General features: G+C 39.0%; 9 protein-coding genes across 21 annotated transcripts; 4 read left to right on the top strand and 5 right to left on the bottom strand.

The window, feature by feature from the left end:
• The first annotated feature begins 2,575 nt into the window (after nucleotides 1-2,575).
• Nucleotides 2,576-23,298, top strand: LOC112563288. 4 transcript variants are annotated; one of them, XM_025237133.1, is made up of 11 exons: nucleotides 2,576-2,872; nucleotides 4,462-4,646; nucleotides 5,578-5,604; nucleotides 10,885-10,948; nucleotides 11,305-11,432; nucleotides 12,300-12,492; nucleotides 13,126-13,344; nucleotides 13,614-14,265; nucleotides 15,109-15,230; nucleotides 15,507-15,633; nucleotides 16,221-23,298. In XM_025237133.1, exons 2-11 carry the CDS (start codon nucleotides 4,501-4,503, stop codon nucleotides 16,985-16,987), a joined length of 2,445 nt encoding a protein of 814 aa, XP_025092918.1. In that variant the 5' UTR covers nucleotides 2,576-2,872; nucleotides 4,462-4,500; the 3' UTR covers nucleotides 16,988-23,298. The 4 variants fall into 4 exon arrangements, with proteins under 4 accessions (XP_025092918.1, XP_025092920.1, XP_025092922.1 ...); XM_025237135.1 differs by having other exon boundaries at nucleotides 2,607-2,761; XM_025237136.1 differs by lacking the exon at nucleotides 2,576-2,872 and adding an exon at nucleotides 3,424-3,971.
• A 444-nt stretch (nucleotides 23,299-23,742) lies between these two features.
• On the bottom strand, nucleotides 23,743-38,386 carry LOC112563289 (platelet-activating factor acetylhydrolase 2, cytoplasmic-like). Its single transcript, XM_025237138.1, has 9 exons — nucleotides 38,035-38,386; nucleotides 36,685-36,799; nucleotides 35,853-36,018; nucleotides 28,887-29,148; nucleotides 28,081-28,194; nucleotides 27,784-27,875; nucleotides 27,265-27,441; nucleotides 26,515-26,663; nucleotides 23,743-26,312 (listed from the first exon to the last, which is right to left on the bottom strand). The coding sequence occupies exons 1-9, from the start codon at nucleotides 38,263-38,265 to the stop codon at nucleotides 26,227-26,229; spliced, it is 1,392 nt and encodes a 463-aa protein (XP_025092923.1). The 5' UTR covers nucleotides 38,266-38,386; the 3' UTR covers nucleotides 23,743-26,226.
• A 403-nt stretch (nucleotides 38,387-38,789) lies between these two features.
• Nucleotides 38,790-45,883, bottom strand: LOC112563168. Of its 6 annotated transcripts, none has more exons than XM_025236934.1 (9): nucleotides 45,679-45,883; nucleotides 45,393-45,541; nucleotides 44,658-44,751; nucleotides 43,682-43,815; nucleotides 42,879-43,019; nucleotides 42,491-42,614; nucleotides 42,088-42,225; nucleotides 41,366-41,636; nucleotides 38,790-41,073 (listed from the first exon to the last, which is right to left on the bottom strand). In XM_025236934.1, the coding sequence occupies exons 2-9, from the start codon at nucleotides 45,469-45,471 to the stop codon at nucleotides 39,709-39,711; spliced, it is 2,346 nt and encodes a 781-aa protein (XP_025092719.1). In that variant the 5' UTR covers nucleotides 45,472-45,541; nucleotides 45,679-45,883; the 3' UTR covers nucleotides 38,790-39,708. The 6 variants fall into 6 exon arrangements, with proteins under 6 accessions (XP_025092719.1, XP_025092720.1, XP_025092721.1 ...); XM_025236935.1 differs by having other exon boundaries at nucleotides 45,711-45,883; XM_025236936.1 differs by having other exon boundaries at nucleotides 45,746-45,881.
• A 644-nt stretch (nucleotides 45,884-46,527) lies between these two features.
• On the top strand, nucleotides 46,528-52,059 carry LOC112561444 (sphingosine-1-phosphate lyase-like). The gene is made up of 12 exons (XM_025233949.1): nucleotides 46,528-47,080; nucleotides 47,424-47,570; nucleotides 47,748-47,850; nucleotides 48,020-48,185; nucleotides 48,557-48,673; nucleotides 49,267-49,418; nucleotides 49,756-49,855; nucleotides 50,099-50,213; nucleotides 50,328-50,449; nucleotides 50,798-50,900; nucleotides 51,113-51,231; nucleotides 51,721-52,059. The coding sequence occupies exons 1-12, from the start codon at nucleotides 46,843-46,845 to the stop codon at nucleotides 51,844-51,846; spliced, it is 1,608 nt and encodes a 535-aa protein (XP_025089734.1). The 5' UTR covers nucleotides 46,528-46,842; the 3' UTR covers nucleotides 51,847-52,059.
• A 4-nt stretch (nucleotides 52,060-52,063) lies between these two features.
• On the bottom strand, nucleotides 52,064-63,080 carry LOC112561446 (phospholipase ABHD3-like). The gene is made up of 10 exons (XM_025233953.1): nucleotides 62,809-63,080; nucleotides 61,344-61,507; nucleotides 61,036-61,154; nucleotides 60,457-60,517; nucleotides 58,612-58,657; nucleotides 57,594-57,706; nucleotides 56,028-56,201; nucleotides 55,719-55,767; nucleotides 55,206-55,371; nucleotides 52,064-54,919 (listed from the first exon to the last, which is right to left on the bottom strand). The coding sequence occupies exons 1-10, from the start codon at nucleotides 62,923-62,925 to the stop codon at nucleotides 54,747-54,749; spliced, it is 1,182 nt and encodes a 393-aa protein (XP_025089738.1). The 5' UTR covers nucleotides 62,926-63,080; the 3' UTR covers nucleotides 52,064-54,746.
• Nucleotides 63,081-63,144: 64 nt separating this feature from the next.
• LOC112561445 (proteasomal ubiquitin receptor ADRM1-like) lies at nucleotides 63,145-71,699 on the top strand. Of its 2 annotated transcripts, XM_025233950.1 has the most exons (12): nucleotides 63,145-63,376; nucleotides 63,758-63,874; nucleotides 64,135-64,252; nucleotides 65,595-65,657; nucleotides 66,726-66,788; nucleotides 67,138-67,219; nucleotides 68,267-68,379; nucleotides 68,810-68,965; nucleotides 69,564-69,587; nucleotides 69,875-70,035; nucleotides 70,332-70,434; nucleotides 70,938-71,699. In XM_025233950.1, the coding sequence occupies exons 1-12, from the start codon at nucleotides 63,179-63,181 to the stop codon at nucleotides 71,018-71,020; spliced, it is 1,281 nt and encodes a 426-aa protein (XP_025089735.1). In that variant the 5' UTR covers nucleotides 63,145-63,178; the 3' UTR covers nucleotides 71,021-71,699. The 2 variants fall into 2 exon arrangements, with proteins under 2 accessions (XP_025089735.1, XP_025089736.1); XM_025233951.1 differs by lacking the exon at nucleotides 65,595-65,657 and having other exon boundaries at nucleotides 63,179-63,376.
• A 407-nt stretch (nucleotides 71,700-72,106) lies between these two features.
• Nucleotides 72,107-79,131, bottom strand: LOC112561442 (proteoglycan 4-like). Of its 3 annotated transcripts, none has more exons than XM_025233948.1 (6): nucleotides 78,694-79,131; nucleotides 77,363-77,517; nucleotides 75,262-75,379; nucleotides 74,898-75,062; nucleotides 74,446-74,616; nucleotides 72,107-74,263 (listed from the first exon to the last, which is right to left on the bottom strand). In XM_025233948.1, exons 2-6 carry the CDS (start codon nucleotides 77,504-77,506, stop codon nucleotides 72,855-72,857), a joined length of 2,007 nt encoding a protein of 668 aa, XP_025089733.1. In that variant the 5' UTR covers nucleotides 77,507-77,517; nucleotides 78,694-79,131; the 3' UTR covers nucleotides 72,107-72,854. The 3 variants fall into 3 exon arrangements, with proteins under 3 accessions (XP_025089733.1, XP_025089732.1, XP_025089731.1); XM_025233947.1 differs by having other exon boundaries at nucleotides 78,689-79,130; XM_025233946.1 differs by lacking the exon at nucleotides 78,694-79,131 and adding an exon at nucleotides 78,058-78,317.
• A 2,092-nt stretch (nucleotides 79,132-81,223) lies between these two features.
• LOC112561441 (proteoglycan 4-like) lies at nucleotides 81,224-87,361 on the bottom strand. Of its 2 annotated transcripts, XM_025233944.1 has the most exons (7): nucleotides 87,183-87,361; nucleotides 86,128-86,224; nucleotides 85,733-85,887; nucleotides 85,160-85,277; nucleotides 84,579-84,743; nucleotides 83,974-84,144; nucleotides 81,224-83,632 (listed from the first exon to the last, which is right to left on the bottom strand). In XM_025233944.1, the coding sequence occupies exons 3-7, from the start codon at nucleotides 85,874-85,876 to the stop codon at nucleotides 82,065-82,067; spliced, it is 2,166 nt and encodes a 721-aa protein (XP_025089729.1). In that variant the 5' UTR covers nucleotides 85,877-85,887; nucleotides 86,128-86,224; nucleotides 87,183-87,361; the 3' UTR covers nucleotides 81,224-82,064. The 2 variants fall into 2 exon arrangements, with proteins under 2 accessions (XP_025089729.1, XP_025089730.1); XM_025233945.1 differs by lacking the exon at nucleotides 86,128-86,224.
• A 5,049-nt stretch (nucleotides 87,362-92,410) lies between these two features.
• LOC112561951 (aspartyl/asparaginyl beta-hydroxylase-like) lies at nucleotides 92,411-107,496 on the top strand. The gene is made up of 11 exons (XM_025234826.1): nucleotides 92,411-92,614; nucleotides 93,198-93,461; nucleotides 93,819-95,044; nucleotides 95,565-95,811; nucleotides 96,255-96,391; nucleotides 96,775-96,969; nucleotides 97,549-97,686; nucleotides 99,314-99,449; nucleotides 100,349-100,440; nucleotides 100,838-100,968; nucleotides 101,194-107,496. Exons 1-11 carry the CDS (start codon nucleotides 92,578-92,580, stop codon nucleotides 101,342-101,344), a joined length of 2,754 nt encoding a protein of 917 aa, XP_025090611.1. The 5' UTR covers nucleotides 92,411-92,577; the 3' UTR covers nucleotides 101,345-107,496.
• The last annotated feature ends 3,941 nt before the right edge of the window (nucleotides 107,497-111,437 follow it).

Genomic DNA, 111,437 nt, shown 5'->3' with positions numbered 1-111,437 from the left:
AATATATTTGTTACTTCAAGACGAATAAATGAACATATGTTAGTATGTCGTTCAAAAGACTGTATGATAAATCTATCTGAAAAGTTTAGATAATAAAATAAGTTGAAAAACACTACTAAACATCTGACAACCACGAATATAACTTCATAAAGAATACGAGAAAATTAATTTTACTCATCTGCATAGATAACGGTCATCAACAGAGATACTGAATCAAAAAACATAAGCGCCCAATGTCCCTCAGCCATCGTTTTCACAGATTGCAATGGCACAATGTGAACGAAAAGGTCGCGTGAGGATGCGAAGCAATATTATGTGATAGAAAACGAATCAACGAACTTTATATTCACTTTTGAAGCGGACTCAAACTGCCGACAGCTCAGCTAATTATCTATATCACTAAAGCCTAATATTCATAATTGAGTAATAGTGCATCTGGCGTCTAAGCGAACATTCTAGAGGGTACATCAAGTTCATATTTACTGTTTAATAGCTAAAATCCACACTGACATGAACGACCAGGCATGGAACACATGCACGTCAAGAAAATAGGTGTGTCCCCTCATTGCGCTAGTCCCGTGTTTTTGATGCTTCAGCTTTCATGTGATAGATTGGCCGAACAAAAACAGTATATGAAAACGAAAAGTGTAGATAGAATAGGTGGGGCAGGAAATGACCAGAATTTTTGATGATCTGAATTCACTTATGATGACTTTTGATGATAATGTTCGAGACCTTCACGGTCCACAAGTATCACGCGTCGACTGGTCGGCGTCAACCTAGGAGTCAGCAGGTCAGGTTGAAACGCTGGGAAACCTTGCCACGTTGATAGGGAGCAATTTGATGGTGGCAGCTGGCCCTTCATTAGGCATTTTTGTCATCATAAACTTGTCCGCCCTGAGACGATGATAGTCAGCTTAAACTTTCGCATGCACATGGATTGCTTAATCATTCTCTGTGGATGACCCATCTAACATAAATTCGTGTATTTGGAACACAGCCCTTCCAGCACCAATGTAGTGCCCCTTTAGTAGACTAGCAAGGCGACTGGGTCCCTTGCAGCTATATAATAATACTCAAGCTATAACTCTGGACCCTGTCTTGTAACCACAGACGAGAGATTGTGTAATAAGGTTTCTTCACATAATGGAAACTCTTGAAATTCACACAGCTAACACACTGATCCAACCGAATTGGAGAGCAACACCTTTAGCATCAGCTACCCTGCCCGGTACTCAATTCAATCGGAGTATCACTCTTTTCCTACCACACCACTCCACCCACATCTTCTATAACATCACCCATACTTCATGCAGATGATAAGTGCCACAAGCTAAACCAAAAGTCAGACTGGGGATAGAATATGATATTAATTATGTGGACTGCTATGTGAACGCATGCATGATCATGTGTTATGGTGGTTCTGCTGAAGCTCCGGTGCACACTTTCGCAGCTCCCACAAGGTCGACGTATTGTTCTGCTCCCACCTGTTCAACAGGAGCAAGCAAAGGATCGTTTGACCGAACTACGGGAATCGACCGAATCGAAGAGACAGAGAGATAAAGAATTAGAGACAGAGCAAGACAGAGACAGATCTTGAACTGAGACATGTCCATAGGGCCTTCATCCTGAAAATTATGTTTAGATCCGAGTAAGCATGCAGATGTCAATTTCCCATAAAGCTATAGAAGACGCATATGCGTTTTAAATTGTTTTGTTGTTTTGTTGTTGCTCGTGTAGGTTCCACCAAACTCGGTAAAAACTACGTATACTTGATCAGTACATGAGATGTTTTTATCAACAGCCATTTTAACAGTATCCCTTTCGGTACCGTTCACATTTGCATAATTCATATATTTATAAATGTAAATTAATGCTCTCTTTGCACTCTGGTCTTTCGGCATGCTGTAGTGTTCTTCATGCGCGCGTTTATGTAGCAGCCTGAAATAGAATAATTAAAACATTCACATTTTTATTGTGTAAACGAATTATTCCCGCATATTTACCACAGTTCATTCACGTAATAAATTTGTTAAATGTGTGAAAAATTATTATGTTTTCATTGTAGAATCGAATTGTTTTGCAATATGCTTCCCTCAAATCTATGCTAATAATTAGAAGTATTTAGGGGAGGTCTATAGGAGAAAAATAGTGGACACGATGATGACCACAATGACGTAATTTAAAATGCATCATTAGTCCACACCGCAGACAAACCCACCAACGTCTCGAAAGGCCGCCCTGAGTACTTTATGAAAACCTTGACAAACTTATGTTCGCCCATGTGTGAAGTATTGAAATTGTAGCTGTACACCGCAGGCTGAGAGATTTGAAGGGAAACAACTCGTGCAAAAATGTTCTTGCTGGAACATTACAGTTCGCGAGTTTTCTCCCATGTACACTGTAGCACATAAATTATATCTATTTATTTCTGTCGTCTTGAAGCTTCAGATTCAAAGCATATTTTTTTCACACAGTATTAGAAAAGCATTCTTTTGCATCTTTTAATCTATACATTTCTGAGAGTTAAGTAGGCATGATTTTCGGAGTATAGAGATTAAAAGTCTTAGCCTCATTACATTTCCGCATTGTCTGCTCCTGTGCAGGATGCGCCAAGGCCCACGCGTGCGAGAGACAGTCGGAGGATTTCATTAACTATAGGCTTGAACTGTTTTTGCACGCTGTTTCCCGCAGTGACTCAGACGAAATTCGTCTTCAGCAAAATGAGGTCGATGGGCTGTTACAGGATCCCTAATGCAAGGAAAAGGAGTTACGGACCTTACTGAAATGAGGAAGTGTGTTTACATTCGCTACAATGTTTCCCTAACCCTTGCTGTGACTAACAAGTACCGCATTTTTATCGGCATTATTGGTAAGTGTTTGATGCACATTTCTTATATAGCAATGAATTATCCTAATTTTGTCTTTCTCATCTGATAGGGCGAGATAGTAAGCACGCGAGCAAACTGTTGTTAACAGCAGCCCAGTTCGCTGAATAGCATTACAGCGTAGTACAACTAGAGGATATGCATGGCTATTATTTATTAGCAGTGGTAAACTGTAGTTTTATTTAAATTATAATTACTGAAAAAATAAGTATTTTTCATACAATTTAGGAATTATGTAAATATACACACTATGACAGTTTGGAATTTATTATTTATTTTCCAAGTAATAAATGTAGGTGATTAATGATTTTTAGTTTGCAAATCTCTCTCTTGCCTTATGTGTATAAAATTGTCATTCTGAATAGATTCTGATCTCATGCATTTATATTTAATATCTGCACATATGTGTGTATGCGCGCAAAAGAGAGCGTGCAAAAAAAGGGGAGTAGGGGGAGAGATAAAACAGAGAAAGATTGCTTGTGTGCATCTTTATGAATGTGACTGCATATTGTGTGCAAATATTTGTATGTATAAGTGTGGATATGTAAAGAACTTACACAGGATTCATTTAATGTGTCATTTTGTTTCAAAAAACTTTTTATTTAGGGTCCTGTTTGTTATTATAAGAAATGTACAAATCTGCTGTTCGAACTGCCAGCATCTCTGGCAGTTTTTACAGTTTTTACACAGAGCAGACAGAAAGGGGAATAATAAAAGGTCTGGCTGCAATTATTTACAAAGTTATAAAACTCATCCTGGAGACTCGATTGTTGTGACAAGACATTTATTTATATGACAGCTTTAGTTAAAAGGTAAAATGGAAGAAAAGCTGTAATTGGTTTACCAGATTATTTTCAGATAAACCATATAACTATTTACTATTTAAAGCTGTCAGCTACTAGTAGTGCCCCAAGTTCTAGATTAGGTACTTTTACTGTATTTATATATAGATATGCCTACATTCCTGTTCACTGTCATCCAGGAAGGAGATTACATGTAGTAAATTATATTCAGTAGAGTGTAGAGCTGTTTCATTGTTAAACTTGCTGAAGGCAAGGCTCGTGTTTAAGAGAGCAGCCTCAAGTAAGTTTTCTCACATTGTTTATTTCTATGTCATCAGTTTGATTGTGCCTAGGCTTGATTTTCTTGTCATGGAAGTATAACTTTATGGTCAGCTATGCTCCTTATGCCCATACACACATGTGGGGATAGGTATAATGAGGAAAGAGTGAAAAAATAAAATGAATATCAGAAATGCCCTTCCTCATTTACAGCATGGGACATTTTATTATAAAATTAGTGCTCCTTCAAAATCAGCATGCACCCTTTCTGAGAAAGTAATATGGTAGGATGTCAAGGGTAAGAGTTGATGCAGGTTAATATATTTTTATAACTGCAGGTTTCGGTTCATGGGTAATATGTTCATGACTGGGTCATGTGCTAAGAGTAAAATGTTTTCAGTGGAGCAGCATACTTGAAGATGAGGCTTTATATTATACTTTGACAGAACAGCTTTATGTTATTTGTTAAAGACAGGTGTTTTCTAGTAGTCTTACTTTCAGTTTCAAACTAGCTTTCAGATTATGAAGATAACAAGGAGCCTCTGCTGATTATGGCATCACTCTCGCAGCGCCATCTTCTCAGTCTTGTAGAGGCAGAGACTGAAGCTCTTGATGGCATTGGGGCCATTGTGACTGCTTCTGTCTTAACCTTGGTGCTGGTGTTGGTGTTGCTGATGTGTACTTGTGACCAGGGCAGGTGAGACACAGTAGAGTATATTATGATGAAATGCTTTGTTATTAAGATGTCTGATGTCTGTGTTAGTGACGGTGAGGTGAATCTGATGAGTCTTCTTCCACGCAAAGCACTGTAACATATACTACAGGCGTGGCCTTCTCATTTTCTGTGTGTTGACTTTTTTCAGGTCAGTGAGCAGGAGCTTAAACAGTATATATGTTTATGATAGATGTCTTGCTTTACAGTCTTTGTCAAGGAACTGCTGGATTTTTTTAAGCAAACAGCTGAAGGTTAGACAAGATTAGATAAACTATAGAAATGTAGGGAAGAAGTTTGAATGCGAAAAAGTTGAATGGTGGAAATATATGGGTGTGGTTTTGATCTGAAGGCTGTATGTGTATGCTGTCCAGTCATTTAACGAGGCCTTAATATGCTTGGCTTACAGCCAAAAAACTTACAGCACTCAGGGTTATAGTGTATATTCTTACCCTTTATTGTAAGAGTGTTACTAAAATGTATAATCATTTTTAGTTTAACAGGATTGGTGTCAGGGTTAATCAGGCTTGCATCACATTTTCTCTCTCACACAACACAGTAGCATAAGAATTTGTACAGTTAAATTAAGGTCCTGAAACTTGATTCTGCAGTTCTCTTGAAGGATGAACAATTGGTCACTTTTGCAAGATATATATAGATTCATTGCTAACATTTTACAACTTACAGCTAACATTTAAAACCTAAGTTGCATATTTTGATATTAAAATTGTGATGCTAGTTTTGCTTGAAACATGTACAAATCATTCATTATTATTGCTTGAATAATATTATTCACTGAGAAGTATATCAACAATATACAATTTATTACTTCACTTGAACTTGGGAGACCATGTGCTGTGGTCAGTCGGTTGATCTCAGGTACCACTGGAAGGTCTCTGTGTGTTCTGAGTTGCAGAGGTTATGACCTAGCACAGATCCATTGGTATGTATTCTGGTATAGGTCAACATCTTCATAATGTTTCTGCACAAGCCATAATTGGTGCTTATTGCTTTTGACCTTGTTTGTAAATCACCAGCCTTGTTTCTTATGTTACATGCTTCTATTATTTTGAGTGAAAACATTAAAAAGACAGTCGAACACCAAAGCTACAAAACAAGAGAATCAGTGACCATTCATAAGTGTACAGAACATCTGTGCATACGTGTGTGTGTGTGTGCGCGCTTGTATTTGTCTTTGTGTATTTTTTAAATGTTTTATGACCTGTTTGTGAGTTATATTCATTTCACTTTTTCTTAATGTCAGCTTCATGTGTCTCTAGGTTTTAGGATTCAGTTTTGAGACTTAGATTTTTATTGGTCTGTGTGCTGACAATCTGGGTTATGGTGAAGTTAATGCATTCATTTCATGATGGTCTTTCCTGTAAGGTCAGTGGGTGGCTGGCTTACTGTCTAGCATAAAGAAACATTATGAAGATGTTACCCTGTGCAGAGAATGACAGTTGGTGTTACTTTCCTTTGGAGCTTATGCATTCATTTCTGTATACATGTAAAAAGCTACTGATTGTACTCAGAAATCATCTACATACAGTTATTTTATTAATGTATAGCCTTCTTTTGTTATATGCATTTTGGTTGCATTCACTTTCACATTGCTTCTGGCCATACTGCATATTTATGTCATTTATTTTTTTTAACTGTGTTCTATAGAAAGCAATGATAGCAGGTCACGGATTAATCAGTGTTTTGTGGTTTTGTTTTCAATGTGCATTGATGTTTAAGTAAGATCAGTTTATTCCATCACCATAACAGATTAGTAGTAGGTTTTCTTCTGTTTGCATCTGACAAGGTGTTCTTAAAAATCATAGACACAAAGGACATTTAATGTAAAGGATCTGTGTTTACAGTTGCCTTTGGAAACTGTAATGTTTAAATATTCAGGGCAAAATTTATGCCTGTACATAGAGACCTCTATAATATACATAAACATAATACAGTGATGTAAGTGCATTCTCTTATTTTAAATCTATTTGATTCCTCCTCCATCTTTACCTCTCATTCACCTACCAATTTTTAAGATCCTCTTTTTACTGTCTACACATGTACACACTATTAGAGTCATACACAGCTTATAACACCGAACTGTACGACTAAATTTTCTGTGAAATTTTAAAAGACCATTCGGAACCACGAAAGTTTAAAGCTTTGATTATTTGTCCCTGCAGGCAGGAAGGCTTTGACATTAATTTCAGCTTTGGAGTTTTCACATCGTGGAGAATTAGTATTCTTATTAAGAGCTTTCTGGTCACCAAGTGGTTGCCAGGTGATGAAATCGGATTATCTTTAAGACCAATGGAAGTAAATAGACCATGCAAATACAAGTAGACTGCTGTTATTTAGAATAACTAGAGTTGATTGAGCTGAAATATTTGAATAAATGTCAGTAATACTACATTAGGGTTGATTGAGAATATAGACTTTAAAAAAAATGTAAAATATTAAGTGATTTTTTTTAACTACAAAAAGGATGGAAAAATTTAGAAATTAAATCCAAGAGAATCATAACAGAGGTTCACATAAACACCAGTTGTGTGTAATCATCATACGTAGATGTTATGAGGGATAAACATTTTTCCAAATCCTGATATACAAATGTCAGATATACATATAGCTGGATATAAAAGTCTTCATATACAAACAATGTGTCTGAAAAAAAAACCAACCCCGAACTCAAAATTCACACATGACTAAAAGACCAGCTTCTAAATCTTAAGTGGAACCTGATAAAGTTCAATATACAGAAATTTTTAAGACCATTCAAACTCCTTTGATTTCAGTTAGGAATGCACGGGTGTTTAGAAACAACAGGAAAATTAACATGTTCAGATTGATTTCTTTTTTTTTTTACATAATATTCAGTGCCATGAGTGCTTTTAAATTACCATTTTTACTCATAGAAAATTAGCTGAAATTTGTCAGCATCTGGTCTATTGCTTGGGGTAGTTGTGTAGGGAAACAGCATTGATACAGAAGGGAACGTACAAGTGAAAATTGCTGGCGGTTGTGGTGTGATGTAACCACACCAATAGATAATAGATGCTCATTCTTGTTCTTGAGCAATGTGAAACATTAGCTGTCACTGATTAAATGTTTTAAAATGAAAATTGAAGCAGTAATTTTGTTGTTACTTTACAATTCTAAGATGTACTTTGTGATTTTTTCCCCATCACTGCATGTAGTATTTTGATTCACAATGCACAAAAACTAAAACCATCTGATGGAAGTCATGTTTTCTAACTTCCTTGCAACAAATGAATATTCAGTTACATGAAATGTATGCCTGTGCCTTTTCCTGTTTCAGGTATTAGATTTCTTAGTTTTTGGTGGTTATTTTGGGAAACTGTTCATGATAGGCTGGGGTGTTCTTTGTGCTTGTGGTACGTAGAGCTACTTAGAAATCAAACAGACTTATTAAACTGAAATAGGAATTCTGTCCAGCACCAACAGACCTAGAAAGTTGGTTTTTGTGTGAAAATTAACAAAACGAACAGCAGGTTATGCTTTAAAAATAAGTATTTCTTGGGCTAATATGTGCATGAAGCTAGTGTATCAAAGCTTACCATTCCATATACAGTGTGTTTTTACAAGTCTTGTTCTGATAAATTATGATATTCATACCTTTTGTTAGAAGGTGCTCAGCATTACATCATGCACATTAAAAGGACCAATTTTTCCCCCCCTATGATTGGGTGAAACTGAGGGCAAGATACTGTTTCTCCTAATCTTAATCAATACCCAGATGAATATCTAATTTCCGTTCTTAAGATACATTCCTACAAGCATCTCCATGCACAGAAAGAGCTCATGGCTGTACGTGCATATGTTTACATTGTGAAGACCTCAGCCAGTAGGAGAGCCAGGACCATATGGTATTCAGAGATATCTGTGTACACATGTGATGTCAGGATTTTGACCTCTTTCTATGCATGGTGACATTAGTAGTAGACACATTTTAATTTAGATTATCAGGTTATATCAGATAAAATATATATCCCACTAGTCCTTTAAATATACTCTTTGTGTGGCCTTTTGTTTTAAATTTTTTTTAAAGAAAAATTCTCTAAACAGTAAAGTTTCAGTATCCGTTTTTTTAAAAATTATTATTATTATTATAATTATTCTCTATGCTTCTGGCAAATTTTGCTGCATGTAGTAACTGTTAACAGCATGAATTATTTGTGAATTATTAATTTGCATGGTCCTTTCATTCTATGAAACCTACTGAAATAAGTATTGTCATCACATGGTTAAAAACTAAATAATGATGGGATAAATCTGAATCACTGAATTTACACATGAATATGCAATGAATTAAATATTTTATATAAATACCGTAATTTTAGATCATTAGGGCTGCCGAAAACCAGCATGACCCCAGGGTAGACAAGATTTCCATGCCACTTGCATTAATCATTAATTGTAATCATTTATTTTTCTAGTATATAACAGTGTGCTACAAGTTAAACTTCGATTGGCAATAACAATATTTCATAACAGTAAGGTAATATAAACAACAAATGTTTTATGAAAAGTGTACACAACTAGAATCTATAACATCATAGGATGAATATTTTAGAGCTGCGTACATGTGTTGGTTTGTAAAATGAGGGAAAAATGACATAAAAGATCAAATTATTCACACGTCTTCTATAGGAAAATGTCACCAATAGGCATAAAAAACTTCACATATTAAAGAAAGAAAGATTAAAGACAATACAAGGTTTATATCCTTAACCCTAATGAATGTGATATCACAGTCGTCACAGATTTGGGTACAATTATGGGAGATATCAGTAACTCTGGTTACTCAAGCCTACACTTTCTTTGAAGTCTATTTTTTTTTTAGCTCCTTGTGATGCCTTTTCTTTTGCTTTTGTTTGAAAGGTCAAAGAAATAAAAAAATAACTGACCAAGGCTAGGCTCCCTCCACATCTGCAGGTCTGGCTACACCATACCTCCCTGCCCTTCATCATCAGCAATGTTCTTTGCTAATTTTCCCCATCAATCTTCTATTTATTCTGCTGAAAATCAGGAACCACATCCTTTTATATAATATGTATTTGGGAAGCTAATATTTGGTCACATAGGAGTATGACGTAGAGTACATAGCTTTTAAACTTAAAACTTCTTCTGTGGAAATAGGATTGTAGTTTCTTTTGTTGAAATGTTGATTTTTTTCCAAGAACATCAGTGGAGGAATAGGTGATTCAAGAGAAAATGACTAAACTAAACAAAAATTTTACGTGTTCAGTTTTTGGCAAGTCGCTTACTGTTTTTATTTAGGAAAAGGAGGGCAAAACATCTGTGGTATATTACTTTTTTTTTTTTAAAGAAAATAAGTAAAGTTTTAACTATTTGCTTTGATTGAGTAGCATATACAAGATACCAGGAGCCCCTACTCTAACTGTTGGGAATCAGCATGCAGACTAATTTAAGACATATTTCAATGGTCTGGTTCCCCTTTAAATACAAATATATTAAAACAAAATATGGTTCCCAAAAAGTTTTACTCCTTTTCTTTTATTCTGTGCCATTTGTAGTTGAGTTTCTGAATGATTTAAATGTGTGTTTGCTGTTTCTATATTCCAAATAAAGATCAACAAGCCTACTTCACTCGCAGAACATTATCACTTTCCTTGCTTTAATTTTGTCAGTTTTTAAAATAAATTGTTATATCCTCAAGATGATTTTGACATTTTGGGACCATTTTTCATGACCTTATTTTGGCACCTTTATTCTGACGGTTTATACTGCTGCAGTTAAAATCTATGACCACACCTTTCTTTCCTTCCAGAAATAAAGTTTTCACAGACCAGCTTGACCAGTCATTTTATGTTGCACTGCTTGAAGCTGCCTCAGATAATTGTTCTGTGATGTCTAGAATAAGAAACAAATCTTGTAGATAACCATTATGCAATCATGATTTTGTGCAAGGAACTTGCTGTGACTTAGAGTTTTCTTTAAATTTCATCACTGAAAAGCTTATCCCTTTTTCTTTAAACTTGTTGGGCAGAGAAGTGTGTATATATGGAGTGGATGGGGGGATGGTCAGTAGATTTGCACTCATCTCATGTATTGCAGAAACTTCAAGCTACACCTGAAGGGCATCGAAAGTGCAAAAATACATGAGAAATGCACCATCTTTTAATTAAAGTATAGTCTTTTTTCCTGTGCTAACATGTTCCTTTTTTGCACTTTGTGACAGCGAGGCAGAGACAACAGAGCTGCAGAGCGTTTCTCACAGAAACTCTGCTGGCCCCAAGACTTTGGTAAGTTTATGCTATCTTCATGATTTGTTTGATTTCATTGAATCTGCCAGCGACTTCATTAATTTGTCGCTAAAATACATAAGCTTTCTTTTCTTAAAACATTCTGTAATAAATAACAGCATTTTTTCCCTATATGTTCATGTGACTGCTTTGCAAAATTAGGAGATAATCATTGTTCTTATACATTTTCACATAATCAAGCGACAATTTTTTTAGAGCCTCTTTTCATTCATGCAGTTAACTGAACTGTAGGCAAGATTAAATCAAGTAAAAAATAAAGATTACCCTTTATCCTCATTACATTTAATTTGATAGAAAAGAAATTAACTGTCACCATTTTGCTACCATTTTTACAGGTAGCTACAGATTTAGCAGGAGATATAGAAGCTTTGGTGGATGGGGAAGCTGGTCAGACTGTGGTTGCTGGAGAGAGGGCACTAAATAATGGAGTGTCAGCAAACAGGAACAGCATGGGCTCTAACAGGTATGCCATCTGCATTTTTGTTTTTTGTTTTGGTTTTATTTTTAAATATGTGCAATAAAACTCAGCTGTCTTGCTATCAGAAATTAAAACCAAATTGAGTAGGAATTTGCCCTTATGGTAGCAGGAAAGGGAGAGTAATAAATGTAGGAAATGGGCTAAAGTGTATTTCAACAAGTATAGCCAAAAATCACATCTACTTGGCAGATGTGTAAGAAACTGTGGTAGACAAAATCAAGCAGCTTCAGGCAGCACATACTCTTGAAAGTGTGGTACATGAAATGTGGAAAATATTCTCGAGGTAAACAAACAGGAGGTCAGCAGACATCTAAAGGTCACAGTTGATGTCCACCGTGTAGACATGGATGTAGCAATGCTTTGACTTTGTGGTCTTAGCAGTGGATATCTAATCAATAACTACACTCCTATGGCGTGGATGTCTACATATTTTTCAAGTTTCAACTTGCAGAACCTAGGGATTTTTAAATCTAATAGAGACTGCTGTTGCATTAAGTTGTCAAGATATCATGTCAGCTTTCGGGGCAGTTAGTAAGGGAATAGCTAAAGCGCCTGTCACTATGACAGGGAGATTTGAGTGTCATGGTACATGTCTTGGCTTGGAAATACATCTCTCTGGATGGAATATCTGTTTACAGGGCTGACCATCCCTAGTTTTCTTCGAAAGGGGGTGAATGAACTTGTAAAATGCATTTGATGCCTACAGATAATGTTTGATTGTGTGACTTTTTGTATGCTTGAGCCTATCATTCGTGGCTGAGAAGGTGCTGATTAAATAAATAAGCAAACATAATTAAAAAATAAACAATACCAGAAACTATGTGTTAATTTTTGGAGGGACCTTTTTTTCAGTCACAGTCGCCAGGCTAGCAGTGGTTCTCTGCAGATGCGTCCAACAAGTCTGCGGGAACTCCCTGAAGTGCCTACCAGCAATCACAGTCGTAATCATTCTGGCTCTGGTGGCTTGGAGAAGCAGGCAGGTGGACTGCGCAGCAGCCATGAGGGTGATGAAGATGATGTTGGCTATGATCATCTTTGTGCAAGGGTAGGTAAAGACTGGATAGCATTGTGACCGTTCATTTTAAGTGTACTGGGAGCTTTCTACAAGAATCATTAGCATGGATAAACCTAAATGATTTTTCTTTGTGCTGTTATTGGCTGGAGTCAAATTTTTTTGTTTTTCCTTGTTGCTGCAGACGTCTGGCATTGTTAAGAATTTCTCACTGCTTATACCAAGGTGTACTCTGCTTATGCTATAGCCTATAGTTATGAAGTAAGAGCAAGCTGTTTTCCTAGGGCAAAGTAGGAAACTCAAGAAAAAGGATCTTGTTTTTGTAGTTACAATATGTTGCAATATTTTTTAATTTTTACAATATTTTTTATTATCAATTAGAACAAACTGATGGTGCAATAGAAATGTTCTTTTTATAGCAAAGCTGAAAGTGTGGGAAATTATATGAGTCATTTTGCTCTTGGAATGAAGTATAGATCATTTACCACTGCTGACAAAGAGCAACATACCCATTCACTCTCAGCTGACTCAAAATAGAAGCTCTCAAAGTTCTCAGTCATTAACCTGCATTAGAGGGAAAACTTGGAAAGTACGAAAATAATGTCCACGACCTGATTGTTAATTACAATGGCTCTGAAAGAAAGTTTTATGTTTTAATGCCCTCAGGTTGGCTCCAGCAACAAGCCTGCCAAAAATTATGACCACATTAAACTAGACTCTCCTGGTCAGGTGAGCATAAGTGCTACTCCTGTGTCTGATCCTGACAACATCTCAGAAAACCACTACTCTCAAGTGAGGGAGAGGACTTACGATGTTGTGAAAGATGTTCGAGCAAGAGGAGCCACCAATTCTATGGCATCACATGACTTTGATCCTTATGCCAAGGTAAGAAAGAAGGCAGTTAATGTCTGTTTCTATTTCTGGCCATTGCACCTGTATTTATTTTAAAGGTTAAGTTTATATACAAAGTCGATGAATGTAACAATTGTTTGTGCATATTTCATTCGGCAGCACATTTCAGATATTTGAAAATCTCTCCCTTTTAACAAATAAATAAAAGTCAGTAAAAGGTAGTTACATTGATGCTTCTCTTGATGAGCACCACAGACAAAGAAAAACAAAGTAAATAAGAGATTGATCTTATTTTATTGCAGGTGAAAGATGATGATGACGATAAAGAGGATCCATATGCCAAAGTCAGAGATGGTGAAAAGGACACAGATGACTATTCCCATCTGAAGCACAAGCATCTTGTCCATGCTGTGCCATCTGTCAAAGCTGCCAAAGGGGTGGTGGAGGATGATGAAGAAGATCCATATGAAAGAGTTATTGGGGATTCTGGTAGTGCAAGAGTGCAGGTACCACTGTCCGTGGCTGACTTAGATGATCCTTATTCCACGGTCATGGATCAGCCAGCTGTGACTGTTATTCCCATGCATGTCTCAACAACGACTGTCACTAATTCATCAGCTGGTGGTGCTGTCAACTCCATCAAACACAAGAGCAGCAGCGTGCATGCCAGTCATGGTCTGCCTCGGAGTGATAGTAACCACTTTCATCTAAAGTATGCTGATGAAGATTCTGAAGTGCAGGGAGACTATGCTGTCGTCATGAAAGACCGCCAAGGCAGTGTGTATAGAAGACAAAACAATGAGCAAAGGGGAGATGATGGCGAAGAGGATATCATGCCTTATTTTTCTTCCCCTCCTGAACCTCCTCGGCTGTATGGGACAGGTGAGACTTTGGAAGAGGATGACGCCATGGCAGCAACACCTGGCAGTCCCTCTGGTGGAAGTCGAAGGGCAGGTGAGTGTAACAAAGCAGCACAAGTGCAGCTCTCAGTTTAAATTATAAGCACATTTATATCATGCATTTCTCCAGCATCAGTTGGACTCAGAGCACTTGTAGAATGTGCTTACCCACTATGAAGACAAGGTCAGTGTACTACACAAGAAGATAAAAGTCACAGTCCAATGAACAAACAAAACATGAAGATGGGGCAACAGTGTGTGACAACATGGCGATAAACACCTTCTCTTAGAATGCAGTAAGGACATCAAGCCAGGTGGAGATCAGTGTGAACAATAGAATGTACAAGAAAGTCATTTTCAACCAGTTAGCAAAAGGGAGATCACCCTAATCAAGAATAACAGATCTAAATATAATAGTTTGTTGTTCAATTGCTTCATCAAGGCATCCAAGCAAAAATGTTGAAGCAGGGCTGAAGCTTTTACATTGTTGGAATAAGTGTTTACGATGCACTATCTGGATGTACAGCAGTTCTTGAAGTGAATGGTACAAATCACAGACCATGAAGGAAGTGACAAGATATGGAGACTGTTAGATAACCAAAACTTTGATCTCATCTGTCCATTTAAAAAAGAAAATGGCAGAAAGCCACAATCTAGCACATACAGGAACTACAGGAGGATGTTTATCCATAAGTTGATGATGATAAAGCCAGAACAGATTGTAGACCAAAAAAAAAAACCACAAAACCACATACACAGAGCTGTCCCATTCACCCTGTTAAGTGAGGGAACATCAATCTATTAATTATTATTTTTAGGTTTTGATTTCTTTAGTACAATTGTGTAGCTGGTGTTCTTTGAGACAATGTTGACTTATTGACTTTCCTTACTTTATCAGAAACAAAGGAGCACAAGTACACTAAGGTAACAGCTCGTGAGTCTCTGGCCAGCATGACAGCACGGAATGCACTCAACATGTACGAGATAGTTCCTGACCTTGCAGAAAACACTTATGCCACGGTCAGTAACAGAAACTTTGTAAGGCAGTCTTACGAATCCCTGGTGCTTAACCTAAAGTGCTTGACTAAAATTAACATTTCTGGCAGTAAATTCAACATTTTTATTCTGTTTATTTGCCAACCATTACAGCTCCCAACCACTCTTTGCTGAAATCTCAAGGAATATTAGTACCAAATGGAAGACACTGTATGAATTTGTGATCTTAGGATTCTTGTAATGCTGTTTTCCTAGGTAGCGACTGGGCCTATGTATTGATGCATCTTTCTGTTTTGATAGGTTGAAGGTGGATCAGGAGATGGTGTTGTCCACTACGCTTCTGCATCCATGACTCAGGTTTATCCCCACCGACATGATGCTGACCCTCTCAATGAAACTTATGCTGAAATTAACACATCGACCTCAGGTAGAATTGGGTGAAGGGGGTGGCAGTGTGGAAGAGAGTTGTGCAATCAACACTTTGGTCTCAGGAAGATTTTGGGAAGAAATGGTCGGACACAGAGAATGTGTGAACACAATGATTCAGGCTTGGGCAAAGTAGGGTAGGGTGTAGTAGAGGGCAAAGAGAATAAAATTTATACTTCATTCTTAGTAAACATAAGTGGATAAGAGAAAGTGTGTGAAATTAATACTTCAGCCTAACATGAGAACTTCCTTTTTAATTTTTAGATGGTGATTTCACTCACATTTTCTTGTTACCGCTTGCTTACTCGTATGTGTGTTTGTGCGTGTGCATGCACATGTTTGTTTTATTTAAAAAAAAAATTTTTTAATAGTTTTTAATCGATGGTGCTCTAGGTCAGATGCAGATTTCTTCACAAACAGCCCTGCTGAGACCATAGACTTAAAGAATGCAGAAGTAAATTCCTGTCCTACACTTATGTTTGTGGCCGGTAGTATGTGTTCTTCTTTGTGACCTGCAGTATATTCTCAAATATTTTCCTAAAGGTGTAGACTGGTGCTAAAGTAAATGCTGATTTTGTGTCAATGCAGGAACTTACACACCAACAGTTCCAGAGCCCCCATCCCTGGACACTCTTCATTTTATGACCAAGTCCACCACATCAAGTGAAGGGGACCACAGCTACAGGAACCCTAGCAGTCCATCTGCAACAAATGCTGGTGTCTTTATGATGGATGATGGATATGCTGCTGTTTCCAAGACCTCTAGTTTTTCACCTAGTGAAACAGCCTTACCCCTGATTCCTCGCAGTGCAACGACAGGCAGTGTCCATAATCCCAGCGAGCTGACTAATGATGCATCAGCCAATGGTATATCAATGCACCCAGATTATCATCGAGTCAAAGACTATATTGGAGTTCAGGACATGGAAAATGATCCAAACTATGAAAGCGTGGATGAAGCTTATGCTAGAACATCCTCATCCATGGCTGCCTTAGGATCAAACTCTGCCACAGCCTCAAAAATTGTTGCCTCCCCTTCTCGGCGGCAGCATGAGTATGAAGAGGTCAGCCCCTCTGGTACACCATTGTCTGGTGGGCGCAAGTCAAATGGACAGACATCAGCATTATCTAAAGGCAAGACACAAAACTCAAGCATCTCCACTGACACTGTGGAGACAATCATTCCTTCTGTTCACAGCCATCAGTCCATCCAAACAGCAGCGTATGCAAGGGACCGGGTGTTGGAAGGACACATGTATGAAGATATCAACGAAGTGCAGAAAAGAAAGCGCTCCCTTGCTTCCAAGTCTGCAGGTGGAACCAAAGTTAACAAAGAAGCAGAGTCCACACACTGAAGGGGATGTAGTTCTTTCATATTAACTATTTGTTGGCTAGAGGTGCTATGGTGAATAGATTACTGTCACTAGTATTACCTCTCTGACCAGGCTCACACTCTGAGCAGATGTGAAAAAAATTTCTCAATGCATCATTCCTCCTACTCCACTGTAAAAGTGTCTTTAAGCTTTGAACAGTTTTCAATAATGATCATGCTGCAATGACGACTGAAGTGTATTTGGTTGTAAAGATTGCTTTGAAAGAGGAAAGGATGCTTGCAAGCATTCCTGTTCATGATAAACCTAAAAAAAATTCTTTATAGCCTTAGTTCATTTCCAAATATAGAATGAAAGAAGATTCAAGCTGTGTAGTGATCAAAAGCGATTGGCTTATATAATCAAGGCTTATAAACATAGGTGTAAATCACAACAGTGCATTCTCCACATTTGCTAAGACATGCTTCCCCTTACTGTTTACAGTGTGTAGAAAGGCTTCTGACATGTTAGTGAATGAACTAGATTGAGTGCCCTCTTTTTAAAAAAATACAAGAATGTTTTACTTTTAGAGTGACAGCATTTCTAAGATTTTTGTGTAGGGCAGAAATTGTTGAAATTTTAAAAATGTGTGTTCGTCCTCTTTGTAAGCAAATTTCCATGGATACTTTTATAAACTCTTATTACTTACACCATTTTAAATGCAAAGTTTAACAAGACTTTTTATATGTGCAATAAAACTGAGTGATGGGGAAAGTTAAAAGAAAAAAATCATTAACTAAATTTAATTCAAATTTTTTTAAAGTTATGAGTACAACTATCAACTCTGAAAGCAAATGCATAAATACTTCTATCTCCTCAGTACTTATTTTTACAGAAATCTTTACATATATAAATATATATGTATGTGCACGAACATGTACTTACATGTAGCCAAGGACACAGTAGATGGAGGCTAGGGTTAAGATTTTGTAAATGCTTCCTTGTCTTAAATATATGATCTGATACCAGAAAGTTTTCTTAAAAAATTATCCCATTTATTTTTGGATTAGATACTAGTTTGGAAAACTTCAACTTTTGTTTAAAAGGGACAGAGCTTTTGATGCCTTGTACTCATTTTCACATGAAATATCTTTTCATATTTTTGGGTTTCAGTCCTTTGTGCTTATTCTTTGTGCACATGAATATCTTATAGCAGAGTATGAATATGCTTAAGGTAAAATGCAAACGTACATTTGCAAATGCAACATTGCAAATACACATTCATTGATGTTCCGTTCTCTTTATCTTTCTCTCTCACACATACGCATACTAGGGAAACACTCCTGCACATCTGCAAATGTAAGTAGCATATATATTTTTGCACTTGAATTGTATGTATGCCACATATGCATGTGGAGAGACTGTATACATTCTCTTTCTCACCCTCCCCCTCCCCCCAGAAACATGAACACATTTGCTAGATATCTTTTTGTTTTGTTTTTTTATCAATATATTAGAAAAATGCAACACAGACCAAATAAACAGTCCTCTAATTTCTTTGTGCTTGAAGATTTGAGGTCAAGGTCTCACTCAGAGAGGGTTGAATTGTACTGTATCTTTAGTCACAAATGTGAATGTATATTTACATTGTTTTAAAAATGGCTTATGTATTGTACATGTAGTTGAATGTTGTAAATCCAACAGTTTCATTTCAATGAAACTATTTTCCCAAATATGGTCCTTCTATGAAATCAGCCCTGACCAAGCTTATAGCCTTTTGACTTGTGTTAGGGTATTTGTTTATTGTACTATAAGAAACCTAATGGAATACATTATTACTAGTTCTTGTTACCAGAAAGGATTTTTGTTTGTTCTCAGGTTTGTTCTGCACAATTGGCAAGAGACTAGCCTGAAATTTACCATTAACACATATTGTTTCTATATATTTTTCTTGCAGCTTGCTGATATATTGTGCAACATTTTCCCTCCTTGCAGAAAGTTTGAACCTTTCACAGCTTTAAATGAAGATCATATCATTAATTGCATATATCATGCATATTTATCGTTCAGTTTTTATCATGTTTGGTTGTATTGAATTATATTGTTTCATGGACTGGCAATATACACAGGAATTTTATCTGGAATTCAAACTGGATGTTTATGAGTTCCACTTGAACTTTTTAAGACTTTTATCTCAGAATTTGTGATTGTTTTGGCTTATGTGTTTTACATAGAGACTTTTGAATAGCTTGCTGTTTGAAAAAGTTTCACTAAGAAGGATTGGGAACTTACATGAATTACTACGTGATGATCAAATATGTGGACTTTTCATTATACTGAGCATACACGTAACCAGACATGTAAAAAACTATTGTGGTTCTCTGTCTAGATTTTAAGGGAATCTTAAGTTAGAAGAAAGGTGTCAGCAGTTCTGGTGGAATTTCATGTGATTAATATTTACATTTGGCTGGTTGTTCATGAGTTAGAACTAAATTTATAGAGTGTAACTCATAAAGTAACTGACTTTGGCTCTGTGAGAATGCTTTTTTTTAAAAAAAATGATGAAGAGTCAACGAGGTCAAGCAAGGGAACAACACCTGGTTCAGGCTTAATGTTGCAGTGTCTTTAACTGTAAGAAATAATTGTCTGTTCATGTAGTAAACTACAGAAAATTTTGCAGATTCTGCCTATGTGCTGACTGTACAATGTGTATCATCTTATATGTACAATATATATTGTCCTATTTGCCAGTGATTAGCACTCTGTATATGGTGCATTTTGCTTGTAGACCTTTAGAAACTAGCTTGTCTCATTATTGCTGCTGGAGTAATATTTTTGTGATCATGTGTAACTTTCAACTGCCTTTTTTTGAAGATTTGAGAGTTGTTCTCACTTGCTGCCATTGTAAGCAGAACACCACTGGGAGCCTTTGTGTCGTCTACCAGTCAACACCATCAACGCCTTGCTTTTTACCAGGATGCTTGTCTCACATTTTCAATAATAAGATGTGCAGTCACTTGTGTGTAGGTGCTTGTGCTTTGACATGGAGAGTGGATATACAGTTCACAGAGTGGTTTATTTTTCTACTTGCTTTGGGTTTAAACTTAATTTTTGTTACAAACATTGGAAAGCACATTGGCACTAAGGGCACTTACTATATAGGGAGAGAAGACTATTTGTAAGTATTCTGTTAAAAAAAAATATATATGTATATGGCATGTGTGTGTGTATGAGAGAGAGAGAGAGAGAGAGAAAAAGATATTTGGAACAATTTGTTGTAATCCCCACGCTTGCCAAAGAGTAGAGGAGTACTCAACATTGTTTGCAGTTGTGTTAGATTATACATAGCCACCAACTTATTTGCTTTGCCAAATGAGTCTAAGAATAACAGTTGAGATGCAGCTGACCAATTATTTTAAGATGCTCCTCGTACTGAACATAAAGGTATTGCAGGTTGAATGATTTGGTTACGAAGGAAGTTTTTCATTTGAAGCTGAAAAGCAGAGCTTTTGTTTAATTTGCTTAAAGTGCATGCTGTCTTATGGATGTAGTTGTACGTGATAAAATATGGGACACAAGTTTATTGGTGCTACTCTGTGTAATGAGTACAGCTTTTTGGAGGTATGCCTGAGTATTCAGCACAGATTGTTGGAGGAAGTTGTCACAATGGATACAGAGAATTGTTTAGAAGAAAACAGCTGATGTGAATGAAATGCAAAGTCTTTCAGAGCAAATAATGCTGATGATGACTTGCATAACATTTTCTTTTATTGCTCATTTATTCTACTTCATTGCCTGTTGCATTGATTATCATATGGCTGTTTGACGTGCCACAATGCTTGTGAGTGAATGAGCATGAAGAAGATGCTTTCAGATGAACTTCTCAGTGTACCAGATCTGCCAGTAAAATCTGCAGGCTGCCTCAGTAGCACAAGGTTTGCTTACTCAATCACAGCGAAAATTGCCAGTGCTTTTGCAACAAATATTAGCATTATCTCATTATTACTGGGTTTTTTTACCTAGTCCAGTTTTGTTTCCTCCCATGCACCATCATCAACCAATTTCAGCTTGTGTTGGTCTTCCACATATTGCACTCTTTTGTCTTGCTTCTTTCCTGCTGTCTTGCCGTGGTATAGCCTTACTCGCTGTCATGGCGTAAAACTCAACTAGCCGACCATTATTTCCTGCTGTAATGGTCATTGCCTCTCATCTTATTGCCAGTTATCTTCATCTTTAGTAATGCATTATAAGCTTTATCTTCAATAATCCATCAAGTCATCTTTGAAGTCACATGACATTTGCCTTTGTTGTCATTTTACCATTTACCTTCATATTTGGTTTCATGGACCATTTTTGTGAGCGCGATCCTCTTTTCTCTCAAGACCTTGCTTTTAACGAGATTAGACACGTCAGAGTTTTTACATGACTGCCTTGAGAGCTAAAGTTATCTGCAGCATTATTTAAGCTAATACAGAATTTGGTGCACAATGCAGGGAATACAAGTGCGATGATTACTGAAGTGCATGAAAGTGCTGAAATCTGAATCTTCCATTTTGCATGCGTAAAATGCATCCAGATGATTGGAAACAACATTCATTATCAAGATCAAGTCTGTAGAGCATAGTTCCTGTTTGTATCAACCATATAGACTGTAATAGTTATGTTACAACGGCTTGAACTTTTACTTGCAGATGGGACCAAGTCAGTCGGTACTAAACACAGAAGAAGAGTTTGGCTCAGTTATTTTTGGTTAAGAACAGAGGCATTGCATTTAGGAATAGGTACATGTATGGTTGACAGTATTAGGAGAGGTAAGGGACATTTTAGAAGTGAAATTGTTTACTTGCTATGGAAAAAACCCATCACTAACCCAAATTAAAAATATTGGCTGGGGCCATGGACCATAGTTTATTAATTCCATTCAATAATTTAAATTTTGCTTTATTGTCTGCTTATTTTTAAGGCTAGCTTATTTATTGTAACCAGCAGTCTGACAGCTTGCAACATTGATGAAGGCTTCATGCATTTGTTTCATATTATGCCAGTATTGCATATTTGTAAGCAGTGTTGTTACTTTCATGTAAGCTTTATATTTTTTTTTTTGGTTAGAAGTTTCTTTTATGACTGCCAACCATCAGAAAACAGCATGTGTTACAGCAGCATAACTAAAGAATTTGTAAAATTTCATAAAAGAAATGCTTGCCAGAGTTAAGCACCATGATTTAGTTCAATGGTCAAATGCAAGAAGTTCTTCTATTGAACCTTTGGAAACATAAGGTATCTTTACTAAAAAGTACTAGCAGGGATAGCACCGGTATAAAGATACAAATCGTTTCTTTTTTCAAATAATAACATGTTGGCACAGATGTGTGCAGTAGTCATTGGCAGATATTCATGCAGTCGGAATAGTTTTGCAAATGTTAGTATGAGAATTGTTACTGCTGTTGTTGTTTTCACCAATTTTGGCAATTGTTAGCATAAACAGTGATAGCTTCAAAGTTATTAATAGAAGTATCACTTTTGTTATAGGACTGCTGGTCATACATGAAAAGACATGCTATGATTTAGCAAACTTGTCAGTATCAATCCATTTCTTTTCCTTCTTCTGATATTAAGGCAGAGCAAAACCTGTTTACACTATTACAGTATATTTATGTTGAATAATATTTTTTTTTACTGGTGATTTGTGTTTTCACAATGCAAGAGGCATATTTGTTGGACTTTTGTTGCATGTGGAAAGCGAAAAGGGCAGGAACATATAAGTCTATACATTTATTTTTAAAACAGAGAGCTTAAGATTTGGTAAAATTTTGCTCAATATTTTTGCTTTTGTTGCACCCTTCAGTCCATGACCACCACCCAATCTATGCTGGAATACATGTGGTTATCTGTCTTTGCCTTCCAGTCCAATTCCCACCGAGAAAGACCCTGTTGATTGCCTATACCATCTAAATACTTTTATCTTCATTATCCATCCCACACATTCCCCTGTGGTGCTGGAAGTCACATCTGTTTGGACTCAAGGAGTTTGCCTTGAACAAGCAGCACTGTGGCAGTGTATGTGCAAATGAAACATGCATGTATGTGCATATCCTATGATTATCAGTGTTTTTAGCCATTTTTTTGTTTTCTGCTCTTTATACACGTGGATTCTTGCTGTTGTGGAAATGGAAGAGTGCATTACATCTGAGCAAATTTTAAGGTCTTCTAATATTAAGTTGTGAATCTTTATTGTGCGGGTGTTCAGCTTTTTAAAAATTGTATTTATTGTTGTGTATTACTATGTGGTACATCTGGCAGCAAGATTGGCATGTTATGATTCAGCAAGCTGAATAGATGGAATGTCAATTCTCAATGATCAAAGGTTCGTTTTTCAGTTGGCATGTGTGTGTAATCAGGCAGCTTACCACATGGACGGATGATTGAGGTTGGGGGAGGAAACTGGAGTACATGGAGAAAACCCTCAACACTCAGCCCTGTAAACAGGTGTTTCATTCATTGTCCAAAGATCTGAACCCCTGACCTTTGTCTTCTCACTGCAGTGGAGTATTTTAAGCTCTGCACTATCAGGGACCCCAATCTCCTGCTGACCTCATACTCAACAGGGGATTTTGCATTATGTGTGGTTGGCTCTATTGGAGACAACACTGTGTTGCTGGGCTCCCTCCTCTTCCTCAGTCTCCTAGGGACTAAAATCAGTATGCAAAAATGTGTGTGTGTGTTAATATTTATTGTTATTTGAGAAATTTAGGTCAGGCAAGTAGATTTTCAGAAAAAGACACAAAGAAATAAGCCATGGAAAATTATCTGTCATTTTTAATTTACACATGTAAAACCACACTCACAAATCCCTCCCAAAGCATTTTTTAAGAAAAGCACAGCCTGATTTGACATGAAGGAGGCAATCGCAGCAGTTGGTATCTTTATAAACCTTCATCCAAATGTGATGATTGCAAATTAACCATGGTATGTGCAGCTGAACTGCAATAAACTTCCATTAAAAGATCATTAAAAAACATGACAGATTAAAAAAAACATACCGTTGATTTCAGCTTGTATCACAGTTTGCTTGTGGAAACAATATTTTGTAGAATTAAAAGAAAAAGTTCAAATCGCAGTTTGCAAATACATATGGATTAAAGTTGTGATTTACAACACATAATTTATGTCACTTTCCCATTCATTGCTTATATAAAAAGGGTCAAGTAACCTCAAGTTTATTTAGAAATGAGGGGTTAGAAACTGCTCCTACCTTGAGAGCAGTATTTTTGTGAAGGTAGTTCCAATCTCTACCTCACTGTCTTACTAACCTTTTCTTCTCCAACCCTCTATGGGTCCAGATACCCATTCAGCAGCTGGATCAAGTGGAGAAAGTTATTCTTGGCAAATATTCTAATATCTGGAGAATAATTTTTGCCATTCTCTACAATATAAATATTTAAAAAAATGTTTAAGGATAAAATGAAAACATGAAGTGATAACATAAAACTGGACTGAGTACAAAATCACATCACAGCAAGATCCAGTAATAGAAAATTCAAGAACCAAAATCAGAAAATAAAAAATGTAACAAATCCTGCAACAGACATACCAGAACATGTAATAATTATGAATGCTGCAAACAGAACATACAAGTTACTGTGAAAGTTGAAGACATTAAGTAGAGCAACAGATTAATGCCAGTGCCAATTATTTCACACTTGTTGATTATACAAGACTTACAAAACAACCACTCATCAGTCATCAGAGGAAAAGAAAGCGCTCAGAAACTAGTCAAGTCTCATCATGTATCAATCGTTTCCTCTGCATATAAAAATATACTAATCTGAAGAACCAATCCATTGACTCTGGCAAGCCATAAAGCCATGATTTAAAGATCTTTGCTTTTTGCTTTTATGCAAAATAGCAAAAGTCTTAACAATAGAAGGAATAGAGGGAGAAGTATTATTTTGATGGAAGGGGGCTACAGGTGATCATAATTTCAAGAGGGTGGATGATGTGAAGCTGATAACTGTCTTGGTAATGCCATGTGCAGAAAGAAACCAGTGAACACGTTTTCTTGATTACCTTGCAAACTTCCCTCAGTGTTCAAAAACAGAATCCAGTCACTTGAATGCTATAATAATCATCATGTTAGGAATTAGGCTATGTGGGTAGTTACGATTAAAGCACTATTCTATTTATTTGTGTGTGTGTGTGTGCATGAGTATGTGTGTGTATGCAAGCAGCAGAAGGTATGAGTGATGGCTTTGTGCTGAGGGGTCCTGATGATGTCTCTTTCCTGCAGTGCCATACCAGCAAACATGTTAATAAAGTCATGGCTTGAGTGGTTACAAGGAACTAATCATTTCTGCATGTTTTCAGTGAGAATGTACTACTTCTGTATGGCAGACAGTTTAGCAGTGTACTCCTCATGAGAGATCACTTAATTAGTCATGCACACATTAATTGCTTGCCAAGTCTGGTGCTTCTGCTAAGTTCAGGACATTTCCACCCACCCCCTATCAAACTGCTTTGTGAAGAATAGGTCCATGCTGGCTAGTTGTACGAAACAGATCCAAAAATTCTTAATGATCCCTGCTTAGCTGACTTCATTACTTGCAGGATGCAAGAGATCCCGTCTCAGTGAACCCTATTGGTTGTTCATAGGTTTGAGTGAAGTCAAGCAAAGTAAAATTTATGGACATCCTAAACTGCTAAGATTTTATAAGTGTTCTTAGCAAACCACCATTCGAGTGCCCGGTGGTAAGCTGTACCTTTGGTGTATATGAGTTAGTGCGGAGCACAGAGTCCATGACATGAATGGGATATGTTCTCTCACAATATCCATGAAACAAGTGGGACATGTTCTCTTACAGTGAAGAATGACACAAGTGGGACATTCTCTCACAATGTCCATAAAACAAGTGAGATGTTCTCTCAATGAAGAATGACATGAGTGGGACATGTTCTCTCACAATGAAGCTGCTATTGTAAAAATGAAGCCACTCTAGAGTGGGAATGTATATCAATGACTTTACAGAAAGCTGGTATTGGTATATATCATGCCATGTTTGAACATGGAAATGGTCATTTGAAACTGCTTCTGCTACTGCTGCTGATGATGATGACTGGACTACAGAAGGACTGCAGTCACCAATTATCACTGACTTGTATAGTATGACTGAAGGTAGTGCACTCGGAGTACATCTGTACGACAGCAGACTGCAACCTCAAGCTGCACAGCACAAGGTGACACATTGTCAAGATGTTTTCCTGCACAGATGTCCACATGGAGCCTACAGTTAGGTCCACTTGACGTTGGTGCCAGAAATGATGAGATCATGCTCTCCAGACAGGATCTCCTGATAATTAGGTATGCTCTCAAGGTCTGAAAAGAAGAAATTTGTTCAGAAACAGTTACACAGAATTTAGAAAAGCACAAGGTCTATTTCTGAAGCTATCACTAGTGTCAATCTATTTGTATCCAGTTCCATTATTTTGACATGGGTAACTTATGCTTGCCACAGAAAATGCTCAAAGTACGATTGTTCAGAGAAAACAACAACATTGGAGAGGCTGTACTGACTTACTAAGGTGTTTAGTCAAGAAGCCCATGGTGGCCTTACAGGTCATCTCCAAGCACAGATAAGGGTCAAGTTTGTATCGTACGTTCATGAATCGTCCCATGGCCTTGTTGCACAAGAACTGGAAGTCAGTCACACTTTGGTGGCATGTACCCCTGTTAGTAACATATATCAAAGTTTTCACTCTCTTTAAACACTGTAATCCTTAAGGTTTTTGATGCATCTAAACAGAGACCTTACTGTGGCATCATACAGTACTATGCAAGACAGGCTTCTACAAAACATTTCATCTTGTTCTATTCTATTGTAATTCCTAATCTTTAAAAAAGCCTTAACTCTGAAATATTGCACCTGCATGGAAGCATCATTTCACAGGATGACTTATTTCGTGTTATACACATCACACCATGATAACAACAGAAAATACCCTACACAACATTTGCGTTACACACATATGCATATTACCGCTGCCACAATAACAGTCATCTTGGCTGCACAGTTTATAGATGATTCTTAGACATAATGGTGAGCATTACAAATGTGTAATAGCATACAAGCTCTGTGTTGTAATGAACAGTGTCATTAAAATGCTCTGATGAGTACTATATGCTGTTCAAGACTGTACACTAAGCATCTGAATTGCTCAAGCAAACAACTGACCCATGTCATGTAAATTTTTAAACAGCAACACATAAAATTTAAAATTTCCCAATAAAAAGAACTCTCAGACACAGGAGACTTTCACAGCATACATACCTGACGGTGATCATATTCCTGTCTGCCTCACCCCCAGCCTCCAGTAGCCTCATCATCTGCTTGATATTTACAGGCCACTGAAAAGACTCCATGTTAATCATCAGAATAGGCTGTTTCAGAGATGAGAAGATCTTATCATCCACAGGATGCATCCAGCCATCCAGCACCACACCAACCCTAAAAACAGCAAGTTTCAGAAAGGTTGGTAAAATACATTTAGGTAAATAGATAGCTAAATAGGTGGAGAGCTATTTTGTTAATATCAATTGTACATGAAGATTGTGTGACTTATGAGATCTACTGAGTGTGAATATTGTGGCTGTATAACCCTGATAAAGCAGATACGAATGGATTATGGTACTGTTTGCAGTTGTGCTGTGAGGTTCTAACCTTTGCTTTCTACTGACACTAATTGGCTTCTGGTATAAATAAAGTTGTATCTTATAAAGTTAATAATGAATCTATATGCACTGGAATATCTTAAAATAATAGAGGTAAAATAACCGTAGTGTGACCTACTGGAAGCGAGAATCTGTTGAACAGGTGGCCAGGCAAGTGGCACCACCAAAAGAATGGCCAGCAACACAGACCTTCTTCAGATCCAGCTGATTCTGTGCACAACACAAAAGTAGACGACACAATTTTTCTTTAAGGGATACTACAGAAACAAATCTACTTGATTAAGAAAATTTTGATAACAGATGACAAAAGGATGTAGGCAGATCTGACCATGTCAAATGCAACATGTTCAGGTTTGTTCAATGGAGTACATTTTAACAACTTGCAACAAGGTCTGCAAACGCAGAACTGCCCTACCTTGAACTGTTTGGTGTCAAATGCAATGCCTAGTGTATTGTGAAGAGTGGCACCTGCATTCATTTCTGTCAGAAGATCAAGGACATGCCTGCACTCTTCTGCTCTCTTGTACATCTGCAGCACAACACAAAAACTCTCAAAAACTATGCAAGTGATGTACAGCAGGCAACTTAAATAATTCAAGGGATGTATAGTGAGCAAGTTAATGCAACAAAAATCTTACAATCTGAGGTGACAAGTACATGGAATATGGATACTTAAAATGCAACGTCCTCCAATGTGTGTTCAAGGGGGAGAAAAAGCATTCTGAATGTCCTATAAGTAATGAAGAGTAAAAACAAATACAGTATCTAAAACTGAATAGAAGTCTAGAATATAGGAATAGGGCAACATAAGGGGTCTGATAACCAGCTAACTACAACACCTCTGCAGACTTTGAAGGCCTTCTGCACACCAAGAGACCAAAACAGGATAAGAGTGCACTGGCAACAGTAATCAACACCTGCGGTGTCATGGAGAAGGGACCTTGCTCTCATAGTCATACCTCTCCTAACCCCTTTCCTCCTTGCCACTTCCATCTTCCACTCCCCCATTTTCCTCCTAATCCCCATCAACTGTATCCCTCTCCCACTGCGAAATCACCTTTAAAGGGAAGCACTTTTCCCTTCCAAAAACTATGACGACAATGTGTGTTAAAATCACATCTATACTCTTGTGTGTATTCTGTAATTCCACACACATCCACTTCTGTAGTAAACTATATTTGAGATCAATTCTATCATCAAAATTCATGAAATGTGGATCACCTGGCCATTTCTGTAATCAAAGTCATCCCACTTGTCCACATGCTCAAACCACTTCCACTCTTCCTTGAAGTAGTTGCAGTGGTGGCCTTCACTTAGTTTATGGTGGCTACAGTGATGGTGGTTCTGATGCTGATTCTGATGACCATGCTCACTTTTTTTGTTGATATGCCCATCATTTGTTTCATTGTTGTAGTCAGAGCAGGCACGGATGGTTGAATGGTTGTTGTTTTTAAGGCATAAAGTCATTGATGCAGAGCCATCTCTAAACAGATTATAAAAAAAAAACAACTAAATTAATCATTGAATTTAAAAAAAGTTTTACAGCCCTATAGTGGAAATAAAGCTTCTCAATAAATTTTTATGGAGGTTTAAATATAACCTCCAAAAGAAGAAAGCAATGTCACAACTTTGTAACAATTAAATTTTTGTATTCTTTTAAAAATGCAGTCTTTTTAGAAAAAGGTTTGCACCTTTCCATAGTGATCATAAGTTTCTATGTTATCTACTTAGTAACACTGACTTGTTTTCAAAGCCAGACATTCTAATATAAATGTTTTAAAATAGAAAAGTAATATTTGCTTTGCATATGTGTGTGTGTTTGGATAAGTAAATATGATTTTCCTATGTAGTAGGTGTTGTGCATTTGAGATAGAAAGTAAATGAAAAAGAATGAGATGGATGTGTTAATGAACATTTGAATATGTTTTTCTAGTTTGATATGATGTGCATATGTAAGTGAGAGAGTCGACAATGGCAGAATAAATTTTACATGTATATAGCTGTGGGCAGAAAAGTCAAGACTTATTTCTCCTGCACACCCCACTGCATGCTTTACGTCAGTCCTGCTGAATGGTAAGTTTATATCAACACTACACTCCAGCAGGCCAGTGTCAACAGGGAACACCCTCTACTGTTCTGAGGAGCTTTGGACCCACCCCACTGCCCTGCTTACTGCCACTCAGCAGCCACACCTACACCAAGGCATGACGTCACACCTCCCTCAGGCCCAGCGCCCTCCACCCGTTTGTCAACTATTGGTACACTGGAGGGAATGAGTGGGTGGTAGTGAGGGTGGACTAGAAATACAAGGGGACTCATAAATATGCTTCATACGCTGTATGTTTCTATAGTTAGGCAGACCTTTGATGTATCACCATAGAATTTTTATTATTCCGTTTTTGTTTTTGTTTTTTTGTCGTTCGCCTCTTTCACACTTGGAGACCAGCTCTTGATATGAAATTGGTGGTCTTCTGTAGAGTCTCCACTGGCCCGTACAGCTTGTTGTGCAGGGTCTCCGACTGTGGCCTGAGGCACGGAGCCCGGCACTGCACCTGCCTGGCGGATCTTCACAGGGCGAGCACCATTTCTGTCATTACTTTCTCCAAGTGGCATAGGCTGTGTTGCGTGGTGGTGTGGTTATTTCAGGGTGCGCCTTGCGGCCCACCACCTCCGACTTCAGCACTCTTATTATTCCGTTATGACTTTCTTGTTTGAAAACAGTGTGCGTGTGGTATCAGTGTGAATACCTTTATGTGCATCTGGACTGATATATAATATCTGTAATCTGTAATAATTCAGTTAATTTTTTTCAGTTATACCCACACTTTTTTCATAAACGATATGCTCCTTTCAAGTTAAACTGCGCAGCACCCCCTAAAGTCAAATGTCGTAATCAATGAAACATATATATTCTCCTGTCAATCGATATTTGTAGACAGCAGCTTAAAAACCGTTGAAAATACCTTTCAAAGAATACCAACAAAAAAATCTGACCAATAACAACCTTTCATTGCCAAGATCTTACACAAGAAGACACTGAAGACGGCGGGTAGCATAACTCTTTCTGAACTATGACGTATGTAAAGAAACAGAGGAAGTGGGGTGTATGGGTGCTGCTTCTATTGCACAGTGTGCAGGGGATGGGGGGGGGGGGGTAGGAGGGGTTACCTGCCTGGCTGATCTATTGACAGGTGGCGCCTCAAGAACCGGTACATTCCCAGGAGTCTCAGAACTAGGGTACCCAGCAACAGCTATATCGATAGGAGTGAAGGTAAAAATAGGGTATGTATGGCAGCTCTCATCGCACTTATTCGTTGAATTGTGTAGGCGGTTAGCACCCATTAACCGCTCGTGTTTGTGTGTGTGTTCGCTGCACGTCTGGGGATTAGAACTAGGAAACGGGACCATGTCACTTCTCTCCTGCTGGCGATCCATCCGTTCTCGCCTTTGGTACACGCTGTCTGCGCTGTGTTTTCATTTGATTTCAGGTTCTTGCCTTGACTACTTCTCTCAACTTCTCTCATCCCAGCCAGACAACTCTGCTCTTCGTCTGATGACCGTATCCTAACTATTCCTATTATCAGAACAACATGTATGGTTACAATATTTTTAATTACTGTGCAGCGAAACAATAGAACTGTCCCCCCGTGGACTTCTTCCATATCCATATCCGTCACCTACCCATCATCGAATCCTTTAAACGTGAACTAAAAGCACATTATACAATCCACATAATGCTATTCCATCCTCTAATCCTGGGTAGGGGAACATCTGGCATTTATAATCCCGCCCGCCAAGCAGCCGCAGATGTCAGTAAATCTACGAGCTTTTTCATGGAAACTTAAATGTATATATACTAAGTAAATAATCACATTAACGTTAATTTTGAAGGAAAAACAAGAAACATTCATTACGAGACAGACAGGACACATGAGTGCATGATGAGACAGACACATGTGCTTCTCGTCGGCTGCCGGCGGGCGATTTTGGAGAACTTAGTATAAACATGTCCCCTCATTGAGGTAGACCACTTCCGGTTTGATGCAATACCTTAGTGTAGAAGGCCTACAAGTGTCCAACATAATCTTTTCATGGATTTCCAAAGGATGAGCAAATGAAACAGCTTTAGCTGGTAAAAACTAGTTGGGTTTATGAGTTAGTTTGTGCACGTGCAAGCATATGTCTGTGTGAGTAGCATGAGCTTAGACACTTTTTTAAATGCCACGAGATATGTGTGTACTAAATAGTAATGATTACGATTAGTAATGTGCTTTCCTTGTACAACCACAAACAGAAAATTGTTCATTAGGAAAAAAGGTTTTGTAGTAACAAACATACTGTCAACTCTAGGAACATTTTAATTATAAACATATATACTTTACAGACTCCAAACAGTTGTTTCGCAATGCTTTTCATAGCGAGTGAGCACAGCTCACGCACACCTAATCACCAAAGGCGGATGGTGGTGACTCAGAGGACAGCAGTGTCAGACACATGGTGTTGCACATGTTGTAAAGAAGCTAACACACTGTAGGGAAACTAGAGTTTGACCTAACAGAGCAGGCTAATTTTTAAGCAGATATTTTTTGTACATCCCGAGAATGATGTTATAAATATCAAAATGGTCCTTGGAGGAGAAAAAGTTCCCCACTCTTGCTCTAACCCTTTCTTTCACTTTTTCCGTCTATTGACTAGACCGCTTGCTCGTCTTCCTCTGCAGTTCACGAAACTCTCAATCCTTAATGTTTTCTCACCGATTTCTCGATCTTTGCGTCTTCTGTATTTGTCTTTTATTACTTGTCTGCACGGTTGTTTATCCTTCCGTTCTTCATATGCCATCCATGTCTCGTTCTTGTCCCAAGCGCCGAGGGAATGATCCTCAATGAGAGTGATCATAGCTATTTAAGTCACACGTTTATTACAATTATTATAATATATCCTACATATACCAGCTATAGTATGAGTTCGTTTCGTCTGCGGTCCTCCCATACGTGCATGTGTCCGTGCGTGTGTGCATGTTTTTCAAGAGTGTACCCATGCTCCTCTTTTTAACTCTCTCCACCTGTCACGACAGCAGTGGGGTTGATAAATGTTGTGACTGGAGTTTGTAATAACGGTTTAGGCATATGCGATGTTGCACACTACATAAATGCTGACAAGGAAGAATTGACATGATTTGTTACGGCTCTATACAGCCGGCCAGGCAAGAACCTAATAATGTCAGCGAGTGTTATCTGTAAACATCTGTCAATCGTTCAACCATTTCCACACGTGCCTCTGTCGTCCGGTAACGAAGTCAAAACTCGGTGCAGTTGGTGGTGGGTGGAATCTGGCGCTCGATCAAGAAATGTAATCACAGCACACTGGAAGTGTCTTTACCTCTCTGTCGCATAAACACAACCATGGCAACACCAGCTCAGCCAGTAACCAATCAATAGTCACTATCAAGGGCTACAGGTATATTAGCGAAGGTCAGGAAGGGGTTCATGGGATGTCTTCGGTCTTACATGGTGACGTAAATAATAAGTTTAAAGCGAAAACATATTTTGCACGAGGTGGCATGTTTAGCATAAGGGCATGTCCGTGGATATACGCAGCCGCCCAACCAATAAAAGGCCTGAAAATATTCCTCCTCGAAAACAAAACTGTTTGCTTTTTAAAAAAAAAATTGTAACCCTGAGCTTTCTTAACATAATACATGTGTTATATTACAAAAAGGGTGAAATACTGAAGGAAATTTAAAACATGTTTTCCTAAATGCTTCACGATCCAATAATTTGATAAGATTAATAACTATTGATATTCAGCCTCTGTCAGGGACAGCGCCATTACAGATTTGGTGGGATTTTACAAGTTGTTTCCTCTAGCAATACACGAGGCCCCATTGATGCAACACGCTAGAACATAGTCCAGTGATTTCACACTAAAACATAGTCCAGTGATGCCACACTAAACATAGTCCAGTGATGCCACACTAAAACATAGTCCAGTGATGCCACACTAAACATAGTCCAGTGATTTCACACTAAAACATAGTCCAGTGATGCCACACTAAACATAGTCCAGTGATTTCACACTAAAACATAGTCCAGTGATTTCACACTAAATAAAGGCCCAGTCATGCCTTGCTTAAACAAGGTGCGTGATGCAACACAATATAACAGCCCTGTAATGCTACAAGTTAATCATTTTCCCTCGTGTATTTGTTTCAACATCAAAAACCCTCTCAATATGGGGGGAGGGGCAGGGAGAAGGTAACAGTGGCATTCGCACATATTTCCCGTATACAAAAGTGTCCATAATTTCATAGGGTAAGTGGGGCCTACAGGTTAACTCACGTACGAAAAAAAAAAAAAAAAAGTAAAAGTTTAACCGTTTATCCAACGCAGCCATGGCGCCGCTGTTCCGTAGACAAACAGGCCCGTGCAGGCATTAGGCTTGCAATGAACTGTCATATAGACAGATAACTCACACTCACTCTAAGGTGTTAGTTTCTTGGAAGAAAACAAGAGGTGCTTTGTACAGACACAAGCAAAAGGCCTATAGCCACCATGCCTGACATGCAGAAGCACAAGTCGCAGTAGACCAGACATAGGCACGCGCTCAACGGCTGCACCGGCAGCACCCTTTGAGCGCAATTACCTTTCTGGGGCCTGTTGGTAAAGGGCGTATTATGATGACCCGCTTCTGGAACAGTGAGTGAATGCTGTGCAAGTATCGTTCGGCTCAGACGGCCATGAATAGATGGGGGCATCCCGACACGCAGGCTTGTGAGTGCTGTGTCTACTCCATCGCTGCTAAGTTTATTGCAGCTGGGTTATGTACGCATGAGAATATGTGTAGGTTTGTAAAGGTGTGTATCGGAGTGGATCCGACTCTACACGTTTAGCCGCTCTGCACTTCTCCAAGGTTTACTTCCCCTCCCTCCCGCTTTGCCAAGCTTTTATGTCTGTTGTCTCGACCATACGTCTACTGCCGTTGCCAAGAGCATAGCCAGATCTTTGCCACCGACAGCTCAATGATCCTCGCAGCAGTTTTTCAAAAGCTAGGGGTGCAAGGTTTGTCAGCTACCCCCCAATGCCCCCATCCACAAGGTTCTCTTGAACTTTTTCTGACGTACGACTTTAACCAGCTGAACCCACTTAAAAAAAAAAAAATAAAAACGTTATTCATATCACGTGACCAGTTGGGTGGCAAGAGGGTCTGATCCCGGCTGCAGGAGACAAACATCTCTTCCCACGCAGAATCCTGTCACACAGTTTCATCCTTGTCTCCGCTGACTCATGACCAGGACGAGCTTTCACGTGCAGTGTTGTGACAATACATTGCACTCAATTCTACTGCTGACTAATGTTAGTTCCTTTGCACCCACCTCAACTCGACTGTCGACTCGGGCAAAACTACACAGTGTGTTAAATGCCAAGAGCAAAAAGAGGTTTACTGTCTTTTAAACAGCGAAGGAAAGTTTAAGCTTGTTTTACAAAATGAGGAAAAGACATTGCTGTGGCTCAGATGATAAAACATTTTGGCACAAAGGTGTCTGTGATTTCATCCGTACCCGCAACAACCAGCCTCTGGTCGCAGCCGACAAAGGTTGGGGATCGGGTTGTAAGGGGGAGGGGTGTGTGCGGGGGGAAGGGTAGCGTGCACATGCGACAGGAGAGATAACGAACACATAACGGAGACTAATTGGACGACGACTGACTTGTCGCTATGGTGACAAACGCATAGGCCAAATAAACCTCAGATATGAAACCTAATATTTTGTCAGTACAGTACTTGTTATCAAACACCAGCTGCACACTCTTACATGCCCCCGATAAACAGAGCAGTTTTTCGACATTAAGGATCAAGATCACGATAATGTTGTTAATGTTTCGTGGGGAGGAAGGGAGGATTCTGAAAACTTCTAAGATTTTATGGAGGATAAACACTGACAGCATCACACACTGACATCGATACATTTCTATGACATGACACGCAGGGGACAGAACCAAAATTGTGCACAACACAAGATGTTGCCAACAGGTACTTTATGAGAGAAATGTGCCGCGAAATTTTGCAGATACTTTCTGCCATAAAATACTGATTAGTAGTTTCTAAGCTATCCCAGGAAAGTCAATCGCCACTACAGTTTTCTGCCCGTATTAGCAGTACCTCTCAAGTTTTCTCCAGCATCCGGCTCACCTGTGTTCTATGGCCGCCACGACGAAGCCCCGAGAAGCCAGCTCGACACAGAAGGAGGTGTTCGAGGTTCGATTTCCGCCCAAGCCATGGGAGAAGACGAGCACTGGGTAAGGCGTGTTGGACTTGAGAAGAAGCGCCTGCCATAAGGCGGGTACATACACATCACCTGCGAGTATCACATGTGCACACGCACGCACAGGAAGATAAAAAGTACAAGATAAAATGCGTACTGAAAAACGAGTCTGTATCATCAAATCTTAACCTGGCATAGGATTCTGTAGTCAATTCTGGACATAAGGAGAACTGGCCGCGAGTAGGTTTTTAAAGATATAAATTTATATGTACCATTCGATCAAGTTTAACGATAGAATGAAGGAATTTGACAGAAAACAAGCTGTTCCCCCCATTCAGTTAAGCACTAGTTTGTCTTATCCATCTTTGACTATATGTGCTGTCAGACCTATTTATTTAAAGTGGATAAATAATTAGATGATGACAGGTCTCAGAAAAAATGCACGATTTTCTCCGTTAATACACTGACTCCTTCACATAATTTCTACAATTTTTTTGCTCCCGAGGATAAACTACCGACAGTGTTACAATGTCGTTTGTGCTGTGATAAAGAAGTCTGATTGTTGGCTACACGATATGTTGTGCGCGGCACCTTGGCAAGCTGTAGCCAAAATACCAGCGATTAAAGTTTTGGCTGTTGTACAGACATATTTCTCGCAACCAGACTCCAAGGATGAGGTGTTCAGTCCCAGAAATGAACTATCCTTCAATGTGTAGAAATGTGTGTAAGTGACGTACAAACAGGTGAGCCTACACCTACCCCCAAGCCAGTTGAAGATCTTGCCGAAAATGGCCGGGTTCCATTGCAGGAAGTGGACGTAACCCAGGGCATACTTTTTGTGAGGCAGCCACAGCGGCCATTGCCGGTCCCGGGTCTGCAAGAGAGACACTCGAAGATGCACACACAGCTTTCAGACAACATCCTAACAGTGCTTCTTGTTTTTTTCTTATCAATCAATATAGAGAGAGAGAGAGCAGTGGATGTGTGAATGGACATCAGACAGACAAACAGAGAGACAAACTGACAGGACGCCTTTAATTTATCTTTTCAATCATCGGAACATAGGTTGATGCGATGTGTTGAACTCAGGGTTGATGTCATGACACAGGTGAAATTATTTAGAATCAAATTGTAAATTAAATGAGTCAGTGCGTGTTTTATTTTTATTATTGCAAATCATCGACTTTTACGATGATAAGGCGTGCTGAGCCTTGCTATCCCGTTGTGAAGAACTAGAGCTGTGCGAGGGACAGGCCACGGCGGTCGCACTTCCTTGAACTCTGAGAAATCTCTAAGAAAATCGACCAGCCTGCCTGGCGACATCGGAATGCGGTTCGTGCAACTGTCCTCGGCGTTCTTCACCATTGGTAGGGAGGGGCAACGGTCGCGGGGAGGGAGGAGGAGAATTGAGGAAAATGAACTGCGGCGGGATGCGTGGTAGAGCGGCCTGTTGTGACCCAGAAAAATATACTTTCAGTCAGCCTGAGCTCACGGATGCCTGCTGGGTTGAGGCGCACAACACTCTGTATGGCAGAATGATTAAAGCTGAAGTCAGCTCTAGTGCTTCACAAATATTTGCCATATCGCGAAATACTTCACGTCCACCAATCAGTTGTGATGAGCTGTGCACCTGTGCTGAGAGTGAATGTGATTGAGTTTTATTGCGAGGGTGCGATCAGGCGTGTGAAGCATGGCGGCATAGCATCTGTGAATGTCTTTATGTAGAGTTTAGGGCAGGGTGAAGATTCTAGAGATACAAAAGAGCTTGTATACGTTTTTTTTTCTCCCCTCCACCTCTCTCTCTGTGATGTCACAGTCACGTGCAGGTCTACAATCTCTGCCCCGGCCATTTCCTTCTCTTTCTTTTGTGTGTCGGGCAAAAATATTTTAGTACACATATTACACCTGATCATACACAGGTCTATAATCTCTGCCTGTTTAACTTCTCTCCCTCTCTGTCATCACGCAGGCATGTGTATCTCTCTCTCACAATGATACTTAAGAATGAAAGAGTGAGAGAATATCAAACTTCATCAATCTTCAATTTCTAACCAGAAACACCCAAAAGAGCTGACACGAGGAAATATCAATGAAATGATCTATACTCACATAAATGTCTGTCCTTGTTGTTGGATAATACAATCGAAAGAAAATCCCGTTTTCGCCTCTCTCGCACATGATATCAACAACACCGACAGTGTGAGGTCCTTTCGCAACGGGTAAATGCCTCCGAATTCGCCTCTTGGCTGTCATTTTGACGTCTGCTTCCAAGTCTTTCATTTCTGCTTCACTTGAGTTTCCGCTAAACTTGGAGTCAACTTTAATACCCAGGCAAGTCATTTTACTTATGTGGACGGCTTCAGAGTGGCTGGGAATGGCTCATCCTCCACACTTCATGGGCGAGGCGCAGACGTCTGCTCTGTTTTTGTCGGCGCTAAATAGCGTTTCGATGGCTGTGAACTTTTACTTTGCATGTGTTGACCTGACGCAAAGAAAGGTAACTCGCTTTACCTCGCGGAGGGCACAGTTCTCGATTACTTCCCTTCGTTGTGAGGTTAGCTCTTATTCCGCTTACAACTTTGAGACGATGTGGCACGTATGAACTTTTTATAAGCCGGCACTTAAAAGACTTAATAAATACTGACAAACAATTACTTTCAAAATAGTTTTGATATTTTAGTAGGGGTGGGAAATGGAGATACAACGTACAAAGAAAAGAGCAGTTGGGGCTTGGCTGGTGAATGATGAACACCTGAGACTTGGTCGCTTGAGGAAGATTGCTGCGGACTCTGCTTTTTCCGCGTTTTCTGTAAATGCATGATTATTTTCAGTTTCTGTAGAAAGAATACATGACTTTTTGATGTTAGATAGGTTTATTAAATAATTCATTCGCAGATGACTATATTTCATGTATCAATAGTTTTTATGTCATTAATAAATATTCAAATAACACTTATTATTTTCTCACCTCAAGCATGAAACTTTTTTAAAATTCAACAACCCATCGTTCGTACAACAGAAATAATTAAGTTCAGTAACAGCCAAGCAAGTATGTTTTATACCAGAGAGTATTTTTACATCAAAAATATGTAGCTTGCTCTATCCAGACATATTTTGCAACATAAATAATACTTTACATGAGAAGGTTTATGCTTCATTCCACAGATATTATTATAATTTACATGGTGTGAGACATGCACATCGCTCGTCCCATTTTGGTGTCCCAGTCACCGAGTCTGGCATAGCGCGTCCCACCTTGTGGTCATCCAGACTGGAGAGGTCTCGTCTTCGAAGGCAGCAACTGTTTTTTCGACCACTTCCAGGTAGGCTCGACAAGAACAGATAATCGTCTTAGACCTTTTGGGACTTTTTGAGATGTGGCGACTGGCCTGAAGAACAAGAAAGGCACTTTCTTTCCTTCTTGTTCCAGAAGATTTTGTCAGCATATGACTTTGTGCATAACAATTATGAAATGTCCAAACTTTTAAGTTTTTTTCTGTAATGTTATAGCAGAACTAAATTAATGAAAGATACAGTTTATATCGTGTAGTTGTAGTTGTACCTTGAATCAGTCAGCTTTTTTGTGTTGAGTTAAAACTGTTAGTGTAGGATGCGATGTGAACCAAGAACCTTTTCTTTAAACGGGAACTAACGTTTCTCGCAGTCCTTTGCGTGGTTGTTGTGGACGTCGCTGGACTGGTCAGAGTGTACCTTCTCGGATGACAGAGGACTTGTCTCCCCCGTCTTCACTGTGAGCAGATATAAAGACCTGTGCCGACCTCACTACGTCGCTGAGGATTCTGCAGAATGTCCAACTCCTCCAGCGCTGGAGAGAGATTGATCAAGCTCTCTGGTTCCCCCCAACGGTGAAAAGCGAGACGACCCGGATGACACATACGTCAGTGACGAAGATTCCTCGAGAGTAATTTGCATACGGCCGAGAGCTGCTTGCCTGTCAGAGGAAGGCGAGTGACTTCTCGAATGAGAAGAAGCTCTCGTTTCATGAAGGTGTGGGCTATCTTCTTGAGAGCATGTTGCTAAGGGAGACACGGATTCGCCAACCTCGATCGCCGCTGGCTCCTTCAGGACATCGCCCAAAGCTGCGATGGCCCCGTAAGCTTGGCTGGGTGACACGGCCAGTGACACACCCACAGGGTCCTGGGCAAGATGAGGCCAGTGACTGCCGCTCGTCGGCGAGCTTTGAGGACTGGTTAGCAATTCTGCGCAGTTCTGGGAGGTATCGGTGTTAGGGGGCTCCTGTGTAGATAATAAACCTTTGGCTGCAGCTTTCGTCTTGTCTGTGGATGGGGACTTCGTCGCGAGCTGGGATTTTGCTGCAGGTGTCGCCGGTTTGACTGCACGTGAAGCTTTCGCCTTGTCTCCCACCACATTGACTGGAGGTGAGGGTCTTTTCAATGCAAGATCTGTTCTTACTGCAGCTGAGGGTTTTGGCAATACACGATTTGTTTTGACTGCAGGTAGAGTTTGTACTGGTTTGCTTTTAGCGGGTGATACGACTGGTTTCATCTTAGAGGGTACGATGTATGTTTTCTTTGCCGGGCTTACTGGTTTTTGTGCAACAGTAGTTTTCTTCCTCCCTTTTTTCTGAACTGGCGAGGCGTGTGGTTTTGCCTTCTCGCTCGATTGTTTTACTGGTGGCAACAAGGGGGTAGAAGGAGGTGGTGGCTCCTCCAGTAAATTTCTGGCTGGGTCTGCCCAGTAAGGTCGCAACGACCTTTCGTCGGAGATACACCGGATGTCTACTGAGAACGCATGCGCTAATTCTTGTGTTGAACTTTCTGCAGGAAGTGACGTGTTACTTGAATACCTTTGCTTGGTTGTTCCCTGTATGCAAGGACAATTCAGGGCTTGTTTTTTCTCGTAACTGCAGCGATGACTAGACATGATTTTCTGGGCAAGATCTCGGCTTCGAAGCCAGGGTGCTTCGTCTTCGTCTTCTTCTTTGTCCTTTTTCTTTTTCTGCTTCAGAGCTTTGATAATCTCAGCTTGAGCTGAACCGGAAATGATGCCATCAGCGACGTAAATGGGTTTAACAGAAAAGTCAGGAGGAAGGTGTTGCTCATGTTGTCTTTCCTCGAGCAGAAATCGGTAATACAGCTGCTTGGAGGGGGCTAACTTGTTAATGATCTGAAACGAAATATGCATCAGGTGTAAAATTAAAATAAATCAAAGTATCCTCGCTCGTTGGTTGAATTTTAGGGGAAATAATTGCATCTAGTCCTGTAGTGATCGATATACAAACAATAACAAGACAAAACAACATCACCGTGATTTGAGAAACGAAACGCTGATTGCGAACGTGTGCGTGTACATGTAAGTATATATATATATATGTGTTACTGTGTGTGAATGTGTTTACTTGTATATGTGTATATGTATGGGACCCTCTCCTCTCTCCCCCTCTCTCCCCCTCTCTCACCTCTTCTATCTCCTCCTGTTTCACTTTTGCTCCAATAATATGCAGCATGGCTCCTTTCGTTCGTTTGTCATCCGCCAGCAGAATATCGGGTAACTCGTCGTCGTCGTCGTCGTCGTCTGTGACGGGCTGCGGGTGTCGATAACGTATTTCCTGCTGAGGCTTGTGGCCATCCTCTTGCCCAGTGGAGTCTTCAAGATGGCAAAGCTCGTCCTCTGCGTTTCTGACTGGTTGGATGATTCGCCAGTCGGCATCGTGGTCAAGGAACGTCTTTCTGAAAGGCCACAACATGGTCAGCAGTGTCAGCATGTGTACCGGCGAGGGCGTCAAGGCTCTATGTTCTAGAAAGATCCGCACCTATCTTTTCGTGTTAGCTTTTCTGCGAAATCAGTTTGCAAGAACCCCTCTCTCCACCCTTTTCAGACGTGCACACTGTATTATCATGCATTATTTCAATTATCATCGTTATTCACACTCATTGTTTCTTGATAACTGTCTTGTCCGCATCATCGTCATCACTTTCATGAATATTTTTGGAAACGCTAAAAAACTTAAATGGTAAAAAACAAAAAAAAAAAAAAAAAAAACAAAAACACACACACACAATCAGACATGAATTATGTGTGGTTTTCTTTCTATCACAAATCTGCAACGAGATAGGTGCATGCAAAGGTCACGTGACACGGCGTTGGTCACGTACAAGTGTTCAATACGCAAGCACCGACCTCATGGCCCTCCTGAAGGACCCGGTGCCGGGTTCGAGAGGTCGGACTTTGAGATCATCTTGGAAGGCATAGTCACTGCCGCTCTTCACTAAGGGTCGTCCTCTGGCGGCCATGGGCAGGATGTGCAGAACATTCCAGCTAAGACAGGAACCACGTGCAGTTCACAACACATGCCATACATGCATCATAATAACACGTTTCATCGAGTTCAAGTATGAACTTGTATCTTTGGACTACGTAAATGTGTCCTGGTGGAAATCATTTTGGGTTTCATTATCAGCATGAAGTGGGTAGAGCAGTGAAATAAAATTAGTCACTTAATCAACTTCGCTTGCCTTTCTTTTAATGGAATCAAAGTTAATTGTGGTAAAGAACTATAATCAAGCATTTAGGGAAGACAAACATGTCGCTTTTTTTGAGCTTGCTCGTCCGCATCTGGTGCGCGAATAAGATGATCAGAGCGATGAAGGCAACAGCCATAAACAGGAAGTATATGCCCATCGTCATTTTCTCCATAAATTTCTTTTCTGCAAACAAATCAACATTAATGTTATCATAATATCACACAAGTATTCGATCTAAACTTTCTTCTTAAATGTTCAGAGTTGTGATGAACTTAAAGCATTCCGTTTCTGAAATAATTGTAATTTTATATTAAAATAAAAACGAGACAAGGGCATGTGTACGATCATTTCCGTCATTTGCAGCCTGCTCCACAAACATTGCAGACACGCAAACAAATTCACTAATGTGAGATGGTTTCTAAATTGATTAGGAGGATAGCCACTCACCAGCGAAAACGTAGATGATGAAGCCTGAGTATTTGGTGTTGATCTCAGTTGAATAAAACCTCAACATAATCTTGTTGTTCGTTTTAATAGTTGTCGTCTCATTCCCGCAAAGTTCAATAATTTTGCGGTTGTTTGGCATAACTTTAAAAAATAGCAAATATAGTAGTTGTTTTTATGTATTTATATTCCTTCTCCGCTTTTTCCCTACTTTCTCTCTATCTCCACACGCACTCTCTCTCAGCCCCCTTCTCATTATCTCTGCTCTCTGCCATTCTCTCTCTTTCTTTTTTTTTTCTCTCTCTCTCTCGTTTAGTGCAGGTCAGTTCAGAACTAACAGATATTTTAAATGCCAAACGCGTGGTCAGCAGTCAATTGTATAACATTAATATGAAGTATACAACATGTTTTCCTTCTCAGCTATGAAACTTGAGGAGGTTCAGCTGAGATTGAGAAAACAATTTTTTGTGGACTGTTAATATAGAGGTTCTCATCACAAGATGCTTGATCAGTCACAAGTAAGGAATCAGTCCGTCTCGTGTCGCTGGGGAAGTTCTTAGGTGAGATGAGTTCGAGCTCCAATGTCCTTGCTCCCTCTGCTAGGTTGAAGATGACTGTTCGTCTCTAGCGCAAGAGGGGACACAGTGCGGCCAACCTACTGATGTACAACAGCAAGGGTTCCTCGGGGACAGGGTGAGGCCAACCTACTGATGTTCAACAGCAAGAGCTCCTCGGGGATAGGGTGAGGCCAACCTACTGTCGTACAGTAACATGCGTTCCTCGGGGACACGGGGCAGCCAACCTACTTTCGTACAGCATCAAGCGTTCCTCGGAGCAGCTTCCGTTGGGATAGCGCGGTGGCAGGTCACTGTTATTCACCTGCACCTGCAGGTGCTCGTGTCCATCCAAAGACTCGATAATCGCCATAATTAGTGTACCTCTGTACACACAGGAGCCACAGGACGATTTGTGATTGATAGCAAAAGATCAATAAGTATGCTATGCAAGGTGAGCAGACAAGGAGAAGTACATTTTATTCATAACGCGCAGACACTAAAAATAAAATTAAACAACAGGGGCACTTAAACAAAGCAGCAAAGTTAATCTCTAATCCAGAAAGTGGCCAGGTGCTATGATGTGGAACAGAAAATCGCTGGTTCAGGACCTGCTAGCTCAGCGACTTTCCAGAAAAAGGATACATTTATCACGAGAGGTAAAGTTTGCAAAAGGAATGGGTACTTCATTTATCAAGGGAGGTAAAGGCTATAGAAGGGGAGGGTTGTGCTTCGCATTCCACATGCCCTACCACTTCGGAATTATGGGACGAGAGATCTATCTTGATATCGAGACAGGACTCTTTATGTTCACCTTTATCATAACACGAGTTCTTAAAACAAAATGAAAACAAATAAGGCTAAGTAAAATTTGTTAAAACTAAGTGGCACTTAAAATAAACATAAAAAATAATCTTCGCTTGACAAATTAAAAAAAAAATGCGGAAAGGAGACGGAAGTGATGGAGAAAGAAAGAAGTGGAGGGCAGGGAGAGAGAGAAAGACGGAGTGAAAGACAGAAAGAGGGAAAGAGAGAAAGACAGAGGGCAAGAGAAAGAGAGAGGGAGAAATAGAGGACACCGCTCACTTACCAGCATGCATTTGGAAACAGGAGAAAGTTTCTTTACACCAATTACCAATTAGCGGTGTGTGTGTTCATATGTTTTGGGTGTTGGGGCCTTCGCCATTTAGGATTTCTATCTTGATGCAGAGACTGTTTAGATACTTACGTGGGATAAGGCTGGGGATACCAAGGTGTCACCAGAATCTTTGGCACAGCATTCGCCAAGATGTGTGGTGCTCCTGTCTGTTGCCAAAACCATCCTGAAAATCACCAAAGAGTCAAAGAAACAAGTATTAAAGAGATACGAAAATAGCATACAGCGCTTCGTGTTGACTTCAAAATCCAACGAATGGGGGAAAACTGGGGAACAAGGACAAGCGTCTGGTTTCCAAAATGATAAAGCAGTGTCCAGACCCCGCAGATGTTGTTTTACCCATGGAATCGTAGTTATAACTCGGTGACAAAGATACCCTGGGATAAAATAACAGGAAGTAGTGCCCTCGGGGTCTTCACACTGCTTTATAACTTTGGAAAAACTTCCTTGCGTTCCCCATTTTGTCCTGGGGAAGAGCCTTACCCTGGCTTCATAACTACGGTCCCAGGTCCTCCAGGAACTAAGGAGGGTCTAACCGTCGACGACGCCTCTCGACACTAACCTGTACTGACCTGTGGACACTTTGCAGATGACTGCCAGTTTTCTCTCGAGTTGATCTCCAAGTGTGACAAAAATAGGCAAACAAGAACAACAACCACTTATGCCACGTGGAACCTGATTTTCCTCGCCTGCGTCGTGTATACATCTTCTACCTACTAGCATTCTAACTCGGGAGAGTGTTGGACTTGTGACAGAACGAAGAATAATTCTAGTTGACGTTGAATGGTTGGATATTATGTTAACTACCTGCGAACACAACCAGCCTCATCAAGGCATAAGGATTTTCCCAGAAAGAAAGAAGATCCAGGTAACTTTGCTTCCTCATCCTTCTGTTCCAGGCGTAAGGATGTCGTCTGGTCGTTGTGGCAGTTAGGGAAGGAAGTTAAAGTGTTCTCCTGAAAAATAAACATCAAGGTGGCATTCGGTTTGCAAATAAACATAACCCTGTAAATCACGATCACAACAAGCAGGAAAGAGAAAAGGAGTGAAAAACAACAGTGACTGAGATGAAAAGAATTCAGAATTCTGGTACATTAGAGGCACGAGTCAACGACAAAAACTCATTAATTCAGGATGATTTCTGGTCTCCTCAGTCGTACAGAAAGTAGACACAGTGAGCGAGGAAGAAAATCTACACTTGACTTCAGAATGTGGCCAACTTCTTGATTCCACAAACATGCAGCTATGTTTGTTTTCTCCGAAGTTACTCAAGATTTGCAGCACTTATCAGCATAGATGTAATTATCGGTGGTTTGAAACGCACTTGCTCCGAGAAAATACGTTTGTAAAGATAGGCGACGAACAGTTGACGTATTGTGTGCGCACGCCGTCACACGCATTCCGTCGATAAGCGGTGACGTGCGCAGACAATGCGTGCGGCTGTCAGCTGCATGCAGCACGCACGATCCATGCAGCACTTTTGCTTTTGCTCTGGATTAAGTTGTCATTAAATCTTTACAGAGCTTTTTAGGAAGCCTGGGTACATCCATAAGTCGAGTTTGCACAGAAGCGCTGAGGTCCTCTTCATTCAGTCGGTCTCTCTCACTCTGTGCGTGCGTGCATGCGCGAGTGAATGTTCATGTGTGTTTGCGAATGTGCCTGTATTACACAGAGAACTGCTATTTGACAAAGAGATGTTCTAGCAAACACAAATACAATATAACAGCCTACACATAAGCTTCAGTGTTTGTCAAGAAAGTTTTTCTTTTTTTTAGTGTTGGAGATAGACATATCAATCGATGTCCTATCTTGTTCTGGTCATGAGGCAGTATCTGAAGGGAGATAATACAACGTCACCTCAGGCAAGACCCGAGTTATCCCTCGGTGCAAGTCAAGGTTATACAGTTATCAACCAACCCTTGAACTTTAATTTCTTGGATCACGCCCACCGTGCAGTGCTTTTTAGTTTAAAAATATTAATTGCCGAGCTCGATCTGACATGACTAGAGGCTCCTTCGTCTCTTGATGTTCAGGAATGTGCATGACGGGCATCCTCTAAACGACCATCCTCATCCTCGTTCTAGAATTTACCTTCATATGTTATAACTAGGGAACAGAATCGTTCTTACAAGAATAATTTGGAAACCACTCACGGTCTTGTGAACTTTGAAACATGTGAGTTCGCTTTTCAACTGTGCAACACCAGTGTTATTCTTACTGTAAAACCCAACCCTTGTCGGGGGCTCGAGAATTCAGCATGCTGCTCCTCATCGAACATCTTCTCCTCTCTTTTTTCATCGCTTCCCTCATCGGCGTGTACATTCGAGGCGGGCTTCGAGAACTGTTGCGGGTCGTTCTGATCGGGGTGAAGAACATACCCGGGGTGACTGATGTGCTGGCTTACGTGCTGAGAAACGAGGCCGTGAAATTCGTCCATCAGTCCAGCATCGGAGGAGGCAATGGCCAGCGGCTCAAGATCACCATTCCAGAGAAAGGTAAGATAGAGAAAAAAGATTTGAGACTTCTTTGCTCATTCACTCTGCGGTGCTCTTATACAGATAGTTCGAAAAAAAAAACTATACTAGTGGTGAGAAAATGACTTCTTCTCGTCTTCTTTCTAGTGCAAGTAATTTTACTTAAATAATTTATCTTTATTTCTTTTTTTAATTTAATAATTAATAATAAAGATAAACTCAGGTCAATAACTCATGTCATTCTATTTAGTAGAAAACGAGATACACAAAAATAGAAAAGGAGAGCAAGCGCACTGTAATATTTAGGCACTTGGGATGAAAACATAAATTAGTGAATGCTAAGAAAATTACTTTTGCCATGCAGGTGTGCCTAGTGACGAACTGCTGCGAAAGATGCGAGAGATGAAAGAAAAAGAGTTAGACCACGAGGAGGGGAAGATATTCGCCTACTCCTACACCCTTAACGACGACCACTACGCCATACAGAAGGATGTTTTCAACATGTTTACAGGTGTGTGGCTGTGTTGACCTGTTGTGGTTGTGCACGTGTGCGATGTGTATAAGCGAGAGATATAAAGATGGACAGTCAGATGGATAGAGGGACGATGAGATAAAAAGTTAATCATGAAGAATGAAGCGTTGTCTCTTCCAGTTCACTATCTTGCAAATATTGACACCATGTTCACAGAAAAGTTGGAGTTCTCAGAAGACCACGAGAAACTTGTTCGCGAATTTCACCTGGCTTTTCTACATGAAAACGCCCTGAATCCCATGATCTACCCGTGCTTAAGGTCAGTCCTAAGAACTACTAAAAAAAAAAAAAATTCTTCTAAACGAAATGGAACGAAGCGAAGCTTCTTTTGTGTGAATTTTGTTATTTACTGTTCTCTCCTCCTAAAGGTAAATAGATCATGATAGTGATTTTGAAACTAATAAAAGGGCGTTGGATGGTTTTAACAGGCAAATGGAGACCGAGGTTATCAGCATGACCTCGTCCATGCTGAACGGTGACAACGAGACGACAGGCTTCCTCACTTCCGGTGGCACGGAGAGCGTTCTCATGGCGGTGAAGACATATCGAGACCGGGCTCGCAAGCTGTATCCTCACATTCTCTGCCCAGAAATTGTGAGTACTACCTGGTGATAAAACAATAATTGTTCAGCAGTACATTGAGCGAATCTAGAAATTCATTATAGCGATATTCATTTCTGTCTTTTTTTCTTCTTCTTTTATTCGCTTATCTCTCTCTCTCTCCTGCTATGGTTGTTCATTGTCCAATATTCCGCGTTACCACTATCTAATCAACATAGTGTTTCCCAATCAGCGAAATGAGAAAATACCATTGTCTTAAATAACATTTGTACACTCTTCAGCAATGGTTGTAATCTGGTAAGAAGTGCTGCGAAAGTAAACTATAAAATGCAAACAAGGGTCAACGGATTAAAACGAGTGCTTTGTCAATAAAGTGACACCCAGTCGTGAAATTTGTGCAACAGGTGTGTCCGATGACCCAACATCCAGTAATGGCCAAAGCAGCTCACTATTTTGGTCTGACAATCAAACACGTGCCTGTGGGCCCTGACTATAAGGCTGACGTGAGGAAGATGGAACAGGTGGGCAGCAACTACCACTGGATCAAGTCAGTGGTCTTGTTCTATTTCGGCCTCTTTATTAATCGAAAGAGATTGCAATAAGAACTTACTTTAAATCAGCTTAACTTTCACATATGTATTGGAGGAGATAGTTAATATATCAGAAATTTAAGAAAATGAGATAAAGCACCATAGTAATCAATAATCACGTACAGTAATCAACAATAAAGATGTCATCTGTCTTTTATATTGCCTCTTCACTGCACTTTCTTTCTACAAAACACTAGAGTTTTTGCACTGGTGGCTTTGGGAAATTAATAAGGGATTTAAAAAAAATAGTTCTTGTAAATGCTAGGGTACGTGCTCAGAAACGATATATATATATATACAGACAGTGCATGTTGTTCATTTCTCGTTTCCAGAGAATACTTCCACATGCTTTGAGAAATGATCTTATAAGAGGTGAAAAACCTTTCAGAAAAGTAGGAAGACGTATACTTGAGGAGCTTACTGCGTGCAGTTCAGTTGTACAATCTTCGTGCTTTTGTGATGTTAGATGTTAATTTGTGACCACCCAGCGATTTTGAAAACTTCTGTCTCTCTCTATCTCTCAGATGATCAGTCCAAATACAATTTTGCTGACCTGTTCTGCCCCTCAATTTTGCCACGGAATTGTCGACCCTGTAGATGAGTTGTCCACCTTGGCTATGAAGTATGGACTTCCACTCCACGTCGACGCCTGCTTTGGGGGCTTCATGCTCCCTTGGTAAGTGTCGAGATCCCCATGCTTCATCTTGTTGCTATCTCTCCCTTACTGTCCTATCCTCCGGTTGATGTTGGGTCTGTTTTGATAATTACTTAACTAATGATCATTAACGTGTAATGTCAGTGTTACGGTCAGTTGAGAAGGACTATCCACAAAATAATTAGAGTTCGGATCATTGTCAAATGAACTGCATCTCGAAAGTTTACAATACAGTCTAAAACCAACACAAACAATGACAACAGTGATGACATTAACGACACTCATGTGCTCTCGTCCCTGCGTCTCCTTTTCAATTGTGTATGTTAATACTTTGTAATATCCATCCTTTTATCGGCAGGATAGAAAAACTGGGTTACCCAGTACCCAAATGGGATTTTCGGTGCCCGGGAGTAACATCAATCTCAGCTGACCTGCATAAGTATGGCTATTGTGTAAAGGTGAACGATAGATACATATTACATTCCTTGCATTCTGTTGCTGACCTTTACCACGCCAGCATACCTGGGCATAAGGGACTTTCAAAACAACCTTAAGGCTCATCTTGTGCAATAATAATAATAATAATAATAATAATAATAATAATAATAATAATAATAATAATAATAATAATAATAATCGCACAGGCTATTGTAGGCACCTCATACACCTGTGCCCTAACCCCTCACTCAAATGTATTTTAGGGAGCGAGCGCTATCGTGTACAGAAATTCGGAACTTCGCAAGTATCAGATATTCACATACTCCGAATGGCCTGGAGGTCTTTACGGATCACCGTCAATGGCTGGTACCCGACCCGGTGGGTAAAACACTTTGTTTTCTTGTTGAAAAAAAAAATTCGGCTTATGCTCTAATTAAGCACTTGATTCTAAAGATGGAACACAAAATCAACTCAGGTGTTCATACATCACAGGTGCTAACATCGCGTCCGCATGGGCGTCTCTCCAGTGTCTTGGGCAGGAGGGCTTCCTGGAAAAAGCGAAGGATCTGATGGACATCACCAACATGCTGAAAGATGGTGTGCACAAGATAGATGTAAGCATGAGCCTCGATGTCCAAGATGCCTTACACGCGGGTGAACCTTTTGTTCACACACACACGCAAACACACACACACAGAGTTTATGCTTTTATTACCTCATTCTGGCTGCTGATCCGATATGTATATATTTATAAATAAAACCTATATGAGGGTTATTCCTTCTTTTAAAAGAAAAACCAATTGTGGCAACCACAGAGACGTTGAATACACTTTTAAAAAAATCTGACATGTTGATTTTCGGCAATTAAACTTCGTTATGGCGCAATAAAGTTATCGAGATTGTTAACTTCATTTATTTGTGTATTGTCGAGCACAAAAAGCTGTTTGTCTCGTTTGTTGCAGGGCTTGACCATCGTAGGTCAGCCCCACATGACTTGCTTTGCTATCACTTCAAATACCCCGGATGTGAACATTCTCGCCGTCGCTGACGTCATGGAGACGAAAGGTTACAACCTATTTTTAGTCTTCATTTCACGTCTGCACACGCACACAGACAGAACACAAGAATTCCCACAGTACAGAAATACTTCTGAAGAAACAAAAGACGAACACGACGACTTAGAAGACAGTGTGTGAATGTGCAAGTAGACAGTTCAACACCGCAACTGTTCGGCACGCATTCACGCACAATAATTCCATTCGCACTCGCACGTGCAGGGTGGAAGATGGAGAGGCAACAAAATCCGGACTGCGTGCACTGCTCCATCCTCCCTCACCACAAGCACTCGGCATCTGCTCTGCTGACAGACCTGGCACTGAGCGTTGACCAAGTAAAGGTTAGTCGAAGACTTTGCTTTCTTCTCGTCAGGGTTAGGCGAAAACAGGGGCTCTTATGACATCCATAATTCACTGCTGTTGACATAGGCCGAAGATGTGTGCTTTTTTTTCCTAATATCAGCAGTCTTAAACCATCAATATAAACAAGAAAAACTAGATGGACACTGTGGCGCACATTGTAAAGCGATCGCTCACCAATCTGTCACGTGACTGGTAGAGACAAGCGAAGGAAATGCAACCTATAGAGTCAGCAATTATAAGTAATTTAATAACTTTAAAAAATACACGACCAATCACTGTTTTATTTACCAAGCCTCTTCCCTTCGTTAACTCACCCCTTCCTCTCTCCCTCCTCCCCGCACACACACATCGATTTAGTTCTTCGGCTAAAATCGAAAAAAAAATTCAGAATGTACTCGTATGGACAAAACAGTTGTGTGCGCACGTGCGATGAAAGTATGAAACATTTTTCATATGAAATGTTGCAGTCCAACAAGTCTTTGAGCAAGACAGGTACTGCTGGCATTTATGGGATGATGGCCGCTATCCCGGACAAAGCTATCATCAACGACTTCATCACGGAATTCTTCAGCGAAGTTTACACGCTTAAGTGAACAGTGATCACATTACTTTCTTCATGTCTGCAGTTTCCTCTAGTGGGACTTCTTTTTGAGAAATATGTTAATACTTTGTTCTAAATACGCCATGCTTCTTCTTTTGTCTGTTAAGTTCGCACTTACTTTCACATTGTGATAATGTCTGATCTCTTTGAATGGCGAGGACATTTTGTTCTCTGAGTCATTCCAAATAAAAACAACACGGAAGCAGAGATTATTTATATAAGGTTGACTTTATTAATTGAAGACTGGTATTGTGCGTGCTTTCCTGTGCATTGTTACCCGTAACACAAAAGCGTTGCATTTTAATCGCTCACAAAGAATGAGTTATCTTATGCAAAACATCAACTGGTAGTAAATAGCACGGACAATCGTGAGATCAGAAAAAAATGTCCCTAATTAAAAGAAAAAGAAGCCACAGTGCATGCCATGTTCGACTACGACTGTTATTACCGCTACAGCATACAATATTTTTTTCTTCTTTTGGAGTTTTACAGCCTCCTGGATAGTTTCTTCAAGATTGGTGACAATGAAAGCTTAACTCTAAATGCTATTTTGAAAAAAGGGGAAGTTTTTTTTTTTTTACTTCTCAGTGCACCTGGACATTTATTTGATTTAGAAAGAAGTCTAGGCTTTAGTGGCCACAGAAAATGCATCGAAACTCTGACAGATAAAAGGCAGGCTAGGATGTACCTAAATAAAATGGACTGAATGCCGTGAAAAGTCGCCCCAAGCTCTGGCGAAGTATCTCGACAAAACTTGTTCTTAGCAGTGACCGATGCCGAGTCTGGGACATAGAGAATGGACTTTGCAATGGTCAACAACAACAAGGCAATCCGTGAGGTCAATGTGATTTATTGCTACTTAAAGCTGATTAAAATGTGATGCCACTCGTGAATAGGTCCAAGATCTGGCAGCAAAAAATCGCATCAAAATGGAGACTAGAACTATTATTTCAATCACAAAAGTGGAATGTTTTCCATGCCATCAGCAATCTTATCTCAACGATAAAAACAGTTATAAATGGGTCTGAACCGACAAGTATTTAACGTGAGACCCTGTAATTTGTGCAATGTGTAGTTTCCTCTATTCTACCAGTAGGAGCGAGATAATGGAAAGAAACGACAAACATGGAGAGAGACAGAGAGAAAAAACAGCCTACTTCAAAACCTAACTTTGCTTTATTTGAAAGCAAGCAGAAAGAATAAACATCAATCCAGCCAATCTTGAACTGAGGTCTAAAACATTTAATGTTCCTTTTCATTATAAATTACTTATTCTCTTCATAAATTCATGAATGCCAAGTGACTTCTGTTCAGACCACGTGAGCCCAAGGTTGCAAGTTTACATGTTCTTGTCATCCATGAAACTGGTCGTGATAGGGTTGAGTGTACGAGTACTTTACTGTACGAATGCTCGAGCACCCAGATCACTTACGAGGGCGTTCTGTCCAATACCTTCAATAAGAAAATCTGTTATACGACGAACTTTTTCGATCTTCGTCCAGTTGAAAAAGCCAACCATTGTACAATAACTCTTCTTCTGATCATTTACAAAAATGGCATGAAAATCATTGTATGTCAGACTGTATTTACCTTCTGCATAATTTCATGTGTGGATAATAAACCAGTACTTGTTGGAAAATAACCATTCCTCTTTGGCACTAATCCACTTGAAGAAACAGATTCCTTTTTCTAACTGCCACAAAATATTGTCGCTCTGAGATATCAAGTGGCAAGAGCTTGTTGTATAGAGAGTCTTAACATCTATATACATCTCACTTTGAACATTTGGTCTGCTATATTGTGCCTAGAACTTGCACCACAATTTTACATTTGTCCAGTGATGGGTGATTCTCATCTCACCTCTTAATCAGAGGCAATGGCCTATGCAAAATTGCTTTTAAATGTGGACAGATAACAATCATGACACATGTGTACATATGTGTATGTATATATATAAGCTAATCAGATGGACTAAGCTACATTTTATTAAATGGCTCAAGTCAAAGTATCACTCTGACATAGGGAGCTGCATTGGCAACTCTTCATAATTGGTAGTGGTGCTTCTACAGCACAGAAGGAAAGAGGTGGAAGATGGCACTGAGGTATTTAAGCAAATTTAATTTAAAAAAAAAAGCAGCAGACTGCAGACTGCTCTTTACTTTCATGTGCCCACAGACATGCACATTACACGGGCAGACATTGATATAAACATATATATTTGCTATATTCATTTTTATCAAAAGGCAATATCTATTTCCACAATTATCAAATGAAAGACAAAGGAATCAAGCAATTATTTGTATGAAAATGCAATATCACAAGATGTTCTTATTAAGTGGCTATAAAGCATCAAATAAATAAAGTCTCCTTTCACCGGTAAAACAAAATCACTGCTTCTCTATAGCCAATTGATTGTCATCAAATTCGTTGATATAAATGGTTATGGAAACACACAACTTTTGATATCCATTTTGTCTCAGGAGCTGCATCTAAATGCCATGTCGGCAGTTGCTTGCTTGCTCTTTTTTCACCACTCATCTGCTCTTTCAATCCATGCAGCTGAAGCATCATACTTCCTATCACTCTTACATGCGCAGAATTTTCTTTTTTAAAAAAAGCCTTCTATTTGGACAAATGCTGTTTAGGCTCTAAGATTTAGACGTTTTATACAAACTCTCCAGCTCCTCAAAAGACCTGTGAGGTACTGCTTCAAATATTTGTTCTCAAAGGTTTGAGGTTTCAAGTTACATGCCAGCTTTTTAATTTTTTTTTTCAAGAAATGGAAGATATTAATGAGATGATTAAAGCAGCACAGAAATGGTGGTGGCTGAAAATTATATAGATTTATATGCTGTCATGTGTCTACAAGAGAAGATTCTGAAGAAACGGTTGTTATTCTTCTTTAAATCCATGTTTGAAAACAGCATCTGCAAACTGGGAAAACCACCTATACATGTAGTTCTTATCACGTGGTACTGCTCCCTCCAGAAATCCTATGTGGCCGCCATGAGAAGTAATCACCATTGCAATATTGTTGTTCTGCTGTGCTTCTTGAACTGGAATGGCTGAAAGTGATAAACTTTTATAAGAAATATGATTAAATTTGAGCCATACAGTTCAATATATGCAACTTAAATAAACGTTAAGATAATCCTTAAAATCATGGTACAGTAAAGATCAAAATAATTATTTAGGTCATCATTCTTAATAAAATGGAGCTTTTCAAGTCATGGAAGCCAAATCCCAAGAAATAAACCAAAAAATAAGAAAACCAAATATGTACCAGAAAATTTAAATTAGAAACTAAACCTTTAAGCAAACATTCTTAGCAGCAGGTTTTTCTGTCCATACCATGAAGTGGTGAGAATGGGTCATCTGCTGCATTCAGTGTCAAGACGGGCACTTCCAGAGCGTGAATTTTGTCATGCAGTGAGGCTTCCTTGTAATAATGCTCACAAGACTCATAGCCAAATAACTTGGAAGTGAAACGAGTGTCAAATTCACGAATGGTATTGCTCTGCAAGGACACACAGAAACACCAGGAATAAATATGTGAAGGGAGACCAAATGACAATGGGTTTGCTAGCTCAAGTCATCTTTCCATAAAACATATTGTAACAATTCTTAGATCATAAATTCTGTAAAACAGTATTAAATAAGCTTAATAGATGTAATCTATGCCAAGACAGAAATTTAAAACTAAAACTCCATATCTATATGTACACACAAACATGTGCACACACACATATATATATTGAAGCACACACAGACACACAAATGAACACACACTGGCATGAGTGCACGTAAATTCCTCTCTGCGCCCATGCACCATGCATACAAATACACTTAGTAGTTATTACTGACCTCTAAAACGTGGTCCACATCAAATTGTTTCTCAAATATGTGGATATTCCTACAATAGAAACAACATAAAAAAACTGCTTACCGCATTTTTCTTCTTGGTATAAAGTATTCCAGCCACTAAATTTATTGAAGTTAAAAAAAATATTTTCTTCAAGGAGGCTTCTATATATAAACAGCCAACTCTAACAATAGACAATTTTTTTTTAAAAAAAACAAAACTTTCTTAAAATATCTGAAAATAAATACACTTTGAATTTCTTTGTTGTATTATGTGAAGAGATCATAATATCAGGCACACATTTTACTTACTCTTGAACCTTTTTAACCAAGAGTCGAGCTAAGTAACGGTTAAAAAAGAACAGATTCAAGGGCTTCTCCAGAGATGCACATGATTCAAAGATGTTCCATGCTGCAGATATGCACATTCCTGCACAGAGTCCACTCTCCTTGCCCATGGCAACAAGATAGTTGAAAAGGATAATCCTGCAACAGAGGAATGTGAATTGACATTGGAGGAATCACAAACGCGGTCCAGTCATTTAGAAAAGACTCCTTACTGTGTTTCCTATTTCTTCTTGGGATCTTTTGAATGGGCCTATGAATGGAGAGAGGGGGAAGCCTAGAATGAGAGACAAAGTACATGTACATATGTATTGTTAAGCAGAAAAGGCAGGAGAGGGATAAATGTAAGAAAATATAGGAAGCACCAACTATGATGACTGCTCATTTACTCCTTGATCAAATCTATTTAATAATGAGAAATGGAAATTTAATAATATTATTTATCTGATCTGACAACAAAAGAATCTGAATTCTTCTTCCACCATTTAAAGGCCAAACTTTTACCATCTGGAAAGAAACAATGGTTTGAGGGATAGTAAGACCATATGTAGTGACGACTACTAAATGTGGTCAGTCTTTGCTAAATGCTTTCATGTGGCCCAACAATTATGCAGGGCTTAGGTCACAAGTGATGCCAACTGCCCAAGGCACTTTCTTGCCCAACCAGTATTTGCAGTAGGAGATGAGAACAAAAGTGGGTTAGGAAAAAGCATAGGAAATGTTTTGTGACATACTGTCTGAGTCGGGACTACCTGTGTTCTCCATTTTAATAATAAGGGGAGAGAAAATTAGAAAGAAAGAGAAGGTTGACACAAATGACACAAATAGGCAACTGAATTTTTAAACTTTATTTTTCTTGGTCTCATTTCTTTTTATCGTTCGTTTATCTTTTCTCTTATCTTAAGGAAGTGATAATAATATTTAAATACTGGTGACCAACATACCACACTCCATCTGGGTTTAGGTATAATGTTCTTACTTCTTGAATGATGCAAATGAGCATCAATTCATGCCTATGACACAATACCCATTTACCATATGCAAAAGCAGTTTTTCACCCCGCGTATCTACTGTCCCTCCAACATCCAGCAAAGTCTAGCATTTTCCAGCATCAGTTGTATACTTTGTTTCACATATCTGTCTGTCCATGTCTATGTCAGACAGCAATGTTAAAACTTACAAATATAAATCTTTAACGAATGACATATGCTTGTCTTTCAAAGATGAAGAAGCAGGAAAGGCATTTAACAATAATTTTGAACTCCAAAAAAATAAAAATAAATAAAAATCAGGGTATAAATCCAGGTGTGTTTTTGTGTCTTTTCTTCTGTATCTTTTCTTGAGTGGTGAAAAATATCAATTTCTCCAAAAGAATAAATGACATCATAAATATCTGTGAGCCATGACATGATAATATATAATCCCACCCACTAAATGCTTGCATGCTTACTGAGTTAAAATCAAGTTTTCTCCCCTCCATTTAAACAAGTATCAGTCCAGAAAATTAAGCATCGCTATTGTCTGTTAGCTTACCCTCCAAGAGAAATTCCAGTTCCCATCAAAGGAGCTTCTGGGTACCTCTTTTTGATGTGCTTCACCACAAACTCCATGTCTTCTACATTGGCAGCACAGTATGTACGTGGGGTCTATGGAGAAGAAAGGATGTTATTTATTCATTTATTATTCAACAACAATAATAATGGATAAAGCATCTTCTGCAAAGAAATATTAAATAGTTATTTAATTTATTTCGTAACAAAATAAAAAGCCCTGTCATTCTTAACCATTTCTGACATTCCCATAATCAAAATAAAATCTAATATTCCTTTATTTTGAATGGGTACTAAAAATTGTAATACATTAAAAAAAAAATCATCAGCAGGTCTAATGGATACTGTCAAACTTTAAAAGTCCCCAGTACACTGATAAAATTTACTGGTTTGTTGTTACAATCCATTTTCTTTTGCAGTCAAATTTCATCGTTCAGCTGAGTACCTGTTCAGATAAGATACTGCTAGCTACCCTTATTTTAAGCATACACTACAGAAATTTTTGACACTTGTCAAGATAAAATGAGCAAATGTGCTCTTAATACAGCCACATGCACTTTTGATAAAAGAAAAGTAAGGTGGTGATCAAAGATTATTTTCTATCCTGTTATCTCCATTTCCTCCTCCTTGATTGGGCCACTGTTGATTAGCAATCTATAACCTGCAAATCTCAATCTCTTTCAAGAGGCACATTAAAAAAAAAATTCTAAGCTTTTTTGAAGCTTTTATTAAATCAGTTTAGTAAAACAGTGTTTCCACTCTAAATGCCCATTAGTTTCTTCTCTGCTTCCATCTTTTGTGATCTTTTATTCGACTTTAAGGCCGTATAGCCTGACAGAAACTTCCCCATTCCACTGTCTCTACATTCCCAATCTCCAAACTTTTATTTACATGTGACCAGCTGAAACCTGAATCAATGGCATAGACACTCACTTTTCTCCCTATCTCCACTACTGCAACTGTGTTAATGGTCATGAAAAAGACAGAAAACAGAAACATACCAATAGGTCTGCTCCTCCATTGCCTCTGTTGTTGAAAACAACAGACCTTCAAAAAACAACTTAATTTATAAGTATGCGTGGGCAGTGACTTGACTGATGCATCATCAACACTAATGTAAAGTGAAAAAGACCAATATCGATAAAACATACAAGATATTAAAAATTATTCAATGGTTATGTCTCATTTTTCATGATAATTTGAGAGATAGCATTATCTAAATTGCATCTATTTTCCTGTCTAATATTCTACAAAATACCATTTTTTTGTAGCAAAATCTCTTTCTTCAAGTATTTACCAATGATATGACTTTATGGAGATCATTGCCAGCCAGGCTGCAGAATGGGAGCCTGTCCTGGACTAGCACAAGGTAAGCCAAATGGGTCATACTGCTTGCAATTCCTTATCACAAACTACAAGACTCTACCCTCAATGTCAAAGCATAAAAAGCAGGCAGCTGAATAGTGCATCAGAATGTGCAAGTAGACATTGTCTAAGCTGATGATGATGCCACAGTCACCCATAGTGCTGATGCCTGCAGTGATGGGATGACCTCTATGGAGAAGGCAGGCAGGCAAAGATAAGCATTTAGCTGAGATCCAAGACAGGCCTCCATCGATTTCCTGGTTTCCACACCAGGAACAATTAAAGGCAGATCTTGGAGTTTTACCACCTTCTTTTGAACTAGCAATGACATTTTGGTTTGAAGTCAGCCACCACTGACATCCAGACTGGAGAATGTGTACACAGGGGTTGGCTGGTAAAGTCAAATGAAGCCCCCTTTTTATTTAACTGCAAAGACCCAGGAATCTGCCATCCAAAGATTCTCCAGCTGATCTAGGTGAACCCTCTGTCCTCAGACCATGAGAGGAAAACATACAGTGAGTGCAAAAAGCATGGCAGGCAGCAGAGACAGCAAGCAAGAGTATTGGCAGGAGACTTGCATATTACAAGCAATATAAGGCTTTTTCATATCACTGAAAAAGAAGCATACACACAACAAACAAGCAGTAAGAACATGACCTATGACGTACATGGTCAAGACCAAGCAAAAAATTGAAGAGGTGAACTCACTAGCCAGGCAGGAAGGGAAGTAAGTAGGGGGTAAGTAGTCTGATTTTGTGTTCTCTTTTCATTGGTCATTTCTTGCCAAGGGAGTGGAAAGCTGGAATTGAAGGTAGCTAGTAGGGTGATCTTCATATAGCCATGTCATTTGGTACATTAGAAAGGAAAAAACATATCTATACATTACAAAGATCTCCTAACCCATAACAATAAAGCTAAATGTTTAGGACCCTGAGCAATTTCCAGTGGAGAAACGTACACATGGAGTGGAAGATTAGCTAGCTTTAGTCCAGGAGTGAAAAACTAGCTAGCTTTAGTCAATGTGAGTAGCTACATGTCAACATAAACATTAGCAGTTTGTGGTGCCACTATATTTGCACTGGCACTGAAAAAGCAGCATCCAATTAAGACTCAAAGCTATAGCAACATAATTGTATCTTTTAGGGATTATGTGCACCTACTCTAACAAAAGCAAAATAACTGATTAGATTAACTGTATAACTTAAATATTACATACTTTACATGCTTGTGTCCAAAACAAAATGAAAATTACAGCATCTATACAAGCATGCATGTGATACAATATAATGAAATGAAAATCCATGTTATCAATTGATAATTCAATGACAAAACATGACAGCATAAAGCATTTTAGCCATATTATTAGTCATTGCAGAATTACATTCCTGTGCATGAAATGCTTTGTTAAATGTGTGAAAATCAGATCTACACAACCACTTAGCTAAGAAATCAGACTGTTTATTTTTTATGCTGAGATTTACCTGTAGCCTAGCAGCTCAGCATTATGAACCATATGCTGAATGTATGTTTCCTCACTGGAACCTGTGGGAGTGAATCTAGTGATGTAGAACTGTTGCAAACATTAAAGTACAGTCAAACCTCAATGAACCTGATGACTTCACTTGTTTGCTCTTATTGATGCAATTGAGGAACTGTCAGTAAAACACAGGCTTAAAAGTGTACCTTCTGCGTCCCAAAGTGTAAAACTGAAAATCGGGTAATCTGGCCTACATAAGGCAAAAATACTTCATTCTCATTTAATTTCGAATAGTTGTGCAACTAGAAGCTTTTTAGTAAACATTGTCTTCATTGAAAGATTAAAAACATGTATTTGTTTCTGCTTTTTTCATGCTACAATATTATACACATAATGATTTTCCAATCTAATAGTGTGACTTATTTAAGGAAACAGAATTTACTTAACTTCCTGTCAAACTAAAAAACCAAGTGGTTCTCATACAAGATGCCCTTCACTCCCATTAACTTAAATAAATATACTAAGACTTGAGGGAATGGAAACTTTCTTAAAGATATAGCCTTGACACATGACAATATCCTACCTGTAAGACCTGGAAGTAAAAGAATTGTTGGCCGATTCTCCTCGAGGTAGGTGGAATTATGATTGCTATCAGACCAGTCTAGTTTTATTTGACCTCCATCTGGCAAGAGCAAAAATTCACTGAAAAAAAGAACAAGCAGCCAGAAAAAAATTATAAATTATAAAATTTGTTTCAAAGATAGTCAGAAATTCTATTGGCATATAACAGGACTGCTGAAGAATTAATGGCAGCTATCAAGGGACCACACTAAGGTCTCCAATTGACCATTTTATTGCACCTCTATTATTTCTAGATTAAAGCATCACTACCTGCGGTAGCTGGGGTGAGGTTTTGACTGCAGAATTGCTCTAAGCAGCGTCTGAGCATGAGCTTGAAAACACCACCAGGTTGGCCAATAGTATTCCCTTGCTATAGGACAATAACGTTCTATCAGATGCTGGAGTCTCTTGTCACTGCAGGCTATGCGAGGTTTCTGCAATATGGAGTACATAAATATTTCATCAACAATTTTTGTAATTAATAGTGTAGCGGGAAATCTGCTAGTTAAGTAGTGATTCCCCCCCCCCTTCCTTTTTCACCTTGATTCCCTTATAAAAACTGCAAACTGATGATATGGGCAAGTTGGTGGTCTTCTAGCAAATAAAAGAATTAGTGAAAAGGCAAAGGCAAACTGTAAGTTGAAATGTACTTAAATATACTTCAGCCCTGATACAGTATTATGGACATTCATTTTTGAATACATATCAGCTTTGCTCAAAGCAGTATCCTGGCCACTACACCACCCATTTTCTTTTCCTACTCTCATTCCCCTCCTCAAAGTATTGTCAAAAGCTACCTTTCTTGACCTTACAGACATCCCTTCCTCAATTTGTTTTTCAAAGAAACATTCATTGAGCATCCAGTTTTGCTAAAATATAAACTGGATGCCTCCTACAGCGATATACACACTTTGGAAAATGGTTAACAACTGAAGATGATTAAATTACTGTTATAGGTTTTATTTTCCTGTGCTGTTTAAATAAATATTATGTAAGCATAATTACTTTACATGCAGAAGTTAACAAGAAATTAGGGTGATGTCAGTGAATTTGTGGACTGTATGATGTCATAACATCATATATTACATGAACTGGCACAGTAACTAACAACATTAATTAAGAAAATTAAAGAATTGGTTTGACGCAATTTAGATTCGTACTTGAACATGCAACTCCCCCCCCCAAAAAAAAGAAAACACCAACCATAACCCAACATGTTATAGACTATCATACAGACCCACTGCTCAGGTGGGTTAGAAACAGACAGGTGGGTTAGAAACAGACAACATTTCTTCTGCCCTTAAACAAGTCCAGCAAAACGTTAATTCCTCTTTTTGCCAAACAGATATCTGGCGAAATCATCATATCGATCCTCATCCTTCTCTCTCTTTTTTTTTTAAATTCCACGTTTAGTTTCTATAAGTAGTAAAATATGTAGTATTCAGGCTTCCTTACCCTCTCTCTTACTTCTTACTCTATGTCTGTGTGTGCTTGTGCATTTACGCATTTTTAAATGCTGGCACTTAGGAAACAATTCCTGTAAACACACTATTTCGAGTTTCTAGTGGTAAACAGAAAACAATAATGGGGCAAACTACATAAGCAGATTCACCTTATTTTAATAATTATATCACACTGACGTATATGCACGAACCCGATTAACAGATCAAAAACTGGAGGTACAGTGAAAATGATGTTAAATACGTTCTATACCGACAGATAATTTCCAACATACCTTTACTACACAGCATAAATAATACACAGTGTAGAGACCGCCAAAGGCTACTGCCAGGGGTAACGATGGATTATCATCCAAGAAATTAGTAACTTTGCGGAATACCTCAAGTACCATTTTTGGTAGTTTCTCTAGCTGAGCTAGACACAACTGGTGATGGTTCTGGAATACAGTTTCGAGTAGGTGGTCACTGTTCTATTAATGTAGTTTAATCATCTTTTTTGGACTTTGGACCGACGATATGCACTGACGGAGATGATACATTCGTGATTCAGTAGTGTAGTTTTGGCCTCTCTCGTCAAGGGAAGGAAGCGACTATCAAGATTACGTGTTTACCTCCCTTACGGAGGAGTAGTCCATCGGCATCAAAATGGCGACAGCACTCTTTGGAAGCAGCGCGGGCCGCTCTCAGAGCAAAAATCTGGTGGAATTTCGCGCTGGAAAAATGTACATGAAAGGCAAGATGGTCCACCCAGACAAAAGGAAGGGTCTAGTATATGTCTATCAATCTGAAGACTCTCTCATGCACTTCTGTTGGAAGGACCGTTCCAGTGGTAATGCGGAAGAGGTCAGTCAAATTGGCATCGTCATCGTATCGTCATTTGCTAGTTTAGATTTTTTTTAAAGCTGAAGAGTAGGAAGGGGGTCTTGCAATTCTTTTTTGATGAAAAGGCGCATCTTTGTGGGCTTGGTACTCATAAAAAAGTATTTTGGAAGGCGGGGATGGGGGTCAATCCCTAATAACTAATATCAATGCACGTCCATGGTCAATCTGTCCGATAGTTGTAGATATGTAAAATCCATGTGTTGTGCCATTGGTTTACTGAACTGCCTGTTTTGGCTTCGTTATGCATATTTTCTAATTGCGTAAGAAAGATTTGATAAAATCATATAATGACTGCCACGAGAACTTCTAACATTTTTAGAGATTTTCTTTTTTGAATTTCAGGATTTAATCATTTTTCCTGACGATGTTGAATTCAAGCATGTCTCACAGTGCACTACAGGCCGTGTTTATGTGCTGAAGTTTAAATCATCCCTTCGCAAGTTTTTTTTTTGGATGCAGGTGAGACAACCACAGTGGATAAACGTCATAAATATTATTGGTTGAATCTGTAGTGAGTTTCTGTGGGGATACAGGCATCAATTATGAAACCAGAATTGTTTAAATTTAAGCGATAGATTTTATACATCAGCCACATTTGTGCAGTCAAGCATATTGTTAGTCTCTGAGTAACATCCTTTACCTGAGTAGTATCCATCACCTCAGTATTCACATCGCTATTATGAAGCAGCGCTAAAAAACAGTTTATGTGATGTGCCTAGGAACCAAAGACAGACAAGGACTCTGAGTATTGTAAGAAAGTCAATGACTTTCTGAACAATCCTCCAACACCTGGTTCCTCTCGTGGGGGTGGCCTGACTTCAGAAATGTCAGGATTAGGTAAGAACTGAGTAATATATCTCTTCCCTATCATGCTGCAGTATCATCACTTAGTATGCAATAGTCACAGTTGTTTTTTTCTGGTTTGCACTTTGTTTGTTAGTGTGTGAGCGTGTGTGCATGCACTTGGGTGGGCAACAGGGTGGTGGCATTGAAAAATATATTAGGACATAATATATACTGGCAAATATCTGTTGCATGCTCATATGGAGGCACCTTAATATGGTACACTTTTCTGCCTTTTGGGGGAAATGTTTGGCCCATCCTAGTGATAAAGTTTGTTTTGATAAGTGGTGGCAAACTTTTTGCTAAAACTAAAAGTTTTGGTTTTCAGAATGATACTGGCTGTCGCTTCTCTTTTGTGGTGTGGGCATATCATGCTTTATAAGATTTAGATTGACTTTGTCTTTTACTTTTATATTTTGTCATAGTCCCTTCCCAGACTGCTTTCTTGTTAGAAGTCTATTAATAAAGTGTTCTGCTCGCTTTGCACTTTTTTGCATCCAAAATTTCAAGTCACCATCTTCATTTTAAATTTCAACTGAAAAAAAGTACAGTTTGTGATATAATTCAAGTGTTGAATTCTCAGTGTGTTTTTTTCCTTTTCTTGAGAAAGGAGACAAGTTCTTGATCAGTAGCATTATGGCATGAAAGTGACTAAAAATAGCCTCAAAATGAGTAGATAAAAATATGGCTTGCACTAGAGTAGTACATCAGGTTTTCTTTCTTTTTTTTTCTTTTATTATTTTTTTATTTATTTTTCTAAGAGAGGGTGAGAGTTGGTGATAAACCACACAAATCAACTTGAATTTGAAGACCTCAGAGCAGGATCTAAACAATAAACTTGTAAAACATAATGTTTAGAAAGATGGTGCAGAAAGCTAGGTAGCAACATTTTAACATGTGAAGACATTTTGGAAAGAATATACAGTCTTTATTGTGTACAAAGAATGAAAGAAAATGATATTTTTTTAAACTGCACAAATTGCACAGTTTATTATTATTGATTAGAAAGCATATGTAATAAAGATTCATCCCTGAGAATTATTATTGAGAAGCTGGTACTCTTAAGCATTCAGGTACTTACAACCCAAATGCAGAATTTTGTTTTAAGGGCATCTGCACTTAATATGTGCTCACTTGTAGCTGAAATTCAGTTCAGCCGCTATACTTTGCAAGCTAAACTTCTAATTTATTCCGCACAGAAAATTTTATCCAGATTCAAAAGGAAAGTTTTTTTTCTCAGTGTTTGTTTAGCAATGTTCTTCTGAAAATAACTGTGAGTCTGAGGTCTTCAAGTGTTTTAGAATAATGTCAACTCCCTTTTTATGTTGTTAATAAGGATCTAGAGGGAGAGGCCAGGATTCACAAATGCTGGACAGACTGCTGACTAACATCATTGATGGCAAGTACTGATGACATTTAAAATATGGAGACATGTCATAGTGCCAACACATTGAAACTAAAACAGCACTCACACCTTGTGGAGACACAAACTGACAGATTTTGGGGTTTTTTGGGTGAGAATGGGGGGAGGGGGGTGGAGAGACCATTGAATAGACTTCATTAACTAGCATGCATGTTTCCTGTTCATGGGATACTGTGTCAAAACTGAGGAGTTGCCAAGGTGGGCGTGATGGTGACGATAAAGAAATTAATTAACTTGTTTGTTAAGAACTTGTTTCCTTTCTTGTTGCCATTAGGTTTTCTTCACAAGAAATGCTATACTAATCTCTTTTCTGTGTGCATGCATCTCTCAAGTTTATAAGCTTTCTTTAGTTTGCCATTTTCTTAAGCTTATTAGTGATTAGTTTGCTGGTAATGTTAAGGAACCCCTTATTTCTTTACATTATCTTCCTTCTTATAAAAACATTCTTTGAAATGTTGCACTTATTATGTAAATTATGTAATAGCTTTTAGTCATTATTTTTATAATGTGAAAGTAGTTGAACATAATCTTAGCAGTCAAGGAATTATATGTGAGTTACCAATGTTTTGCATTTCCAAAATATTGTTTTCCAAAACATCAAATACCAAATTATATATCTCTTGATTTTCTTTCAAAAATGTTCCCCTCATTCCAAAATACCATGGCTACCACAAAAAAAAGTTTCAAAATATCTTCATCTAGTTATCTAGAATAGACCTTTCATCAGCAGAAGATGGTTTTCTATTTGTTTATATTTTAAGTTGTAAAAGGAGCATTCAATTTCAATTCAGTATCAATGTCAACAAAGTTAATTAGCAGATGTTGACTTTATATTGACCAAACTGGCAGCAAACTGCCTAGTTAGTGAAGCACTGGCTTACTAAATCATTAATAATAATTGTGTTTATAGATGACAATATGCTCACGTGTATAATCAGTAGACCAGTTTTATATTTGAAATTCTAGAATGCCTGTGTGAGCCATCAGATAGAAGAGGTTTGTTTTGATTGATTGTTGTTTGTTTTTTTTGCTCCCCTTTTTTAGCTGACAGCGATCTGCAAAGCATGCTCGGAGGAATGAGTCAGCAGCAGTTAATGCAACTTCTTGGTAAATTGAATGTGGACAATGAAAACATGATTGTAACTTTTTTCCTATCAGCATTAGCTTATGGCAAACAAATCTATAACTGCTGTACCAATGAGAAATGTTTTATCTTATACATTCCCTTGTAAGCACTTTCTAAATGTCCCAGATATGCATGTTAATTTTTTTTATTCTTATCAATTGCATCCAACATTTGAAGACTACTTATGATGAAAGTATTTCAGATAAGCACAAAGGAAGAAACTTCAATAAAAATTGCTTTTTAAATTGTTCTTAAGATACCTGTACTATTGTGAGAAGTAGTTCTTGGTCATAATAAGTATAGGATTGTTACTGTAACTTGAATGTACAGGAGGCATGGGCATGGGCACCCCTGGAAACATGTCGTCACTCATGGGTCGCCCAGCTAGTGCTCAGTCCACGATGTCGGAGCCGTAAGTAACAGTTTGTTACCACTCACCAGTCAAAGAGAAAAAAATGTTTTGAAGACATTCTCAGTCACGATAAACTCACACTAATTTTGATTTTTTTCTTTTCCTCAAGAATGATCAGTTACACAATGAAAGGACCTGCTCCATTTAAATCTAAATCAAATTTTCTATATGTACTTACCTTGATATAAATTTCTTGCTGAAAAAAAGTGATGCAAAAGAAGAAATAAACACCTATAATGTCTCGTTCTCACAAGAAATAAGATGGTGTTATAACATCATATAAGAGGAGATTAGTAATTATTTTTAATCTAAAAGCAATAGCTTGAAACAGGTACTGGAAATGGAAGAGGGCTTGTTTATAGTGAATTCTTATTATTTTAGTTTATTTTTAGTAGGTATGGTTTATGGTATGATAATTTCATCCCTGACTGCAGGGATTTTTTTTTTGCATTTAAGGTAATTAAAGAAAAAGAAAATAAAAGATCTAAGTTAGGAACAGGATTTTTGTACTTGTTCCTTAAAATGACATGTTTGTGATAAATTTACTCCCTTTTTTTGTAAAAGTAGTTGAAAAACCACATCTGTTCAATAGGTAAGTAAAAATATCTGAACTTTCAGAGTTAAAAACTGTAATTTCTGCGCACCCTCAGCTTAACTGAATTTAATTTTCTTTCGCGTGTGTGCTTTATCAGCTGAGCTTTAAATTATGACTAGCTGTTTTATTCAGATTTACTTGAAGACTATTTTTTGGCCCAGAATAGCATTTATTAGTCTAAGAATTGTTTCTTAAAATATAGTGTGTGATTTATAGTTAGCTTTGAGTTTGTAGATGTGCGATCACATTCTACGTTTTTGTCAACATGTTATAACACCATCTTATTTTGTCAACTATATGATGCAACTATTGTAACCAATATTGTAATTTGGATGCATAAACCTTGTATTGGCTGTCTTGTGTGCACGTTATTACAACATCTCTTCTACCTATCCTTCTTTATATTACTGAGTTTCTTCTTTATTTATCTTCGTTTCCCTTGTCCCCCCAAGACCCCTGCGTGTTTCATCAGCTTCTGGCAGCCGTTCATCAGGGGAGACTACTCCAACTCCTCCACGACCTATGACTGCTGCAGCTCTGATTAATCCAGCTGCTGGAAGTTCAGGTGGAGAGATTTTCCTCTCTTTATGTTTTTTCCAATAAGAACGGCACAACATTACTTTTGCATTGTGTTTCTATTGTGGTTACACTTATCTTAATAGTGATCTAGTCATGTGACATAGGTTTTGTGTTTGGTTTCTTAAAAAAATAATGTTCACCAATATTATCACAGTACAATTTCTGCTGTAAGGAACAGTAGGTTCTTTTGATTTAGGAGATGCTTCATTTCTGCTGCCACTTACAGCTGACCATAGGTTGTTACCTAAATCCATATCACTGTGTGCATCCTCATCTGTCTAGTGTTCTGTATAACTTTATTTGCTATATGCAAGAATTTTCGAGTGCTTGGCTGTGCAGGGTTTTTACCCTGGAGAGAAGGGAGGGAGTACATTCAGCTAGACAGATAACTGCAGTTTTTGCTGTTTCTTTCTTAGCTGTAAGCTCTGCACCAGCCCCAGGCACAACAGCTGCAGTGCCAAGTGTTCCTGCAACAACCCCTGGTGCCCAAGCAGCAGGTGGCACAGCATCAGGAGTCACCCGCCAGCAGATTCAGCTGAGTGACCTTCAGAACATCCTTTCCTCCATGAATGGTCAGCCCTCTCCTCATCAGTTGCTGCTTTCCTCCTTATTTCTTGAATATACTAAAAGCAGTTTTTTCTTCTTATACAGAATACATATTCATTATCCATTTAAAAAAAGAAACATTTTCTTCAGTTTATTTTGAGTAATATATTGGTTAGTTTGGTAAATGACTTTAATCAACATACAACCTTTGGTCAGTGCACCGGTGCTTATTAGACAGTAAATATTTCATTTGCAGTGTGAAGTGGGTTGAAAATCTGTTGGCCTGTAAAAGGTGTATTTTTTAAATTGATTATGGATAAGCTTTTACATTCTTAACATGATTTCTTTTGTATTTATATTTCGCTGTATTTAGTGTGAAAGCACATGTCCTGTTGATGAAACAGAGAAATTGATTTAAAGAGACTAAACAAAGAATTCCAGATTCCTTTGACTTGTCTGCTGGATGCATTTTGTGCTTATTCTTATGTATTTTTCCTTATTGTACTTTATGAATATATTATGGAAAAGCATTTGGTAAAGATACTCAAAATCTGACAGCAAAGCAGTATTTTGAATAGACTTTTAGCTTACTTGTTTGTTTATTAATTTTTTTTTTTTTTGCAGTGCCTGCTGAGGAGCCAAAAGAGAGTAATTATTTTGCAGTTTAATTTGTGTGCATGTTTGAAAGAAAGATCCCTTGAATTATATCTAGCAGTTAATGTTTGTGTATTTGCATGCATACATGCATTTGCTTACATTACATATCTTGGTGTAGATGTGCATTGAAGTGTATATATCAGAAGTTGGATTTTATTGCAGATATTTAGATGCCATTGCTATCTCCCACAAGTGTTAAAAAACATAATTTTACTGTGTTTACTTGTACCCAACTCTTAAAAAAATTCATTTGAAAGAAATCTGTTCACAATGTACAGTTGTTGACCTGGCGAAGGCACTGAACCCTGAGGCCATGCTACCCATATTGGCAAACCCAGAAGTGCAGCAGCGTCTGATACCTTATTTGCCTGAAGGAGAATCTCTTCCTAAAACTGAAGAGGAGTTAAGGAACACTGTGTCTTCACCACAGTTCCAACAGGTAAAGGCATTTATCATGAAGACATAACATTTCTGATGAAGTATCAATTAGAAAACTGGAACTTTATTCGTGTTGGTGGGTTTTTATATTATCTTTTTATACAGACCTCAACACATAGTTTATAATTTTATTCAATTCACTTTTTATAAAAAAGTTTTGGCTTTTCTTTTTATTCACATTTTTTTGTGTCCTCTGTTAGATGGTTCTCTATGTCAATTTCTTTGACAGCTTATTTGAGACACAGATTTTGATATATGACATTTGGATTGATCCCCATCCTGTTAAATCTTTTCAAGGCTTTGACATCATTCAGTGCAGCGCTGCAATCAGGGCAGATTGGGCCACTGATAAACCAGTTTGGTCTGGGGGAAGATGTAGCCACTGCTGCTGCCCAAGGTGGTGAGTGATGGTGTAGCTTGTGGGGATTTTGAAACTTTTCATCACTGTACAGTAAAAAATTTTTAAATGATCTAAAATTTGTAACAGTTCTATATTCTTTAAAACTTTTGTCATTGCACCTTTTAAATTTTCTGCCAAGTGAAGCTGTCTTAAGGGACCTCTCTCACACTATATCACCTTATTATGTGGAGGCCATTTCTTTAAAAGGCATTTGCTGTCTAAACATTAATGTCATTACCTCTCTTTCTCTCTGTAATGTTTTTTAAACCATAGAAAATTAGTGTATGTGTTCTTCATCTGACTTTGTTGTGTACAATTTCTGATTTTATTTGAGTATATCATGAGCACCTCATCCTGTTTACCTAGTTTCATACAATGTTGAAACACAAGCATCAGAAAGTTTGACATCTTGTAGTATGTCATTGACATGACATAAGGCTAAATCTTAGTAAATGTCTGAGCCATTAGAAAGTGTACACAGCTCACATTATTTTTGTTCACAGACTTGGAGGCCTTTGTAAAAGCCATGCAGGAAGCAATGAAGAAGAAAGATGAGGAGAAGGATGAAGACAGAATGGAACATTAAGTTCTCGAGTATTTGGCTAAATGTTAATTGCTGTGCTTCTTCATTCATCTTGAGGTTCAGTTTATCTGTTCTTGTATTCAGTGAGTCTAGGTGTCTGGGGGTTTCGTGGTGGAGTGGCTTTTGCTCTTATTCTTGTATTTTTTGTTTTGTTTTGTTTTTTTCCTTCCTTTATGCTTTCCTTTGGACAAGTGAAGATTTTCAGACTGTCGTCTTTTTTTGGTTAGGGTTAGAAGACTTTGGACTATGTACATCAGCTATAAATGTAACTTTTTCTTGCTTTGTTGCATTTTGTCTCCCTTATATTACTGGTGTGATTGGTGCAGCAATTGCTTGTTGATGAAATAAACTTAATTTGGAAAATCTGATAGCGCTAAATATGGTAAAGAGCTAGTTTTCTGGGAGCATGCTACATTTATCTAAGTGTTTGTGACAGAAATGAGAATATAATACTCAAGATCAGTTTGACTGCAAATACTTTGATTACAGCTATTCTTGTTTTCTCTGACACAGGATTTGTACACATTGAATAGCAGTGCATCATGTATTTGGTCTTTTGCATTACCATTTCCATATTGCACATAATTATTGCAATATTGGTGCATACCAACTTTGTAAAGAGTTATATTTTAAAGGTAGTATTGTAGTCTTTAAAAATATTAAAAACAATTGTTTGGAGACAGTCGGAAATATGTCATCTGTTAAATATTTATGGTCACGGTTCAAAGGGGCTCAGATTAGGTAGTAACCTTGCGCTAGGTATAAATTTCAGGGGTTAAAACATGCAGACTAGACAAAAACATAACAGCATGATACTGCTAAAAGTTCTTAAAAAGTCGCGGTCATGTGTGGATGAGAATTCTTACCTTAAAGCTCTGCCTCTGTTTCCGTGTTTTGGTTTCCTATGTGCCCATTTATAATCTTGAGGGATAACATTGAAACTTGAGTGCACACAGTAAACTTTTTCTATTCTGCTCATCTGTATTGAGTTTGCAAAATAAAATGGCAAAATCTTCCATGCACCTTGTCCTGTGTAACTCCAGACATGAAATATCAGGAACTACAAAAAGGTATGAAAGAGCATCAAAGAACTGATGTTGCATTTGCTTTAATGCAAAAAAGGATTGTGGGTGGATACTAATAGTGCAGATAAATGGATAGGGGAAAAGCAATTGATTTGTGAAAATACGTGACGTAAAATATTCAAGAATTAAGGACCAGTTTTATATATATAGAAGCCTATGAAAGGACATGGATGAAAAAACAGGATGGGATAAAAGGAGTCTCGTGCGTCAAGGTTTCATGCCTGTCAGTTGGCAGAAACCTCACTCAACAGTTGTGACTGGAATGTAATAGCCATGGGCACCTTGTTACAGCTAATAAGATATCAACATCATAGCATTATCAGTATCAAATGTCACAGAGTTAACAGTGAAAAAGTGTGCTTCATATTTGGTTCAATGAGTTGATGATGGATACAAACTACTTGTAAATGCCCCAAGGTTCTGCCAGTGTTCATTACATCACATAGCTCCAAATGTACTGTAGTTTCTTTGAACAAATCTTTTTCACGAGCCACGCAGAGAAACCGTGTAGGTTGTATAAACACCAAAAATGTAAAAAGTGACACTTGATAGGTTTCTGTGAGGAAAATTTGATCTAGCTTTTTGGAGTTACATGATGCAATGCCTAGGTAGGTGGCTATCATGGCAATCTCTATTAACATTAAACTCAGATGACTACCAGTCTCCAGCAAAGTCAAGATTACATCTCTATCTTGTCTGTCTCTGCAAAACCAAGACTATATCTCTATTTTCCTGTCTCAACAAAACCTAGACTACATCGGTATCCTCCCTGTCTCTACAAAGGACCGCAAGCGAGCCACTTCCACGAGGCGCATTTCGAAGTCTGTGCTAAGCGCATCATCATTCAGCCGGCTTAATACACTGCCATCGACCATTTCCTCTTGGAATTTCGCCACATACTTCTCCAACTTTAGTTTCGACAGAACATCTGTGACCTGAGCTATGGTCATCTGGTTCAGAGTCAGCGGCCAAGGTTTTTCGTCGGCGTTCGTCTCTCTTAGAGAGTTGGACTGTGATGCACCCGACTTCTCCACTGACGACGCTCCACCGCTCGCGTTGGTAGCCTCCAGAAGTGATGTCACAGCGGGTTTGGGCTCGAGGCCATTGGAGCTAGAGGTGTCTGTCTCGGTTATTTTTGAACTGATGGTGGGCCTGATCATGGCCATCTGCTGCTGATTGACATACGTACTTTCGCTCGCTGCCGACTTAGCTTCCATTTGAACAGGCTCGAACGACAGCGGACCTATCTTCGGCTTCGGCAAGACTTTGGGTTTGTCGTCGCCTTCCTCCGATTCAGACTTTCCGAATAATTTGGGAATCTTTCGTTTCTCTTTGGAATCCGCCATAACGTCCGTCTTCAACGGTGTCATGGCAAGGGGCTTCATGCTACTATTGAGCACAGGAGGCGCTGCTTCTGATGGCTTGGGGGCGGTAATGGCTGTTTTCTCTGTTGAAGTCTTGGATCTTTTTTCATCTGTACGACTTTCTTTGCCCTCCGCTGAGCCTGGGGGAGCAAAGCCCACAGGAACTGGTGACTCTTCGCCAACTGGTCGCATAGACAGAGACACAACCCCTACTGGAGCGACTGAGGGAATTTCCGAATCCTTTTTACATTTAAAAGCCTCAGCCTCTGTTTTGGGAACGGACCCTGCATCTCCATCCCGAGCGCGATCTCGTCTTTTTGCTAAAGCTTTGTCAAGCTCAGACTTCACGATATTTGGCTGTTCTTTCTGGAGGTTATGCATGACCTTTTTTCCCTTTTCAACCAGCGATACGCGTGTCTGGCCGCTCGCAGGCTCTGGAATCTCGTAGATACTGGAGCCTTGCTGCTCAGCGTTTGACGGCGCAGCGCTAGAAGTGTCCAGGTGTTCATCAACTGGAACAGGGGGCGGAGGACGGCGCGGTGTGCTAGGAGGGAGTTTGCTTGTTGGTGACATCTGGTCACGGTTAATGTTGACGCACAGTTGTTCTTTCTGCCCCTCAGGTGGCTGAGGCTTTGGTTTTACTGTTTTGCTCTCAGGTATCACTGATGTGCTTTTTGGTCTTGGTGGAGGAGGTTGACGATACCCTGTTTGTTTGATGTTAATGTAGACGTTGGTCTCGATGTCTGGATAAATGTTGGCTGATGGAGTCACGGTTTTGTCTGAAAGTTTTACCATCTCTGTAAAAAAAAGAAAAGTTCATAATGTTTTGACTGGTTTGAGTAGAAGAGAAGCAGAGGTAAAGATAAAGGCGATGAGTTGGCTTAAGGGTGAGTGCGTGTTGTACGTGCATGCTTTTTACTTCACTACATTTACTCCGGACTTGACAAATCTTATATGTTTTGGAGGCCATGAAACTTACCTTTGTCACCGTACTCCGCAGTGAAATCAACTTGACAAAGCTGTCCAGTTATGGAAGCCATGAAGTCCTGGAGGCCAGTGAAACGAGTTTTGTCCACTAGATCCGTTATTCGGCAAAACGTCACTTCCTTTAGGTACAACGGCACGGTAATCACCGATTCCAACAGTCTCCCTGTAAATATCAGTAAAAATCGTCATTACTATTGGTGCTGCCTTTCAGCGTAGGAGTTTCTTTACTCTGGCACCTTAAAATCACATGATCTTATCTTGTACAGCTGAGGACGAGTCCACAGCAATCCTTTGAAAACTTGTGCTTGCAAGATTACCTGTTTACATGTTCTTTATCTGCTTGTGGCATCTGTTTACAGGACATCGAATGCTTGTGTGAACTAGTAAGCCAGCATGAGCATAAAGTGGATGATGATCATCATCATTATTATTAATATTATTTACCTTGATTGACCGTGTTGGCCAAGAAGAAAGGTTCCTGAAGAACAGCCGCCACGTTCAAGGTGTCACAGAGGGACTTGTTCTCTTTGGTATGAACGCCGGACTCCGCGAACCGAATCCTCACAGGCACACCGTGTTTTACGATAATATCCCGCAAGCTCATTTCCTCTGCAATTTTGTAGAAAGAGATTTGTTTACCTTTGCTTTCAAAGAAATCATCGCGGTCCCTGCAGTCGTCATCATCGTTAGAGACACGTTTTATCTTTATTTGTTGTTATCATCCCTTTCTCTACATCGCCCTTCCTTCTTTCTCTCTGCTTTGCCATGTCTGTCTCATTCCCCTGACTAGTTTAAGACTATAGCTAACCTTGTGAGTCGTTAGCGGCGAAGTAGTGGCTGTAGTCGAGGGGGATGCTGAAGGTCTTGCCCTGCTTGTCGTACACCAGGGCGCGCTCCTGCACGTCGGTTCTGTGCAACAGCAGCACCTGCAACACGCAACGAAACACACTGACAATAATTACACAACACAGCCGCTGTGTGAACGTCCCACAACCCCCATGTGAACATGTCTGATTGCACGATCTTTCCTTCACTTACTGACAAATACACTCTCACTCAAACACCCACGCGTGCACTCGCTTTGCCTGCCTGTGACTATCAATGAGGCGATGATAACTGTGGTGGGAATTGTCCTGTGAAAGACCACAAATCATGATGTGTTATCTTGTGTGTTTGTTTTTGTTTCTTCTTGCTGTGAGATTTAGTGGCCAGACTATAAGTTAAAGTATATTTCGCTAAACAAACAAGCATGTTCTAATCGTCGTCTACCTATCGAGATCCATCTCGGAGCAGAAGTCATGGATTCAAAGCTCATACTGGCCAGTACGTGAAAAAAATTTCTTTCTGCTCAAACGTCTAATATAATGAGATTTCGCCACGCTGTCCTGAGTGTTTGATTTGGAGTATTTGTCCCTGACAAACGACTAGGATTGCTACCCCAAGAGTAGCAAGACAGGAAGAAGAGGGTGTGGTGGGTCGTCCCCCAGAGACAGTTGTGTACATCATAGGCGGTCTCTATGTTCAGGCATTCGAGGAGGATGTGTTATGTATATTTCGTGAGTACAGTGAAACATCAGTCATCAGTGATTAAATCGTGATTATAGCTTTGTGTGTGAACAGTTTTAACAGTAATTTTATGCCGAAATTCTGGTATTCTTCGACATATCAAACTGATTAAAAGAAACTTTCTAGTAGTTTACTCGATAACTAAGGCTGTTGTTGTTGGATGTGCATTAAGATATTGCTTTTTTTTACACTTACGACATATTTTTAATTAATGACTGTAACATAATTATTGTTATTACTAAATTTGCGCAGGTCCTGCAAAGAGGCAGATTTATGTGTCCTGTTTATAAGGAAAAAGAATTAACTCGCTAATTGTCTGAGCAACTGCGCGAGTGTTTAATGAGCGTCCGTCACACGTGTGCGCTCAGCGGGCTGTTTACTCCAAACCCGAAGAAAGAAGAATCTTCATACAAAGTAGAATTTGTGCTCTTCCACACCTAGACTAGACAGGATAAAGCAGCCATTTAACATCCTCTTCCTAATTTTTTTTTTTAAAGGGGAATGAGGGCTGAATGTTTTTAAAAATCGTGTTCCGCTTATTCTTCCATCCTCGTAAATAAAGAGTTCTCTCTCTCTCTCTTTCACTCACATGTTTTAATTTAAACTGGTGTTTAACATTCATTTATTTCTATAACTTAAACTGGAAAATTGTAAATGTATAAGTATGATGCATGAAGATAGTTTTTTGCTTCTGGGGAAAGCGATGAATTTTGATTCTTTTTGATTTATTGTATGTATTGACGAGTTTCCTTCTTGTCAGGAAAAGCTGTTCTGTCGTAATGCAGAGCACGATTCTAGTCTGTCTGCTTGTTTGCCTGCTTGCCCACCAATCTACCCTTGCAAATCCAGGTAAAAGCTAGACGACTATGTTGGCAATGCTCGAGGTAAAACAAGTCTGTGCAGAGTTGTTTGTGTTTGACCCTAACAGAAAAAAGAAACGGATCTTCGTAATCAGGTCTGGCTACTCGCGTCTCTTGTATCAGTCGAGTCGAAAAGCGGCGAATATCATCTGAATTCTCCTATCTCGCCTGGTTGTTATTCAAAATGTGACGAAAGAATGCGACAGTCCTGAGTCACAAACTTTTGTTTATTCTAGCTGTGACAAATTACTTCCTGAAGACCAGGGTTGTTTGTAATTGATAGCCGAGATTCCCATCAGCAGAAAACCAGAGACCAGAATGCCCAGTCACGCCAGCTGAACCCTTAGAAGTCAGCAAATTATTCTAAATTACTAGTGGTTATGTAGTCTAGTAGTTTCTATTTCTCAACGAATGATGCAAAGCTGTGAGGTGAAGCTTAGCCCTGAAACTGAAATGATCGCGACTGACTAATGCTCAGCTTACCTGTCCTGTGCAGAAGGACAACTCCTCCCTGTTGCCGTAGAAACCCTTGTTGACGATGACAAGCATCGGAAGAGAGGTGCGCCAGGTGTCGTAGAGGTCTTTGGCCGTCCACTCCTCCTCCCTCCGGAACACAAACTCCGCCATGCTTTTATCGTCTGCCAACAGTAGAGTAGTGGATATGTGGACACTTAACTACAGGATGAGGTCGCAGTTCTAGTCTTGTCAGTTTTTAATACCGTACACTCGTACAGTCTGTACGTAGCCATTACCTGGCCAAACTATGTCATTGGGAACATCCCATGCTTGATTCTCACATTGTGCTGTTATAGCAAAGATAAACAGGTTGTATAAACACTGTAGTTTTTTCTGTCTTAATGTAGTGTAGCTTAGTGTAACTTCATAGCCTGTGCAGCAAAAGTGTCAGTATGTGCGGTTGTGCCAGTGTAGACGTGACAGTATGGTGGGTTTATTGGGGGAGAGGGTAGAGAAGAGAAGAAGAGTAATGACAAGAAGGCCGACAACCAGGAAGTGTTATTGTCTCGTTTGTTTTTTTGTCTTTTTTTACGGGCAAGGCATGCAATTTGGCAGTGGTAATAAATAAGTAGCGCCTGGCACATTGTCGAGGTAAACATGAAGGGTCTACTATACCTAAGATAAGTACAGAGAAAGCGGAACATTCTTCTGGGAACACTCACCTTTCTTCCTTCCCTCTGTCGACCCATTATGGCCGTTCATTTTATATCTATCGAGAAAGGTAGAACGGCGTGGAGCAGACTTAAACACTACCTGGTGATGAAAGCTCGCTCTGACGACACGCACCATTGGCACCATTCACGGGCATTTTTTTTAGCGATTGGAAAAATGTCAGGTACACGTTATGGTTTGTGACGCCTGACAAGGAAGGTTACGTACGGGAGTTTTCCGTTACCTTAACTGTAGCCTTGTACTAATGTCTTCTTAATTAACACATGACGTGTGTCTATGTCTGTACACGTGCTTTAGCGAGGTATGTCAGTGCGTGTGGTTATGAGAGGATATGTAACTGTTTCCATATGTACTTTATATACATGCATTTATCACTCTCGAAGTATCTATGGTTCCAACTAAAACGCGATTATCACTATACTGAGATGTAAGATATTCCTAGTAGACAATAGAGAACAGACAGACAACACACAGTACCCATAATCTGCCTGTCTGTCCTCCCCCTCCCTCCCTAACATGGTTGTTTATCCTAAGCAATAAATGAATCATCTTTGGCAAGCTATAAGCACTCATCTCTACGTGTGTCTTATCTCAAGAGAAGCTCTTAGTCGTTTGTCTTACCTTACGCGTTCAGCGAGCTGGAGTGTGTGACATCCACGTACAGCACCACACACTGAATGAGTGCTGGTGCCTTCTCTGATTTGTTGCACCACGTGACGTACCCGGTACTCACAGGTAGTGTCCTCTCCTATGTTTGACAAATATTCTCACGCGCAAAGCAGGAAGTGTGTTCCACGCTTGCATCGCGTTATCGCCCCGCCGCGACCTGTCGCGCTGCGTAGGTCGTGCAGTGCATGGTGCACAACGATGAGAGGACGAGGCCATCAGAGAGGTCTTCCCGTACCGATATTTCTACGCCTTTTTCTTCCTTTTCTACTTCTTTGCGTGTAGTGAATATTGGAATTTCTCACATTCTCACCCCACGTTTCTTATTTTACATATTCTTCTGTAACTTCTATAGCATAATCTTTAATAGTATGATTTTTAATGTCGGTATGCAAATGATATATATATATATGTCCTTAGTAAGTTTACTGTCTCTCTGAACATTTGAAAACATTTGAGCTAATGCTACAGTGGTGTGTTGTCTTTGTGAGCGTCAATAGTAAGAGTGAGAGAAGTATGTAAGTCTCTTTTCATAAATTGTTTATATATATTGTCCATTGTGAGACATTGACTATAAGAACGTATGAGTATTTATATTAGTCAACTTCCCTGTCATGACCTGGATGCACGATGAGCTTCCTGTGGTGGACCAAGAGCAGCTGACACGTGGGAAAGCTGTATGGGTATAGATTCTTCTCTAATGAGGAAAGCCATCAACTTGTGTGAAAACCCTTCATGGAATATACAAATTGTTCTATATTACTATATTTACTTGCCTGGTATAGCATGTAAACAGTGAGAAATTAAAAAAAAGGCAAAGAATAAAAGGTTAAGATGATATTAAGGCGCAGGTTATCAGGTTGCCTATCTTCCGTTCAAAGTCCGCAGGGGAGGCGTCTTAGCCCTGCAGAGCGCTTACAAACCACGAAGTGTCGACTGAGCCATGCGGAGCTTAGACAGGATTTGGATCAGGGGGTAGAATGTGCTTAATAAAACCCCACTTTCATATTTTGACTGGAGTAAACAAAAATTTCCTGTTTAGGAGAATAGGACAGCATGTGCACATCTGTCTCCACTTTGAGAGGAGATGGTCGCCAACTGAACATAAGCCTAAGACTTCTGTCATGGACAGACAACGCCAACGAAATATTGAGCCCGCTCTATGAAGGCCTGGATCAGGAACGACCGCAAGGCCTATAATGAAGACAACCAAATGTGTGTGACTGGAGCCATTCTACATACACAGCTGTCTACATAAGGAAGTTCAACATTATACTAGTATGTCAAGGTGAAACAACTCATTGAGGAACTGGACCAACACCAGTGGTAGATTGTAGGGCTAGATGGCCAGATCTGGAGAAGCCAGAACGGACAAAGGCCACAGGATTTGGTAGTGCGAGCGGGTGGGTGGGGATAGCTTAAATCAAAGTTTCAATTTATTGAAGATGAGCATGGCAAAGGTATCCATGTCCTTAAAAAGGTGGTCGGAGCAGTAAATACCCATTTCCGGTAGACTGACCTCCATTCGGTCGTGTCTTTGCCAGACTTTGCAGTGTTTCCATTGTCCAAATTTACGCTCCGACTTAGAGAGAGCTGTGTAGGCCAGTGAGACATGCCTGTGAGACATAGCTGATATTAAAAGATAGGTAGCCTTCACACTCCTAAGTATGAAACCTTTGCTATGCAAGTGTTCCCGAGCATGCAGTACACCCCGCACGATATATATATGTGACCACTAGCTCTCTATACAAGATACATGTGACGACTAGCTGTATACACAAGACACATGTAACCGCTAGCTCCAGCAGATCTCTGTGAAATAGCCCATAACAGACAACAACAATGAGGGAGAACAGTCCAGTGTTGTAGCTGCTTGGTTAATACCACTTCTTTCTTGCGATCACAGTTTTCTACATCAGTCCGTTTAACAGCCACCTGCAGTCCTCTCGGCCAGTGCTGAGCTAGATGCACTGTGGTTGTATCTTTTGTGACCTTTGTCTATTCCTGTATAAAGCTGACAGACACAGGCCCCACTGTCAAACTGCACGATGACCACTTCTGATGACGATGACTCATTGATGGTGAGAGCGACCTTCACCTTGTCTACTGCCGATGGTGGGGAGGTGATGTCGTAAGGCTGACTTGCTGGTGGAGAATTAGATATCTGAGATTAGGAACAAGCACAATGCGTTTTTACTGATTTATCTGACATAACTTTTGTCTTTAGCTTCTTGTCACTCTTAAATCTATGAACTTGACCAGCTACTTGTTTTAGCAACACGTCTGTCGCGGGGCACGTGCTGGCTCTCCACGGCCTAGAGTTCAGATTGAGTTTGCAGTTGAGAGCAGAGATAGGGCCTGGCACTGAAGAAGTGAAGGCGACAGCAGTGAGCTACATGCAGGCAGAAATCACATGCAGGATCACACACACACAAACTCACAAAACACACACACATAAACATCTCATCAACAGACGACAGAGTGACGCGCATAGATCCAGAATCTAATCTACACAACATGAAGCAACGTACGTGGTTCGTAAATAGTAAATGGAAAGCGTCATGATCCACACTAGTCCACAATGTCTACAATGCTAGAACAACTACAAGTGTCAGTAAAGAAAGCACAAAATCCGGTAAATCAAAAATCCAAAGCAAGATGGAAGAAAGGGAGACAGAAACCGTTACTGGAAAATGTCTGTTGTAAGAAATGAGGCAGCACAAACACTGAAGAACATCAAATAACAGAGGCGAACTGCACAACAAACATCACAGATGAGTAGGAGAAACCAAAACTCGACGTAGATCCACAGACGAGACAAAACGACAGACCAGTCGGTTAGGCAAAAGGACATCACTCTCCAACAGCTGATTAGATATCACCATCATAGCAAGATCAGTATCAAATGTGGAGTTTAGAGTGAAGAGCTCCATTACAGATGTACATATTCGGTACGATGAGTTGATGATAATTACAAACTGCTTGTAAATGCCCCAAGATTCATAGGAAAGATGACATAATTGTCTGAGTCTGCCAGTGTTCATTACATCACATAGCTCCAAATGTCCTGTAGTTTCTTTGAACAAATCTTTTTCACGAGCCACCCAGAGAAACCGTTTAGGTTGTATAAACACCAAAAATGCAAAAAGTGACACCTGACAGGTTTCTGTGAGGAAGATTTGATCTAGCTTTTTGTATATCAGCAATCTCTAATAACATTAAACTCAGATGACTTTCAGTCTCTAGCAAAGTCAAGACTACATCTCTATCTTGTCTGTCTCTGCAAAACCTAGTCTACATCGGTACTTTTCTTGTCTCTACAAAGCCAAGACTACATCGGTATCCTCCCTGTCTCTACAAAGGACCGCAAGCGAGCCACTTCCACGAGGCGCATTTCGAAGTCTGTGGTAAGAGCATTATCATTCAGCCGGCTTAATACACTGCCATCGACCATTTCCTCTTGGAATTTCGCCACATACTTCTCCAACTTTAGTTTCGACAGAACATCTGTGACCTGAGCTATGGTCATCTGTTTCAGAGTCAGAGGCCAAGGTTTTTCGTCGGCGTTGGTCTCTCTTAGACAGTTGGACTGTGATGCACCCGACTTCTCCACTGACGGCGCTCCACCGCTCGCGTTGGTAGCTTGTGATGTCACAGGGGGTTTGGGCTCGAGGCCATTGGGGCTAGAGGTGTCTGTCTCGGTTATTTTTGAACTGATGGTGGGCCTGATCAGGGCCATCTGCTGCTGGTTGACATACGTACTTTCGCTCGCTGCCGACGTAGCTTCCATTTGAACAGGCTCGAACGACAGCGGACCTATCTTCGGCTTCGGCAAGACTTTGGGTTTGTCGTTGCCTTCCTCCGATTCAGACTTTCCGAATAATTTGGGAATCTTTCGTTTCTCTTTGGAATCCGCCATAACGTCCGTCTTCAACGGTGTCATGGCAAGGGGCTTCATGCTACTATTGAGCACAGGAGGTGCTGCTTCTGATGGCTTGGGGGCGGTAATGGCTGTTTTCTCTGTTGAAGTCTTGGATCTTTTTTCATCTGGAATACTTTCTTTGCCATCCGCTGAGCCTGGCGGAGCAGATACCACAGGAACTGGTGACTCGTCGCCAACTGATCTCATAGACAGAGACACAACCCCTGGTGGAGCGACTGAGGGAATTTCCGAAGCCTTTTTACATTTAAAAGCCTCAGCCTCTGTTTTGGGAACGGACCCTGCGTCTCCAATCCGAGCGCGATCTCGTCTTTTTGCTAAAGCTTTGTCAAGCTCAGACTTCACGATGGGTGGCTGTTTTGTGGGAAGTTTGTGCACGACCTTCTTTCTCTCTTCAACCAGCGATACGCGTGTCTGGCCGCTCGCAGGCTCTGAAATCTCGTAGATACTGGAGTCGTATTTGACGCCTTGTTGCTCAGCGTTTGACGGCGCAGCGCTAGAAGAGTCCAGGTGTTCATCAACCGGAACAGGGGGCGGAGGACGGCGCGGTGTGCTAGGAGGGAGTTTGCTTGTTGGTGACATCTGGTCACGGCTGATGTTGATGTACAGTTGTTCCTTCTGCTCCTCAGGTGCAGTGGTAGAAGAGTCCAGGTGTTCATCCACTGCAACAGTGGAAGAAGGACGGGGCGGAGGACGGCGCAGTGTGCTAGGAGGGAGTTTGTTTGCGTGTGGCACCTGGTCACGGTTGATGTTGATGTACAGTGCCTCCTTCTGCCCTTCAGGTAGATGAGGCTTTGGTTTCCCTGCTTTGCTCTCAGGTATCACTGATGTGCTTTTGGGTCTTGGTGGAGGAGGTTGACGATACCCTGTTTGTTTGATGTTAATGTAGACGTTGGTCTCGATGTCTGGATAAATGTTGGCTGATGGAGTCACGGTTTTGTCTGAAAGTTTTACCATCTCTGTAGATAAAAGAAAAATTCATGACGTTTTGACTGGTTGATGAGATGAGTTGAGGGTGAGTACGTGTTGTACGTGCTTGTTTTTCACTTCACTGCATTTACTCTGGTTAGAATAGATCTCCGTCTTTTTTGTTCAATTACAATTTCTAGAAACTTCCCCACTGCTGTCAAAATAATGATATTACAGGACCACGAGAGAGGATGAAACCTTTGTCGCTGTAATCCACAGAGAAATCGACAAAGTCGTTAATGAAGGAGACCATGACACACCTTTATTGTTTTAATTACACGGTAAAATTGACTTGAGAAAGTTGCTTAGTCCTGGAGGCCATGAAACTTACCTTTGTCACCGTACTCCGCAGTGAAATCAACTTGACAAAGTTGCTCAGTTATGGAAGCCATGAAGTCCTGGAGGCTAGTGAAACGAGTTTTGTCCACTAGATCCGTTATTCGGCAAAACGTCACTTCCTTTAGGTACAACGGCACGGTAATCACCGATTCCAACAGCCTCCCTGTCATCAGTCAAAATCGTCATTACTATTGGTGCTGCCTTTAAGCTTAGAAGTTTTCTTACTCTGGCACCTTAAAATCACATGATCTTATCTTGTACATCTGAGCACGAGTCCACAGCAATCCTGTGAAAACTTGTACTAGGAAGATTACCCTGTTTTTATCAGTGAATGTACATTTGCAGCCTGTTGTAAGTCGTACACTCTTTTGTTTTAGCGGTATTTATACAAAACACTATTTTCATGATGTTGACCGTTTTGATGAATCCTGTGCCTGCTGGGGGAGGGGTAGGTGGTTGTATTTCTTTCATACTACTTAACTGTTAATGGCGATTATTATTATTATTATTATTATTATTATTATTATTATTATTATTATTATTATTATTATTATTATTATTATTATTATTATTATTATTATTATTATTATTATTAACCTTGATTGACCGTGTTGGCCAAGAAGAAAGGTTCCTGAAGAACAGCTACCACGTTCAAGGTGTCACACAGGGACTTGTTCTCTTTGGTATGAACTCCGGACTCCGCGAACCGAATCCTCACAGGCACACCGTGTTTTACGATAATATCCCGCAAGGTCATTTCCTCTGCAATATTGTAGAAAGAGATTTGTTTACCTTTTCTTTCAAAGAAATCATCGCGGTCCCTGCAGTCGTCATCATCGTTAGATACACGTTTTATCTTTATTGTTGACCACACCATTATTGTCTCTGTAACCCTCTTTCTCTACATCGCCCTTTCTTTGTCTCTCTCTCTCTCTGCTGTACCATGTCTGTCTCATTCTCCTAACTAGTTAAATCTTAACTCATCTTTTAAGCCATGAATTTAGTTGTATATATCTGCAAATCGTCAGGCAAACATAACGGGATTCTGGGAAGTGCCTTATGATAGTAAGAGTTTGTTGTGCTGCTGGTCTACGTAGTGTACACGCGCGTACAAATTCGCTCGGTTGTACGTTAAACTCAACATATTTGAAAGGATTTCTCTAGACACTATAGCTAACCTTGTGAGTCGTTAGCGGCGAAGTAGTGGCTGTAGTCGAGGGGGATGCTGAAGGTCTTGCCCTGCCTGTCGTACACCAGGGCGCGCTCCTGCACGTCGGTTTTGTGCAGCAACAGCACCTGCAACACGCAACGAAACGCATTACAATAATTACACAACACAGCAGCTGTGCGAACGTCCCCCAACCCCCATGTGAACATGTCTGATAGCATGATCTCTCCTTCACTTACTGACAAACACACTCTCACTCAAACACCCACGCGTGCACTCGCTTTGCCTGCCTGTCGATCTCCTAACGGTACGGGAAAAACGAGATATTTATACAAAAATACATAAATAAAACTATATGTATATATGTCTATAAATAAAAGAAAGTTCTGGCAACTTCGACACACATCCATCTTCAATTTCTCATTGTCGGTATCGAAAAGTACGTATCAGGATCACATTGAGGTCAAAGCTAAGAAATGTCTCTCATTCGATTCTTCCATTTCTCAAACGAATGATGCAAAGCTGTGAGGTGAAGCTTAGCCCTGAAACTGAAATGATCACGACTGACTAATGCTCAGCTTACCTGTCCTGTGCAAAAGGACAACTCCTCCCTGTTGCCGTAGAAACCCTTGTTGACGATGACAAGCACAGGAAGAGAGGTGCGCCAGGTGTCGTAGAGGTCTTTGGCCGTCCACTCCTCCTCCCTCCGGAACACAAACTCCGCCATGCTTTTATCGTCTGCCAACAGTAAAGTAGTGGACATGTGGACACTTAACTACAGGAGGAGGTCGCAGTTCTAGTCTTACCAGCTGTAAATACCGTACAGTCTGTAGCCATTACTCATCCAAACTATGTGTGTCATTGGGAACATCCCATCATCAGGTCTGAAGTATTGTGTCAGGGAATGTACTCTAGCTGTTATCAGATTTCATTGTTGTCTTAGGGGGTACAGCTAGATTAAGATAAATCTTTGAATACCTTTATTTATGTCTTCACTATCACTGTCTTCCTTGAGAGGTTTGTTTTATTGCTGCTGTTGGTATTTTCGGAGGTGAGCCTTGCTCGTCACCTTGTGCTGTTATAGTAAAGATAAACAGGTTGTATAAACACTGTAGTTTTTTCTGTCTTAATGTAGCATAGCTTACGTATTACTTCACAGCCAGTAGAAGTAACAGTATGGTGGGTTTATTGGGGGAGCGGGTAGAGAAGAGAAGAATGGTAATGACAAGATGGCTGACAACCAGGAAGTGTTATCTGGTTTGTTTGTCAGCCAAGGCATGCAATTTGGCAGTGGTAATAAAGAAGTAGCGCCTGGCACATTGTAGAGGTAAACATGAAGGGTCTACTATACCTACGATAAGTACAGAGAAAGTGGAACATTTTTCTGGAAACACTCAGCTTTCTTCCTTCCCTCTTTCCACCCATTGTGGCCGTTCATTTTATATCTATCGAGAAAGTTAGAACAGCGTGGAGCAGACCTAAGCTACCTGGGAAAAAATCTAGGTCTGACGACACGCACCATTGGCATCAGTCACAGGCGGGTTTAAAACGATTAGAAAAATGTCAGGTACACGTTATGGTTTGTGACGCTTGACAAGGAAGGTTACGTACTGGATTTTTCCGTTACCTTAACTGTAGCCTTGTACTAATGTCTTCTTAATTAGCACATGACGTGTGTCTATGTCTGTACACGTGCTTTAGCGAGGCGTGTCAGTGTGTGTGTGGTTATGAGAGGATATGTAACTGTTTCAATATGTAGGTTATATACATGCATTTATTACTCTCGAAGTATCTACGGTATTTACCAACTAAAAAGCGATTATCACTATACTGAGATGTAAGATATCCCTAGTAGACAACAGAGAATAGACAGACAACACACAGTACCCACAATCTGCCTGTCTGTCCCCCCCCCCCACCTCCCTAACATGGTTGTTTATTCTGAGCAATAAATGAATCATCTTTGGTAAGCAATAAGCACTCATCTCTACTGGTGTCTTATCGTCAGAAAAGCTCTTAGTCGTTAGTCTTACCTTACGCGTTCAGCGAGCTGGAGTGTGTGACATCCACGTCCAACAACACACATTGAATGAGTGCTGGTGCCTTCTCTGATTTGTTGCACCACGTGACGTACCCGATACTTCGCTTGCACCCGGCGCGGAATGCACTCGACGGTACAGTCCCCACCCATCCTCATACACACACTCGACTAGACAGCGGCTTCAGGTTACAGGATGTATTCACACTGCAGGCATGAACGGTACATAAACGATATCTACGGTCTTTGCTGCAAGTTTTAATAATATGTTGCATTACTGTATAATATTACTTTCAGCCCTCCCATGTTAAGTAGCTGCAGGTCGCAACTCTTTTCTTGTTTTTATGTAAGAAGCACATATAGAGGGGCCTTATTTATTATTGTTGTTGTTGTTGTTTTACTGCAGTGTGAGTTTTTGGCGTTGATTACCTCAAAATCACCAGAGATATTTTTTGATCAAATAAATGGATAATTTTAGCTTAGTATGATAATTTTCACGATCCGTGGACATATATATTGCCCCTTCATTTTACCAGACACAAATCTTCAGCAATCGACGTGCACACACACACACACACACACACAAAATGATAAAATGGATACATGAATACTCGTATTCTCACGGCTTGTGAGCAGAGTTAAAAACGTGTATCCTCATTCTGTGCGCAGGTAAGAATCTACTGTCCATGGAAGGATAAATAATCGGTACGGTACTTGGGCGATGTTTGAAGATTTGGCTACCCCCAAAGTTAGTGGTCATTCATTCACATTGGGAGTCAGTATATATTATATGTTATTTGACATATGTATATGTTATTTATATGTAATGCTAACATTACTCCTGCGTCAGTTGACGGTACTTGATCCCCTAATTTCCTCCAAGTCATACAAATCCCACAAATCATAATGACCGTTATGTTTTAGGCCATGAGGTTGTTCCAAAAGTCGTGAAATCCACTAGGATCAAACAGCGCAAGAAACAAAATGACAGTTGCCCGCTTTTTCTGTTGATGCAAAATGTCGGGATACTAAATTTACCTTTGGTGATAGATTTGTTACACAGACTCAACGGCTGCTCTTTTTCCTTCTTAATTGCTTCGATGCGCATAAATATTGTACACACTATTGGTAGACCGTGGAAAGTTTCAATCAGAGATGAATAAAGCACAAGCTGGTTGTTGGGTCAGTGAACCATAACCACTGTTCCGACGACTGTATTGTGAGTGAATGTTTGCTCAAGCATGCAGCAAAAGTAAGTGTTTGCCATCGCCGCCATTCTTTTGTCATAAACTCAATTAACCTTCTGTGCATACGAGCCCGGATTCCACTTGTTATGACAGGCACTGTGTCGCCCGGTGTGATGTGATGACTCTTATGCTTTAATGTCATTGACACCACCATTCCACCTTTCCATTGTAACAGTTGTCAAGTTAGACATAGAGAGCAGACTCATTATGGGTTAGATAACACAAAAGGCTTGATTTTTTTTTACATGAATTAATGGATGAGTTGAAAGTCGGAACAGATCGTGTGTTTTCTAAGCTGACCATCACTCCGACCGTGTGACATGCAAGGGAACTCTAATAAAAACATACGGTTTTGCGGGCTAGAGTTATTTTACAAAGTTCATGTCTCTACAGGGCTGCGACTTTTATTTTATGGGTTCTTTTTTAAATGCAATCATCCAGGGGAAGAAACTATAATTCCATGTTTGAATTTTGTTATTAATTTTTCGTTTTAGTGACATATTTATTCCCATCTTAAGAATCGATTAGGCGAGATAGCTTATAGTTTACTTCTCCTGCAGTAGCAGTTACCTATATCTCCCTTAACTAGGATTATAAGTTTCTCATAGAAAATTTAATTTAAAAAATGTTCTACTATACTTTTGGACTGCAGAAAATAATTAAATTTAACATTGCATTGTCACCGGAATTAAATGAGCGACTTGTGAAAATTTCAAACCTCTAGGACGAAGGGAAGAGAGCAAAAAAATCGATTATGAAATTCGACATATAGTGATTTAATAAATGCGTGTAATAAAAAGAAGAAAAAAATTAATAAACGGCGATCGAACCCATCCGTGCGCCTATACCTCCGTTATTGGGTCCCAGGGCCTATTATAGGCGCCTCTAATGGTCGAACCGGCTTTGATGTGGTATATAGTACTGTCTAGTACTCAGGGATGGGCAAGCTACTTTTAATTTGTAGCCGGCTACGCTACAGCTACTTTTTTTCAAAATGTAGCCGGCTACACTACAGCTACAATTTTGCAAAAAGTAGCCAGCTACTTTGGGCTACTTTTAAAATGTAGCCAGCTTCTTTTGGCTACTTTTAAAAGCGTGATGTTATAACAAGTTAGCTGTAGCCAGCTGGCTGTAGCAACATACACAAACATCAAACATACACACAAAACACTATTACTTGCTTTACAAAGTTTTTATTATAATAATGAAACGGAGAACTGCGATATACCGACAATTTTATTTAGTGAATCCATAAATGCTTTCATTCATTCCTTGCACCCTTCCTCCCCCGGCCTTTTTCACACAATAAGTACACGTATTTTACGATTATATTAAACATTTCTGGATCTTTTTCCTCATCCTGTTTTAGTGACAAAAGAAATTATATAAGTTTTCCGATAAACATTTGTTTTCTATAACTATTTGTTCCCTATTACTTAGAAATGAAAACTAACCAGATGCTTAAGTATCAGGTACCTGGTGGAATTTTCAATAAGTTAGGTTATGTGCTGATGAAAAATGTCAAAATCTTATCAATACTGTGACAATGAACAACAGACCATTGAAATAAATGAGTTTGCATGGAATATAAGTAAAACACTGCTTAATCTAATTTAGGCAAGCAGATCATAAGGCATTTTTTTCTAACACTGACACTGAAAACAAAGAAAGGAACACAAACTAATTGTTTCCAAAAGCTGATAGGGTGAAAAGTATAGTCCTGGTATACTAGAATAGACTTTAATTATATAGTAGGATGTCAAATGTAGCATATAAACACTGAAATATATTTTTCAAAAATGATCTGATACAAGATATATTTATTTTAAATCTTTAAGCTTGAATTTCTCTGTTTGTCGTTTTTGACATCCAGTCCTAAACTATAAAAACATATTTCTCAAGATTGGCTTGTGCTACAGCAGTAAAATTTTGCAATTTTGTTTAGAAATGCATAAGCTACAAAGTGATGCATTTGAGAATATGGTATAAACATTACTTTTGATAAAATTAACATTTTTCTAAATATTTTCTTAATATTTAATTGCCACATTCACACTGAGTCGGGGGGTACCATGTCTGATTTTTTATATCTCCTAAAAATGTTGAGATATCAAAACGCCTTATGCATCAGTTTTCTTATCAGTGCCTGTAGTTTACAAAAAAACCAAAACCTTTGGTATATGACTTATGGTATTGTGTAAATTTGTTTTTTAAATGCTTGTACGTTTTGAAACAAAAACGTTGATTAAAGTCACAATTTTCACTTTAGATACTCAAAAACAGTTTTAAAGTGCTATATTTATGTTAGTTTGTTACTCTATATTTAAAAAGCCTTAAAGATATTTAAAATATGGATTTTAATTTTTGGAGTGTACCGGTAACCTTAAAACAAATCTACATTTAGTCCTTCATGGAATTGAATTTGACCAGAACTTTGGCCTCGAAGTTGCTGTCTGTCACCCTTGTGCGCAGCTTTTGTCATGATAAGTCCTGCCAGACTGAACTATCTCTCAACAATTCTTGCATTTGAAACTATACCCACATTTTGTGGCTTCGCAAAATGTAAAAAATTTCAAATAAGGCTGGAAATTGATGGGTACGTCCATCTTCGTTTTTCAAATCGCTCCCGCCACATGGACGACCCGGTACTTCCGGTTACTGAGCGTGCGAGACACGTGGTGTCTGGCTGTCAACACACCGAGCAGTGAGAGCAGTGGCTGTCGTCGTCTTGCTGACACGCTGTCGACGAATGGTCGTGTAACCAACACGTCAAATGGCTACGTAGAGTGGCTGTCGTACCAGAAATAACACAGAGATTGAATTCCACACTGAAGTTTTCTTTAATTCAGTATCTTTTTCTCAGCAGCTGGCCTAACTTCTCTCTCTCTCTCCAATTCACAAAGAGGTCCCACACCACTGTCAGCCCTGCTATTTATTCTCCCTCCCCTCGAACATTCTAGCACTGACATTCTATTTCGTCGCAATAAAGACATTTTTGAACATTGCTACATTGTTGAACATCATTTCCTCCCTCGCACAAAGACATTCTATCTTTTACATTGCTGCCGTGCTGAACATTCTGGAATATAGATGCAAATCTACAACCCAAAGACATTATACTTTGTACACTACTAGAGTGCTACAGTCGTGAAAGTAGCCAACATGTAGCCAAGCTACAGCTACTTTCTAAAATGTAGCTACGGCTACAAGCTACTTTTTTTAAATTTGTAGCCGGCTAAGCTACAAGCTACAAAATTTGTAGCCGGCTACAGTAGCTGTAGCTAGGCTACAGCTACTCCCCATCCCTGCTAGTACTGAGGGCGCCTGTATGGATGAAAAGGGCTTTGAGCTCGATTACTGATGAAGAAAATCGATACATAAATAAGCGTTAATTATTATTATTATTATTTTGTGACTTCAATTAAGAATCTCCAAATTATGATCTCTGATGACGGCCTATATATATATCATACACACTGAATAAACTTGTCGCGCAGGACAAAAAGAACGTCCCACCTTCCTCCAATATCAGGTGAAAATACTTAGGTAACAAATAAATTTCTAGAAATCATTTGAAAGGAAAGGAAAATCTCCAGTACTTACTCGGTGTTCACACGTGCGTCTAACGTGCATGATAACCTTCATAAATCACCAGTTTTTATGGCTTTTGGGGAACCGACACATTTAAGACATTTTCTGTTGGGATCTTTAGTTTGTTTCATTAATACTTAAAGAATAATAATTCCATTATGTGAACTGTACAGTATTATATAGTTCTTGACTTTAATGAAATGATTTAGTTCATCTCACGCTGAAAATGAAGGGTTGATCTGTTACTTTTAAAGTAGTATATATGTAGATAAATATAATAGATGGTACAGACTGCAATTTCATGGAATTTGTTTTTTCCGAGTAAGATATTGGAGGCAAAACAGATTTGGCGAAATGTCGTCTGGAAAAGCATGGAGGGGCAACTCTGAGCCACCGCCGCCACATCAAAGGCACTTCCGCTTCATCTCTCAGTTGATACACGTCGCTCGGCGCGATGCTGTTTAGTTGTCCACAAGTCATGCAATAAGTCGGTCTGGGCATTTGACAGCTATCAACGATCTTCATTTACGAGAAAAAGAAATCACCGCCACAATGGGAAGCAAGAAAAGGAATGCACAGAAAGGCAATGGTAGGAGGATTTAGGCTGAAAAGTTTTGACTTGAAACGCAGATTTGTGTTTTGAACGTAGGGCACGCGTTTGCAGGTTGTAGGACATCGACTAAGCCGATCGAGGTCGAGATAAAGATAATCAATTGCAGCTGTTATTAACACTTGAGAATAAATGGATTCTCTGACAGCTATTAGTTTGCGCTGAGACAGGTGTATTTGCTGTCGAAACATGATGGTTAATAAACGTACTTTTGCTTTTTAAAAAAAGCAGCAAATTTCTGGAGAACGCTGTTTGATTATTGAGTCAGGAAAAAGATTATTTAACAGGATTTGGTTATCGTTAAAATTGTACTGTGGCAGCAGTTTTTTTTTTTCTTGTTGCACCTATTGCTTTTTCTTATGTTCATGAACAAAGAAGAAAGTGAAAGTAAAAATGCAAGATTATACTTATCACTAGGTCGGCAGTCTAACCAACAGCAAGTCGTAGAACATGTTAAAAGAGAGTCGAAATTAATCCTGTCCACGGAATGCTTATTTTCCATCTTGTGATGTGTGATTATGTAGTGTGCATCATTGTGCATAGGACATTTCTTCTTTCTTAGAAAAATTGACTGGACAGCCTAATGGGCATCAGAAGACTACTAGTAGTCCCAAAGCTTCAAGAGGAACTGATGCATCTCCAAAAACATCCAAAGGCAGAGCCAGTAAAGCATCAGCAAACAAAGCTGATAGGAAACGTCCTGTACAGTCATCATCATCATCATCATCACTGTTCTCTAGAACCTCCATTCTAATCTTGACTTTGAGTGTTATGGCAGCAGGTGTTGCAGTGGTTTACTCTAGCAATGATGCAAGATCAGCAGTTGGTAAAGTCTGTTTTTTATAAATTCTTAAAGTTTGGTTTGGAATATAGACTTTCAACATGCTTAAGAAAAAGGGATAAACTTCCTGGTTGACTTATCATTTCTCATACTTGTACTCCACCAGTACTAAATTTTACTTGATTGTGACTTTATTATCCAAGTACATGCAATTGAAAAAGTTGCTTGTCACATTATACCTCACAACATACAGACTTGAAATTTGAATTTTTTTTCACTGCATAAGAACTTAATTACAATTGTTACAGATTCAAAATAAAAAATTTTGTTGATATAGTTTAGTCGTTGTTTATTAAAATAAGAGTTATTTTTCATTTTCATTGTAAAATGTTTTTTTACCAGGTGATATTTTCATTCAGTATATCAATCCTCAAGTACTGAAGGTTGCTGAGTTTCTGTCCCTGGACACTTCTGGATATGTTAAATGGGTGGAGGATACACTGATCATCAGCACAGTAAATCTAGAAACTCCACATTCATTGAGTACAGAGCCACCTTCACAACCAGGTGAAAATGAAGACTATGATGCAGAAGCCTCTGAGCAAGAGGAAACTGCAACAGAAAAAGAGGCAGCTGCATCTTTTGATGATAAGTCAGAGGAAGAATCAAAGGCAGTTAGAGAGCAAGAAGGCCATCAAGAACATCAGGAGCCATTAGAAAGCAAGGCGTCAGTGGAAGAAATTGTAGTGCCTCCTAAAAGTGCAGATTTACCTCTGAAGGAGGAGGACACTGAAGAGAGAATACAGAAGCCTGAAGTAGAGGAAGTCAGGGTAAAGACCACCCCAAAAGTAAATGTTGACAGACCACAGAGTATTGATGGACATGAAGAGACAAAAACTGAGACTCAGAAAATTGAAATTAGGGAGCATGATGCAATAGATAGCAAGAAGTCAGTAGTAGAAGAGCAGCCACCCATTTCTCAGCCAGTAATATTTGATGAAGAAGATGGCATGATAAACGGAGCTAGAGAATTGGAAGTGTTGCCTGAACCACAGGAACAGGTAATACCAAAAGTGGAGCAGGAAAAAGAGAGTTCAGTACCCACCCAAGCACAAAAGAAATCAGAACCATCACAAGAACAAGAGAGATTGGAACTACTACAAGAACATGACAGATCAGCACCAGCAAAAGAGCAGAAGAGATCATTACCAGCACAGGAACAAGAGAGATCACAACCAGTACAGGAACCAGAAAGACCAGAACCCCCACAGAAACAAGAACTGTCACAAGAACAAACGAGATCAGAACCAGCACGGGAACAAGAGACTTCACCACCAGCTCAGGGAACACAAGTGGATTTAGGAAGCACGAACAAGCCAGAGTCACCACAAAGAAGGGTAGAGGAGTCAGAAACAGAAAACAAAGTCCAACAAAAAGAAGAAGCTCCAGAGAGAGTAAATGCTCAAGTCCCACCTCCACATGGAGAGGACTCAAGAGAAACCGAGAAGTCCAAGAAGAAAAAAGATTTAGCCCAATCCAGGAAAGAATATGCCAAATCTTCTGTCACCAGTGATGCTGATTTCAAAATCCACAAGAAGCTGGACAAAGCTGATGAATTGTTAGCAAATGTGAGTAAAGTGCTTAAGCATTTTAGACATTGTGACTCTTGTTTATTTTTGCGATTTCCATTACAGTACAATTACAATTCAGAGACAAATTTAGTGTTATTTTTCTTGCAGTGCAGCTGTATCAGCAAAGGTGCAGATCATGTTTTCTTGTTTTTATTCACTTCATTCTCTTGTTTTGCTTCATTTCGATGTCTATGATGGTTAATTGTTTCCAACCTCAAACCCCTATCTCTTCCCATCCTTTCTCAAAATAAATGTATAACAACTTGAAGATATCAGACCCTTTGTAGGAGAATCTCATTTAAAGGAACCAGACAACCCAAAGTTCTCCAATTAAAACTTAAACATATTATACTTGTACTGTGTTTTCGTCAAGTAGATTCTTCCTGGAAGCCTCAGGTATCAGTGTGAATATTTGCAAATATCTTATTTTAAAATCTTAAAGTCCCTTTTAAAAATTCTGATTATTTTCATAATCTCAGATATTTTTCTGGAACTCACAAACATCCTTTTATTGTAGAATAAGCTTGACGAAGCCCTGGCGGCATATGATGAAATTTTGCACAAGCACAACTCCAGTCCACGAGCACTTCTTGGAAAAGCAGACACTTTGGACAAAATGGCTGAACAGAAACGTAGTAATGAGTTACTGGAGCAGAGCATCATGGTGTATGATCATCTTGTATCATCTAGAACAGAAGTCACAATACCAGCAGAACTGTTAAAACAAGCAGGCCGCCGACTAGCCAGTCGACAGCAGTTCCGCGGTCTGTACAACTGAGCATCCTTTTAAATAATTAAGTAGTCATATATATTTTCCAGTTAGAACCATTCAAAACTTGTGTTTTTCTTAATATTGGCTGCTATGATGTCAGTGAACAGGGATCGAAGGGCCCATTAGCCAGAACCAGTGTTTTAAACAGTTTACTTAAATGAAATGGAGTTGCATCATCTTGTGAACAACATATGAAACATACACAGCTAAAATACCCCGAAAATCCTCAAGAGAGCTCTGAAGACCAGGTGGTGTAGTAGGGACCAGTTGTGGCTGTTCCGCATCACATTTTTATTGCTTCAAGGTTTTAATTGTATTTGGCAGTTTCATAGTACTTAACAGATAGTACTTCTTTTGTGACGACAAAACCTGTTAAGCTTGCTTATGACTATGTTTATACAATAATGGTTGTAGGTACAACTTTTTGTTGGACAGGTTGGGGAAGTAAATCTATGCAAACCATGAAAATGTTGGTTGACATATTTCCTGATGATATTGTGCTTCACCATGAACTGGGCGTGAGCTTCCTGATGATTGGCAAAAACAGTGAAGCCAAGCAAGTCTTTGAACAGGTAGAACTTATGAACACCTGCAAAATGGAGTTTTAAGTGATTTGTCAGTTTGTATGAGAACGTACTGTAACATTCTGAGTGTGAGAAAGAGAGTACGGGTGTGTTTTTTCACGTGCATTCATAAAGGATAGGAGTTTTGCTTATAAAGTTTGCTTTTGTAACCACTGTGATGGTTAGTTAAAGCATCTTGTTGCACTCCAACAAATTTTAGAAACAGTATGTTCTGGTTAGAATCTAATATTCATGGACTGGGTTCTGGCTGCGTAAGAAAATTCTGAAATTTATGATCATAGACATCAAAAATATAAAAATCGTTAGTTGTGAATGTTTCTATTCTTGACAGGGTCTAATTGCAATTTTGCTGTTGTTCTGTTATCACACAGATTCTGCAGACTCATCCAAATGATGGCTTTGCTAAAGTTCATCTGGGGTTCATCATTAAGTCTTATGAGAACAATCCTGCAGTTGGTGTTGAATACCTTCAACAGGGTATTGAAACAAATGAGCCAGGTACCCAAGATGGGCGCTTTTATTTTCATCTAGGAGATGGATTGCAAAGGCTGGGACGTAATAATGAGGTAGGGCTGTTTTATCTTTATCAGTTTTTTTATTTATTATATGCTTACCATATTTAAGTAAGTACAGGTTGTATTTATCCATTTTAGCTTTTCTGGAGCAATTTGTTCTCCTCAACAAAAGATTTTTTATCAATAGATTTGTAAGGTCTATTTTATTTGATGAGGATGAATATTTTCATACAAAGAAAATATTAAATCCAAACACTTTTAAAATGATTTCGCTATTGGCTTCAACCAAGGAAATGATTGTAAAGAATTTGGCATTGTATCTTTTTTATACATTTCAGTTTAGAAAGTCTACAGTGGAAAATTAATCTCATTGTACTGACAGCAGTAATTGTATTCAAACTTTTATATTAAATAAATATTAAATTGTATTGTTGCTCTCTCTATGGGGCAGTCCCTTTAAATAAAACAGTCAGTCAATGTCTCTGTCTTACAAAAACACACTATACCATACACTTCAGTCCAATTACTGATCTAAAACATATGCCAGACATGAACAACTGATGAATTTAACCAGGCTTGTGCTTGATACAAGAATTTATTAAGAGCAATGGTTTTAATACTTTTTTGCAGGCCCGGAAGATCTATCTTAAAGGGGCTGAGATAGGTGTGTTTTTGTCAGCAGACCAGCGCTCCCTTTACAATGTAAACAACCTGACTGGCAGGCCCTGGTGGACTCCAGAACAGACAGGCTACCAGAGACAACTGAAGGTGTGTTCAAATGCTTATGGTTTCCAGCAGATACAGTCAAATCTCCCTACTATGCCACCCCGCTACTATGCCACTCTCGGTATTATGCCACTTTTGCTCGGTCCCGACTATAAATTCAATGTAAAAAAAAATTTACTATGCCACCCCAGACTCTCGCTACTATGCCACTTTTTTTGTGACTGTTAAAAGACACAAGTTGTGAAATTCCGCACAGTGCTCGATTACTATACTGTATGGTAGTGTGGGACATCGCAGTTAGGTGGGCACGCACGCAGGGAGGGTGGAGGCTGGCAATGTGTTGTGACAGCCACGTGACAGAGGGAAGGTGTGAGGGAGTCGACTAGCGACAGGATGCAGGTGCGCGGATGTGGTTGGGAGGGGTGGAGGATGAAGAGGTGAGGGGGAGAATGAGAGGAGACAGCTAGCGAAGCCGACGATTCTTGAGAGGTTTGGACCAGACCTGGGCAAAGGCCTCCTGTCTCTGACCGGCCCGCCCGCCAGTATATATACTATACATACAGTATTAGGTAAAACTGAGTTAACTATATTAGTCCGGCCCTCTAAAACCATCCCAATTTCTCATGCGGCCCCTTGGGAAAATTAATTGCCCACCCCTGCTTTGGACTGACGGGTAACTTGAGCAAATAAAGCCGTTTTTACGAACCCTCTCTACTATGCCACTCTCGCTACTATGCCACTTTTGCTCGGTCCCGGTAGGTGACATAGTAGGGAGATTTGACTGTAATACATTTTGGATCTTTTCAGTTTTAGAGCTGAAATGTCATTTAATTATGTGGTACACAGTTTTAGGCATAACTATAAGTAAAATTAAATAGCAGTTGTGCACGTATCCTGCATTCAACCTGAGTTGAAAGACTTCTTTCAAATTATATGTGACCATTTTATTGAATGTTTTGCATATTAGTAAACTTAACATTTTTTAAATACCAAACCAGATAAACTTAACATTTTAAGATGTTTTGTGTTTTCACTTTGTGCTTTTAAACAAAATTTTGTATACCTGCTTGGAAGGACAAAGTCATAACGTATATGACTATGTGTTTGTTTACATAGAGTTTTTAGGAAGTTTATCACTAATCCAAATTATGAACAGTCATAACTCATTTTATTTACTGCAGTGTTTTGTTTAATGGAGCTTATATCTCATAAAATCTAACCTTGTTTTATTTCCTTAATCTTTATCAGCAGCATAATATCGTTAGTTAACTTTCTGGTCAGTCCATTGATTGTGTAAAGCTGCTGTTGAGAACATTTATTTATAACATTTATCGTTTTACTGAAATGCCACTCAGTTTTCAAATCTTTAGAGGCTATAAAGTTACTGAAAAAGTTGATGGAATCAGTACTGTTTCTTCCAGCAGAGTTTGTTCTCCTTTGGCTATATAATCTAGGTACTATTTTTCTTATCCGTTTTGATTCATAGCCAGTCCTAATGGACTTTGAGATGACAAATATAGAATAGTTTAACACTTTAAATATGTACCTCAGGTCTGCATTAAAATATGTCACTGGCAGTGACATTCCACCTCCCACTCTTTTTTTTCTGTTTAGTTGTTAAATAATTTTTACTCACACTGAAGTTAAGTCAGCACTGCTGGTGTTTCAGCTTCTACAGGACAATTGGAAAATAATTCGTGATGAGGGATTACAACAACTTGATGATAAAACTGGTTCCTTTCGTCCTGAGGATGAGAATCTGCGGGAGACTGGAGAATGGAAGCAGTTGACCATGTTCCAGCAAGGTAAAGACTGTATTTCATTGATTTTAATTTAATATTTGTATTATGCAGCGTCAACCAAAACAGGTTGCACTCTCTGTGTTGACCAACAATTATAAGAATAAATGAAAATGAAGTATGAAAAAACACCAGATAACAACATGCCGCGGTGCACAAAACACACTCAGCCATCAAAACGTGTAATCAGCAGATTTAAAAAAGTATATACAAAATACAAATAAAGGAAAAGTATTAAAATACATTTGTCTAATTAAAAATAACATCTAAAATAAATGGCTTGGATGCATAATACTTGTAAAATGATAAAAATTTCAAGCACAGTATTTTTAAGCAGATAGAGTTTTAACAAGTATTTAAATGCTGCTTTTGAGTTTGAATAACAAACATTGTATAGAAGAGAGTTAATTGATCAGGCACATCAGGGACATGGGCTTTCAGTATGGAGCAAAGAACATCCACAGTTTATCAGCAGAGGTCAAGGAACGTAGGGATGGCTTAGCCTGCAAATCATCTCAGAAATGTCCACATTTTGTAGATAGTACTTAGTACAAAACACTGGTGTATGTGCTGGGTGTCTGGCTACTAGATGGAACAAAATAATGATCTGATAGAAGAATGTGTTAAATGGTAAACATTTAAGTGACAGGATCAACAGGCCTGTACACTATCAAATCCAAAATATGATATTTTACATGAATGCTCTGAATGGCTACAGCTTTGTAAAATAAACAATTATGTCAGTTGATTGAAGGAAAAAGAGCTATTTATTTTTAAAGACAAATCAGCCATTGACAGCAATGCACAATGCATGTTCTTCTAAATGATTCTTGTTAGCATCTTACACAATAGTTTGAGTTTTTATACATATGGTAACTTAAATTTAAATCATGTTACTGTTTTAGGACGCATGAACAGAAAGGTCTGTGAGAGAGTTCCAAAAACATGTGCCCTCATTGAACAGATAGATGACGCCAAAAACTGTCGACGAGGACAGGTTTGTAAATAAGTTCAATTAAAAGAACAGTTATTTATAGACCAATTAACATTTTTCTTGCAGATATTTTCTTGAGGCTTCTCTAATTTAGCTAAAATACGAGAATAAACAGTCATAAGAGCTGTTTGTCAAAGGAAGTTGTTAATTCCCAAAATCTAAACCAATAATCCCCTACCATCAGGAATGCAGAGTTTTAGTCATCAGCATGCTCATCTGTGTACAAATGGAAAGAATTTGGGGAATTAACACATTCATCTTGTACCAAAATATTTAAAAAGTATTGTCAGACGCAGATTTCTCATTCATGATTCAATACAATTCTGACTGCTTTTGGTAGGAACCTGTTATCTGTAGCATATGTAGATGATTAGTTAAGCATTGTTTGATATTTTATCAGGTAAAGTTTTCCGTAATGAATCCTGGTGTACATGTCTGGCCTCATTGTGGGCCAACCAACTGCCGTATACGGGCTCATCTTGGTCTTGTGGTGCCAGAGGGACCAAAGATACGAGTTGTTAATGAAACTAGGTATGCTATTTTCTTTTGGCTTCTGTACATATAAATATATACATACATGTACACACATGCGCATTTGAGTTTGTAAGTATGATCATGTCTGTGTGTGCGTGTGTGTATGAGGGGCAGAGAGAAAGTGAGAAGAGGGGAAGGTAATTGGACCCACTAAATACACAAAATCCAGCTTTCATCTAACAGTCTACTGAGACAAACTTTGTGCTGAACTTTTATTGGCAGGACATGGAAAGAAGGCGAGTTTATCATTTTTGATGACTCATTTGAGCATGAAGTTTGGCATGATGGCAGCTCCTTGAGACTAGTACTAATTGTCGACTTCTGGCACCCTGAGTTGACTGAAGCTCAAAGACGTCAACTGTCTCCAATATAGGTCTGTGTTTGCTGTTTTTTTTAATCATTCTTATTGTTCTTAAATTGAAAAAGAACTTTGGTTTTTACCTCTTTTCTTCAGTTATCAAGATCAACAGTGAACAGTGAGACTGTGTTGGAATTTATGACCTTAATGACTTTCTACAATTCATATCTTGCGATTATTTATCAGCATGACACTTTTTTAAAGACTTTTTCAACATATATTCAACCTACAAATAAGTTTCTATTATATGGTCTTTAGCTGTGCTCAGAAAGGACAGAGTTTCTAATTCTCTAAATTTGTGACAACTGAAACTTTGCTTTTTGAATACAGAGCAGACAAAACTGAAATAAAGGAGTGATATTTTTGTCAGTCTTTTGGAGCGAAAAATAGAATGAACTATTGTCATAATTATGCAAACTCTTTAGCACCCATCTTAAGAAGTGATAACCAGGTTTAAGAGAAACACTAAGAGAGCGTGTATACAAATGTACTTCAAGTCTAGATGTATCCAGTACTTGGTTGATGATTGTTAATATACGAGTGCCTCATCTGTGTCATCTCTTTATCATAATGTCATGTTAAGAATTATCTTGATTGAGAGGGAAACTGAGAGAAACAGATGTTATGTATCAATAATAGCGTACCTCAGATTTATAGCTTGAATTAATCTAATTTACTTTATTATTGATACAATCTTACCTTCTCCGAGCTTACACTGTATGTGCATTAGTCACACTTATAAATGTGGACCAAGTATGCAGGTGCCAGTGTGTTTGTGGTTAAGTGCATATTATAAAACCCCTAATGAATGAAAGGTGAAAACTAACCCGTCTTTACTAGGTCTCAACTAGATAGGGTGTAGGATCTATTAAATGTTGAATAATCAGGAGTATAGCAATTATATGCAGTTTAAAGCAGACTTTGCTTTTTTTTTTTTTTAAACTAGGATCTTTAGAATAAGCAGCATACATGTATTTTTACTGACATTTTTTGGAAGGAAACTAGTTCTGCATATTGATGCAGAAAAGCAACACTAATGAATTATCTGTGTAACCTGTGTGCTATTCTTGTATGCACATTTGTGAATTTGTGATATGGATCACCAAGTATGCAAAGTGCTTATTCCAATCATTACAAATGAATTGTGTGTTTGGTCACAGTTTCTTACCATAATAATGACTGAACGTATTGGTTATGATTGCTGTGTACAAAGTAGAGATAGCATCAGTATCATTTCTTCGTGAGTATTTTGTAACCTCAGACTTGCTACCGTACCTCATTTCGGTTTCCTGATGCTAAGATGACCATTTGGAATATAATTAAATTTGCGTGCCATTCTTACTCATCTACCAAAAACTGTGGCTGTTTGATATATGTGTCCAGTTGTGATTGTATTTGTCTTGCTCAGTCATTCTAGTGAAATGCAATGCCGCCAGTCTTCTAACTGGTTGTGACCTGTTCTTCAAATGTGAATAATTTCATCCATTATCCAGGTTTTCCTCTATCTTATTTTGTTTCCTTTGTTAATTTTTATATTCCTCCTATTCTAAGTTTTATATTTCTCCCATTAAGCCCTAAGTTGCATTGCAACTAAAAAATTGCCAGTATTGTTTTTTTAATCAAGGTGAGATATCCATTAGAAAGAACAAGGCAGTGTTATTATTGTTTATCTTCTAGTCCCAAGTGCAAATGCCCAGCCTTTGCAAAAGATAAGAAATTATTATTCAGTAACCCATCATCCAGAGAATCCATGATGCTCCATTGATTAAAAAACCAAGGGTTTCTCACATTTTCTGGAACTGTCATGCTGCTTTGCCTATTCCATAGCCAGCTTTATCATACTTTTGTCATTCCCATCAAGATCAGATATGTGTAATGTCTCCTCAGTATTGTCATCACACAATCAATCTCACCAGTTTTACGCTGAGCATTGGAATTTAAGAGTTCATAAGAAACAACTTAAAAGGTAAAATATTTCTTTGAATAGAATCTCAGCATAGCACAATTTGTGGAATATTACAAGTCAGATCATTGGAATCAGGCTGGCAAAGGGTATGTCTAAATATATAGCTCAGAAGTGTGGACTGAAAAAATATTTTAAATGATAGTAGACTTTTAGCAGGGTAAACATACTAATGATTAACGGAAGCAGTAAATTAGTACTACGAACTATAACTATAGTCAGTGTTTTCTTAATTCATAGGCATTCAATAATTCAAAGAGATTGTTAAAGAACATGCCTCACAAGATTATTAATGTATTGTGAGCAAACATTGAATATTCATTCCCAGCAATTTAAATGATCTAAAGCAGTGTATGTATATGGCTTGGAACTGTTGGTATGCTTGTTTACAAATCATGTTTACAAATTATGTTTGCCATTTTATGCGATCAGTCACAAAATGCATGTTAATAAATTTTAACTGTTTTTTGCTTTTGTATCATGGTAATTAAAAGCTTGGGTTGTAAAATAATGCTTTTTACTGTTGCAAACTGTTGTTTGGGTGCATTGCTACTTAGATTACAGTGATAATTTTTTTTTTTTTTTGTTCTTTTTTTATTCTCACAAGTATAACAAACCGGATTTTTTTTTTACCTCATGAAATATGCTGTAATTGTTTTTGTTTGCACTACCTACATGATCATGCACCCACACATCATTGTACACACATGGGTGTGCCTTTTTGCTTGTGGAAGTGTATGTGCTAACAAAACTTGTTTATGAGACAGTGTTAGTCACTAACATTGCTTGTATAACAAAGCCATTTGTTTTTACATGACATTTTTTTGATAAATTTCTTTATTACAAACCTTATTGACAGCAGCATAATAAATCATGAAAAGTTATTTCTAAAATCCTTTTGCCATTTTTTTTAATAGTTGAAATTTTAAGATAGTAAGCTATAATTATTTACTTCTTTTGATATTATTGATTGGCATGTATACAATACATATTGAAATAGTACTCTTTTACCGGTGGATGTGGATTATACAAATAGTGAAATCGAACTCTTAATTATGAATCATATGTTTATGAATTAGTGCTTATTTTCACCATAAACAGTAGCATAGCATTGGTACATCCACTTCTTGGAGTCAAAATGAGTAGTGTCCTAAGAGTGGGTCCATTTGGGAAATGCTGTAGTGTTATATGTATTAACAAGTAATTAATGACTTTGTTTACAGGTAGTTAGTGCTTACATAGAATTGATATGTTCATTGTTTTGTCCAGCATATTTATCCTTCATTCTGTCTTGTTGCTAATTTTGATTATGGTAACAGCTAATGTATAATTTTGGACTTCACCTGGAGGAAGTCTGCAAAATGTACCCTCTGCTTTTTATCTCCAGCCCTTTGTGTAACAAAATCAGACCTTGCTTTTTAAAACTGCTATTAAGTCAGCTGCTAAGGGTTTGGCAGAATTAATTCCCTATCGTGTAAACAATTTCTGCTGTATATTATATATGTTTCAAGATTTTCAGCTTGAAATTGCCTGCATCTATGATAGTCTGAAGGCGAGTGTGACTAATAGCAGTTAGTTTTACTACATTTTACTAACCAAAAGGGCAGATTTTAAAATTTATTTGACATTTTTTTGTTTTGTTTTGGTGCTTATGGTTCATAAGTCTTTTTTCTTTAGGCGCATATTCTTTTTAACTTTGTTATTTAATTATTTTCTTTCTTCTCTTTTGGGTAAAAAGAATTGAAATTGGTGGGTTTGTTTCAGCTTGAAGGTTTTGCTGTAAATGCAATATCCCTAGAAAGAAAGCTCAATGTTACATGACAACAAACATGCAGGTCTTAGTTTTTTTTAAATTGATGTTGAATGCTATGTTATTCAGATGTGAAATCAAGACATAAACATGCAGTAGTGGTTTTTAAATGTGCATATATGATATTTTGCATAAAATACTATGAATACATTATAAGATGGATGCTATATCCCAATGTCTAGCTGGTATGGTGTAGTGTGGACTATTAATCTACCCCTGTGAAATTCTCCAAACATTTGAAAAAGAAATGGGTAATTAAGTCAGAATGGTTAGTGACTACTCGTATGCAATTGTATGAGTCATCTTAATTGTAATTTACTAAAACTTGTTCTTTTCTGATTAAAGCAGCCTTAAAACCCTGTAAGCAAGGTTTTACTTGCAAAAGAATTGGATCAATGTGAAAATATATTTGTGCTACTTTTATCCACAACTTGCTAGCAGTATGCATGATTTTGTGCCAGATGTCATGATTGTGCTTAGATCAACAACAACTGGTTGAGTCATCTGAAACAGCTGCCTTTGCCATGTGCACCATGTTTTTGCAATGAGGAGAACATAAAACCCATAAAAATGGAGAAAGAGAATGGTTTGGGGTTGTTTTTTTTTCTGTATTGTTATGATGGGTGATTTTAATATCATAGACTAGATTATGAGTCCCGGTTTTCATTTTTAAAAAACACGTGGGAAAGCCAGCTTGGATTTGATAGGTTATTTTCAGTCCATGAGTCTGTGTTATGCGTTATGTCATCAATAGTCTTTGGCATTTTTTAATGATGGTGGTTAGCCTGCTGTAAGAGGTGTGGGAAATTTGTCTACGAATATGATCACAACACTTGTCACCTTATTGTACAGGACATGCAAAGTATGTTTGGTAATTGCTTAGTTCCTGTCACTTGCTCCTTTTAGTACAGATGACAGATGCCATCTAGTGTTTGAAAGGGTAACTCACATGATATAACTATAAAAAAGGTTATTGTGGAGACTTATGTGCCAAATCCATAGAATTGTCATGAATGTTAGAAAGTAACCAGGGTCTTGCTGTGATTATGTACTGTAGACCCAGGGTTTTGGATTTTTTTATGCCACATGACAAAAGATAGGTTGTATATACGCTGTTTGCAAATGCATTGTTAAATAGTGAATGTGTGAAATTAATGGAAGTATTCAAAAAAAGGCTTACTTACATTATTTCCATTTATAGACATACAATAAATATTTAGCACTGTTATATCGGTTAAGAGAGATATAATTATGAACACTTAAATAAATGCACCTTAAATAATAGGTGCAGTACCAGTTAATGCAGCAAATGATTTTTTAAAATGAGAAATGCTAAGAAATATTTTGGTTTAATTTTTTTTTTAATGAATGTTTTGCATATGTTTAACAGGTCAGCATTTCAAAGACTTTATTTGCAACACATTTAAGCAGTTAAGAATATAATCAGATTTTGTAAGCAGTTCTGCATTAGCCAGTGTTTTCTCTGTAATGCCATGCTTGTAGTTGGCTCTTCACAATTTCACTTTTTAAAATAATTTCTTATAATTTATTGTACTTCTGAAATAAGCAGTCATCAGAGCACTTACAAACAAATTTGAAAAAGAACTCTTGATGATGAACGCATGATGATGCTTTAGTTCTGATGCATGGATAGTCAAGAGCTATATATTGTGCTTTTAAATTTCACCCACTATCTTCGTGCAAGGGTGCTATTGGATGAGAAATGACAATAGCCAAAGTTTGAGATCTCATCAGATTTGAAGCATTGACCATAAAGTAATTAAGAGGAACCAGTCAGGGCAACACATTAGACTTCCTATTTTCTTCCTTACAAACACACAGTCACCATCTGCTTATTGTACTATGCAGATTTTTCATGCATAGTTTTCTTTTAAATTCACTGTAATCTGTTCCTGTGTTGGGCTGATGGGGGTAAAAATAGAATAAGTTTGTATATTAAGCTATTAATCAGTGCACAGATTGACATATAATGGTGCTTCATAGAATATGGATATGTCTGCAAATGCCTGCTCTTAATCAAATCTTTTCTTACTAACAGTATCGCCTAGAACATAAGCCAGGACACTCTCTTCAGAGAGGATCCAAACTTGTTAAAATTCTTTCAGTATTTTTCTATGCCGTGATATTTGTATTATTTTTGAATATGTATCACATTCTTGTTTTTATGATACAGTGTGCCATTATAGATAATATGAAGTTTTTTTTACAGGGGGGAGACCTTTGTTTTTCTGTTGAATGTCTTAGGTGCAGCTCTTTCTTGATCAAATGCAGTGTCAGTAGAATGAAATGGCAAAACGGATTTTAATTCACACTTTGTCCGTCCTGACAAAAAAATCTTGATAATTGCAATAAAGTGTGTCTGTGGTCACTATGTTTATTGTGTATTTTTGGTTATTTGTGGCAAAAAGATGTACAGTAATATTGATGCATGGAGATATAGAAGGCCTGTTTTAGTAAATTAGTTCTGGAAAATTCAAAACTCGATCTTGTTGACAAAGGTTTGAAACATGTAGTTTTATAATCACACAGAACATAAAATCGTGTGCCCGTGTGTAAGACAAATTAAAAAATATCTTAAATTGATGCTTACAGTCCAAGCAAGAGTCATGATTTCAGGTAAAGAACTAACTTTAAAAAATTAGTACTTTGCATTTATTGATTTGATGGCGTTTGACAGGTAGTCAGTCAAGTTTAAAATAAAACCTTTAACAAATGTCTGCAAATATATCTATCAGTAATACTAATAAAGAACAGATTAAAAAATAAAGCTAGTAATGAATTAAAGTTGTACCACAACCCAGATCATTTTTACAGGGCGTTTATCAGGATTGACACTGTCGTATCTGCGTCTGAAAGTTGATAAGATTAATTAGTTCATTTGGAAACTTTAGGCATCAGTCTGCGCGTGGCATGGAAGGGCAGATGAAGCCAATTTCAACTCACAAGGATTCGATTTGCATAGCGAGGATATGGAATAACTAAACTGCTTGTACAATCTAATGGCGGCTGCTTAATTCACGCCAGCCAGTACGACTTTAGGCCGCTCTGTCACCCTGTGAAGGGTGGGAACAACGGAAGATGCCAGAAAATTCAGTCACCGCATCACTTACTCGACATCTTCGTGATCGAAAGCAAGTCTACGATGAGTTTTGCTGAAAGACAGGCTGGTAACTTGAAATGACTTGTTGAGAACCACACTCCAAACAATCCAGTTCATCAGTTCGAGTAAAAGAAAAATTCAGGTGTGTGAAAGAGAGAAAGTGGTGTCGCCTGCCCATGGATATCATTTAAGCTGAGTTGTACTTGCGCGTGCTCATTCGTCGCTGATAACTTTGAGATCGAGCTGAGCTGGTGGATTTCAACGATGATCGTCCAGAAAGCAAGCTGGTAACAGAATGTCACAAAAGAGTATGGTAATGCAGATGATGGCGTAACATATAGGTTGTAGGCACGTTAAAAAAATCTCTACTATTACAGGAAAGTGTACAACCACCGCTGGTCCAAAGAAACCTCCAAAGGCCGAGCGTAGTTATGTCAACGAGAAAACCAGCACTTCCACTGAGCAAAGTAAACGCCAAACAGATCTTAGGAGGAGAAGGCCACAGCTCTGATCTGAGGGCTGACGCTCTTAATAAGCGTCCCCCGAACAGTCTGCCGTCTCCATTGGAGTAGGAGGAACTTTCCAGGTGTCCCCACCCCCGCGTGAATCCTTAAAGGACGAAGAAGGTGTTTGTCGGAGCTGGGCTAACAATGACCGAACGTAGGGCAGAAGCAGCTCTTTCATAAGAGCTAGGAGATGGAGGCCAAACACCATCCTCAGATTGCTCCGTTTTGCGTTGTGGTTGTCGATCTTTTTCCTTTGTATTCCGTCTCGCTTTTGTCTCGAGTTTACTTTCGTTCCTTGTTGAGACTTGTCTATACTTGGATTCTGCCCGTCAAACAGAAACGCCAGTTATGTTTACATCCCGCTCTCAGGTAGAGTAAGTAACGAGTGATGTCATACACATGTTTGACGTCAACCGGAAGCCACATTACAATGACGTCAACAGGAAGCCACACCACGACCTTGCCTTGCCTCTGTGGTGTGTTTACAATGGCAAAACTAGCGAACAAATCTATTTCCAATGTCGAATCGGCCATCTGTTCCAGTCATTGCACTGAATTTTTTCCTCCGGACCCTCTGCGAGGACAATCAGTTTCAAAATAATCCAAAGCAAATGCACAGACAAATCTGGTTCTCCTTTTTCTCCAGGACTTCTTTTCCATAATTTATGCATTTAACATTAATTTCATAGACTTATTGGATAATGGAGAACTGTATTCGTTGTTAATCAGATAGCACTACATTGTTTTACCCCCCGTTCTAGACTTTATTCTTTTTTCTTTCCTGTCGTCTTTGTTGGCTTCTTCAATTTCTCCCTATTATTATTGCTATGATTAATATAATTTGTAAAGCGACATGAGCTTGCTCACAAAATCAAATCAAAAATCAAATCAAAACAGACTTTATTGTCTGCCCAGGAGACCCAGGACAGAAATTTGTCTTTGCTCACATACCCATACAGACATTTAACACACAGTTAGGAGTAAAAGTGAGGAATAAAATAGTGTTGATTGCACCAGTCCATCAAGGCAGTGTATGTTTATCCTAACAACAAACCTTGGGTGACCAAGGGCCTAAAAGCACTGCTGAACAAAAAGAAACATTTGTTCATCACGGGCAGAAGCCCACGACAGAAGATTAGTACATAGAGAGGACCATGATGCTATCCGTTGGGTGGGCAGAGGCTCTACGAGCATACTAGTTAGTCCGCTTTCAGTAGTTTGCCGGTGGACCAACGAGTGTCGACGAGATTGAAACAGAGGTCGAGTTAGCTCTCGCCATAAACCCGATGTGTCAGAATGCGGCTCGTGTTACATCTTGAGCTCGCTGGAGGGACCTGCCAGACGTCGAGTGTTGATGCTTCCGCATGACGCAAGAGATACGCCGAGAAAGATCTTGGGTGTCCTAGTGGAGGCGTACGGCGAACGGAAAGATGTCGACATCAGTGCCACAGCAACGTGATGAGGTGGTCGACGAATACGCCGCGAAGCTCCAGAATTTAAGCAGGCGAGGTAGAAGGCGGCGCAGAGCGTCGAAGTGGCGGCGATTAACACCATCACGGAGGACTGCAGCCCGACCGGTCAGGGAAAGTGACTGCCCCCGTCGTCCGTAACAGGATGACAGGGAAATAAAGTGTAGCTGGCCTGACTGGAAAGTGTCCGACGGCGGAGTTGTCATTTATGGCAGTTGAGTGATGGCGTTGCTCGACACCGGCAGTGAGGTAACGACGGTCACTGACGAGTGGGCACGAGGGCACATACAGGACTTACAGCTAAAACAAACTCAGGAGTGGCGGTGGTGGACATGTTTACGGCCAGCGTCTGAGGACGTTCCTATCGTGGTGGTCAAGGACCTGGTCGATGTGGTCACAAGTGAGCGCAGGAGGCGCGTGTCGCTTCTACTAGGGAAGAACGTCCTTGATCGGATAATGGACTCTACCGCAGATGTGGCGCAGGCAGTACAGGCAGCCGTGCATGAAGCTCATCTTGAGAAGACATTGTCAACAAAAGGACTGGCTAGGGCCGCTGGCAACACGCCCGTTCCAGGATGCCAATGGGTCTGACGTCCACACCAGCCACTTTCCAGAGGTTAATGCAGACCACCATGCCGAACTGTTTAATTTCAGTCCTTCTTGTGTACCTAGACGATCATTTGGTATACTCCAAGATAAAGGACATTCAACTGCGGGAGGCGCCATACCTTCAGGATGACGACAGTGAAGAGGAAACGCCAGGGTGGTATGCTACTCTTCCAAACCATCACCACAGAACTCTTGTGACAATGCCTGTGGTGCCAGAAGTAACAGTGTCTGTGGTGTCAGATGACAGTACCAGAAATGACAGTCCCTATCGTGTCCGAACCGCGCAGATCGCAGCGACTTACCGCGAGACAGGCAACAAACTCGCACAAAGTGTAGGATGAAACAGTTCGTGCGACACTATGCCATGGCAATATGAATACCATGGATATATTTTTTAGTTGCGGTGATCGGTGACACCGTAGATGACACGTACGCATTGATCAGTTGTTTATTTTGCTAATTGTTCATTTTTCTTCAACTTTACCGCGGCTGGTCACTAAGAGCTGGGATAGAAATTTATCTTTATTATTATTCGCAATCAGAAGAAAAACAGATCCCCAGATATTTCTTTATCTCATACACCCTTGATGGAGCAAAGATCAACCAATCAAATTGTGTGTTTTTGTGTGC

The sequence above is a fragment of the Pomacea canaliculata genome, linkage group LG4 (genome assembly GCF_003073045.1).
Source record: "Pomacea canaliculata isolate SZHN2017 linkage group LG4, ASM307304v1, whole genome shotgun sequence".
Lineage (NCBI taxonomy): Eukaryota > Metazoa > Mollusca > Gastropoda > Architaenioglossa > Ampullariidae > Pomacea > Pomacea canaliculata.
The sequence above is the reverse complement of the archived record's forward strand: the minus strand, read 5'-3'. Positions and strand labels throughout refer to the sequence as shown.

Coding starts and splice junctions, on each gene's coding strand:
- LOC112563288 (XM_025237133.1), top strand. CDS start 4,501: ATGGCATCACTCTCGCAGCGCCATCTTCTCAGTCTTGTAGAGGCAGAG. Junction 5,605..10,884: donor GACCTAGCACAGATCCATTG/GTATGTATTCTG, acceptor ACTTTGTGACAG/CGAGGCAGAGACAACAGAGC. Junction 15,231..15,506: donor CAGAAAACACTTATGCCACG/GTCAGTAACAGA, acceptor CTGTTTTGATAG/GTTGAAGGTGGATCAGGAGA.
- LOC112563289 (XM_025237138.1), bottom strand. CDS start 38,265: ATGACTTGCCTGGGTATTAAAGTTGACTCCAAGTTTAGCGGAAACTCA. Junction 28,195..28,886: donor TTGATTACAGAAATGGCCAG/GTGATCCACATT, acceptor GTTGTGCTGCAG/ATGTACAAGAGAGCAGAAGA. Junction 27,442..27,783: donor TCAACAGATTCTCGCTTCCA/GTAGGTCACACT, acceptor TGCTGTTTTTAG/GGTTGGTGTGGTGCTGGATG.
- LOC112563168 (XM_025236934.1), bottom strand. CDS start 45,471: ATGAGGAAGCAAAGTTACCTGGATCTTCTTTCTTTCTGGGAAAATCCT. Junction 44,752..45,392: donor GAGGCTGGTTGTGTTCGCAG/GTAGTTAACATA, acceptor GGTGATTTTCAG/GATGGTTTTGGCAACAGACA. Junction 41,074..41,365: donor AACAGGAGGAGATAGAAGAG/GTGAGAGAGGGG, acceptor ATTTCGTTTCAG/ATCATTAACAAGTTAGCCCC.
- LOC112561444 (XM_025233949.1), top strand. CDS start 46,843: ATGCTGCTCCTCATCGAACATCTTCTCCTCTCTTTTTTCATCGCTTCC. Junction 48,186..48,556: donor ACATTCTCTGCCCAGAAATT/GTGAGTACTACC, acceptor TTTGTGCAACAG/GTGTGTCCGATGACCCAACA. Junction 50,450..50,797: donor ATGGTGTGCACAAGATAGAT/GTAAGCATGAGC, acceptor CGTTTGTTGCAG/GGCTTGACCATCGTAGGTCA.
- LOC112561446 (XM_025233953.1), bottom strand. CDS start 62,925: ATGGTACTTGAGGTATTCCGCAAAGTTACTAATTTCTTGGATGATAAT. Junction 61,508..62,808: donor ATTTATGCTGTGTAGTAAAG/GTATGTTGGAAA, acceptor TCCATATTGCAG/AAACCTCGCATAGCCTGCAG. Junction 55,372..55,718: donor ATGTGGACCACGTTTTAGAG/GTCAGTAATAAC, acceptor GTGTCCTTGCAG/AGCAATACCATTCGTGAATT.
- LOC112561445 (XM_025233950.1), top strand. CDS start 63,179: ATGGCGACAGCACTCTTTGGAAGCAGCGCGGGCCGCTCTCAGAGCAAA. Junction 68,966..69,563: donor CATCCTTTCCTCCATGAATG/GTCAGCCCTCTC, acceptor TTTTTTTTGCAG/TGCCTGCTGAGGAGCCAAAA. Junction 70,435..70,937: donor CACTGCTGCTGCCCAAGGTG/GTGAGTGATGGT, acceptor TTTTGTTCACAG/ACTTGGAGGCCTTTGTAAAA.
- LOC112561442 (XM_025233946.1), bottom strand. CDS start 78,193: ATGGTGCCAATGGTGCGTGTCGTCAGAGCGAGCTTTCATCACCAGGTA. Junction 77,518..78,057: donor GACAGAGGGAAGGAAGAAAG/GTGAGTGTTCCC, acceptor TACTGTTGGCAG/ACGATAAAAGCATGGCGGAG. Junction 74,617..74,897: donor GGCCAACACGGTCAATCAAG/GTAAATAATATT, acceptor TGATATTTACAG/GGAGACTGTTGGAATCGGTG.
- LOC112561441 (XM_025233944.1), bottom strand. CDS start 85,876: ATGGCGGAGTTTGTGTTCCGGAGGGAGGAGGAGTGGACGGCCAAAGAC. Junction 85,278..85,732: donor TGTCCTTTTGCACAGGACAG/GTAAGCTGAGCA, acceptor TGCGTGTTGCAG/GTGCTGTTGCTGCACAAAAC. Junction 84,744..85,159: donor CGCCGCTAACGACTCACAAG/GTTAGCTATAGT, acceptor ACAATATTGCAG/AGGAAATGACCTTGCGGGAT.
- LOC112561951 (XM_025234826.1), top strand. CDS start 92,578: ATGGGAAGCAAGAAAAGGAATGCACAGAAAGGCAATG. Junction 96,392..96,774: donor CCAAGCAAGTCTTTGAACAG/GTAGAACTTATG, acceptor GTTATCACACAG/ATTCTGCAGACTCATCCAAA. Junction 96,970..97,548: donor GGCTGGGACGTAATAATGAG/GTAGGGCTGTTT, acceptor ACTTTTTTGCAG/GCCCGGAAGATCTATCTTAA.